This window comes from Gorilla gorilla, chromosome 4 (genome assembly GCF_029281585.2).
Source record: "Gorilla gorilla gorilla isolate KB3781 chromosome 4, NHGRI_mGorGor1-v2.1_pri, whole genome shotgun sequence".
Taxonomy (NCBI): Eukaryota; Metazoa; Chordata; class Mammalia; order Primates; family Hominidae; genus Gorilla; species Gorilla gorilla.
Window position 1 is genome coordinate 115,684,458 of NC_073228.2, and position 144,179 is coordinate 115,828,636.

The 144,179-nt window shown below is 38.3% G+C and overlaps 1 long non-coding RNA gene across 2 annotated transcripts; it reads left to right on the forward strand.

Moving 5' to 3' along the window:
- The first annotated feature begins 45,597 nt into the window (after window positions 1–45,597).
- LOC134758575 (uncharacterized) lies at window positions 45,598–82,707 on the forward strand. Of its 2 annotated transcripts, none has more exons than XR_010133917.1 (4): window positions 45,598–45,828; window positions 61,199–61,489; window positions 73,697–73,794; window positions 82,498–82,707. It is a non-coding gene; the product is annotated as an uncharacterized lncRNA (long non-coding RNA). The 2 variants fall into 2 exon arrangements; XR_010133916.1 differs by having other exon boundaries at window positions 45,599–45,828; window positions 61,275–61,489.
- The last annotated feature ends 61,472 nt before the right edge of the window (window positions 82,708–144,179 follow it).

Here is a 144,179-nt window from a genome sequence, read left to right on the forward strand (position 1 = left end):
CTCAGCAAACGATCGCAAGGACAAAAAACCAAACACCACATGTTCTCACTCATAGGTGGGAATTGAACAATGAGAACACATGGACACAGGAAGGGGAACATCACACACTGGGGACTGTTGTGGGGTGGGGGGAGCGGGGAGGGATAGCATTTGGAGATATACCTAATGTTAAATGACGAGTTACTGGGTGCAGCACACCAACATGGCACATGTATACATACGTAACTAACCTGCACGTTGTGCACATGTACCCTAAAACTTTAATAAAAAAAAAAAAAAGAAAGAAGGTGATGGTTAACATTCAGCTAACCTGTTGTCTTAGCTTGGGCTGTCACAACAAAATACCATAGACTGAGTGGCTTAAACAACAGACATTGATTTTCTCATGGATCTAAAGACTGGAAGTCTGAGATCAGAGTGCCAGCAAGGCCAGGTTCTGGCAAAGGCTCTCTTCCTCACTTTGCAGACTTAATCTTCCTGCTATGTGCTCACATGGCTTTTTCTTCATGCATGCATGGGGAGGACGCACTTCCTTGCACGTGCTCACTTGCTCTCTCTCCCTCTCCCTCCCTATAAGGCCACCAATGCTATTGGATTAGGACCCCACCCTTATGGTCTTATTTAGCCTTACTTACTCCTAAAAACCTTATCTTCAAATATTGTGTGAGATCTTGGGTGTTAGTGTTTCAATGAATTGGGGATGGGGAGCACAATTCAGTTCACAGCACCTATAAATATAGAGTAAGAAATGTTTAAATATCAGCAAGGAAGTTTTTGGTTGAATATTAGGGAGATTAAGAATCACATAGGAGTTTGAGAAACAGAGCCATCGAATAAGAAAACAAAACAGAATAAAATATGGTACCCTTATCTGACACTGTATGCCCCCTTTAATAGTAAGTACACATCCTAGCCTATGACAATAGTTTTTTTCTTTGAGAAAATTGAGGTAAAATTTATATAACAAAAATTACCATTTTAACCAGTTCAGATTGTATAATTTCATGACATCTAGTATATTCAAAATGATGTGCAATCATCACCTCTATCTAATTCTACAACACTTTTATCATTCCAAAAAGAATCCCCGTACCTGTTAAATAGTCACTACCCATTTCCCCTACCCCCAGTCCCTGGTGCTGGTCTTATAAAGTTCAAGAAAGAAAGTTATAAAGGTACCCTCATTTTTAAAAATGAGAAAAAAAAGATGGCATTTTAAAAGCTAATGGAAACACTAACTCAAAGACAAACATTGCGTCTTTATCTCATTTCATTATGGAAAAGACAACTTCATGGAAACGTGGAATCAGAGATAATACAGAGGATGTCAGTCTCCAGTGTCTTTCCAAATGTGTTTTACCAAACAACTAAAAAAAGTTATAGCTAGCATGCTCTCATACACCCTTCTCAACAAGGAAACAAACAAATTTAATGTTGAAATAAGTTAGGAAATCCTAAGTTAAACTGTTAACAGATTTCTTTGCAGAGCAAAGAAAATGAATAGAACACCAGTAAGGAGGTTTTTGTTCTTTGTTTTTGTTATCACTGTAGAATACGAGTTGCAAACTAGTGATTTTTCACGGCAAATGGACCAAACTCCCAAATGGATTTTATTTTTCAAAGAAATTGAGCCATAAATTTCACACAAAATTATAGATTTCTAGCTTCAGTTAAGTGGCAATATATAGCCATTGATAACAATTAGGTGAAGATGAGAGACAATTGCTGTTTTTAGAAGAGCCATGCATGTCTGAGTTTACTACAGCACTTAGCTGGTCCATTTTCATCACCTGTCAGCTGCCTAACCCCTGATGGAACTTGAAGTTGCCTCTTCTATTATAGAACTGCCTCTGCAGACAGGTTGCAGAGATGCGTTCTTTCAATGACACTTCAAACACAAATTCATCTAAATGGCAGACAAATTTGAAGCATCATCCAGTTTTTCTTTTTTTTACCACAATTGTGAATTTTCCATACTCGAAATGAAGGAGGGATGCTATTCCTAAGGATTTAGCAACATGAATTGCAAGTATAGGTTTTTGAGTAGTGGGCCAATGACAACACCTTACTATTTTTAAAGGCACCCAGATATTTCTGCTTGTGTGGCTAATAGCCATTGTATTTTGGGTCTTATCATAGAACACGCACACTCACTTAGAACCTAGTAAGAAATACGTGGGAGCCACAAGGTGGGAATAATTTGAGCAATAGCAAATATTGCTATTTGTCTGTATGCAACTATGAGTCTGTATGCAAGTGCTTATGTCTCATACAGATATAGAAGTAGATATAGAATCTCCACACTCACACTAGTTGAGGAGAAATATATATTGCCAACATCAGAGGAAGCAAGTGAAGCCTAGAGGCTCATTAAAAATGATTCATCTGCTCAGTGGAAGAGTAATTTTAAAAATTTCCTTAAGTTCCATTTGTTGAAGTTCCATTTAAGTGTTATTTCAAATATAAGTAGTTATGACCAATTCATTTAAATAAAAAAGGACTTTCCAAAATTAAGTTCATTTACATTTCATCTTCCCTCTAAAACCCAATCGTACAGTTGCTTTTGAATTAATAGTAGTTAATGAAGTTTTAACTACCCTGGTCTTATCAGCAGTTGCATGGTGTGCTGGACTTGTTTATAGTTGGGCTATTCTTGGTTTTAGTGTAATACAGGTGATGCAGTATAATGTCATGGCTAACTCAGGCTCTATGGTCAGACAGGTCTGGGTTCAAATGCTCATGTGGAGAGAAAGAAAATTGAATCATGAGGATTCTCCTGAGGAGAAGCAATGGATTTGCTTGGAAGGGATATATTTTGAGAAGCATTATGGAGTAAAGAATGACACCCCAAGAGCATGCTCAAAAACAACAGAAGCAGGGAGCAAGGAGAGGAATTTGTTTCTTAACTGATGAAAGAGTAGATAAAAAGAGGAGGGACCAGCCTAAAGTTGAGCAAATGTAAGAAATGACTTGTATGAATGAATTTCTTGATGAAGAAATATGTATCTGCAGCTGAGTCAATGCAGATTAGAAGAGACATTGTACACACGTTCCATTGTCTGTGAATTACTTTAAAGAACTTCAACATAGATAGTGTTATATTGTGTATATGGCTCTTAAACTTCAACTCTCCAGGTAGACTATTGACCTAATAGTGCCCTTGCAGGGGTGGCCAGCCAGCTTGTACCTACAGCTCTTGATACCTCCATGAACAACTAAGGCTTTTTAGCATGACATGAATAATTAGCACATTAGGCTGGGTGCAGTGGCTCATGCCTGTAATCCCAGCACTTTGGGAGGCTGAGGCAGGCAGATCCCTTGAGGTCAGGAGTTTGAGACCAGCCTGGCCAACATGGCAAAACCCTGTCTCTATTAAAAATACAAAATCAGCCAGGCGTGGTGGCACACACGTGTACTCCCAGCTACCCAGGAGGCTGAGGAAGGAGAATCACTTGAGCCCTGAGAGGCAGAGATTGCAGTGAGCCAAGATTGTGCCACTGCACTCCAGCCTGGTTAAAAGAGCAAGATTCTGACTCAAAAAGAAAAAAAGAAAATTAGCACATCAAATGAATTTTGTAGTGTGAAACTAATGGCTTAATTAGCATGATTAATTTTTAAAAATTGATTTCATTGGTAAAATTAAAAGGTCTTCGGTATGTCTGGATTGGTTAAAATATTACATAAATACAAATTATGGATTGTATGCCAACATACCAAAAGATATGTTGATATCCTAACCCCCACCTTATTTGGACCTTATTTGGAAGGGATATAATCTGTTAAGACAAGGTGGGCCATTTCCAGTATAACTGACATCCTTACAAGAAAAGAGAGAGACACACAGGAAAAATGCCACATGAAGATGGAGGCAGAGATTGGAGATATGCAGCTGCAAGCCAAGGACTGTCAAGGATTGAAGGCCACCACTGGAAGCTAAGAAGAGACATGCAAGAATTTTACCCAGAGTTTTATAGGAAGCATAGCCCTGCTGGTCCTTCAATTTCTGACTTCTAGACTCCAGAACTAGTACAGTGTAAATTTTTAAAAGTACTTTGAAACTAACACAAGGCATAAAATCCTGGAAAGGTCTATAGCCTGAACCCTTAGGGATGGCATCTGTATTAGTAAGGGTTCTCCAGAAAAACAGAACCAATGGCGTGTGTGTGTGTGTGTGTGTGTGTGTGTGTGTGTGTAGTCATGCATTGCTTAACAGGAATATGTTGTGAGAAAGGCGTGTTAGGCAACTTCATCATTGTGCAAATATCACAGAGTGTACATACACATAGTATATAGCCCACTACCCACTGAGATTGTATGGTAGAGCCTATTGCTCTCCTAGGCTACAAACCTGTACGACATGTTACTGCACTGAATTCTGTAGGCAATCATAGCACAATGATAAGTATTTGTATGTCTAAACATAGAAGAGGTATGGTAAAGATAAAAGATATAAAAAATTGTAACTTGTATGGCACTTAACATGAACGGAGCTTGCAGGACTAGAAGTTGCTCTGGGTGAGTCAGTGAGTGAGTGGCGAGTGAATGTGAAGACCTAGTACATTATACTACTGTAGATGGTAGACTTAGGCTACACTAAACATATTTTTTAAAATAGTTTTATTTGTCTAATAATACATTAATTGTAGCTTATTATAACTTACTTACTTTGTAAACCTAATTTTAACTTTTTGACTATTGTAAACTTAAAACACAAACACATTTTATAGTTATATCCTTATTCTATAAGCTTTTTTCTATTTTAAAAAATCTTTTAAAACATTTTTAAACTTTTTTGTTCAAAACTAAGACACAAACCATCTATTAGCCCAGGCCTATGGTTGGGATCATCAAGATGTCACTAGGTGATACGAGTTTTTCAGCTCCATTATAATCTTATGGCACCACTGTCATATATGCAGTTTGTCATTGACCAAAATGTTATGTGGTACAGAATATATATATATATATATATATATATATATATATATATATATATATATATGAAAATCTCGTTCTATATAGCATAACACTGCATAATGACGTTTCAGTGTGTGTATATATATCCTATTGGTTCCATTTGCATATATGTGTGCTTACCATATATATACACACACATATGTATAATCTTTCTGCTATTGGTTCCATTTCATATATATATATACAATCTATATATAGCATATATAAATAAATATATATACACACACATATATTTGAGACAGAGAGAGATTTATTATAAATTTGCTCAGGTGATTATGGGGGCTGCAAGTCTCAAGATCTGCAGGCTGAGCCAGCAACCTGGAGACCCAGAGAGTTGATGGTGTCGTTCCAGTCCAAAGGCCAGCAAATCAGGTATGCAAGAAGAGGTAATGTTTCAGTTCCTGCTCAAAGGCCATCAGACTGGAAGAATTCTCTATTACTTGAGGGAGTGTCAGCCTTTGTTCTTCTTCAAGTCTTCAGCTGATTGGGTGAGGCCTCTCCACATTGTGGAGGGCAATCTACTTTACTCAGTCCACTAATTTAAATGTATATATCATCCAAAAACACCCTCATGGAAACACCTATAATGACATTTGACCAAATATCTGGATATCCTCATGGTCCAGTCAAGTTGCCACATAAAATTAATCATCACTATATTCAAGCTTGATCTTTAGGAAGTCCGATGTCCGGCCACTATTTTAGGAGGATTGATGGTTGTCTGTGCCAGCTGTAAGGCTAACAGAGTGTGTTGTCTGGAATATGGTCCTATCTGCTTGAGTGAACCTTTTGTACAAGGTATGGTTAGAACACCTTAAAGGACAAAATACTGAAACTTTCTAATTTATAGGTTTACAAATTGTGTTGGCCCTGCATACTGGTAACTGCTTGTTTAATAAATATTTGTATTTGTGACAGAATTTGAAGTGAGACTTGCTTTCACTTGTATCTTGACAGCAAGTTTTGAGAGGAAGTAGTTAGCCCTAACACTTCTCAGAAGTTTTCCTGGATTACATTAGCTACCAAAAGAACATAAGAGTAGTACATGACAAAATTCCTGGAAATTGGCTTTGGATTTTCACAGGCTGGGGAACCGTCAGCATTTCAGCCATTTTAATTTGGGTCTCAGGGATAAGGCATTCCCATTGTTATGTAGGTCGCATCACTTATTTAACTGCAAGGTATCATTGAGCTACTAAGCCTTCATTTGGACAATGATAAACTGGGGAAATAAAAATACCTACCTCAATTGCTGTTGTGAAAATTAAATAGTGCAAGTAATATATTTATCATAATGCCTTGCACATCTTAAATATCCATTAAAGGATGCTGTTATTATTTTTCATCTGCAAGCCAGAAGAATAACTGAGGAGAGATAAATGGGAGTGGTCATCAGAAAGGACACAGAGAAGAAGAACGGTATCAGTTTTCCATCACTACTGTAATAAATTACCATAAACTTATGGACTGAAAACCACACAAACTTATTATCTAATTGCTATATAGGCCAGAAGTCCAATGTGGGTCTCTCTGAGCTAAAATCAGGGTATCCACAAGCCATGTTCCTCTCTAGAGGATACCATTTTCTGCTCAAACTGTTGGAATGATTTGGTTCATTTAATCTGTAGGGGACAGAAGTCTCCAATTTCTTGCTGGCTGTAAACTGAAGGCTGTTCTCAGTTTCTGGAAGATACCTGCATTCCTTGGCTCCTGGCCCCTTCCTCCATCTTCAAAGCAAGCAATGACTGGTCAAGTCCTTCTCATATCTCTTATCTCTGACCCACTCTTCTGACCTCCTGTTCCATTATTCAGGACTCATATGATCAGAATGGGCCTACCCAAATAATCCAGGATAATCCCCCCATGTCAAGATTCTTAACCTTAATCACTTCTGCAAATCCTTTTTGTCATGTAATGTATTCACAGGTTCAAGATGTTCCAATGTGGATATCTTTGGTGGGGGGCATTATTTTGCCTACTACAAGGGCTGTGGGAGAGACAGCAGGCAGAACACTAGTTACTCCATCAAATCTTGCGTCTTCTTCCCACTCTCTTCCCATTCCCTCTGAATTTCTTTCTACAAACAAAGGTAGTCAGAGTCTCAGGTGGAGACAGAGACAAACAACAGCTTAAAGATGAGGCCTCACTGTTAGGTGAGTGATTGTTATTCCGAATGTTCCCAGGGACGGGAGGGTGGGGAAAGGAAGATGTTGATAGGGAGATTGGACACATAATTATCCACTTGCCCCAGAGCTAGTTCTCTGCAGGGTTCATTGGGGTATCCAATGAACAGGCCCAAGATAGGACATGTTCATTTTCATATATGTTTTAAATATAAGCCATGTGTTTTAAAACTCTCCATATACTGTTCTCTATCAGTCCAGATGTTAAAATGAATCACTTGTATTAACACTGTATGTGTGCTCTATGGTAAAACTGAGAACTCAATCTGGAAAAAACTAAAAACAATTATTTCATGAGTTCAAGATGGAAAAGCATAAACTCTTTCACTTACTGAGATCAATGTGCTTTGATTCTCAAATGACTTTTTCTCTCTCCAGTAACTTGCTCCTAAGAAGATAGTTTTCCACTAGAGTTGTTCCTTGCTTTGTGGATTTCATAGTAGGCCCAAGTGAGGGTAACCCTGTCTATGAAAAAATTTGGGGAATTTAGCAGGCTTTTTCTAGATTGGCTTGTTGGGACTGGCATCAGGAGAATTAGGCTAAGCTGACTAAATCTTTGAGTAAAGACAGTAATGACCTTTGGAGCCATAAACCTTTGGAGGAAACCTTAGGATTGCTTGGGGCTGGAGTAGAGGAAGAGAGACACTTCTCCCTCCAAATCATCAGTTCTGAGAGTGAAGCATGACTAAGTTGGTCCCTTATGACCCATTTTTAGGCTTTTTCGGTGTTACCTTGCTTCTGGCCACCTGTCACAGGGTGGGTGCTACAAAGACTGCTCTCTTCTATACTCCCCATTGTAAAGTGAACTAAATAGGATGATTCAGATAGGCTTGGAATGCCAGATCTAACACAATGATGTCCCTCTACTCTTGAGTAGGCTAGGATATCTGAAATCACATTACCAAAGATTTTTATTTTGGACTCCAAACTGTTAAAATGCAAATACCACAGATTAAGAAAAACAACCTTTCCCAGTCACTCATCTTTTGAACAAGATAATTATTTTATCAGAACTTTTCCAAAGAGTAGATTTGTATAAGAAGGATCATGGAGAAAGATCAAAAATGGGGATAAGCAGTGAAATCAGAAATAACAAAGACAAGGCATACTTACCAAATTTTACCAAGAGTGATTTTTTTCCCTTATTTTGTGACTTTATTTACTATGAAGCTTCTTAGAATTTTATCTTTCTAAAAGTTCCCTTAACTATTCAGTTTTAAAATAATACATACTCTAAAAACATCTTGTAATAATAGGCCTCTGAGGCAAATAGAAAAAGAAAAAGATAGATAGAAAATGCTTTTTACCAGATCTGGAGTTATCAATTAGTTAAAAAAAAATAAAAACCTCTCATTACATTTTTCTGGAAAACTGTCACTTTCCAGAAACGTATCAGGAAAAATAAAATAAAATTTGGATGACATAGAAAGCTTATTGTGGTTTTCACCACTCAGAATATCACACAACAATTTATATAATGGCTCTTGGATGCAGAGCTCTGCCAGATAAAATTTCTTAGACCACCAGAAGTTTACTCCCTGTCTATGTATACTCCCAGTATATCTCATTACATTATAGATAAAACAGTATTACAGTTTAAAAACATCATTCAGAAACAATCAAGCTAACCTAGCTCATCCCTTTTGGTACATTCTGCTTAACTCTCATTACACTTCTTACTAGTGGAAGTAATTTTAAATTGGTGGAAGGAGTTCCACTTTATGCTGGTGAAGCAGCCTTGTTGTCTGGGCGACAACTGAAGTTTGTTGTCTCATGGCCACAGAGATCAAGGATGTGGATACACAAAGAATGAGGTTAAGAGCAGAAATTTAATAGGCAAAAAAAGAGAATAGCTCTCTCCTACAGAGAGGGGTCCTGGAGAAATGGATGGCCGATCTGCGGTGAAATGTAAGGGGTTTTATAGATGAGCTGGTGGGGAGGCGGTGTCTGATCTACATAGAGCACAAATAACTGGTTAGAGCCAGTTGTGCCATTTGCATAGGGTGCAAATCTCTGGCAGTGCATACCCCCATCTTTAATTATGCAGGCAGGTTTTCAGCCTGAGCTGTACTATACTGCCCATTTCTTTATTGTCCCTGGTGGACATGCCTGGCCCCCAGGCAGCCCTTTTAATTGGCATAGCTGCTGGCATTCCCACATCCCCATGCAGGCTTCTAGCTTCCTTATGTATGTTTCCAGCTCAATTCTTCAGGCTGCTTTTGATTAGAAAAAAATAATTTCTAGGGCTGCTTTTGTTACAAGGCAAGTTCTGGTGAGGACTCTTTTGCCCTCACTATCCGCCTAAATAATTTCCTTCTACCTCCTGTATCACTTGTTTCTTGGTTTCAAAGCCCAACTTCATTGGCCATTAGTGATGGGGCTCAGAGAAAAGAATAAAGCCTGGGTACCAATTGATCAACTCTTCCTTTTGAGCAGAATCCCAAAGCACTTCAGGGGGCAAGCACTGGTCTCCAATGAAACACAGTTCCCACAGACAGTCACAGGAATGGGATTTTGAATTCTTGAACTGTGTGTACTGCACTCTTCAACTTCACAAAACAAAACAAAAAAGAAAATGCAATCTGCCAATGTGAGGAAAGACCATCATCATTCTCTTATTTAAAAGTTGTGAGGATGAGGCACAAAGCACAACACAGACTCTCCTGTTTGACTATGCATATCCATAACATTAATCAAATTTTATTCATAGTTTATTTATTTATCATGTAGTACTTATTCTCTGCCAGGCACTAGTCTAAGTGTTTTTATAAATATTAACTTAATCTTCATAAGAATCCTGTGAGGAAGAAATTATTAGTAAATCTATTTTATAAATGAAGAAATTGGGGCACAGAAAAGTTAAATAACTTGTCCAAACTCACAAATTTGGTTAAGTGATAGAATCAGAATGTAAACCCAGGCAGTCTGTGCTCTTGATCATACACTAAGTTGCTTCTCATTCTCTAATAATAAAATAATAACATATTTTGTCTGACTTAACATTTCAGTACTGAAATCACCTTCTTTTTCAAAACCTGCTTTTACTCTGATATTACTGGTTACCAGTATAACAAACCTAACAAGTTACCTAAGCCAAATATTCTCATCTTAACTACTTAAAGCTAACCTGTCACTGGAACATATCAACACATTTCCCACATATCTCTCAATCTTTCCTTCATTCTTGATTGCTGCTGCTATGGCCCTGTTACCCCCTGGGTCTCCGGCAATAAACTCCATCCATGATTGCCCTGTCACTGTTCAATCCTTGTTCATTCTTTCTCCAATAATTCTAAACCAATACCATGTTATTCACACTCATGAAAACCCTCACATAATTTTCCACCCTCTATACCTGTGATTCTTGAGGTGTTTCTCCATGGAACACCAACATCAGAATCACTCTAAGGATCTTCAAAAAATAGAGATTTGCTTGCTGTTTAGAAACAAACTTTAAGCAACTGACAGCAGGGAGATTGGGAGTTGGTTGTGTTAGTTAATCTGCTTTTGTAACCATGTGACAGAAACCAGCTTGAACTGGGTAAATGGAAAGGAAAATCTTATGTGCAATAATACTAAAATATTTTACAAAACTCAGCCTTAAAGAAGCAACTGGACATGAGACAATTTGAACACTGTTTGGAATCTCCCATTCCTAAGCTTTGTTCCGTTTATCACTCTTGCTACACATGACCAAAAACATGGTTGATATAACTCTTACGTTTTAGGTTTTACAGTTGAAGACTCTAAAGGGGCCCTAATTGAACTCTCAGAGAAGAAGCTCAGACCAAGTTGAGTTGGGTGTTCCCCCCTCACCAACTAGTGTTACCAGGAACCACACATAGGGCCACACTGGAGTATGGCATCCCCAGCTACAGCTATGTGAAAGAGAGGGACAACTGAGAGGACATGCCTTAGGCATCTACCACAATCACTTCATTGATATTGAAGCAAGGAGGACAGTTTAAACTGTGGGTAACTCAGGTTAGAGATATGGAACTGGATCATTGAACAGGAAGACTCAGACAAGGACTAGACTAGAGACAGTCCTAAAACCTCCCCTGGTGAAGGCCTTTACCAATACCCAAGAAGAACTGACCATTAAACCCAAGCTTAGCTGTATGTTATTTATCATTTTCTGTTATGTCTGCTAAAATTAAATATTCATATAATAGATGTACTAGTTCGTTCTCTCATTGCTATAACTGCCCAAGACTGGGTAATTTATGAAGAACAGAGGTTTAATTGACTCATAGTTCTGCATGGCAGGGAAGGCCTCAGGAAACTTGTAATCATGGCTGAAGGGAAGAGGCACATCTTACATGGCGGCAGGTGAGAGAGAGCAAGAGTGTGAAGGAGGAATGGTCAGGCACTTATAAAACCATCATATCTCATGAAAACTCACTCACTGTCCCAAGAACAGCACGGGGGACACTGCATCCATGATTCAATCACCTCCCATCAGGTCTCTCCCTTGACACGTGGGGATTATGGGGATTACAATTCAAGATGAGATTTGGGTGGGGAACAAAGCCCAACCATATCACTAGATAAGAAGTTTGTTTCATGGCATAGTTTTAGATTTTAATGAATGTGTTTGCCGTTGTCTTAAAGGCCTTAGTAAAGGCACTGTTCAGAAGACAGCAAATGGCTACAGTGAAAATGGTAAGAGGTCGACAGTGAGATAGGCCTGTCCCCCACCCCCCTGCCACTTGAGCACTTCTCTCATCCATGGGCTTTGTAACCAAGCAAGGGCTCTGACCATCTCCAAGCTTCAGATGCTCACAAGCTTTTCTTGATCATGGCACTCCATTCATGTATTTTATGTTAGTTAGCCTAAGTTGTAATTACTCATTCAGCAAATACTCCTTCAACCCCCACTATGTGCCAGACACTGTTTGATATAGTTTGGATGTTTTGTCCCCTCCAAGTCTCATGTTGAAATGTGACCACCAATGTTAGAAGTCTGTCTTAATGGAAGATGTTTGGATCATGGGGGCAAATTATCTCATGAATGGCTTTGTGCCTTCTGCATAGTAATGAGTTCACTTGAAAGCTGGTTGTTTAAAGAGCCTGGCAACTGCCCCTGCTCCCACCCCACCTCTTGCTCCCTTGCTTGCCACGTGACATGCTGGCTCCCCCCTTTTGCCTACTGCTGTGAGTATAAGCTTGCTGGGGCCTGACCAGAAACCAAACCAAATACGTGAGCCAAATACATCTGGTTTCTTTGTAGGTTACCCAGTCACAAGTATTTCTTTATAGCAACAAAAATGGACGAACACAGTGTTCTAGGAAGATCAGATAAAGCACTGAGGATAAAAGATCCCTTCCCTCATGAAGCTTGCATTCTAATGGAGAAAACAGTTTAACAAAATATATAAGCAAAATTGCAGTATGTTAAGTGCTCAATGAAAAGGATAAATTCAAAGCACAGAAAGGTTGGCATTTTTTGAAAATATTTGTCTGTATACTTACTGTCTGTCCTGTCTTCTAGACTGGAAATATCTTAAGTACAGGTACAGTTTATTCCCACCATATACTCAGTGCCTGATCCCATGTAGTAGATGCTAAATGAATCTTTGTTGGTGTTTATATTAGTCTGCTCAGGTTGCCGTAACGATATACCATAGACTGGACAACTTAATAAAAATTTATTTTCTCACAGCTCTGGAGGCTAGAAATCCTAGATTAAGGGGCCAGCATAGTTGAGTTTTGGTGAGAGTTCCTTCCTGACTTGCAGAAAGCCAACTTCTTTTTGTAGTCCCATATGGCAGGGAGAGAAAGAAAAAGAGAGAGAGAAAAAAAGAGAGTGCAAGTGCTCTGGTGTCTTTTCTTGTAAGGGAACCAATCTTAACATGAGGGCCCCATCCTCTTCTAACCCTAATTACCTCCCAAAGGTCAGTCTCCAAATATCATCACCTTAAGGGCTGGGGCTTCAACGTATGAATTTGGGGAGATATAAACATTCAGTTTATAACAGTGATTGAAATTAATATTCATTTCCTTAAGTAGAGGAATCTGAGCAAATTGGATCCAAAATTCGGAGCATGTAATCTTGAGCCAGGGTGCAAAGGTTTGAATTTCATCATCTACCGTTTATTACCTGTGAGACACTAGGCAGATTTTTTTTCACCTCTCTCTGTTTGTTTACTCATCTGTAAAATGGGCACCTACCTCATTGGGTTATGAGAATTAAACGTGTTAATACCTGGCACAAAACTCCATATATGATTTTTTAAAATTAAAATGTATCTAAGTGGGTAGACTAAGTATATTCATTTCCTAGAGCTCTCATAAGAAATACCACAGACGAGGTGGCTTAAACAATAGAAATATGTTTTCTCATGATTCAGGAGGCCAGAAGTCCAAGATCAAATATGTCAGCAGGTTCAGTTTCTTTTGAGGCCTCTTTCCTTGGCTTGCAGATGGCATGGCTACTTCTCATTGTGTTCTTGCATGGTCATCCTTCTGTCTGTGCATTTTTCTGGTTTCATTCCTTGTGTATCCAAATCTTCTCTTTTTATAAGAACATCAGTCATATTGGATTAGGGACCATCATAAAGACTTCAACCACATCCTTTAAGACCATCTCTAATTGTGGCCACATTCTAAGGTACTAGGGTTAGGACTTAACATATGAATGGATTACAGAGGTAGATACAATTTAGTGCATAACACTAGGAACATAAGCATTTTTTTTTTTTTTGAGACAGGGTCTTACTCTATCACCCAGGCTGGAGTGCAGTGCCGTGATCATGGCTCATTGCAGCCTCAACATCCCAGGCTCACAGAGGTAGCCAAGATGGCCGAATAGGAACAGCTCCGGTCTACAGCTCCCAGCGTCAGCGACGCAGAAGACGAGTGATTTCTGCATTTCCATCTGAGGTACTGGGTTCATCTCACTAGGGAGTGCCAGACAGTGGGCACACGACAGTGGGTGCAGCGCACTGTGCATGAGCCGAAGCAGGGCGAGGCCTTGCCTCACTCGGGAAGTGCAAGGGATCAGGGAGTTCCCTTTCCTAGTCAAAGAAAGGGGTGACAGACGGCACCTGGAAAATTGGGTCACTCCCACCCTAATACTGCGCTTTTCCGACGGGCTTAAAAAATGGCGCACCAGGAGATTATATCCCGCACCTGGCTCAGAGGGTCCTACGCCCACGGAGTCTCCCTGATTGCTAGCACAGCAGTCTGAGATCAAACTGCAAGGTGGCAGCGAGGCTGGGGGAGGGGCGCCCGCCATTGCCCAGGCTTGCTTAGGTAAACAAAGCAGCCTGGGAAGCTCCAACTGGGTGGAGCCCACCACAGCCCAAGGAGGCCTGCCTGCCTCTGTAGGCTCCACCTCTGGGGGTAGGGCACAGACAAACAAAAAGACAGCAGTAACCTCTGCAGACTTAAATGTCCCTGTCTGACAGCTTTGAAGAGAGCAGTGGTTCTCCCAGCACGCAGCTGGAGATCTGAGAAAGGGCAGACTGCCTCCTCAAGTGGGCCCCTGACCCCTGACCCCCGAGCAGCCTAACTGGGAGGCACCCCCCAGTAGGGGCAGACTGACACCTCACACGGCCGGGTACTCCTCTGAGACAGAACTTCCAGAGGAACGATCAGACAGCAGCATTCGCGGTCCACGAAAATCCGCTGTTCTACAGCCACCGCTGCTGATACCCAGGCAAACAGGGTCTGGAGTGGACCTCTAGCAAACTCCAACAGACCTGCAGCTGAGGGTCCTGTCTGTTAGAAGGAAAACTAACAAACAGAAAGGACATCCACACCAAAAACCCATCTGTACGTCACCATCATCAAAGACCAAAAGTAGATAAAACCACAAAGATGGGGAAAAAACAGTGCAGAAAAACTGGAAACTCTAAAAAGCAGAGCACTTTTCCTCCTCCAAAGGATCGCAGTTTCTCATCAGCAATGGACAAAGGTGGACGGAGAATGACTTTGACGAGTTGAGAGAAGAAGGCTTCAGATGATCAAACTACTCCGAGGTACAGGAGGAAATTCAAACCAAAGGCAAAGAAGTTAAAAACTTTGAAAAAAATTTAGATGAACATATAACTAGAATAACCAATACAGAGAAGTGCTTAAAGGAGCTGATGGAGCTGAAAGCCAAGGCTTGAGAACTACGTGAAGAATGCAGAAGCCTCAGGAGCTGATGCGATCAACTGGAAGAAGGTGTATCAGTGATGGAAGATGAAATGAATGAAATGAAGCAAGAAGGGAAGTTTAGAGAAAAAAGAATAAAAAGAAATGAAAAAAGCCTCTAAGAAATATGGGACTACGTGAAAAGACCAAATCTACGTCTGATTGGTGTGCCTGAAAGTGACGGGGAGAGTGGAACCAAGTTGGAAAACACTCTGCAGGATATTATCCAGGAGAACTTCCCCAATCTAGCAAGGCAGGCCAACATTCAGATTCAGGAAATACAGAGAACACCACAAAGATACTCCTTGAGAAGAGCAACTCCAAGACACATAATTGTCACATTTACCAAAGTTGAAATGAAGGAAAAAATGTTAAGGGCAGCCAGAGAGAAAGGTTGGGTTACCCACAAAGGGTAGCCCATCAGACTAACAGCGGATCTCTCGGCAGAAACCCTGCAAGCCAGAAGACAGTGGGGGCCAATATTCAACATTCTTAAAGAAAAGAATTTTCAACCCAGAATTTCATATCCAGCCAAACTAAGCTTCATAAGTGAAGGAGAAATAAAATCCTTTACAGACCAGCAAATGCTGAGAGATTTTGTCACCACCAGGCCTGCCCTAAAAGAGCTCCTGAAGGAAGCACTCAACATGGAAAGGAACAACCAGTACCAGCCACTGCAAAATCATGCCAAATTGTAAAGACCATCAAGGCTAGGAAGAAACTGCATCAACTAATGAGCAAAATAACCAGCTAACATCATAATGACAGGATCAAATTCACCCATAACAATATTAACTTTAAATGTAAATGGACTAAATGTTCCAATTAAAAGACACAGACTGGCAAATTGGATGAAGAGTCAAGACCCATCAGTGTGCTGTATTCAGGAAAGCTATCTCACGTGCAGAGACACACATAGGCTCAAAATAAAAGGATGGAGGAAGATGTACCAAGCAAATGGAAAACAAAAAAAGGCAGGGGTTGCAATCCTGGTCTCTGATAAAACAGACTTTAAACCAACAAAGATCAAAAGAGACAAAGAAGGCCATTACATAATGGTAAAGGGATCAATTCAACAAGAAGAGCTAACTATCCTAAATATATATGCACCCAATACAGGAGCACCCAGATTCATAAAGCAAGTCCTGAGTGACCTACAAAGAGACTTAGACTCCCACACAATAATAATGGGAGACTTTAACACCCCACTGTCAACATTAGACATATCAATCAGACAGAAAGTTAACAAGGATACCCAGGAATTGAACTCAGCTCTGCACGAAGCGAACCTAATAGACATCTACACAACTCTCTACCCCAAAACAACAGAATATACATTTTTTTCAGCACCACACCACACCTATTCCAAAATTGACCACATACTTGGAAGTAAAGCTCTCCTCAGCAAATGTAAAAGAACAGAAATTATAACAAACTGTCTCTCAGACCACAGTGCAATCAAACTAGAACTCAGGATTAAGAAACTCACTCAAAACTGCTCAACTACATGGAAACTGAACAACCTGCTCCTGAGTGACTACTGGGTACATAATGAAATGAAAGCAGAAATAAAGATGTTCTTCGAAACCAATGAGAACAAAGACACAACATACCAGAATCTCTGGGACACATTCAAAGCAGTGTGTAGAGGGAAATTTATAGCACTAAATGCCCACAAGAGAAAGCAGGAAAGATCCAAAATTGACAGCCTAACATCAAAATTAAAAGAACTAGAAAAGCAAGAGCAAACACATTCAAAAGCTAGCAGAAGGCAAGAAATAACTAAAATCAGAGCAGAACTGAAGGAAATAGAGACACAAAAAACCCTTCAAAAAATTAATGAATCCAGGAGCTGGTTTTTTGAAAGGATCAACAAAATTGATAGACCTCTAGCAAGACTAATAAAGAAGAAAAGAGAGAAGAATCAAATAGACGCAATAAAAAATGATAAAGGGGATATCACCACCGATCCCACAGAAATACAAACTACCATCAGAGAATACTACAAACACCTCTACGCAAATAAACTAGAAAATCTAGAAGAAATGGATAAATTCCTCGACCCATACACCCTCCCAAGACTAAACCAGGAAGAAGTTGAATCTCTGAATAGACCAATAACAGGCTCTGAAATTGTGGCAATAATCAATAGCTTACCAACAAAAAGAGTCCAGGACCAGATGGATTCACAGCCGGATTCTACCAGAGGTACAAGGAAGAACTGGTACCATTGCTTCTGAAACTATTCCAATCAATAGAAAAAGAGGGAATCCTCCCTAACTCATTTTAATGAGGCCAGCATCATCCCGATACCAAATCCAGGCGGAGACACAACCAAAAAAGATAATTTTAGACCAATATCCATGATGAATATTGATGCAAAAATCCTCAATAAAATAATGGCAAACCAAATCCAGCAGCACATCAAAAAGCTTATCCACCATGATCAAGTGGGCTTCATCCCTGGGATGCAAGGCTGGTTCAATATACGCAAATCAATAAATGTAATCCACCATATAAACAGAACCAAAGACAAAAAACACATGATTATCTCAATAGATGCAGAAAAGGCCTTTGACAAAATTCAACAACGCTTCATGCTAAAAACTCTCAATAAATTAGGTATTGATGGGAAGTATCTCAAAATAATAAGAGCTATCTATGACTAACTCACAGCCAATATCATGCTGAATGGGCAAAAACTGGAAGCATTCCCTTTGAAAACTGGCACAAGACAGGGATGCCCTCTCTTACCACTCTTCTTCAACATAGTGTTGGAAGTTCTGGCCAGGGCAATTAGGCAGGAGAAGGAAATAAAGGGTATTCAATTAGGAAAAGAGGAAGTCAAATTCTCCCTGTTTGCAGATGACATGATTGTATATCTAGAAAACCCCATTGTCTCAGCCCAAAATCTCCTTAAGCTGATAAGCAATTTCAGCAAAGTCTCAGGATACAAAATCAATGTACAAAAATCACAAGCATTCTTATACACCAACAACAGACAAACAGAGAGCCAAATCATGAGTGAACTCCCATTCACAATTGCTTCAAAGAGAATAAAATACCTAGGAATCCAACTTACAAGGGATGTGAAGGACCTCTTCAAGGAGAACTACAAACCACTACTCAAGGAAATAAAAGAGGATACAAACAAATGGAAGAACATTCCATGCTCATGGGTAGGAAGAATCAATATCGTGAAAATGGCCATACTGCCCAAGGTAATTTACAGATTCAATGCCATCCCCATCAAGCTACCAATGACTTTCTTCATGGAATTGGAAAAAAACTACTTTTACATTCATATGGCACCAAAAAAGAGCCCGCATCACCAAGCCAATCCTAAGCCAAAAGAACAAAGCTGGAGGCATCACGCTACCTGACTTCAAACTATACTACAAGGCTACAGTAACCAAAACAGCATGGTACTGGTACCAAAACAGAGATATAGATCAATGGAACAGAACAGAGCCCTCAGAAATAATGCCGCATATCTACAACTATCTGATCTTTGACAAACCTGAGAAAAACAAGCAATGGGGAAAGGATTCCCTATTTAATAAATGGTGCTGGGAAAACTGGCTAGCCATATGTAGAAAGCTGAAACTGGATCCCTTCCTTCCACCTTATACAAAAATTAATTCAAGATGAATTAAAGACTTAAATGTTAGACCGAAAACCATAAAAACCCTAGAATATAACCTAGGCATTACCATTCAGGACATAGGCATGGGCAAGGACTTCATGTCTAAAACACCAAAAGCAATGGCAACAAAAGCCAAAATTGACAAATGGGATCTAATTAAACTAAAGAGCTTCTGCACAGTAAAAGAAACTACCATCAGAGTGAAGACGCAACCTCCAAAATGGGAGAAAATTTTCACAACCTACTCATCTGACAAAGGGCTAATATCCAGAATCTACAATGAACTCAAACAAATTTACAAGAAAAAAACAAACAACCCCATCAAAAAGCGGGCGAAGGATATGAACAGACACTTCTCAAAAGAAGACATTTATGCAGCCAAAAAACACATGAAAAAATGCTCACCATCACTGGCTATCAGAGAAATGCAAATCAAAACCACAATGAGATACCATCTCACACCAGTTAGAATGGCAGTCATTAAAAAGTCAGGAAACAACAGGTGCTGGAGAGGATGTGGAGAAATAGGAACACTTTTACACTGTTGGTGGGACTGTAAACTAGTTCAACCACTGTGGAAGTCAGTGTGGCGATTCCTCAGGGATCTAGAACTAGAAATACCATTTGACCCAGCTGTCCCATTACTGAGTATATACCCAAAGGACTATAAATCATGCTGCTATAAAGACACATGCACACGTATGTTTATTGCGGCACTATTCACAATAGCAAAGACTTGGAACCAACCCAAATGTCCAACAACGATAGACTGGATTAAGAAAATGTGGCACATATACACCATGGAATACTATGCAGCCATAAAAAAGGATGAGTTCATGTCCTTTGCAGGGACATGGATGAAACTGGAAATCATCATTCTCAGTAAACTATCGCAAGAACAAAAAACCAAACACCGCATATTCTCACTCATAGGTGGGAATTGAACAGTGAGACCACATGGACACAGGAAGGGGAACCTCACACTCTGGGGACTGTTGTGGGGTGGGGGGAAGGGGGAGGGGTAGCATTAGGAGATAGACCTAATGCTAAATGACGAGTTAATGGGTGCAGCACACCAGCATGGCACATGTATACACACGTAACTAACCTGCACATTGTGCACATGTACCCTAAAACTTAAAGTATATTAATAATAAAATAAAAAATAGAAAAAATTAAAAAAAAATCCCAGGCTCAAGTGATCCTCCTGCCTCACCCTCCCAAACAACTGGGACTACAGGTGCATCCCACTATGCCCAGCTACCTATTACATTTTTTATAGAGATGAGGTTTCACTATGTTGCCTAGGCTGGTCTCGAGCTCTTGGGTTCCAGCAATCTTCCTTCCTTGGTCTCCCAAGGTGCTGAGATTACAGGTGTAAACTACCATGCCCAGTGTACATAAACCTTTTAAACCCTCAGGTACATTATTTACTTTAGTTTCTATAGCAACTTTCTAATGTGGCAGGATAACATGCATTACCATTATCCTCAGTGCACATATGAAGACGGAGGTTGGGTAAGCGTATTTCCAGGGAATTTTTTAAAAAGAAGAAAACTAAGGTTAACCATATGCAGAATTGTTACTTCAAATAAAGTACTGTATCCCCAAGATTACAATATCTCTATATGCTGTCACTTCCATGACTCTCAGTGAGATACAATTATAAGCTGCTGAACTGCATTTGGAGAAGGCAGAGTGGGCCTGCCATGGGACAGATGCCTTGCACAATGCAGAGTAGCAGCCTATAATTTGGACACTTCAATGAATATAAAGAATGGAAAAGAGGAAGTTAAGTACCTTAAAATATAGCTGAATGTGCTGGCATCTGGGATTTGCTTGGCTATTTTTCACTGAGACTGTTCACATCCAAATGAAGACATCCCTTTACCCAGGATACTCGAACTTTAAAAAGTGCTGACATGTCCATGGGCATTGCTGTTGAGATATAGGCAGACTTAACAGCAACACGTTCATATTTTTATAAATTTCTACTTCAGCTTTACCCAAGTACAAATTGGAAAAAGACTTCCCACAGCCACCTAGTTGACTGGCCTAGAAAACACAATTCTGATTACTTCATAGCAGTATTCCCAGAGGTACCTTGTTACAGCAATTACAAAATCTTTGGAAATTGAAGTAAAAGTCCTGTCAAATGAATTACTAAAATGATTGTATTTTACAAGACTTACATGGAACAGCTATTGTAGTATTGAAGGAAAACAATGACCTTAGAATGGGATCCTGAAGGCTATAGGTGTGAGGTGAGGGTCAGCTAAGGCAAGGGGCTTTTGGGTCTAGAAATGCTGTCATGCTTTTAGGTTGGAAGTCAGTCTCTTATCTTTTAAATTATGAAGCATTAATGATTGCCAATAATTATCTTTAGTTAGATGCAATATTTTATTTTAGTCTGTGCATTAGTCTGTTTTCACATTGCTGTGAAGAGATACCTGAGACTGGGTAATTTGTAAAGGAAAGAGGTTTAATTGACTCACAGTTCCACATTGCTGGTGGGGGGGTCTCAGGAAACTTACAATCATGGTGGGAGGCAAAGGAGAAGCAAGGCAACTTCTTCACAGGGTGGCAGGATGGAGTGAGTACCAAGCAAAGGGGGAAGCCCCTTATAAAACCATCAGATCTCATGAGAACTCACTCACTATCATGAGAACATCATGGGGGAAACTGCCCCCACGATTCAATTACCTTCACCTAGTCCCACCTTTGACATGTGGGGATTACGGAGATTACAATTAAAGGTGAGATTTGGGTGGGGACGCAGAGCCAAACCATACCAATCTATGTCCCACTACTAGGTAATGGGTTGCAATGAAAAGTATACAACCTGTTGTACATAGTATAGCATTGCTAGAAAAGTCTTTTCCATGCTGTCTTTCTCTCCTACTTCTCCCTCTGTGCTTTGCCCCAAGCAAACATAACGCACTGAAAAGGAGATGGATTGAGCTCTATTTCAAATGCTGGATTAAACCCACAGATTTGCCTTCAGTCTTTCTCGAGACCTCATTGAAATAAGAACAAAGGAGTACAAAATGAGCAAATATGTAACTGCAAAGAGAACAAGAGTGGGGTTGTAATCATCAGTGGATTGATAGATTTCCATAAATATATAAAGACAGAAAATGAAATGATGTCTATGGTCTATGTCACAGCAATCACTCATAAAATGCATGTCAGAGAAATTCTCACTTAAGGCTGTAGGAGCATGTACACAGATGTTCATTGTATTAGGCTCTTCTTGCATTGCTAAAAAGAAATACCACAGACTAGATAATTTATAAGAGAAGAATAACTGACTCATGGTTCTGCAGGCTGTACAGAAAGCATACTGCTGGTGTCTGCTTCTGGGGAGGCCCCAGGAAGCTTACAGTCATGACAGAAGGCAAAAGGGGAAACAGGTGTTTCACATGTTGGAAGCAGGAGCAAGAGAGTGGTGGAAGGTGCCACACACTTTTAAACAATCAAATCTCATGATAACTCACTCACTATACCAAAGACATTACCAAGAAGGTGGCACTAAACCACTCATGAGGTATATACCCCCATGATCCTATCATCTTTCACCAGGCCTCACCTCCAACATTGGGGATTACATATCAACACAATATTTGGAAGGGACAAATATCCAAACTACATCATACTGCCCTTACTCCCCCTAAAACTTCATGTCCTTCTCACATTGCAAAATATAATCATCCCTTCTCAGTAGTACCCCAAAGTTTTAACTCATTTCAGCATTAACTCAAAAGCCCCAAGTCTCATTTGGAGATGATTTCCTTCTGCCTATAAGTCTATGAAGTCAAAACAAGTTATTTGCTTTCAAGATATAATGGGGGTACTGTCACATGCGTCCATGTGAAGAGAATCCACCAACAGGCTTTGTGTGAGCAACACAGCTGTTTATTTCACTTGGGTACAAGTGGGCTGAGTCCAAAAAGAGAGTCAGCAAAGGGAGATGGGGTGGGGCAGTTTTATAGGATTTGGGTAGGTAGTGGAAAATTACAGTTAAAGGGGGTTATTCTCTTGCGGGCAGGGGTGGGGGTTACAAGGTGCCCAGTGGGGAGGTTCTGATATTCATTGTCCAGGAGAAGGAATTTCACAAGGTCAATTGATCAGTTAGGGTGGGACAGGAACAAATCACAATGGTGGAAGGTCATCAGTTAAGGAAGGAACTGCCCATTTTCACTTCTTTTGTGGTTCTTCAGTTGCCTCAGGCCATCTGGATGTATACGTGCAGGCTTGGGCTCAGAGACCTGACAGGTACAATCATTGGTAAGCATTCCCATTCCCAAAGGAAGAAATCAGCCAAAAGTAAGGGGCTACAGGCCTCAAGCAAGTTCAAAACACAGCAGGGTAGTCATTAAATCTTAAAGCTCCAAAATAATCTCCTTTCATTCCATATCTCACATCCAGGGCACACTGTTGTAAGGGGTGAATTCTCAAAGCCTTGGGCAGCTCTGCCCCTATGGCTTTGTACTGTTCAGCCCTTGCAGCTACTCTCAGAGGTTGTAGTTGAATGCCTTCAGCTTTTCCTTGCACAGAGTGATAGCTGCCAGTGGATCTACCATTCTGGGTTCTGGAGAGTGGTGGCCCTCTTCTCAGAGCTCCACTAGGCAGTGCTCTGTTGGAGACTCTGTGTGTGGCCTACAAACCCACATTTCCCCTATGCACTGCCCTAATAGAGCTTCTTGTGACACCCCCATCCAAACTCTGCCTGGGCACCCTGGCTTTTCCATACATTTTCTAAAATCTAGGAAGAGGTTCCCAAGCCTCAATTGTTGTACTCTGTGCCCTCACAGACTTAACACTACATGGAAGCTGCCAAGGTTTATGGCTTGCACCATCTGAAGCAGTGGCTTAAGCTGTACCTAAGTCCCTTTGAGCCAAGGCTGGAGACGGACTGGCTGGGATGTGGAGAGCAGTGTCTCAGACTGTGTAAGGTAGTAGGGTCCTGGGCCTGACCCATGAAACCATTCTTCCCTGCTAGGCCTCCAGGCCTGTGATGAGAGGGGCTGCCACAAAAGCCTCTGCAATGCCTTTGAGGCCTTTTTCCCATTGTCTTGGCTATCAGCACTTGCCTCCTTTTTAATTATGCAAATTTCTCTAGCAAGAGGTTGCACAGTAGCCTGCTTGAATTCTTCTCCTGAAAATGGGCTTTTCTTTTCTATCACATGGCCAGTCTGCAAGTTTTCCAAATTTTTATGCTCTGCTTCCCCTTTAAATATAACTTCCAACTTTAGGTCGTTTCTTTGCTCAGATATCTGAGCATAGGGTATTAGATGCAGTCGTGCCATGTCTAGAACACTTGGCTGCTTAGAAATTTCTTCCAACACATACCTAAACTATCACTCTCAAGTTCAAATTCTACAAATATCTAGGGCAGAGATACAATACAGCCAAGTTCTTTGCTAAAGCATAAAACACATGATCTTTGCTCCAGTTCCAAATAAGTTTCTTATTTCCATCTGAGATTTCATCAGCCTGGGTTTCACTGTCCATATCACTGTGAGCATTTTAGTCACAATCATTGAACACTCTCTAAAAAATTTCAAATGTTCCCTCATCTGCCTGTCTTCTTCTGAGTCTTAAAAACTCTTCCAAACTCTGCCCATTACCCAGTTCCATTCCAAACTCATTTCCATATTTTCAGATATCTGTATAGCAATGCCCCACTCCTCAATACCAATTTTCTGTATTAGGACATTCTTGCACTGCTATGAAGAAATAACTTAGATTGGGTAATTTATAAGAAAAGATGTTTAATTGGCTTATGGTTCTATGGACTGTATAGAAAGCATAATGCCAGTATCTGCTTCTGAGGAGGCCTCAGGAAGCTTGGAATCAAGTGAGAAGGCAAAGGAGGAGTAGGCATCTAACATGGTGGGAGCAGGAGCAAGGGGGGAGAGGTGCCACATTCTTTTAAACAACCAGATCTAGCGAGAATTCACTCACTATCGTGAGGACAGCACCAAGGGCATGGTGCTAAACCATTCATGAGAAATACACCATCATGAGCCAATCACCTCCCCTCAAGCCCCACTTCCAACTCAGGATTACATTTCAGCATGAGATTCTGGTGGGGATAAATATCCAAACTATATCAGTCATTATGACAGTAAGGAGCCAGAAGAAACTTAGCAGAATGTAGAATTAGAGGAGTGAATGCATTCTGTGAGACACTAGAAAGCAATAAGTAGAAAAGTAAGGAACAAAATAAGTAAATGTTTAGTGAGAAAAGTAGAAAAGGAATGAAAAAACACACTCTCATTCATGAAAATTAAAGACTAACACAAAATAGTACTTATTATAAAAGACTACCTACATCTTTTAAGGGCATATGAATACATTACTATGGGTACCTATGAGGGAGAGGTAGATAGGAATGAGAATGAGACTGGAGAAGAAGAGAAACAAATCATACAATAGAGGGCATCTACTTAAATTGCTAAACAATGTGCTCTGCTCATGGTATCTGGGGTTCTGTAGAAATAAAACAAAAACAAAAAACATTAAATGGAAAATGGGTTCCATTAAACAGGAAATGAAAAGCCCTGTCTCAGAATGTACTAAAAGAGAGTCACTCAGGGCACAATCCCACACATTCTTATGAAGAGGTTACTTGAAGATGCACTTCCCATTATATGATCATCTAAACAATTTTATTTTTTCATTATGTTACTTAAATTTAAAAAACTAAAGTTAGAAATAAAGGGACATTATGATACACTGAAAAAGTTTAACTTGTTCTATATTTTTGGAAAAAAAACCAAAAAACAAAAAAAGGGAGCGAATGCCTGAAGGAAATGTGGGTTAAAACTTTGGCATGCAGTTTGCCTACAATCTAATATAATTAAAAGAGTGACTTTCTCTTCTGAATGTATTAACAAAACCACCCAGAAAACGTGAGGAGAGGCTCTGGAGACTGAGTGCCACAGGGCAGCCATTCAAGGCACTGGTTTATGCTTCCATAAACCCTATAAAAATTTGGGTTTCTTAGGATCTGAGGGTAGTGGATCTTTCATTAACAAAAGCCAAGCCCACCAGCAATATGAACCTTCTACTACGTGAAAGGAAAATACTGATTAAGCAAACCAAGCATTAAACTAGAGAAAATCTAAAACTCCAGTGGAAAAACAACTTTATTGATTCACCATGTTTGCCATTGACATACCCACAGCAGGTCTCATGATATTACACAGGAAGTCCAGCTCAGGCAGAAAAGTTCGCTTTGTTGTATGACAGTTGCAGCCAGATCTTCCTGTCTAGATGAAGATACCATTCAAATCCCAGAAAAACAAAACAAAGGATAAAAATCCCAGCAGCTGCAAATAATTTCTGTCCAGTCATCAGGATGGCCTTTTGCTTTCATTGCAACTACCATACAAAAAGTTCAGAACTAAATAGGGAAATAACACAAAAACATTAACTTGGGCAATACTCAGTTGATAGATTCTATGTAAACTGTGAGTTAGAAAATAATTGAGGGCTTTTAAGAAAAGAAACAGTGCAGTTATTTCACCTATTAGACAAAATAGGTAAATTCTTACAGCTTTTTTTTCCCTTCTGTAGGTTCTCACTGTGCACTATATTAGGGTGACATTCAAACATCATTTTAAAAGGTTTCTGGTGAAACTTTTTTACATTTTCCAAGCAAAATAAAACTATTTACAGTAAGAAAACTATACACTCAGCTTAAAATATAAAAATAGAAATTCAAGGCCAAATAAAAAGTTGCATGAAAAATACATCTATCTTAAGGGTTAAATATAACCCTTAACCAATTAACAAGTTAACCAATTAACAAGTTAAATTGGTTAAGGGTTATATTTAACCCTTAAGATAGATGCATTTTTAGGCACCTTTTTATTTGGTCTTAATTTAATTTGCTAATTGGTTAAGGGTTTTTCAATTATTTTGGGAAAACCTGAGCATCCATAATTCATTTTACCGTCTTGTAACTGTATGATGTGTATAGGAATGGGAACAGAATTTTTACAGGGCAGTCTAAAAAATACAATGATGTTAAACTATGAATTGCTTTATTTTGTAAATAGTAGTAGTAATATTAATAATAATAACAGGCCAGGCGCAGTGGCTAATGCCTGTAATCCCAGCACTTTGGGGGGCCGAGGCAGGCAGATCACTTGAGGTCAGGAGTTCAAGACTAGCCTGGCAAACATGATGAAACCCCATCTGTACTAAAAATATAAAAAATTAGCCAGGCATGGTGGCAGGCACCTGTAATCCCAGCTACTTGGGAGGCTGAGGCAGGAGAATTTCCTGAACCCAGGAGGCAGAGGTTGCAGTGAGCCGAGATCACGCCATTGCACTCCAGCCTGGGAGACAGAGCAAGACTCCGTCTCAAATAAAATAAAATAATAATAATTAATAATAAATTTTTCAAACAAATATTTGATTTATCTTAGTTCAAGTGTAGGGTATTGAAGAGAATCAATTTAAGTGGCTATATTTATAATGTACAATTTTATTATTTTAAGGGAAAAAAACTGGCCTCTTTTAAGGACATTTCTGTGGTTAAGGCTCAGAATAAATGCATTCTAATCAGGTTTCCTGTCAGCATAATCTTGAGGGATTTTTTTTTTTTTCAGTTAGAGGTCCTACTGTAACAAGATTTGAATATGGTGGGATTTGGAGACTCCTATCATTTTCTCTAAATTTGATCTCTCGAGTCAAACCAAATGGAAAAACAGCAGCTTTCCAAGACCACAGCCACTTCTGTGTTGAAACATGATTCTCCAGTTCCAAAGACAAATTAACCTACTGATTCAAAGCAACAAAGACCTTGGTCCAGCTCTTTACTGTACCTATGATCCAGGCTGCCCGCATGAATTTTACTTACAGGCAATGAAACCATGATTGTTGATGCACAACAGCCGACAGCCCTATGGATGTGATCCTTAAGATCATCACCAGACTCGGGTAATATCAAGACCAGAATGGGGAGGCTGTTCATGTGAGGTGAAGAGTCGTTACAATATTTATATGGTGATCATGGCAAAGTGTAATCAGACCTTCTGCAACAATAACAATTATAAAACATTTAATCAACATCAGAGAACTTATCTGAAGTAGAGAATGTCTAGGCAAATAGTCTGTTTAAAGAGCTCTTAGAATACCATCTGAGTAGAAGGTTCCAGAGAATAGCTTTGGTTACCATGCCTTTCAAAGCAGCTTTATGCTGCTAATACTAGGAATATTGACAAAATAGTTGTTTTAATTTAGAGATAATTTGATAGAGGCTAAAAAACAAATCAATATACTTTCAATTGTGTTTGTTACAGAATGGTGTGTGAAATGAATATCCTCAACTTATCCTCAAACCTTGCTACACCCTTTAGAGATTGAGGACAGAGTGGGGGTCAGGAATTGATGGTAGTGAAAAATGAGTGAGGCTTCTAGAGGAGAAGAGGAACAGGGAAGGGACAGACAGACTCTCGCAAATATTAAGGCACTGTTTTCCATGCTGGGGAAGAGAAACATTTTCTTCTCTCATGCAGCTGACATTCCAAGTGGGAGTGACAGTGAAGAACCAGCAAATAAAATAACAAAACAAGGTAATTTTAGATATTTCAGTGCCATGGAAAAAAAATTAAGCAGGTTATATGATAGAGAACCCCTGGGATGGTAGTGAATTTGCCAGGCAGAGCATGAGGGCCAGTGCAACATAATGAGTGAGGGAGAGGATAGTATGGGTGAGGCAGGCAGGGATAAGAGAGTTATCTAAGGGTTAATACCTTAACTTGGGTTACTACCCAAGTTGTCTCAACTTGGATATTATTGATATTTAGACCAAATAATTCTGTGCTGCAGGGTGCTGTCCTGTATCTTGTAAGATATTTAACATTATTCCTTAGCCTCTACCCAATGAATGCCAGTAGCACGTCCCAGTCATGACAACAAAAAATATTTCCAGATATCACCAAATTTACTCTGGGACATTTGAAACTCTGTAACTGAGAACCACAGGCTCATGTACGGCCTTAGAAGGAGGAGTGATGGACAAAATGCTTAACTCATGGCATAGGCAGCAGCCAGTTGGAATGTATGCTGTCTGAAAACGATTGATAAGACTGTTCCAGCACATCCTGAATGAACATCAACCCTGCTATAGCTCATGGTAAAGAGTTTGGATTTTATAATAATAGTGATGGAAAGTTATAGTAGTGCTTTAAGAGAGTAACATGATTCTTTTTTGTTTTCAAAAGGATCATCTTAGCTGTTAAACAGAATAGATTTCATGGCAGGGGCAGGGTCAGGGTAGCTTGAGAGGAAGCAGAGAGATTGGCATGAGGCTATTAAAGAAATCTATGTGCAAAACGTTGACTTGGACTAGGGTGGCAACCATAAAGATGAATCAAAGTGGTAAGAATAGATTCTAGAGGTGGGACGCAAATGAAGAATCAGGGATTATAACTAAGTTTTGGTTTAACAATTGAGTGGATAGTGGTCATTTTAAGATGGGAAGACTAGGAGAAAAACAGATTTTAGAGGAAAAATCAACAATTCTGTTTCAGGTATGTTAAGTTTCAGATGGCTGTGAAACAACTAAATGAAGTTGTCTAGCAGGTACTTGAGTACTTGAGTCTAAAGGACTGTGAAGTGGTCAGAGCTCTACATACACATTTTATCATCCCTAGTATACACCGTATAAAAACAACTAATATCCAGAAGCCTATGTTCACAAAGGTAATCAACACAAGAGAGGCTACCAACCATTTAAACCGGAGTATCTGTGCATTTTCCAGGGATTAACTTACATATTTCATGCCCTACCTCTTATAACTTCTTTTATCCTCCTTACATTTGATAAAGATCAGCCTCGTTTACTCTCAATTAACAATTAGACCTCGCTGCTTAATAGTTTCCTTTTGTCTACTGAAAAATCTTGAGCAAACACCCCTGTGATCTTTACAAGATCTCCTGATAATGCAAAATTGAATGTAAATCTATTAGACACTGAGGTGGGGGTAAGAACAGGGAGAAATACTAACAAGATATTTGAGTCACAGTATGATTTATTATCCTTAGTCCCAGACAGCTCAGGAACCCTCAATTAAATACCATCTATTCTCTCAATATTCAAAACAGTTTATCATCATATGTTTCATTTAATATTATTAAATTCCTGATTATACTATTGGGTTTGGAGAACAGGGGTCACTCTATTAGATTCAAACCTGGCTTTAACAGATACCAGCATAGACTACTATTAATAATGTATAAATTATTACATTTAAATAACACATTGTGATTTTCAAGGCACTTTTCATAATGATACATTTTTATTTTCACCACAATTTTACAACATAGGGAAAGCAGATATTTGGATACCCATTTTTAAATTTAAAAAAATATTGTTCAACCAGATTACACAATTTTCCCAGGGCCCTACAGCTGGTAAATATTCAGAAAATAACTGGAACACAAGTACTTTAAAAACTAATCCAGCACTGAAAGAATAGAAAACACTGTGCCAGTGCATTCTACAAGGCAACTCACACTATATGTGATGCCAAATGTTAACGGCTCATTTTACTTTTTCCAGAAAATAATCTGAGCTGGTTCTCAACCCAGGCATATTTCCTATGCTCCCTCTATATAATATACTTTTCCCACACTTAATAAAATTCATGTGACTGCCAGCTGGGTTCAACTTGCGAGCTTTCCTTCTGCTTTCTTGGCTTGTCTCTGTCCTGCTTGTCTCTGTTCTACTTGATATTATCTTCCTGAGACTTCTTTGATGTCATCCTAACTTTTCCCTGATTATTTCAATCCTACTATGGCTAAAACAGTGCACCAACTATAAAATTGGAATTACATTCTTCTTTTCCATGCTTAATGGGTTCTTCCTAACTTTGTTCTCTATTATTAATAAGTCTCTCTTTTTCAAACCCAAATTTTTCATTTTGTACTAACAAAATTTTTTTACTAATTTTAAAACTTATATATGATATTGTGGAAAATAACATAAAAGTAAAAAGATAAAAATATAAATTACCCATATTCTCACTAATCAAAGATGAGGTAAAATTTGATTGCTTTTTTGTTTCCTATACTGAATGTTTAATTAATGATTTTGAATTTTTTCTTATTAATAGCAAAAGTATTCAAGTCCATAAATTTTTCTCAAAATACAACTTCAACTACATCTTGTAACCTTGGGAGAGAATGATAGGACATGAATTCAGAGAGGTAACATGTACCTGGATCATTTAGAGTGTTACAAGTGTTAGAACTTTGGCTTTTACCAGATGGAAATAGAGCCACTGGAGAGTTTTGAGCAGAGCAGTGGCGTAATCTAATTTAAAGGATCAATCTGGCTGTTACGTTGAGAACAGCTATAAAGAGGAAAATGTAGAAGCAGGAAAATATGGAAGGAGGCGATTGCAGTAATAAAGACAAGAGATAAAGATGAACTGGAGCAGGATGGTAATTCAGAGGTGGTAAAAAAATTAAAAAGATTCTGACTATAATTTAGAGATAGAGACAAGATTTTCTTATGTATTGGCTGAGGGGTGGAAGAGAAAGAGAAGGACCGAATCTCAAAGTTTCTGGCCTAAGTAATTGTTACCAACTGAGACAGGGAAATGTAAATGTACAGCAGGTTGGGAGGAAACATATTTTTGATATGTTGCTATCAAACTATCTAATGATCTCCCAGTCAGCAGGAGTGGCTGCATTAGTTTGGAGTGTAAGAGAGAAGTTTAGAGGACAGAAATTTGGGGATCAGCAAACTTTTGAGAGTGGAACATGATGGCAGAGTAGGACTCTGAAGCAACTGTCTCCCCTCAGAATTACAATTGGAACAACAAAATAATAACTAAAAACTTCCCAAGTCTTGCAACAGTTATAGACATCCAGATATATGCAGCTCAAGAATTCCTAAACAGATTCAGCCCAAAGAACTCTTCTCCAAGGCATATTATCATCAAACTGTCAAAAGTCAAACACAAAGAGAATTCTGAAAACAGCAAGAGCAAATTGTTAACTTACTTATAATGGAATCCTCATCAGACTAACAGTGGATTTCTCAGCAGAAACCTTGTAGGCTGGGAGAGAATAAGATGATATATTCAAAGTGCTGCAAGAAAAAAAAATGTCAGCCAAGAACACTATACCCAGCCAAGCTATTATTCAAAAACGAAGGAAAAATAAAGTCCTAGACGAGGAAAAACTGAGGAAATTCATCATCACTAGACCAGCACAACAAGAAATGCTTAAGGCAGTGCTATATCTGGAAGCAAAGGATAATCTATAATATCATAAAAACACACAAAAGTATAAAACTAACTGGTAGAGCAAATATACAAATGAGAAAGAGAAAGGAGTCAAATTTTATCACTACAAAATAACCACCAACTCATAAAAGCAAACAATAAAAGAGAACAAAACAAAGGATATACAGAACAATCAAGGAGGATTGCTTGTGGCCAGGAATTTGAGACTAGCCTGGGCTACACAGAAGGATCCCATCTCTACAGAACATTTAAAAATTAGTCAGGTGTAACGGTGTTTTCCTGTAGTACTAGCTACTTGGAAGGTTGAGGCAGGACAGTCACGTGAGCCTAGGAATTCATGACCACAGTGAGCTATGGTTGTGCCACTGCAGTCCAGCCTGGGCAACAGCATGAGATCCTGTCTCTAAAAAAAGAAGAAAAAATAAAATTTAAAAAAAGATGAAAAAGAAAACAATTAACAACATAACATGAGTAAGTCCTCATCTGTCAATAACAACCTATGTAAATGGTTTAAATTCTCCAATTAAAAGATATAGACTGGTTGAATTGATTTTTTTAAGAGCTAACTATATGCTGCCTACAAGAAACTCATTTTAACTCTAAAGACACACATGGACTGAAAGTTTTAAAATGGGAAAAACATATTCCGTACAAATAGAAACCAAAATATATATGCACCCAACACTAGAGCATGTAGGTGAATAAAGCAAACATTAGTAGACTGAAGAGAGATTTGCATTCCAATACAATAATAGCTGGGGACTTCAACATCCCACTTTCAGTATTGGACAGATCATCTAGTCAGAAAGTCAACAAAGAAACATCAGACTTAATCTGCCAAGAGACATTTACAAAATATTTTATCTAACAGCTGCAGACTACACATTCTTCTCATCAGCACATGGAGCATTCTCTAGGATAGACCATATATTAGGACACAAAACAGGTCTCAATATATTTTAAAATTTAAAATTATAGAAAGTGTCTTGTAAGACCATAATGAAATAAAACTAGAAATTAATAACAAGAGAAACTTTGGAAACTGTACAAATACATGGAAATTAAGCAACATGCTCATGGGTCAAGGAAGAAATTAAAGAAGAAATTTAAAAATATTAAAACAAGAGAAAATTAAAATACAAGATATCAAAAACCTATGGGGTACAGCAAAAGCAGTGGTGAGAGAGATGATAGCAATAAATGCCTAAATTAAAAAAGTAGAAAAAATTCAAATAAACAGTCTAAAGATGCACCTCAAATAACTAGAAAAAGCAAACCCAAAATTAGTAGAAGAGAAATAATAAAGATCAAAATAGGCCTGAATGTAATAGAGGCTAAAAATAAATACAAAAGATCAAGAAAATGAAAAGTTTTTTTTTAAAAAAAGATAAGTTGATAAACGGCTAGTTACACTGCCAAGCAAAAAAGAGTAAATGTCCAATAAATAAAATCAGAAACACAAAAGAGGCATTACAACTAATACCACAGAAATACAAAAGATCACCAGGGACTATCATGAACACTAACAAACTGAAAAACCTAGAGAAAATTGCTAAATTCCTGGGCATACAAACCACCAACATTAAACCAGGAAGAAACAGAAATTCTGAACAGACCAATAATGAATAATGAGATGGAAACAGTAATAAAAAAAAGTCTCCTAACAAGGAAAGTCCCAGGACCAAACGGCTTTACTGCTGAATTCTACCAAACTTATAAATAACTAACATCAATTCTTCTCAACTATTCCAAAAACATTGAAAAGGAGGGAATTTTTCTTAATTTATTTTATGAGGTCAGCATTATCCTGACACCAAAACCAGACTTGGCTACAACAAATAAAGAAAACTGCATGCCAATATTCCTGATGAACGTAGATGCAACAATCCTCAAGAAAATACTAGCAAACTGAATCCAGCAACGTATCAAAAAGAAAACAAACCATGATCAAGTGGAATTTAGCCAAGGGATGCAAGAATGGTTCAACATGTGCAAACCAGTAAATGTGACACATACATCATTACAAGATGATTATAAAGTTTTGTCCTTCATTCTATTGATGTAATAATATATCACATTTATTGGTTTGCACATTATAAATGACCATAAAACAGATTTATTCATGAAGGGATGTTGAATTCAATTACTTTTCTTAGAAGAAAAAGTAATTGAATTCAACATCCCTTCATGATTAAAGCTCTCAACACATTAGGCATCAAAGGAAGCCGATATATGACAAACTCACAGCTAACATCACACAGAATGAGGAAAAGCTCAAAGCCTTTCCTCTAAGAACTGGAACATGACTAGGATGCCCACTTTCAGCACTCTTATTCAACACAGTACTGGAAGTCCTAGACACAGCCAGGCAAGAGGAAAAAATATTGAAAAAGAGGAAGTCAAATTGTTCCTCTTGGCAGATGACATGATCTTATATATAGAAAAACCTGAAGATTCTACCCCAAAACTCTTAGAACTAGTCAACAAATTCAGTAAAGTTTTATGATGCAAAATCAACACACAAAAATCAGTAGTGTTTCTAGACACTAATAAATAACTAGCTGAAAAAGAAACCCCATTTACTAGAGCTACAAAAAATAAAAATAAAATGCTCAGGAATACATTTAGCCAAGAAAGTGAAAAACCTCAAAACTGAAATTATAAAATACTGATGAAAGAAACTGAAGACAAAAACAAATGAAAAGATATCTCATGATCCTGGATCAGAAGAATTAATGTTGTTAAAACAACTGTACTACTCAAAGCAATCTACAGATTCAATGCAATTCCCATCAAAAAACCAAATACATTCCTTATAGAAACAGTAAAAGAATTCTAAAATTCATATAGAACCACAAAAGACCCCAAATAGTCACAGTAATACTGAGCAGAAAGAACAAATGTGGAGGCACCACACTGTCACACTTCAAAATATACTACAAAGCTATTGTAACCAAAACAGCATAGTACTGGCATAAAAACAGTCACAGACCAATGGAACATAATACAGAACCCAGAAATTAATCTATATATTTTCAGCCAACTGATTTTTCAACAAAGACACCAAGAACATATATTGGAGTAAGGACCCTCTCTTAAATAAATGGTGCTGGGAAAAGTAGAGTCCATAAACAGAAAATGAAACTAGACCCCTATCTCTTGCCATCCACAAAAATCAACTCAAGATGGATTAAAGATTTAAAAGTAAAAATTAAATTTGAGTGAACATTCTACTCAACATGTGCTGTAATAGTTCAGCCCAGATCAGCTGCAAACAAGATCAGAACTTTCAATGGAAATTTTATGCAAGTAGAATCAAGATTCTGAAGTATATTTTCAAATAATTGTAACAGGAGATGAAACGTGGTTTTACAGATATGATCCTGAAGACAAACTACAATCAAAGTAACAGCTACCAAGAGGTAGAAGTGGTCCAAAGTTAAAGCAGACTGTTCAAGAGCAAAGGTCACGACGACAGATTTGGGGGATGCTGGAGGCATTTTCCTTGTTGACTTTCTGGAGGAGCAATGAACGATGATAACATCTTATTACAAGAACGTTTTGAGAAAGTTAGCCAAAGCTTTAGCAGAAAAAATACCCAGGGAAAGCTTCACCAGAGAGTCCTTTTCCACCATGACAATGTTCCTGCTCCTTCTCATCAAACAGAGCAATCTCGTGAGAGTTTCAATGGGAAATTATTAAAGAGTCCTGCTTTGGCTTCTGACTTTTTTTTGTTTCCTAATCTTAAAAAAAATCTGTAAAGGCACCCATTTTTCTTCAGTTAATAATGTAAAAACGACTTCTCTGATATGGTTAAATTCCTAGGACCTTCAGTTCTTCAGGGATAGACTACATGGGTGGTATTATTGCTTACAAAAGTGTCCTGACTTTTATGTTGAGAAGTTTATATTTTATATTTTTATCTTTTAATTCTATTTTCCATGAATTGTCTTGTCTTTTCTCTCTTTTTTTTTTTTTTTTTTTGAGACAGAGTCTCACTCTGTAACCCAGGCTGGTGTTCAGTGGCACAATCTTGGCTCACTGCAACCTCCACCTCCCGGGTTCAAATGATTCTTGTGTCTCAGCCTCCCAAAGTAGCTGGGACTATAGTTGTGTGCTACCATGCCTGACTAATTTTTGTATTTTTAGTAGAGACGGGGTTTCACCGTATTGGTCAGGCTGGTCTTGAGCTCCTGGCCTCAAGTGATCTGCCTGCCTTGGCCTCCCAAAGTGCTGGGATTACAGGTGTGAGCCACGGCACCCAGCTCTCCATGAAATTTTTGAAGTTTCATCATATGTGATGAGATTAGAAGAAAGAATTAAACCACTGGTAATTATAAAGTTTAATTTGAATAGAGGAGTCATACTCAAATTAGAACTGTGCTTGCTAATATCTGACTTTGGTAATTACATTTTTTCTACCTAACTGATTTTCATAGTTTCAGCTGGGTATGATAACCTGTTTTGTGAATATTAAGCCAGCAATTTTCATCATTTATCTCAGAAGTGGTTACATTTTAGGGTGATGGTAATTGTTCCAGAGACGCTGAGTCTTTTTTTGATGTTTCTTATGAGAAAAAACAAGGGGCAACATTTTAAATAACATGCTTATCTCTTATTAAATAAGCAGTAACACAGAGAAAAACACTCCCGATGAATGGAGACATTTCTTCTCTAGATTTTCCAGCCAAAATATTGTTCACCAAGCAAAGTTTATTTGTCTACAAGGTCCAAGTTATTCTAATCTCTAGACCTATGATCTTATCACTGGCTGAAAGCTCACAATTCCTGGTGGTTTTACTTCTTTAGAGTCAAAAGTTTTCGGTAACCTCAATTTAGTCTACCAATTAATGAAAGTAATTTGTCTATACAAATTATTTTTACATAGAACATTAATACTTGAGAAATATCTTAAGAATATTTTTATAATTAATACACTATTTTTGGAGTAATTTTAGGCTTACAGAAAATTGAGCAGCTATTAGAGATAATTCCCATATACTCCCTCTCTCCTCCAACTCAGTTTCTCCTATTATTAATATCTTGCATTCATGTGGTATTTGTTACTATTGATGAACCAATAATGATACATTGTTTTTAACTAAAGTCCATAGTTTAGGGTTCACTTTTGGTTTAACACTGTTTGATGCGTTTTGACAAATGTATAATGTCACATATCTATCATGGTAGTATCATAACTGTATGATAAATAATTGTGTGTAAATATTTTCTGTAAATACTTAGTATTTAGTTTAAATGGCCAGAAACTGTCAAGTACTTCACCCATTCATCTTTCCTGTCTTCTTCCCAAACCCCTGACAACCACTGATCATTTTACTATCTCTACAGTTTTGCCTTTTCCAGAATGTCATATCATTGGAATTATATAGTATGTAGGCTTTTCAGGCTGTTTTCTCTCACTAAGCAATGTTCATTTAAGGTTCCTCCATGTCATTTTGTGGCTTGATAGTTCAATTTTCTTTTTATTGTTGAATCATATTTCATTGTATGTGAAAGAGCCCCAGGAACTTCATCATAAAATATGGCTCCATGGTATAATGAGTATTTTGAATTAAAGGCCCTTGGAGATCGACAGATGCTAGAAGAGCCTTTCCCTGCTATCTAAATAAAGACAGCAGGAACCCACCAAGGAGAACAATTGTTTTTCCTTCCCTTCTCTGTTATCTCATTATCTATTGCAGAAAACAAGACCAAGAATATAACCACACCTGAACAGACCCTTCACGAGGCAATATCTGTCTCTCAGGCTCATTCAACTTCCAAAGAGAACCATTTCCAAGTTAACCTCTGTTTCAGGATCCATTTGTCCTCCCTAGTAATCATTTATTGCTCCCAAAAGAATTACCTGTATTCCCCATATCTCTCTCTCTCTCTCTCCATTCTGAAATAAGGTTATGTAAGTATCTGAACCCCACTGGGATATCGAGTAATCACTCTGTAAATTCCCTTATGCACACCAATAAATTTGTATGTTATTTCTCCTATTAATATGCCTTTTGTCAGATGATTTTTCAGCAAAATTGCAGAGGGCAAAATTTTCCATTGACCTCTACACATGGGTGTACCATAGTTTGTTTTCCATTTATTTGGGTAAGAACCTAGGAGGGCAGCTGGTAGATCATGTGGTAAGACTGTGTTTAACATTGTGAGAAACTACCAAACTCTCTTCCAAAGCACCATTTTGCATTCCAACCAGCAAATGAATGAGAGCTCCTCTCACTCCACATCCTTGCGGATATTTGGTGTCATCACCATTTTGGATTTTTTAAATAAGTATTGATTTTTAATTGTGCTAAAATATTGAAGTAGACTTAATAAAACAGTTAAACCAATAACATAAGGTAACATTCTTGTATAAATAGCAGATGGAAGACTGAAGAATAGACCGTGGCTTAAATTATTTCTAATTCCAAATATACAGATCATTGATTACAGCTTGAAAGTACGTTTGCTACTGCATGTATACAGCAGCATTTTAATTTCACAAGACAGCAAAGTTCAAATCGCAAGAAAACTTTATGATTCAATGTTTTAGTGCTGTTGGTAAAAAAACCAAGTGAAACAAAACACCAAAGCTAAGAGTACTATATGCATCATAGTTAGACTTAAATCAAATACACACTATTATTAATACATGCAGAGTATTTTTATATATGACTTTTTAAGGCCTTAATACAAATTGATTGGTTTAATAAAATTAAATACATCTGACCCATTCCTGTGTAAATGTACACAAATAAAACATAAATCTCTGAAAAGTAATCTGGAAAAGTTTAAGACATGTCTTACATAGTAATATTTATATTGGTTTTTGAAGTGGTAAAGTTAAGATTACTAATTTATGATAAGAATTAGTAATAACAGTAAAGAATATAATCAAGAAAACAAGGATTAGAGCTCATTTAAAAATTTTTGCTGACCATTTCTTAGTTTTTTTATTCTTTTAAGTATAAAACATTTATGAATTACAGAGTTCATTTGGTACCCCATCATAAGCCTTGTGATACCACTGTGCTGGTGCCTCATAATATAACCATTGTTTTATTTGGCTTTTAATATCTGTTGCACATCTAGAGTTTTTTAATTGGTATCTCTATAGAGGCAGGAATTTTGCAATGTGTTTCTTATTGTATTCTAATACATGTGGTAAAAGATCAATATTTTTATAGACGCACAAAGAAAAAAGATAAATATTTTTTGGATTTTGTCTGAATTTTACTATGAAATTGATGGCAAGTAGCTTTTTAAGAATTATGGACTATATTCAGCTGCAATTAAGCAAATGGAACACAAAATACAATTTTAAGAATATAGACAATGATGGAGTGCTTTATAATGATGTATCCAAATTACTCTATTTTAATGCAAAATTGCTATGCTTTAATGCTAGTGTACAACATTGCTTGAAAATAAACTAATTTTTACCTTAGATAATAAAGCATTTTAGTGATATCACAAATGATATAATCCCCTTTGGCAGAGTTAACTGCTCACTCTACGGGGATCCCTAAGCTTTTTCCTGGTGCCTTTAGCATATATACAATACTTATTACAGCATTTTGGATTTTAGCTTTTCTAATAGGTGTGTAGTGAACTCACTGCTGTTTTAATTTGCATTTCTCTAAGGATATATGGTTTTTCACATCTTTCATGTGCTTATTTGCCATCTAAGTATCTTCTTTGGTGAAGTGTCCATATCTTTTGTCCATTTTTTAAATGAAACTTTTTACTTACTATGTGATTTTAATAATTCTTTCTATAGTTTGTTTTTTATTATTTTCTTTCCTTTTACAAAAATATATTTTTTAATTTCTTATAGAGACAGGGTTTCGCGTTGTTGTCCAGACAGGGTCTCCAACTCCTGTCTTCAAGCAATCCTCCTGCCTAGGCCTCCCAAAGTGCTAAGATTATAGGCATGAGCCATCACAGCCGGCCTCTCTGTATACTTTGGATTCAAGTTCCTTCTCAGATAGAAGTCTTACAAATATTTTCTCCTAGCCTGTGGCTTGTCTTTTCATTCCCTTAACAGTGTTTTTTTGCCAAGCAGTTTTTTAATTTCATGAAGTCTGGCATCAATTTTTTCTTACATAGATTATGTCTTTGATATTGTATTTAAAAACGTATCTTCAAACCCAATGTCTCCTTGATTTTCTCCTGTTATACTCTGGTACTTTTATAGTTTAATATTTTACTTTGGTCTATGATCCATTTCGTGTTAGTATCTGTGAAATGTGTAAGGACAATGTCTAGATTTATACCTATGCATTGGATGTCCAGTTGTTCCAGCAACATTTTTTGAAAAACTATCCCTTCTCCATTGAATTGCCTTAGCTTCTTTGCCAAAGATCAATTTGCTCTATTTGTTTGGATCCATTTCTGGGCTCTTTTCTGCTCCATTAGCCTACTCGTCTATTCCTTTGCCAATACCATACCATCTTGGTTATTATAACTTTATTGTATATCTTCAATAATAATTGTTAAATGCCCTTAATAATAGCACAAATAATCACTATTACCCTAAACTTTTACTTCTATTTCTTAGCACATACCAATTCTACTGTAAAATTCTGCTGTTCCTAACCCTCAAGACTATATTTGCTCACTTTATCTACCTTTTTTTCACCTAGAAAGCTCCTACTTAATAAGACACTTCTTCCAAGAAGTCTTTTAAGTCTGTCCCATGGTGGACGAAGTGTTCCTCTCAAGGGCTTCCACGGAATTCTTTGCTTACTATACCTGTAGGAATTATTACTTTTTTTTTTTATATCCCTGTTACCAAGATCAGTGCTGGCACTTGGGCATTTAAACATTGGTTGAGAAAATACTAATGAGTATTTGTTTGTATATAAATATAACATAGCTGAAAACTAGGCTAAAGACAACAATAAACTAGGAAATTGATTTTGGAAAATGAATGATGACTAGTTGATTAAAAAGCTGGTAAAAATTAGTAAATGACTACTAAGCTTCCATGGAAAACTTCCATCTTCTGTTTGAACCAATATTTTCTTCATTGATTATTAGTGTTATTCATCTATTTATTTAATAGTTTCTTTATAATGCTGGATTCTGCACTAAATGCTAATAGAGTTAAAAAATGAGTAAAATATCTGTCCTAAGCCCATCACAAATAATAATTTTTAAGAAATAATTTTAACTTTTATTTTTGATTCAGGGGGTATATGTGTAGGTTTGTTACATAGATATTATGTTATGCTGAGATTTGGGGTATGATTGATCCCATCACCCAGGTAGTAAGCATAATGCTAATAGTTTTTCAACCCTTGCCCACATCTCTTCCTCCCCACTCTAGGAGTCCCCAGTGTCTCTTAGTATCATCTTTATGTCCATGTGTACCCAGTATTTAGTTTCCACTTACAAGTGAGAACAAGTGGTATTTGGTTTTCTGTTCTTGCATTAATTTGCTGAGACGGTCCCTAGCTACATCCATGTTGCTGCAAAGCACATAATTTCATTCTTTTTCATGACTGCATAGTATTTCATGTTGTATACATACCACTTTTTTTTAATCCGATCCTCTGTTGATGGGCACCTTGGTTGACTCCATGTTTTTGCTATTGTGAGTAACACTACAATAAACATACATGTGAATGTATCTTTTAGGTAGAATGATTCATTTTCCTTTAGATATATACCCACTAATGGAATTGCTAGGTCAAATGGTAGTTCTATTTTAGTTCTTTGAGAAATCTCCATACTGCATTCCCTTTTCTCTGCAGCCTCAACAGCATCCGTTGTTTTTCTAACTTTTTAATAATAGCCATTCTGATTGGTGTGAGTTGGTATCTCATTGTGGTTTTGATTTGCATTTCTCTGATGATTCGTGATGTTGAGCATTTTTCTTATGTCTGCTGGTCACTTGCAGGTCTTCTTTTGAGAAGTGTCTGTACATGTCTTTTGGTCACTTTTTAATGGGGCTTTTTGGTTTTTGCTTGTTGAATTAAGTTCCTTATAGGGTCTGAATATTAGACCTTTGTCTGATGCACAGTTTGCGAATATTTTCTCTCATTCTGTAGGTTGTCTGTTTACTCTGTTGATAGTTTCTTTTGCTGCCATAAGAAATAATTAAGTTGCAAAGTAATAAGTGCCAATTTAGCAATGGGAACAATGCCAGAGATATAAAAAGAAGTCTAAGATGGTGCAAGAAGATGAACTTAGAGCTTAGCATCTTCCCTTAACCAATGCTTTAAGACATGCAGAACAAAACATCATGAGTTAGGTTGCATATTTGGAGTTGGTTTGATTATAAATATTTTAAGCCTTTTAATCTATTTTTATATTAATGATTATTTAATCAAAGGATTTATTAATAGTATATGTTAAAATAAAATGCAATCAGCTTCTATATCTGTTAGTGTATTTAGCAGCTCAAGATATCATTGGGAAATAGGCTGGATGACAAACTTGCTTTCTCCACATGAAGCAGTCCAAGTGTCTTCTAAGTCTTTATGATCTAAAACCACCAAAGAGAGAACAGATACTTGAACTTAGGTTGCAGCAGGAAAGATTTTTATGTGAATTTCCATTTATCCTTTCATAATGGCTTGGACGTGAAATTTATTCCACCTACATGTCAAAGTTTTCATTTTCTAACACGAATTCCTCCCAGAGCCTCAATGCCAAGCTGTGTTCTCTCAGCCTTTTCTATCAACACCAGATAACAATTCATCTGACAGTTTTGTGATGAACATGTTATGCAAAATTGGATACATTGCTCTGCTGTCACTGCATTATCATCCTTGCAATTCTAACTATTAAATGCTTCTTTCATGGATTAAGGAGGCAATTATGATTAAATGCCTGGGCCACAGCTATACTTGTGATTTCTTTCTTTTCATGTAAAAGACTGACTTGATTAGTAAGTTTTAGCAGCCACGATATAATTTACTGTTATCATATAATGCACATTTGCAAGAGAACATATATTACTGAATTTGTTGTAGACTAAAATGTTATATTTTCCATTTCCTTAAATTTAATTATCCTCAGCAAGCCACATTTACCCTGATTATATCCTGGTTAAAACATCTGCACTTCTGATTGCCCATATACCTCCCTGAATTTTCACTCTGGATACCAAAGAAGGATAATACTCAGTTTAGTCTTTGACGTGGAAGCATTTACAATTTTTCTAAATACAGATTGAACAAAGAACTTATTGCTTACCTCCCTATAAAGGCAAGTTAAATCATCTTTTTTTTCCATAATAAGAGTTCTCAAAGGAACAGCACAGAGGGTCAATGTGTGGAGACGAATTGGCTGCTATCTTTTTTGGGGGGGACTAGTGGCAGGGTGTTCTCACAACCAAAAAGGCCTTAAGAATGGAATAACTTAGAAAGACCCACATATTTATAATGGTTTTCTTCCTGAGAAGAAACTTATGGAAAATTATATATTGTATGTAAATATAAGATTCAAAAAAAGTCTGAAAGGTGCTAAGGATAAAAAATGCTTGCCGAGTATGGGTTTAGGCATGAAGATTTGGGCACTATCAAAGCACCAGGCTGTGGAGCTGAGGAACTTGGCTTCTGAGACTGGAACAAACTCAAAGCTCCCCTAGGAGAGAAACCCTCTGATGCCACCAAGTTTACCTCCAAAAGGAAGCCCTGTGATAAGGGACCTTATCTATCTTGGTCACTGCCAGAAGCAAGAGTTTGCTCAGCTTATTAAAGCAAGAGTTTCAAAATATTAAGTTATTTCTGACTAGTTCATGGATAGCTGCTATTGTGACTCCTCCAAATGATCTCCTACTGCTCCAGCCCCTTCTTGGTACTAGATGTTTCAGAGAGGCATCACCTGGCAGAAGGGTCATACCTGGCAGAGAAGAGTACCTCCAGGATACTGTTTGAGCACCACCACTGTCAGTTCTGACTAATGCTCTAGGAACACTGGTTGTCAAGTATCCTGGCTATCACCCTGTACCCAGTGATCTCAATAACACCCCAGCACACAGTGTTTTGGATATCACCTCTGCACCCAGCAATCTGGATATCACCCCTGCACCCAGTGTTCTGGATATCACCCCAGCACCCAGCAATCTGGATATCACCCTTGTACCCAATGTTCTTGATATCATATCTGTATCCAGAGTTCTGGATATTACCAGTGCATAGAACAGTGTCTGACACATAGTAGCTACTCAGTACGTTTTTCTAAATAGACTGATGAATATATAATCTATTTATTTTATATTTTTTACTTACACACTTTGCAGAAGCATTACCTATTTGTTAGTTCAACCCTACACAATTGTGTTCAATAACAAAGTATCTAGCCCATTAATTCTGCACTGCTATTATCTCTACTTCCAATGCCATTAATCAAGACAATATTGAGTAAGCACATACTAAGTGGCAGAAACCCTGGGCCTTGGAAAGACCCTCCAGGAGTGAGCTGGAGATATGTTATATGCTTGGACTTCTTCCCAAGAGCACAGATCTCATAAATAATTCACAACTAGATGAGAAAAGGAGATGTCAAAGAAATTAAATGACTCATAAGTGTGCTACTATTATTCAGGCTCAATCTGACCTCTTTTTGACTTTGGTGAGAGGATCTATTTTTTTGACCATCTAAAAGACATAAAAATACACACCAATTATATGACAAGTTGCAAAAGCTTGAGGAGACCTCTGCATAGACATAGAATCCAAACCCAAAATAATTTATACTCATTGCCTACCTACTATGTACCTAGCACTGTGCTGAGCCATATGCACACAGCATTTCAGGTAGTGCCCACCACCATCCTATAAGCAAGTACTAGTCTTCACCCCATTTTACAGATGGGATAACTAAGTTGTGGGGAGGCTAAATAATTTGTCTAATGGTACACGATTGATAAGTGCCAACGACAAAATATAAATTCCTGTCTGTCTACCTTATAAAGATGTAAATTTAGGAGAACCAGCTTCTCTTGAATTGCAAATTTTATGCTAGAATATCTAATATTTAAATTAGAGCATTCCTTGAACTTTTGTTGGCCAGTTTAATTTTTCTTTCATCTTATGCACACATTGGTGTGGTAACATTCTCCAGTATTTTCCTTGCACCCTTTTTTCATCATGCTCTTCTCTCCAATTCCCTCATCCAGAATGGTGTGGCTTCCGTAAGTGACGAAAACCCACCCTGGCAAAATGAGCTAGGGTCTGCCCTGCTATAATTCAGACAGATCTGAATTTACTTCTTGACCCTCCTCACTTCATCCACCCAGCACCTTGCCTGCCCTGTGCCCTGGTGCCCTTGACTACTAGTCTGTTTTCTATCTATTGTGACTGTATACACACCTTGCCACTGAAGCTTGAGTCATAATCTATTCTATCTGTATCTCTGAAAATGATCTTTACTTCAACTTTCCTAAAGGATATAGATTTCTCTCTTCTTTGGCTCCAATAGTTTGTGCCCAAACTTCAGACCAGTAATTCCCCAGATGAGCCTGCTGCTACCCTACTTGCGTCTTACTTTTGCAAGCAGTTTCCATTCTTATTAGGCTAATAACTGAAGACAGGATCAAGATATCTTTCTAACCTATCCAAAATACCTGAAGATTCTGTCACATTCAACAGTAAGTCAATACAGGATTATGTATATATCTTTGTATTCTTCATATTACCCAGTCCAGCCTTCTGCACTTAATAGGTACATGAAAAAGTTAATCAATAAATGAAGGAATAGTTGGTTGTTTGATGAATAGCTGGAGAAGAACTGGCATCATGCATAGGTAAAGTAGAATATTATTTCATAGGTACCACTTGTATTTTTTTCTTCCTACACAAAGTGTTTAAGAAATATTTGTTCATTAAGATTATTAACATTGACCAGTAATTGATTTTGAGTCATTTATTTGGCTTACAATATTGTTAACTTATTAGCTACAATGTGTAAGACACCTACTGTATAGCAGCCAATATCTTGAGTACTTTTACAATTTTTCATTTTACAGCACAACAAAAGTTGAAGGTAAGTGTTAGTATCCATTTTTTACAGTAAAGGCAGGATAGAAGGTTCAGAGAGGTTAAGTAATTTGTAGAAGATTTCTTAGGAAATGAATAGGAGTCATGGATCCCATGTCACTCTAATTTCAAATTCTAAATTCTTTTACTCTTTCTGCTATTTTGCACTACTTCATTTTAAAAGCGGTCTTATAAAATATCCTTCTAAAATTTTTCAGGTTTTTTTCAGGAGATAAGGAACTAGCACATTGCCTTTCATTAATCCATTACAGCAGACTAGGTTGCAAGATAATCTAGCTGTTTCCTAGCAGAAAAAAAGAATGACCTTGAATAAATGGAACCCAGGGTCACTATATTTTGATGTGAGAAAAGGAAGTTGAAAAGATTCAAAGAATAGACATCTTCCCAGATTAACAGGGAGGTGAGTTCATAGTTCAGGGTCCTAAGTGACTGAGGAGTAAAATGAGGAGGCTAAATGCCCAGATGAGACAGTAAGAAAAGACAAAAGGAGGAACTAATCAGACAATTCGGTAAGAGGATGATAGTGAGGAATGGGTGCTGAAAACATGCTTTCCTACTTCACAAATATTTTGAGGAATAATTAAGATTTGTAGGGAGAAAAATGAATTCCCAGCTCTACCTTCTCCCCGTCTCTGGATTTGATTATAGGGATGAGGCTATTACTACAAAAAACTAAGGGTATGAGAGGATAAGAGAAGTAGAAGAGAATTCCACCCTGAAATAACATCAGCTTTTAAAAGTTACCTAATGATGGATGAGGGCATTCAAGTCAAACTACAGATGTGCTTTAAAAACTAAAAGCATGCCAAGCTTGATTTAGGGAATAAAGTGGAAGCAACCATCCTTACGCATTTAAATGCAAAATTATTTGGTGGCTGCTGGTACTTTTAGATATGAGTCAATTTAGTAGATAAAACTTTGTAATAGTAATGGCAGCCAGAAGCAAAAGTTGGCACCAAGCTATGGATAAATTCTTACTTTAGGTCCATAGATCACTGTAAAGATCCATCTAAGAATGTCCAGTAGGTCTTTAGCTTGTAAAAAGTGAAGTAGAGGTTCCTCTTCAAAGAGACTTTCCTCCCTGTCCAATTAGGAATAAACAGTAACTTCTCTTAGAAGCAAAATTTATTCAAAGACCTATGCTAACATTCTTAGATATCTGCTAGCCATAATAACGAATCAATGTACTTTGTGTTCTTAGCTCCCACATTTTACCCTAAATATTTGCCCTCACATGCTTATACTGGTCCAAGCAAGCATTAGGTCATAGCCTGTTCCACTTCCTTATTTGAAGGTGTTCTTACCTTTCTCAGCATTCCACAAGTTACTTCCTCCTTCCTTTGTTCTCCTCTGCCTTTGCTTCTTTTGGAAAGTTCTAAGTTGCTAGCCAATCGGGACAAATACAGAATGTAAGGTCCCGTTCCAGCCAGTGGAAACCGGACACAGCAGTAGGATGGACGTGTCAGGTTATAAATGACCCTGTCTCCTTTGTTCGTTTTACTCTCGTGGCAAAACTGCTGGTGAGTGTACCCTTTCTGCAGAAAGTAAACTAGCCTTACTGAGAGATCCTTTGTCTCAGTGTTAATGTTTGTGATGCTGAGCACCTGTTCCCAACAAGCTGAAGTACCACAAAATGGAGTTTTTGGCCTCTCTCCACTTAAAGAATACACTTTTAAGGTTGAACGTTTGTCTTAGGTTATTAGAAAAGCTTAAACATGCAATTTTATCTGATATGAACTTAGGAATGTGCCCAAGAGTGCTTTCAGGAAGAGATTTTTCCATTTTTATAAAAATCTTGCTCTTTTTTATTGATTAGTCTCTTGAACTATGTCTGTGCATTAATACAAGTCCTTTTCATTGTAGGTAAAGGTAGCCACTCAAACCAGCTACAACCAGATGCCCTCTGAATCCCTTTGACTATTTCTGTGTGTCTTTGTGCTTGTTTCCTTGTGCTATTGCTTCCTGTGGCCTCATCAGGGACTTTAATTTCTAAGACTTCCCTCAGGCTACTGAGCTTTGCACACAGGGAACTGGAAGTGCCTGAGAGTTTGCATTCCCCCAGGGTGGTTTTAAAACAATGATTGATGGTGAAAGACAATGAAAGCCCAGCGTTCTGGCCTCAGGTCAGGAGAGCTCTGATGTTGAAGAAACTGTCCAGGGACTTTGCCTGAAATCACACCTTACTCTTCTCTCTGTAATGCTTCCTCTATTTCTTTAATAAATCACTTGCACATGAATCCTCATTGCAGAGTTAACCTCTAGGGAACCTGACCTAAGATACCAGCTCACATTAAAAAAAAAAAGGCTGGAGTCATTTTGGTGAGGCTACTACAAGAGGCAATGAAAGAGAAACAGCACAGCATGCTCTTGGAAACTGGAACTCAAAAGCACTTAGGTCCTAGTGCCTCTCTTCCAACCATTCACAATCCTTCCCCTCTTCTCTTCTGCTAGGAAATATGACACATTAACCAGCAGACACAGCTACTATTTTGGCATGGTTTTCAAACATTTTTGGCCCATAGTCATACCACAACCCAACATTCCCTCACACATGCACATACACATAAAACATATACACATAAAACAAATATTTGTGAAATAATACTTGCTCTCCCTACCTGTGATAAACTCCATTTTCACTGTTTTCTGTTATAATTGAGTCTATTTCATTTTTTAAAAATGCTAGCAGCAACCAACTAAATTGATTTCAAGGCCTGTTAATTGGTTATAACCAGTACCTTGGGACATTAAGGGTTTGCATCTAAATGCTAATATTACTAGAAGAATTGTCCCAATAAGTCATTATCATCCACTAACACCTTGTTGTGCAGCAGCTCATTATTCATGCAACAAATGTGTTTAGAGCATCTGCTCTATGCAGAACATTTTTGCTGGAAGCCAAAAGGATACAAACATAAGAAGGCATCAAACCTCATCTTTAAAAGCTCACTATTAGGAGCCACAGTCCCAAGCAAAAGAAGCCCATTTCAGCTGATTCATATAATATGATATATATATATATTATATATAGTATATAGTGATCAATATGACTGTATATAGTTTTATAATTAGAGAGATATAGTAGATGTTGATGATAGATAGAGAGAGAGTCATTTTCCCAGGACTACCAAGAGAGAGAGAGAACAAGGTAGAGAGTTGCACAGCCATAATCACAGTCATCATTGCACCCCAGAAGTGGAACTTTGCTGCCTCTGCTGAGCCCTCCAAGCTACAGCATATATGGCCAGCACTCCCAGCCCACCCTGGACCCCAGTCACTATCACTGACATCACTGCCATTGCTGCCTTGGAAAAGTCTATGTGGCAGCCACAGTAGACCTTCCCCAGTCCTAGATGGAGTACCCTATCATCACATCTCTGTAGCACCAGCTCTTGAATATAAATCTGAAGTGATTGTATCCGACTGTTTAAACCTGAGCCATGGGCCTTTGTGTGGTGACTAAGAGTTTAGACTCTGGGGTGAGAGATTCCTTGGCTTCAAATCTTGGCTTTCCAATTACTTGCTGTGTGATCATAAAAATGTTACTTTCTCTCTCTGTACTTCAGTTTCCTCAAATGTATCAATTAGATAGTAGTAGTACCTACTTCACAGAGTTGTTTAAGGATTAAATGAGTTACTACTTGTAAAGGGCTTAGGATCAACTGTTAGGGGTTGTGACAAATATCTGAATTACTGGCAGCAAATCCATATGGGTATGCAGCAACCTTAATTCTTGCCTCCTCTGAAGAAAGAACTCGACTGAGGGGCATGAGGCAGATAAAGAGACAGAGGCAAATTTCAGAGCAGGGATGGAAGTTAATTAAAATGCTTTAGAGCAGGAAAGAAAGGAAAGTTTCTGCCTACTTGGGAGAGACCCAAATGGGCACCGTGGAGATCAAATGTGGCATTTGACCTTTTGACTTGGGGTTTTATATGTTGGCATACTTTCAGGGTCTTGTGTCCCTTTTCCCATGATTCTTTCCTTAGGGTGGGCTTCCCACATGCATGGTGTCCTTGCACTTTGGAGGTGAGCATGCGCAGTGTGTTTAAGAAGTCGTATGCTAGACCAATAACATGTTCTGAAATTGAGGCAGTAATTAATAGCCTACCAACCAAAAAAAGCCCAGGACCAGATGGATTCACAGCCGAATTCTACCAGAGGTACAAAGAATAGCTGGTACCATTCTTTCTGAAACTATTCCAAACAATAGAAAAAGAGGAAAAGAGGGACTCCTCCCTAACTCATTTTATGAGGCCAGCATCATCCTGATACCAAAGCTTGGCAGAGACACAACAAAAAAAGAGAATTTTAGGCCAATATCCCTGCTGAACACCAATGCAAAAATCCTCAATAAAATACTGACAAATCAAATCCAGCAGCACATCAAAAAGCTTATCCACCACAATCAAGTCAGCTTCATCCCTGGGATGCAAGTCTAGTTCAACACACAGAAATCAATAAACGTAATCCATCACATAAACAGAACCAATGACAAAAACCACATGATTATCTCCACAGATGCAGAAAAGGCCTTTGACAAAATTCAACAGCCCTTCATGCTAAAAAGCCTCAATAAACTAGGTATTGATGGAATGTATCTCAAAATAATAAGAGCTATTTATGACAAACCCTCAGCCAATATCATACTGAATGGGCAAAAGCTGGAAGCATTCCCTTTGAAAACCGGCACAAGACAAGGATGCCCTCTCTCACCACTCCTATTCAACATTGTATTGGAAGTTCTGGCCAGGGCAATCAGGCAACAAAAAGAAATAAAAGGTATTCAGTTAGGAAAAGAGGAAGTCAAATTGTCTCTGTTTGCAGATGACATGACTGTATATTTAGAAAACCCCATCATCTCTGCCCCAAAACTCCTTAGCTGATAAAAAACTTAGGCAAAGTCTCAAGATACAAAATCAATATGCAAAAATCACAAGCATTCCTAGACACCAATAGCAGACCAATAGAGAGCCAAATCATGAATGAACTCCCATTCACGATTGCTACAAAATAATAAAATACCTAGGAATACAACTTACAAGGCATGTGAAGGACCTCTTCAAGGAGAACTACAAACCACTGCTCAAGGAAATAAGAGAGGACACAAACAAACAGAAAACATTCCATGCTCATGAATAGGAAGAATCAATATTGTGAAAATGGCCACACTGCCCAAAATACTTTATAGATTCAATGCTATCCCCATCAAACTACCACTGACTTTCCTCACAGAATTAGAAAAAACTACTTTAAATTTTATATGAAACCAGAAAAGCACCCGTATAGCCAAGGCAATCCTAGGCAAAAAGAACAATGCTGGAGGCATCATGCTACCTGACTTCAAACTAACTATACTACATGGCTACAGTAACCAGAACAGCATGGTACTGGTAGCAAGACAGATACATAGACCAATGGAACACAACGGAGGCCTCAGAAATAACACCACACATCTACAACCATCTGATTTTTGACAAACCTGACAGAAACAGGCAATGGGGAAAGGATTCCCTATTTAATAAATGGTGTTGGGAAAACTGGCTAGCCACATGCAGAAAGATGAAACTAGACCCCTTCCTTATACCTTATGCAAACATTAACTCAAGATGGCTTAAAGACTTAAATGTAAAACCTAAAACCATAAAAGCCCTAGAAGAAAACCTATGCAATTCCATTCAGGACATAGGCATGGGCAAAGACTTTGTGACTAAAACACCAAAAGCAATGCAACAAAAGCCAAAATTGACAAATGCAATCTAATTGAACTAAAGAGCTTCTGCACAGAAAACAAAACAAAACAAAACAAAACAAAACAAAACTATCATCAGAGTGAACAGGCAACCTAAAGAATGGAAGAAAAGTTTTATAGGCCCCTCATCTGACAAAGAACTAATATCCAGAATCTACAGGGACTTAAAACAAATTGACAAGAAAAAAACAGACAACCTCATCAAAAAGTGGGTGAAGGATACGAACAGATGCTTCTCAAAAGAAGACATTTATGCTGCCAAAAAACATATGAGAAAAAGATCACTGGTGATTAGAGAAATGCAAATCAAAACCACAATGAGATACCATCTCATGCCAGTTAGAATGGCAATCATTAGAAAGTCAGGAAACAACAGATGCTGGAGAGGATGTGCATAAATAACTCTTTTACACTATTGCTGGGAGTGTAAATTAGTTCAGCCATTGTGGAAGACAGCGTGGCAATTCCTCAAGGATCTAGAACCAGAAATACCATTTGACCCAATAATCCTATTACTGGGTATATACCCAAATGATTATAAATCATTCTAGTATAAAAACACCTGCACATGTATGTTTATTGCAGCACTATTCACAACAGCAAAGACTTGGAATCAACCCAAATGCCCATCAATGATAGACTGGATAAAGAAAATGTGGCACATATACACCATGGAATACTATGCAGCCATAAAAAAGGATGAGTTCATGTCTTTACAGGGACATGGATGAAGCTGGAAACCATAATTCTCAGCAAACTAACCCAAGAACAGAAAACCAAACACCACATGTTCTCACTCATAAGGGGGAGCTGAACAATGAGAACACATGGACATGGGGAGGGGAACATCACACACCGGGGCCTGTCAGGGGTTGAGGGACTAGGAGAGGGATAACATTAGGAGAAATAACTAATGTAGATGACAGGTTGATGGGTGCAGCAAACCACCATGGCATGTGTATACCCATGTAACAAACCTGCACATTCTGCACATGTATCCCAGAACTTGAAGAGAAAGAGAGAGAGAAAGAAAGAAAGAAAGAAAGAAAGATCTGAACTGTCCATTATGTAGTAAAAGAACTGAATTAATTAATAAAAAGAATACCCCCCCCACACACAAAGAAGTCATATGCATGCTCATATGAAGTTTTCTTCCCTTTTGCAGTGGAATACCCTTGGAAGATCATACTCCATCATTTTTTCTCTTAATGTGCATGCCTGAGCCTACTCACCCGATTCCTGAGATTTTATTGGAATCTGATTACCAATTTCAAGTGTTTTATCTGTTTGGAAAATTGCCTTTCCCTGGTGCCTGCAATCAATTATCACTTTAGTGTGACAACTTTGGACCATCAGGAAATTGTGTCTCCCTGGTGCTGGCTGTCAATTATCATTTTTATTTTTTTATTCCTTTATTTATTATGTTTTAATTTTACTTTAAAGTTTTAGGATACATGTGTAGAACCTGCAAATTTGTTACATATGTATACATGTGTCATGGTGGTTTGCTGCACCTATCAGTCCATCATCTAGGTTTTAAGCCCTGCATGCATTAGCTGTTTGTCTTAATGAAACCTGCCTCATTGTCTGAGGTGTCAGCCGAAGTTCTTAGTCTTGCAGCCAAGGAAATCAAGGACACAGACACTCCAAAGATGAGGTTAGAGCAGAAGTTTAATAAGCAAAAGGAAGAAAAATCTCTGAAGCAGTGAGGGGTCCCAGAAAGATGGGTTGCCGTTTTACAGTGAAATGTAAGGGTTTTTATAGACAAGCTGGTGTGGAGGGGTGCTTCATTTACATAAGGCATGAATTTCTGAATCCCCACCCCACCATTTCTAGTGCTTATATGGGCTTCTTAGCCTGAGTTACTCCATGTTCCTTATCTCTTCCTACTGCACATTTATAAAAAAGGCGGGGCAGAACACTACAAAGTGGATGTGCCTGGTTCAAGGTAGCTCTTCTAATTGGTACTGCTGAAGGCAGTTCCCACTGTGTGAGCCACCTTGTCTGAACATGTCCAAGAAAGGAGAGGGCTGTGCTTACTGGGGCCCACTGTATGTTTGTACATCACACAGGAGGCCCCTTTCTGTGTTAGGTGTGTTAGAGGGTGGACTTCTTTGGGGAACAAATGGTCTGGGCATAACATTAGAGCTTTCCTTCCTTATCTGTGTTTGCAGCCTGATCTGTTAGGTTGCTCTTTGCTGAAAGAGAAATGACCTCTTGGGCTGCTTTTTGTCAGAAAACAGATGCTTTTTGTTAGAAGGGAATTCTACCAAGGACCCTTGCCCTAACTATCTGCCTAGTTGATCTCCCTCTCCTCTCTCCTCTCTCTCTCTCTTCTCACATTCCTCCCTCAGGAGTGGAGACCCTAACAGTTGTTAGAGGGTTTAAGCAACAACTTGTCTAGCTACTTCCTGCTGGAGAGGGTCGTTGAGTGGGGAAACAGCAGCTAGCGTTCCTCCTGAGGTCGATCTAGAGGTCCTCAGGAGAATGGAGTGTCCAAGTGTGTGTGTGTGTGTGTGTGTGTGTGTGTGTGTGTGTGTGTGTGTGTCTCAATTTGTAGCACCATTTGGAGTTTGATAGCTTCTAGGTGAGAAGAGATGAAGCTGGTCAGGAGATTTAACAAACATGGTCCAAATAGTAAAGCTAGTACAATCATTAATAGTGGGCCTGCCAAAGACAGGAGCCATGATCTCCAATTCAGCCATTTAGACCAAGAGCCCCCCATGACTCTGACAGCTGTCATATCTCAGAGGCCTGATCAGCTAATTTTTGGGTGGCATCCCTTACTCTCCCTGATTAGTTGACATAGAAACAGCATTCTTCCTCTCAAACAAGGTGTAGGTCACACTTTTCAGCAGTTAAGAGGTCTAGTCCCCTCATATTTTGTAGAGCAACTGCTGCCAAGGAGTCTATTTGATTTTGTATAGTATCAATGGTTCGGGCAATGTCCTTTAAACTTTTTGTAAAGTCTTTGGACAAGCCTTCATAGTAGGACAGAGAGGTTGCTAGTCCTTCAGCCCCGGTCCCTACACTTGCTATGATTCCCAGCTGATATGGTTTGGCTGTGTCCCCATTCAAATCTCAACTTGAATTGTATCCCCCAGAATTCCCACATCTTGTGGGAGGGACCCGGAGGGAGGTAGGTAATTGAATAATGGGGGTCAGTCTTTCCTGTGCTATTCTCATGACAGTGATTAAGTCTCACTAGATCTGATGGGTTTATCAGGGGTTTCCACTTTTGCTTCTTCCTCATTTTTCTCTTGCTGCCATGAGGTAAGAAGTACATTTCACCCCCCGCCATGATTCTGAGGCCTCACCAGCCATGTGGAACTGTAAGTCCAATTAAACCTCTTTTTCTTCCCAGTCTCAGGTATGTCTTTACCAGCAGTGTGAAACAGACTAATACAATTGGTAAGAAAAGATCATACATACAACATTTCAAAAGGGCTTAAACTTAATTTTGAAGGGGTATTTCTTATCCATAGTAGGACCATGGGAAGGAGAGTAGTCCAGGGGAGGTGAGTCTCTTGAGACAACTTTCTGAGGCGTCTTTTGATAATGTCATTTTTTTTCTACCTTTCTTGAGGACTGGGGTCTCCAGGCACAATGGAAATGATATTGTATGCCTAGTGCCTTTGAGACCCCCTGAGTGACAGCTGCTTTAAATGAAGAGCCATTGTCACTTTGGAGGTATTTAGGGAGTCCAAAGCGGGGAATTATTTTATTGATTAATACTGTTACTACCTCAGAGGTCCTTTATGTTTGACATGGAAATGCTTCCACCCAGTTAGTGAACGTATCCACTGACACCAGGAGGTACTGAGTGCCCCTTGATTTTGGCATATGGGTGAAGTCTATTTGCCAGTCCTCCCCTGGATAACTTCCCATTCTCTGAGCTCGATGGAGAAGAAGCCATCTGTTGAGGGAGGTGTTTTTAAGGCAGATTTCACAAGCATTAACAACCTGCTTGACTGTTTTTAGTAGGTTCTCCTCTGAGAATAATCTTTGGACACATTGATAAGTTTTATTCTTCCCTACATGAAAAGTTTGGTGAAGAGTCTTAAGGACCTTACACTGGTTGGAGGCTGGCAAATGGAGCTTGCCATCCTCTGACTGCAACCATCCTGATGGCTGGAAAGTGAATCTGCGAGAAATGGCCCATTCTGTTTCTGCAGGAGAATACTGAAGCTTTATTTCCCTGATGGAGCCTTCCCAGATTAGAGGGGCTTCAAGGGTGTTGGCACTCTGAGGCTTTCGTGCTGCTGACTTGGCTGCCTGGTTGGCTAACTTATTTCCCTCAGCTATTTCATCCGTTCCTTTCTGATGTCCTTTACAATGCATTACTGCTACTTCTTCTGGAAGGAAAAGTGAAGATAAAAGCCTGTTAATTTCCTGATGGTATTTCATGGGAGACCCATTAGGAGTGAGAAAGTGTCTCTCCTTCCAATTGGTGGCATGAGCATGGAGGATAAGAAAGACATATTTGGAGTTGGTATAAATGTTAGCTGTTTTTCCTTTGCTTAATTCAAGTGCCCTTGTGAGAGCTATCAGCTCAGCTAATTGGGCGCTTGTGCCTAGTGAGAGAGACATACTTTTAAAGATTCAGGGTGACTACTGCATACCCTGCCTTACAGACTCCCTGCTCCACAAAGAGACTCCCATCTATAAAGAGGGTCCAGTCTGGATTTTCTAGGGGAATTTCCCTGAGATCCTCCATGGCTGCATAGGTTTCTATTACAATTTTCTCACAGTCATGTTCAGGTTCCCCAGTTTCCTCTGGGAGGAAGGTGGCTGGATTCAAGTGAGAGCAAGTTTTTAGTTGGGCTGCAGATCCCTCTACTAGTAGAGTCTGGTATTTAAGGAGGTGGCTATCTGTTAGCCAAAGGCCTCCTCTAGAAGATAGCAATTCTGCCACATTATGTGGGGTATAAACAGTTAAGCTATTCTCCAGGGTTTATTTGGTGGCTTCTGGCACCAGTAGGGCCACCGCTGCAACTGCCCAGAGGCAGGCTGGCTATCCTTCGGCCACCAGGTTCAGTTCCTTACTTAGGTAACCCACTGGCTGTTGAGCTGGCTCCTAGGTCTGAGTTAAAACTCCCAGGGTCATTCCCTTTCTTTCTGACATGTAAAGACTGAATGCCTTCCCTGTTGGAAGACTAAGGGTTGGTGCCTCAAGCAAAGCTTGTTTTAACTGGTTAAAGACACTTTTTGATTCTGGATCCCAAATCAAGGTGGTTAAAGACCCTTTTTGATTCTGGATCCCAAATCAAGGAATGGGTCTTGGCTGCCTGAGTTTCCTTTATTAATTGGTATAAGGGACAGGCCATTTCCCCATTCCCAGGTATCCATAGCCTGCAAAATCCTATAATGCCCAAAAATCCTCTTAGCTGCTTTAGGGTTTTAGGGAGGGTGAAGGAACAAATGGGCTTAATTCTTTCTTCTCCCAATGCTCTGGACTCTTCAGATAACACTAAACCCAGGTACTTCACTGAGGTTTGGGAAAGCTGGGCCTTGGATTTTGAAACTTTATATCCCCTATTGGCTAAGAAATTGAGAAGGGCCTTGGTGCCTTCCAGAGAAGCTTTCTCAGTTGGAGCACAGAGAAGAATGTCATCTACGTACTGTAGGACTTTACCCTGAGAATGAGAGAACTCAGAAAGGTCTTTAGATGATGTTTGTCCATACAAGTGAGGGGTGTCCCGAAACCTTTGTGGCAACATCATCCAGGTTAACTGGGCAGTCTGGCCAGAGAGATCTTTGAAGGCAAATAGGTATTGTGAGTCAGGGTGTAGTGGTATGAGAAAAAAAAAAGGCATCCTTTAGGTCTAGCATTGTGGGCCATTTCATTTCCTCAGGTATTTGGATTAGCAAAGTATAGGGATTAGGGACTACTGAATGAATTGGGACTATGGCCTCAATGAGGCAGAGGTACTGAACTAGTCCCCATTCCCCATTGGGTTTCTGCATCCTTAATATTGGGGTGTTGCAGGGGCTACTGCAGTGTCTGAGGAGGCCTTTCTTCTTCAGATTATTAATAATGACCTCTGGCCCTTTTCTAGCCTCTGGCTTTAGGGGATATTTTCTTTGGTTAGGAAAAGAAGTGGGATCCTTAAGATGTATTTGGACCAGTAAAGGGGTTATAAACTGGCCAATTTTCCCCTGGCTTGCTCACACCTCTGGGTTAATATTGGTTTACACCAATGGAAGTCAAAGAGTCTGTCCTGGGGCCATAAGGATGCTGGCTCCCATGTGAGCTAAAATGTCTCTACGTAATAAGGGAGTGGGACTTTCAGGCATGATTAAAAAGCCATGTGTAAATAGTAGGTCCCCCCAGCTACAACTAAGGGGTTGAGAAAAATATAGGGTTAGAACATTTCCTGAGATGCCCTTCACAATCGTGCTATGGGAAGAGGGGAAACCTGGATTGGAGAAGAACAGAGAGACCAGCTCCAGTGTCCAGAAGGAGGTCTACCCTCCTTCCTTCAATTTCCAGAATCACCCAGGGCTCCTGGGCGTAATGGCAGTTTGGGCCACTAGAGTTGAGGAATTGAGCCCTGGGACCCATCAGTTCTGCTGGAGCATTTGGGAGACCAGTTCTGGAACTGGTGACCTATGTCTCTCCGTCTCTGCAGGCAGTCCGACCTCTAGTTGTCCTTGCCACAGGCTGGACAGGGTCGAGGTGGCTTCTTACTGCCAGGACAGTCCTTCTTAAAGTGCCCTGGTTTGCCACATGGACAGCAATTAGTGGATCCTGTACTTTACAGGCCTCTAAAGCAGCCATCAGGGCCTCCATCCTTCTCCTGTGCTTCCTCTCTTTTTCCTGGGCCTCCTCCTGATCCCTACTGTAAAAGACCGAGGTGGCTACCCTGAGGAGGTTCTCCAGAATACTGTCTGGTCCTATTGCCTGTTTCTGTAATTTTCTTCTAATATCAGGGGCTGCCTGAGTAATAAACTTGTACTTTAGGACTAGCTGTCCTTCAACTGAGTTAGGAGACAGGGAAGTATGTTTTATTAAGGCCTCTTAGCCTTTCCATGAAAGCCAAGGGATTCTCATCTGGTCTTTGATCTGTTGTGGACAGCTTAGAGTAATTAAGAAGTTTGGCCCTAGTTTTTCATAGGCCCTCCAATATGCACATTAACAAGTGTTTACTCTTCCATTCATCTGTGGGGTCACTATGGTCCTAGCCAGGGTTTTCAGGGGGTATTGCTTCTCTCCCTGTTGGGAATGGTTGTTCTATAATTTCCTCCGCTACCTTATCTCCATTCTTCTTTTTTGGTCTGCTATAAGAAACATGTTATTAGTCCCTGAATTTTTCTGCTGCCTGCAGAGCTGCCTGCCTCTCAGCAGCTGTTAGGGTTTGGTTTAACATAACATCTCTCCATGTGAGATCATACACCTGGGCTAGATTTTGGAAAGCCTCTATATACCTGTTGGGGTCATTAGAGAACCTACCCAGGTCTCCTTTTATTTGTCTAAGGTCTTTCAATGAGAAGGGAACCTGAACCCTACTGGCACCATGTCCACTGGGCATTTCATGCAGGGGTAAAAGTGAAACTGGGGAAGTGGGGAGTTTTGGAAGTGGTGAAACTAGAGGAGCCAACAGTGCAGTTGGAGGAGGGAGCCCTGGATAATGGGGACAAGAGGAGCTGAGACACTTAATAGTTGTCTCAGGATTCCCCAGAAATTTGTTTTCTTAGCTTTGGGGAATCATTCCCCATGCATGTTCCAGATATGGCTGCTAAAAGAGCTGGGTCGATTGTGCATCGCTTGCAGAGGTCTGTGTTGTCCCACAGGGCAAAGAAAGCCTGTACATAGGGACTTCAGACCATTTGCCCTCCCATCTACAGAAAAGATCTAATGGTTGGATAATATTAAAATCAAGACTTCCCTTAGAAGGTCAGGTTTGTCTGTCCCCAAGCTGGTAAGGCCACCCCCTTGTGCAAAATAATGTAAGCCACTTTTTCTTCAGAGTCTTGGGGTCAAAGGACTTCTAGTGCTTCAGAATGCACTCGATAGGAGTGCAGGCTGAAGATGGTTTGTTACCCGTCTAGAAAGAGAGGGGGAAGGAAAGATGTCCCTTAGTCTTCTCCCTCCTTTTGGAGTGACCCAGGTGTAGAGGAAGACAGTGGGGGCATCCCCACTACTATTCTCCTTCCTTTGTTCCCTGAGCCCTGGCATCCATTAAAGATGCTGCTCCTGGGTGCAAGCGTGACTATTTCTGCATGACCCACTCCTCTAGGTCCTCCATCCATGGACCCGGAGGAGTGGGTCAGGCAGGAATAGTCACGTTCACCTGTGTGAGACCCTAGTCCTCCGCTAATTCCCCTTTGATTCCTTAGATTTGTATGGCCAGCGTGTCTCCCCTATAGATGGATCTTGGGAGAGACTATGTAATAGTTGCATCTGGGCCAGGCCCCTCAATGAAGGCAGTATTCTGAATTGGGCCCTATATTCTGCTATTATGGTCTGATAACTGCCAAACCATCACCTGATGGTCACCTGACATTCCTGGTGTGTGGTGGGGGAGGCATCTCCTGCGCCACTGAGGCCTGACTAGCTACCTACTCTAAAACAATAGCTATTACTATGAAGAATTGAAACAGGAAATATCTTGAGCTTTCAAATTTTATCATGAGGGATGAGCTCAGCATCCAATCAAGACTCAAAATGGGAAAATTTCCAAACCACATGATGAGCAATCCAAAAAAGAATGACCAATGTCCATTATCTAAGCTAGTGGAAAGGTTGAAAGGATGGGTGGCGTGATAAATTCTTGCCCTCTGAGATAAGCGCTCTGTGGAAATGGGACATGGTGTGAAAGGAAAGGAAAATCTTGGGAGCCCAAACCCACTATTCCTAAGGGAAAGTTAAGCTTGAGAACTAAGTGATGCAAAAACTACCTTCCTTTTGTTCCCAAACAGATAGCTGTAATTTCACATTGTGATTGTATCCTATGTAAAAATATAGATTTACTGAGCACAAGATGAATGCACAGTTCACTTTTCCCCTCCCTCCATCTTTGACATGTAAAATGTAGGTTCATAAGCTCTAATCAAGGCCTCACAAGAATAACTACCCTGCCCACTTTTTTCCCTTTCCTCCTTTCCTTCCTATTTGCTTCTTTCCTTTTAAATATTTAAGCCCTCAAAAACCTCTTTGGGAAAGGTAGAGGCCACAGATCCTACTGTAACTTGTGTTTCTTTTTCCCAGGTGCATCCTCAACCTTGGCAATACAAACTTCTAAATCAGTTGAGATCCACCTCACTCTCTTTTTGGTTTACAATAGGATGGACTGTGAAAAAGTCTGGGGCTTCATAGGCCCTGGACTGGAAAAGATTGTCAGCCAGAAATCTGTGTGAGGAAAAATCCTGGTACAAGGCAGAGTGAAGAGAAGGGAGGAGATGATTGCTAAAGACCTCTCCACTTGACAGTTGCACCATGGACCACACCTGCTCCCCGCCACCCTGAGATCATATGGCATTCTTCAGCAGTAGACTTCAAGTATTTTTGCTCATATATCCCCTAAAAGAATTTTGCAAACTATTTACATCGCATAGACTTTTAAGTTAACATCTAGAATTTTTATCATAAATTTAAATAGTTGAAAATATGGTGATTTCTGGCACATAATAGAGATGCTTTAAATATATTTTCCTCAAAATCTTGAAGCTTCTGATTTAGTTTTTTTAATTTTTAGAAATTGTCTTTCCTTATAAGGAAAATGACAAATAAGGTTCTCAGTTTCAAATTGAGGAAAGCAGACTTAATTTATGTCAGAAAAAAATCTGACTGTATTTGAATTGAAATATATGTGTGAATCTACGTCCCTGTGCTAACCATCTGACTTCTGAATTCCAGTTTTAGAAGAGATAGAGAAGGCATGGAACTCAGCCATGAGTTTGAGTCCTGATGAAATAATGTGTTGCCCCCTCTAATATTTTTCTACTGTAGGCTCTCTTTGTTTTCCTCTCATACAATACTCCCTCATGAGCTGTGAAGTGTCAAGTTTTCCCCTGAGTAGCTTAGTGGTTAAGTCCTGAGCAATGCACCATAGTCAAATTTAGGATAAGTGAAGTGGGAGGAAGTCAGCTGCAAAAGGGGAAATGGGAAGAGAGAGCCCATAGACCACAGACACATTTGTATGTTGCCAATTTAGGAAAGAATACATTTAGAAGTATGGAAGTTTATTCCTTAAAAAGATCTCAGCTAACATGCCCACTGGAAAATCTTCATATACCACCCCTTAGTGTGTATGTCCCAGTTTAAAACAAACAAAAAAACCCTAGAGTAATATTTAAATCAGTAATCTTTAAATTATTGTATGTAGTTTTTCCATCAGGATGCATATAATAAATGTATTTGTTTTATATCTAGTGTTTTAGCCAATCAGTACTAATATGGTGGAATGGGTAACACTCTTCTCCTCCTTATCCCCTCTACAACTAAAGAAAAGGATCACTTAGCAAATGGTACTAATAGTTTAGATTACACATTGAATTCTACTGTCTTTTGCTAGAAGCTTAACTTTTTACAGGGCCCTAAAATGCCTTTAGTTCTAAATTAATCTTGGCAAAATATTTCACTTAATTGTGATATGATATGAATATTTTATAAAGTGCTATCCTACTTAAAGCAAATATATAATTCAAGAAAAAGCAAAATTTAGTATACTAAGGAATTTTGCCAAAGTGTTTTAAAGATGAGAGCCAATGAGTTGGGGAGCTACTGAGTCCTTGGTTCTTTACCTACCATGGTAGGAAGCCTAAGGGCCTTTGGAGCCAATACCAGCAAACCACTTCTGCAGAGGTCTGGCCTCAGGGCAAGGATCTTTCTGTACCACATGCTCTAAAGCTTGTGCTGGCCACATATATTTAGACAGTTTTTAACCTAGGTTCCACTATTATTGTCAAGTTGGTTTTAAATAGAAATCTTCCTTTCTTTCTCAAATATGTACATGATTGATGCAGAATTCTATAAGAAATGAGAAATCCACACAGTAACCTTTACACATTTTCATGGCTGGCAAAATCCTTAGGGAACTTCTGTGTTATTCAATTTGTCAAGGCAATTCCTGTGTGGCAAACCATGTTTTCCATTCTCAATCCTTTACTTGCTCTTTGAATGGTGAGAAACTGACACTCACAGATAGACTAAAAGCTAAATAAGTGATTAAGTGGATGAATGAAAACCTGTTAAATGCAAAGCATCTAGCCAAATTCCTCTGGATTAAGCAAGTTTAGTCCTCCTCTCGAGGAGCAGATTATTCCTTCATTTCCTTTCCTTTCTATTCCCCTGAATTCATCTGCAGGCAATTGTCCAGTAATTCTAAAAACTCCTTGAAATGACTAAAACAGTAAAGCTGAGACATGACAGACTGCTGGAGAGCTAGACTTGGGGTGAGCAATGCTGAAATCACCATGAACTGCTCTCAGGGTCTCAGGAAAAGGGCGAGGCAAGAGCAACTAGGCCTATGGCCCTCAATTGCCTGAATTATGCAATACTCTGATTTAGCAAGAGCAGAGGGGATGGTAGAAGGGGAGAGGTGAAACAGAGAGGAGATGAGATATAAGGCAACCAAGTTAACTGATTACACAGCTCAGGATTTCTCTTTAAATGTTAGGCTCCCATAAGGACAAATTCCACTCCATCTGTTACTAACACCAAATGAGAATAAATGTAGTCCCCCACCCTCAAAGATATAATGGTTTCTTTGAAAGTGGTGAATTTAGTTTAATCTCTAAACTTTCCCTTCTATCAACACTGGATATTGTTAAAAATGTATTTTATGATTATGTTTTCAGAAATTTTTTACACCTTTTAACCAGAATGAGTTTTATGTCAAGAGCTGCTAAAGGGCTCCCTAGACTTGATCTTCTGTCTAAAGTGTAAGCTTTTATACTCTGCAAAGGAAATGATGTCATCAGACCTATGCACATGACTTTGTGACTAGAAGGAGGTCAAGGATTCACAGCTAGTTAGCTGTTAACTGCAAACCCAGTAGCTGTTTCCCTCTCTCCTTGTAAAGGGAACTCTAATTTGTTTTAGTGTCCTTCAGCACAGGTGACTTGACCTAGCTCAGGCATACATCTCTGGTCTAAGTCACTCACAGCAGTCTCTCTCCTCTTGCCTGCTATTGGTTTTGTCATGAGCATCTGACACAGATGTGGTCAAGGAGTTAAGACAGAAGCCAGGTTAAGTCTTCCGGGAAAGGTTTCCTTACTCACAAATAATGTCACAAGGAAGACACAATCCACTTGTCCTGCTGGATGTTGTGATGGTACATGATAGCTCTTACTTATGCAATCATTGTGCATCTATGTGGGGAACTAGCCTGAGTATACAGCTAAGACACTGAGCATGGCAGGGTAGAAGACAGAAAGAATTTGGATCTTTGACAATGGCATTGAGATGCTGAATTAAATAATCCAGGCACTGTCTTATCTTGCCCCTTCTTCTTGTGCCCTTAGTATTTACACCTTCTGTGGTGGTTTTAAAATATGTCCACAATTCTTTGATTCTCTTTCCTGTAAGAGATGAAACCTAATTCCCCTACCTTGAGTATGATTTAGTGGATTTAGCTAGATTGAGTGACTCACTTCTCACAAGCAGAATAAAGTAGAAGTGATGGTATGCAACTGCAGAGGCTAAGCCATAAAGGCAGTGTGGCTTCCTCTTTAGTCACTTTCTCCTGGATTACCCAGACTGGGTGAAGCTAGCTGTCATGTCATGAGGACACCCAAACAACCTAAGGCGAGGCCCACATGGTGTGGAGTTTAGTTGGTCACCTGCCAATTGATAGTAGGTCAGTCATACTGGAAGCCGACCTTCCAGCCTAAGTCAAGACTTCAGATGATTGCAGTCTCTGCCTACATTCTGACTACAACATCATAAGAGACTTAGAACAACCCAGCTAAGCCACTCCAGAATTTCTGACTTGTAGGAACTGTGAGATAATATATATTTGTTGTTTTAACTCATTAAGTTTTGGGGACATTTGTTATGTAGCAGTAGATAACTAAAACAATTTCTAAGATTGGATTCTCTGACCTTCTCAGACAAAGGCATAGTAATTGATAAAATGTTCTAAAAGATGGCATCCTAAAACCAGAGAATTACAGGTTCCTCCATGGGTCTTCTGGTTCATTCTCTCTTTTTTTGAAAGATTGCGTAATGCTCTTTGAGATAAATAGATGTCTTTCTCATTAGGCCTTCCGAAAAAGGAGACAACAGTTGTTCCAGGGCATTACTTTCACAACCATCTGGTGAGAGGCTGAAATCACTCTGGTTATGATTAAACCAATTGCATCTCATTGTATCCTTAGAATAGTGTTTCCCAAACTTTCTTACAGAAAAAGTATCCTGAATGATACTAACTGATATTCTACAAAAAGAGTGGGGGAGACTTTGAGTTTTAAAATAAAAATACAGCATATTAAAGACCGTGGAGACTTTTTGCAAAAAAAAAAAAAAAAGAAAAGAAAAAGAAAAAATCTGTTTAATTTTTGTGTAACTTAGAATTTCTCAAAGGCGGGGTAACTATAGATGGTCCCCTCCATGCTCCTTTCCTCCAATAAAAATACCTATGAGCATTTCTTGGGGCATAAATGTTGTACCAAACACATGGAAACATGGGTGTGGATGAGAAAGAGCTCATCACAATATACACTGAATGGAATGTATTAACATGAATGATCAAAATAATCCAAAACACTATACTCAAAATAACATAGCCATCCCACAGTTATACAGTCACATTCATTATCTGAGTAATCCGCAGCATCTAAGTTTAGACTTAGATCTTGAGTCAGAAATAGTACAAGAATTATCAATGTGCAGTTAGTAGCAAGTAGGACTCATGTACATTTATTCAAAAAGATCAGGACTTGTCTTCAAAACTCCAGACATACAGATTAGTTTCTTGTTTCCTATTAAACAACAACATTTTGCCCCCTCCTTTTAAAATGTTTATTTTATTATTGCAGGAAAATGTTTCATCTGAAACATTTGGTATAAATAAAAAACTTACAGAGATTTCTTAAATATTGATATCTGGTATATAAGGCCCTGAATTAGCACGGCTCTGCCAACTAAAAGGTCACGTAATTCACCTATGATTCACACTGCCGAGGAAGCCAAAGCCCTCTTGACTGGTAGTGCCTTGGCAACAGAATCCCTGGATTCTATCATGTTAAGCCCCAAAGTCAAGTGAGTGAAGCCCCACACTCCTACAGTGAGTAGGAAGATCACTCACAGCAGTTGATTAGAACTTACCCTAACCAGACAAGGTCCCATAAAGGAAATGGTTCTGTCCTGGAGCTGGGCCAAGTTTGACATGCCCAGAATAAAAAGATCCTTCAGAGAGGGAGCTTTGAGGAGGTAATAATTGCCTCTAACTCCTCCTTAGCATTATAACTTTGAAAGAATTTTTTTGACGCTTAAAATCAAACCACGTTAATCCACCCTTTAAGACTTCAGCAGAAATGTGATCTATGGGAACAAATGTATGCAATTGGATATATAAGGAACCCCAATTTCTCTCTCCATGCCTATGGTTCTCTATCTTTGATTCCTGCTGTTTTCACTTTGTCTGCCACCCGGGAAAGGAGGCTGCTTTTATAACTGTGGTTCAAATGAGGACACAAATTCTTTTCCTTAGTCAGTATCCTTAGTAGGAAGGAGACATGCTGTCATTTAGGTATTCGTTATCTTAAAAGGGATCTCCAAAAGAAAATAAATGGAATTATGGAATAATTTTTCAGTGGTCAAATTTTAGAAGATGGGATTCTAATGCTATAACAATTGCACCTTGGCCCTAATGGCAGGTAAATCTGTTTGGACTCCTTTTTGGCTTATTAGCTCATTGCCCATACCCCTTTATTGAAAGACAGAGGAAGTATTGCCATCCAAGCCAAGGACAGAATGACTACATTTCTTCTCACTCAGACCCATCACTCCCCAAACTTTCAAATTCCAGTTTTTCCCTGATATGAGGGATTTCTTGTCTACAGCTTTCCCAATTTCCCGTATCCAATTCATCAGCAAGTCTGAGAAGGGTATCACTGAGTCCCAGAATTTCTATGAACGAAAGAATACCTGAAGAATTCTTTTTGCTCTACTTGAAAGAAAGTCTATACTGTAGACTGCATTTATAAAGAGAACCCACAGCTACTAACCCAGAAGCTAGGGAGGACTTAGATAGTCGCAGAAACCAGAAAGGGTCTGTAACCAAAATGCAGGTTCAGTTGCTCACCACTTGCAGAATTCAGCTAAAAAGAGCGAGGTTTGGTATAAAGAAGGTGACTTTATTCCAAAGCTTAGTTTAGGGGAAGAAGTACAGCCTCCTTCCTTTAAGGGTATCATTTTCCTTTTGGGGACAGAAAGCAGAGGCTTTTAAAGGGGGACTTTGCACAAATAGTATGCAGAGGAGGGAACGAGCAGGTGCAGGGTCTATGTGGCTTGCTTTGGTGCCTTATCTACCAGATGGTTGAGCTGGCACCATCATGGGCAGAGCTAGGTTGTAAGGTGAATGTTGTCTCAAGATACTCTCCAGGTGAGAGAGAGTTCCATTGCGGGCATACATTGGGTTATAAATTGACTGTTGTCTCTTGGGGCAAGCTCCTGTTAGGAGAGATTTCTGGCTCTGGTGCTTCTAAGTAAGCACATAGTTGGATAGTTAGATAAGCTTACCATATAGGGAGTATCTGGTGAAGGGAAGGTAAAGGTTATAATTGCATTTCTAAAGAGCTAAGTAGGAAGTGGAAAATAGGGGAAGAGGAGGAAAGAGAAAAGAACATGAAAAGATAGTAGTTAAAATAACTCATTTTCTTTCTCTTAGAAAAATGGGGATACTCAGTTACAAGTACACTGAGTGAAGCCACATAGGACCAGAAAAGAAAAATAGACTAGGCTCACTGAGTCTATTTGCTCCCTGGAGTTAAACATGAGCTGCTCAGAGAATTCTCCTTGACTCTCAGGAGGAATGTATGGCTGCAGTTCCATGTGGGGAATCAGCCTACATTACTTGCTGTCTTAAGCAATGAGTTCCTCAATACCCATTATCTGAGGCCCAACACAGGATTATCCCAGTGGGAAGCTCTGCTAACACAGGTGGCTGAGCAGCCTGGCGGCAACAAACCTGTCCTGGAAATATGGAGAACCTCCTGGGAGAACAGGCAGCCAACCTCCAGGTGAGGGAGGCAATAATTCCAGCCAGACTTACCTACACAAATTTGGAGAGCCCACAGAGCCAGATGCTGCTTTGCCTGTGGGAGTTACTGTCATGGAAGAACACATTCTGGATCCAGATCCGAAACACAGTAGGGTGGGTGGGGCAAGTGGGTAGAAGGGGTGTGGAAGGGCCATCAGGGAAAGAAATAGTACTTTTGTAGGATTAAAAGCTTTTAGTAACTATTTTTCTAGATAAGAAATGTAGATATACAGTACTTTTGAAAACTGATAATTTCCCTCCAATATTTCCCTACTGTCTCCTTTGACACATTGCACTCAGAGCAGCCAAGCTGTGCTCATGATCACATGGGAGGGAGGTGACAATGGAAAGCAGATAAATGAACTATTGCAGCCAATTGATGAGCACAGAGAGCGGCTGTTTACTGAATGTAGGCAGATAGGACCTTACACAATATCCCAGAGATCAACTTACCGCAGCATGGCTTGGACTTAGCAGAGAGGACCAATGGACCTGAAGGGCCAGGCACAAAGAAACAGGAAATCTAAGCTTTGAACAACAGAGACCAAGGACTGAGGACTAGAGGGGAGGATGTACCCCTGCAGGGAGACATGCTATAGAACACAGAACAAATGAAGTCTTACTCCTTTCTATACTGTGGCACTTACTACACAGGTACTTTGAAATTTAGCTGTAACTCCAGGGAGAAGGCAGAGATAAAGGCAGCTTGATCAAGTTTCCACTTTTCCAATAAGAATAAAATAAAAATTAAGTTTGAATATAGACAAAAATAAGGGCATAACTGGTTTGGGATAAGATTATCCCTGCAACAATCACATTAAAATAGAGTAAAATTGTAACATCCACTCCTCTTTCAGAAATGTAAAATGCACATCTTAGAATAAAGGAATACCATCCCCTTTCTATCATTTTAATGGTATGCCCCAGGCTTTAGTACCACACCTTGATAGGAGGCTGTACTAGTTTTCTAGGGCTGCCATCACAAAGGACTACAAACCAAGTGGCTTTAAACAACAGAAATTTATTCTCCCATAGTTTTAGAGGCCAGAAGTCCAAAATTGAGGTGTTAACAGGGCCATGCTCTCTCTGAAGGCTCTAGGAGGGAATGCCTCCTTGCCTCTTCCTAGCTTCTTATGGTTGCTGGGATCCTCGGTGCCCCATGGCTTCTAGATGAGTCACTCTAATCTCTGACTTTGTCTTCCCTGGTGTTCTCCCCTGTGTCTTTGTTTCTGTGTGGTTTTTTCCTCTTCTTATAAAGACATCAATCCTATCAGATTAAGGGCATGATATGGTTCGGCTCTGTGTTGCCACCCAAATCTCTTCTGGAATGGTAATTCCCATAATTTTGTGTTGAGGGAGAGACCTGGTGGGAGGTGGCTGGATTATGGGGGCAGTTTCCCCCATGCTGTTCTCATGATAGTGAGTTCTCACAAGATCTGATGGTTTTATAAGTGTGTGACAGTTCCTCCTTCACACACTCTCTCTTTCCTGCTGCTATGTAAGACGTGCCTTGCTTCCCCTTCACCTTCCACCATAATCGTCAGTTTCCTGAGACCTATCCAGCCATGTGGAATTATGAGTCAATTAAACCTCTTTTGTTTATAAATTACCCAGTCTCAGGTAGTTTCTTAATAGTAGTGTAAGAATGGACTAATACAGGGCCCATCCTATCCCAGTATGACCTCATCTTAAATATTTACATCTGCAACGATCCTATTTCCAGATAAATTCACATTCTGAGATTCTGAGGACATGTATTTTAGTGTAACAGTATTCAACCCTGTACAAAGGCTGTCACCACTCTCCCACACAGTTGTCCCAAATGCATGACTACAATCTCCTTGATTCCCTACAGAGAGAAGAGAAACCAAATGGAAACTTGACAATTTCTTTTTACTAAAGGTGCACAGAAAAGTAATCGTAACACAGCAAAGAAAATGAGTTAGAACTCTACTAATAATGCCTACTTTCTGAGTGGGCAGCTCTAGGCCATCTAGGTGTTTGTCTAACACAAGGTGCTATTTTCATGCGCAAGAACCGAATTATTCTCACTCATGGAAGTGTTTTTGACTCTGTGTCCTTGGACAGTGGGCTCTCCTAAGGCCCCCAGAGAAGTATTTCTCCTTCACTATGGTCCAGCATCTGTCTCCCTGACTTCATTTCCTGCCCTGGGATTAATCTCTTTACAATTGACAATAGGAATGGCCACTCCCTTCAGGAGAACAGCACCTTTCACCTTCAGAGGAGAGGGATCTTACCTAATAAATAATTCACAACATAATCAGAGAAGAGCTTAAGAGTTAAACTTCAGTACATTCTGAGGTTTTCAGTTTTAAATGATGCCAAAAGCAAAAACTGGACTTTACTGAGAAAGTGTAGCAGATAAGTGTAACACCCTAGAGTCCAGGGGTCATATCTGTCTTTCTCACTGGAATAACTTCCAAGATTAGCAGAATCCTGCACGTAGTATTCAAGCATGATTCACTAAATGGACAAATCAAACTTGAATTGTTCAAGACTTTTGAATGCTTTTTAATGGTCTCTTTCCAAGTATGAAGTAAAGATTATTCCTGTTGTATTTTTCAAATACTAATTTTCTATATACAGCTCTCAACACTTACCTCCTCTCTTCCCTGAACTTGCAGCTATCTAACTGCATACGCAGAAAAGGAGCATTAACATCCTCCCTTCTCATAGTGCAACAAAGTTTGAAGAGACACAATCCTGGTTAAAGTATAAAACAACCATGTCAATTACAAAATAGAACCTTCAGGTAGAAAGGACCCATCTATTTTCCCCAAAGGAAGAATCTGCCCCAAGTCCCCAACTCCTTTGAACTCCTTTAAAGGGTACTTTTCGGCCGGGCGCGGTGGCTCACGCCTGTAATCCCAGCACTTTGGGAGGCCGAGGCGGGTGGATCACGAGGTCAGGAGATCGAGACCATCCTGGCTAACACAGTGAAACCCCGTCTCTACTAAAAATACTAAAAATTAGCCGGGCGTGGTGGCGGGCGCCTGTAGTCCCAGCTACTCAGGAGGCTGAGGCAGGAGAATGGCGTGAACCCAGGAGGCGGAGCTTGCAGTGAGCCAAGATCGCGCCACTGCACTCCAGCCTGGGCGACAGAGCGAGACTCCGTCTCAAAAAAAAAAAAAAAAAAAAAAAAAGGGTACTTTTCCAGGCTTCTCTACTTCCCATTCTTGTACCAGATCCTTCCCTCTTCCTGTCCCACCAGGTAACTCATCATTTGAGTGGGCAGCAGCCTGTCACCCACATAATCTCACAGGGTACTGGACCCAACAGTCCATGACTCCAATTTACCTGGTCACCTGATTCAAAGTTAGGTTGGCCAAAGCTGACCTCCAACTTATGCCTGCTCTTGACTTCTTAGTCCTCTCCAAATTCTCCTTGTGCTGACGTTTGCACCCATTTCTGCCTGCTCTGTCTTGCTCTTGTAATCTAACCTCAGTGTCTGCCTCTCTGCCTTGACTCCATTCTGGCGCAGCTTTCCCTCACGGTTTCCTCTGGCCCTGTGTCCATCCAGTCCTTCTAGGATTACCAGTGACTCCAGCTTTGGTCTATGAGTTCTCATAGTAACACACTCTTCCTGGCCATGCTCACCCAGGGCACTGGACTTCTGCCCCCTGCTGCACTCCTCTCTGGGAGCTCCATTCCCTCACTCATAGTTTGTTTCTTTTATACAAAGGCTGATTCTTACTTTCCTTTCCCAGTTATCCTATCTCTTTAATAAAGTCATCAGATGGATCACCAAATTACTGAACACAATTTAGATAAACATTTTATAAGCCAAAACTACCCAGATTTACAGTATGAGAAGTTATTGTCAACAATTGCATCCTATTTTTATTTTATTTCATGATAAGAGTATGCTCCTCAATTTAAAATCAATCTTTGCATCCAGGCAAGTGAAACTTAAACTAAAATTTTAAGATTCATTTTCTCCTTGAGAAAAAGCAGTATGGTGTAATGGCTCATGGTATCAGAGTATGGACTCTGTAGGCAGATGACATGGCCTAGTTTGCATTTCAGATCGGTCACTTACTGTATGTGTGACCTCTAGAACAAGTTACCGAACCTATGCCGGGGATAATATCATATTGGGGATAATATCATTTCCAACCTCAAAGGCCTATTGTAAACTTTAAATGCCTTCATACGTGTAAAGTACTGGGAACAGAACCGAGGGCATAAAAAGCTGGTGAATACTAGCTACCATTATTGTTATTGATCAACAGCTTAGTATACTGCAGTCATCAGCTCAGAGATCACCCATGAACTCTAACAACACTCACAAAACCTTTTGACAAGCAATTAAGATAGATAGTGACTACTTTGTAACAAACACAAAGTAGTTTTCTTACTGGATGAAAAGAATGTAACCCTGCCATTATGGCTTGTAGTAGCTGGAAAAGCAACCTGGATCGGTCCATTGATTACTGGAGAGACTCTGATCTTACTTAGTATCTTACTCATAATCTATCTAGGATAGACTCACAGATAGATTTTTTGTTGCTGTTAATCATGCCTAGAAATTACCCTCCCCCTTGCTCTTGGTCTTCCTTCCTTTTTCTACCCTCTCCCTACGACTACTTTTATTCCTGACAAACAGTCCATGGAGCCTCACATCTTCCAGCATGGAACACCTCCTAGCAAATGAACCACATTCCTTTACAAGAATCATTACTTCTCACAGCAAACATCTGATGCACAAAGTAGGCTCAAGGGGCAGAGATTCTGATCCTGTCTCCTCTGGAATGATGGAGTAGGAAAAATACAAGGAGCTATCATTTCTGGCAGAGCCAGGACATCATAACCAAAGCATCAATTTCCCTTTTAAAGATACTTTAGAGCAATCAGAATTTCTTCCCAGACATTACAGTCTGGGAAATCCTCATTATTTGTGGATTCCATATTTGGGAAGTTGCCTACTCACTTCAATTTATTTGTAACCCTGAAATCAGTATTTGCAGCATGTCTGTGATCATTAGTGGTCATTAGCACAGTGTGGCAAAAAGAAATTCGAGTTGCCTCACGTGCAAGTGCACAGCTGAGGTCAAACAAGGCAATATTCTACCTCTTTGTTTCAGCTCTTACTGTAAACAAGTGTCCTTTTCATGATCTATTTAGTACCATGTTATTTGAATTTTTGTGCTTTTTGTTGGTGATTTTGCTGTTTAAAATGGTCCCCAAGTGTAATACAGAAACTCTATCTAGTGTTCCTGAGCACAAGAGGGCTGCAATGTGCCTTATGGAGAAAATGGATAAGCTTCATTCATGCTGTTGGCCATGAGTCCAAAGTTAATGAATCAATGATACATATTAAATATGTTGTCTTTAAAAAGAAACACACGTAAGACAAGGTTATGTTTTGATCAGCTGACAAAAATACTGTTATCACAGGCTTATAGGAATCTGACTCTTTATTTCCTGTGGGAGTAATCATTCAATGTTCAATTAACTTGGCGTTCATGGAAACTTTACAGATTTACAGTGAAGAAGAAGAATCAAGTGTACATCCAAATCTGAATTACTGCATTCAAAGAAAAATTACCACTGCTAGCCACTCTACAAGAATAGCACAGTAAGTTGTCAAAACAAAACTATTCCTTCAATTTACTCCTTATATAAAGGGAAACACTGTGATAGCCTTTTGTGATAAATAAAGATGCCTAATATACCTTACCTGAAAAAAGACTACGAAATACCAAAAACAAAATATAGTTTAAGGATAGGGATAAAAGATAAAACAAAAACAGTTCTTGAAATACTGTTCCCTCTCTTTTCTACCTACTGATTATCAAAGTACAGTTCAGAAGACAACCAGGAAGTTGTTGCCTTCTCTCTGCTACTCCAAACTACAGCAGACATGAAGTCGTATTGGCAAGGAGATCAAAGTGTCTGTCTGTCTCCCATGTTCCAGGTCCACAGAAAGAGAATTCAGTAGACACATATCTTCCATCCCTTCCAACTGGCAAAAACATTGGAGAGAAGAGCTAAAGTAGGCATGCGTTTCTCTACCACACACCACTCATCACCCAACTACTCTGTCCTAGTGGAGGGGAGTCACAATTATAGGGATGGGCCCCGACTCTGAAGACAGAGAAGAGAGGCAGGTGACCTCATGCAAACATTAGGAGTACCCAGGTCCACCCTCACTTCTGAAACCTAATGCAAGTTTGGAGTTGCCCAAGGCCACTCTCACTTCTGGTACTCACTGCAAGTTTGAGGGTCCCTGAGACCACACTCATGCCCCAAAATTCACTAGAAGGACTCAGAGGACACAATAAAACCATTCTACTTTTGGTTATAGTACAGTGAAAGGATACAGATTAAAAATCAGCCAAAGGGAGAGGCACATAGGGCAAGGTCGAGATTTCTGGGTATGTGTATGTCATATAATATCTTCAATAAGTCTTCAGTAAAATCCACAAAGTACATTTATGTTTTATAAAACACATTTCTTTTTTGGGGTATGGAGCAAACCCTGATTCTTGCTTTAAGGTTGTTGCTGGGAGAAACCACAGAATAACTATGGGATCCCAGAAATCTCTGGGTTACCAAGAAATAAATGGACATCAAACTTTTCTTTCACAAAGGAATTGTAAATAGGCATTCAATTGCAAAGGAAGCAACCGATGGAGATCATATGGGAAGTTATTAATTAGTCATTTTTCTGGTTATTTAATTATCTTGTCATAATCTAGAGTATAACACCTGGGTGAAAGCCCAACGTCACACCTTTTTGTATTAGTTTGCTCAAGCTGCCATTACAAAGTACCACAGACTGAGTGGCTTACACAACAGAAATTTATTTCTTATAGTTCTGGAGGCTACAATTACAAGATCAAGGTGTCAGCAGGATTGATTTCTTCTGAGGCCTCCCTCATTGGCTTGTAGATGGCTGTCTTCTCCACATCTTCACATGTTCTTTCCTCTGTACCTGTTTGTGTCCTCCTCTGCACGCTGTAAACAGTGTGCAGTAAACTGCACACACTCTGTAAACAGCCTGTCTCCAAATAGAGTCACATTCTGAAGTATTAGGGGCTTAGGATTTTAACATATAAATTTTGGGGATGACATAGTTCTGCTCATAACACTTTTACATTTGATGAATGCAAGCTTATTATTAATATTAGCATTTCAGACAGGACATCTAGGAATGGGACTGATACTAAAAGCTTCAATGATTCTGGACCAGAGCATGCCATATCTGTTTTAAAACCAATTTAGAGGCTGACCTAACAGAATCCCACCAAAGGAATGTAAATCTACATTCTGTTATCCTCTAAATAGATTCTAGCTTATTTACAACTATGTGTTCCTTCCTAGACATGTCTACATGTTACATCAACACAATAATATACTCACTACTTCTTAGCCTGCATTTTTAACACCGTGTGTGGACTCCGAATTAGATTTTTGGTAAATTCAGTACAACATTTTGTAGGATAGCAGAACTAATTTTTGTTTTGTTTTGCTTTTGTTACGGTAAGAGTACTTGTCTCAAAGATCGATTCCATGAGACATCATTTTATTACCATAAAAATAGTTATATTAACTTAGCTTCACAAAAGATATTTTCTTATGGTAACCATCTTAGCAAACATTGTTAGCCAGGATTTAATTGCTATTTGTTAATAAAATTTCAATCCTGAGGCTTACCATAAAATGTTTATATTTTTTAATATTTTTATTTTGAATGACACCAAATAACACTAAAATAAAAATGATTCATATTCTGAATATTCTCACTTAAAAAAATCTCATGAGAGTCGCCTTTCCATCTGAAAAGTGAAAGTCATGGTCACATGTGATGCAGTCAAGTCATTGCTTTGGTTCCCTGGTGCGGCTTAAAAACAGTCCCTAAAATAGGCGCTTTTGCTCTTCCTGGTGTCTTGCCTGCATCATACTAACTACATCTGCAACACTGCAGGTGTCTTTTTTTCATTGCAAAGCAGTTTGTGCTATCAAATAGCAGCAAGTGTGACTCAAGACTGAAAATCAGGGACAGGGTACAAAATAATTGCAAAGAAATCTGAAATGATATAGAAGTTGATATTCTTGTTTAAAGACTTCTAAAGCACTAGTTTAAAAAAAAACAGCATCAGATAATGGTACTAAAAAACCCTTGAAAATAGACTTTTATACTCCAGATTTGGTCAAAATATTTTACTGTCATCACCCATATAATTAACAGGCTGTACATAAAAGAGATGAAGAACACGGACTCAAAAGTCAGAATGCCTGAGGTCAAATCTTTTGTTCATCTCATAGTAGTAGTCAACACTAGGCAAGTAACTGGAACTGTCCATTTCTCAGTTTCCTTGACTGTAAAATGTGACTAAGTCTAGTAATTACATTGTAAGGCTGTTTTGAAACTGAATCAGTTAAAGCACTAAGAACAGCACCTGGCACTAGGCAGCACTCAATAAATGGGGTTAAAAGTATTATCCTCTCCCCTTTCTCCCCTTTGATCTCCTATACATATGCGGCTCCCATCTCATCACTGCTGTCTCCTGTAGTCCTCTTTCCTTTTTTCCATTTTCAGCTTTCTAGGCAGCTCTGACAACTGGCTCCTCTTTTGCATCTCCACTCTGTCCTCTGGCAAGTTCAATATTATATGAATAAAGCTGCCTGCTATTAATCATTTCCATATTAATAATAGCTAACATTTTTGAGCATTCATCAGGTGCTGGTTATCCTGCCTATTGTGAAACACACTGAACTCCCTATACATCTTCTTGCCTGAACTCTCATAGGAACATACTGCCTTGATTTTCCTTGCCTTCTCTGTCTTGCTCTTAAATGCTGGGCTTCCTTGGTATTCCTTCCCCAGCCCTTTCTCATTCTATACACATTTCCCTGGGTGGTGAAGAGTCCATGTCATCAATTACAAACCAAATGATTACTCTTAAACCTATATCTCTAGCTTGAACTTCTACCCTGAGCTCCAGAACTTGGTATTATAGATGGGCACTGAAATCTCAACTTCGATGTCCCACTGCACTGCGAAGCCAGTGCAGACAAATCTGAATTCATTTTCATGCTGAAGCTATGCCTCTTTTTACATTTCTGTCTGAGGAAATTCCCCTACCTCAATGGGTTAAATGCTGGATTTGCAGTAGTAAACAGCAAAAGCATAGGCTCTGCCCTCATGGAGCTTAGAATCTAACTGGAGGATATAGTAGAGGAAACAAGTAAATAAGCCATACTTAATTTTCTGTTTTGTGAATTGTTTCTTTGGATTTTTCCCATTAGCTCTTTATAAAACTGACAAACTCCTGGTCATATTTTGCTGCATATACTCTGTTCAGCAACTTACATTTTTTGCATTCAAGAAAATTGTGATTTTTATGTGATCAACTCTAATGAGCTTTCCTTTTATGGGGTTTTCTATCACTTCAAAGCTTAGAAATGTTTCTTCTATTGAGAGAGCTGATGAATATTCAAATTTGTACCCTAGTTTAATTTGTTTATGTTTCATTCTATCCCACCTAGAATTTGTTTTGATGAGATATCAGTGAAGTTTTATTTATGAAAATTTCCAAAAGTCTTCTTAGTATATTGGATGAGGGATGCCTACATGACATTCTCTTTTATTGCTGTAACATTTGAGACCACCAATTTTTGTTTTGAAATTTAAATCTTCCTTGGTTTATCAGTACAACTGTTAGGTTTCTTCCTACTTTTTGAACTTTGACACTTCTCTCCTGTACCTATTTTCTCATTCCTCTTTGTTCTTCCTCCATTTTTTTCTTTTTTGAGACAAGGTCTTGCTCTGTCACCCAAGTTAGAGTGCAGCGGTACAATCTTGGCTTACTGCAGCCTCAACCTCCTGGGCTCAGGCAATCCCTCCACCTAAGACTCCCAGGCAGCTGGGACCATAGGCATGTACCACCATGCCTGAATAATTTTTGTATTTTTTGTAGAGATGAGGTCTTGCCATGTTGCCCAAGGTGGTCTTGAACTCCTGAGCTCAGGCAATCCGCAACCTTGGGCTCCCAAAGTGCTGGGATTACAGGCATGGGCCATGACAACCAGCCTTCTTCTCTTTCCAATTTTATTAGTTTCCCACAGCTAAATTCTTGAATATCTGTTCTTAACTTGATTGCTTCTCTTGACTCAATTCTGGCCCACAGTATCAAAGATCACTTTGATTAGGATGACTTCCAGATTGGTATTTTCAGCAATGATGTCTGAGTTCCAAACCTACTTCTTTGAGCCCCTGCTCAGACTCAGCAAGAACACAACTTAACCTAACCTACAGTCCCCTGCAGACTTCAGTTAGTTCATCCCCATCCTCATTTCTCTATTGATAATAAATTTTTGTTCCATCTGTGTTTTAGTCATAGGTACTTAAAACCTCAGAATCATCTTCACTTCTCCTTTATCCCTAATATTTGATTAGTTAACAATTTCTACCTATGCTTCCCTTAAAGACTATTATTATTTGCACCTGTCCCTACATCTCTGCTTCTAACAGATTAACATTCTAAGGTAACAATTCTTCCTTGAAGGTTTGGACAACACCCTAACCCCTCTTCACGCACTCACTTCATTCTTCAAAGTTTATTACACATTTGTTATCATCCTAACTCTTATCATGCTATTTCCAAAATTTAAAAAATTAGGGTATAAAGTCTAATGCTTTTATCCTAGTTTTCAAGGCTCCATATGAGTTGATCCTATTTGCTATAGTTTCTTATTAATAACTTTTTTTTATTACACTTTAAGTTTTAGGGTACATGTGCACAACGTGCAGGTTTGTTACATATGTATACATGTGCCATGTTGGTGTGCTGCACCCATTAACTCGTCATTTAACATTAGGTATATCTCCTAATGCTATCCCTCGCCCCTCCCCCCACCCCCCAACAGGCCCTGGTAGAACTTTTAAAGTAACAGGAGAAAGGAAGAGAAGAAAGGATAAAAAGGAAAAAGAAGAAAAAGGAAAAAGAAGAAAAATGAAAAAGGAAAGAAGAAACAGAAGAAAAGAGGAAAGTCAGAAAGAATACAAGGGTTTGTTTTGTTGAAAGTGACATACTGTAATCTCAAAATAAATTAACCACAAAAATGAAATTGTTGACACAGAGAACTAGGAATGTAAGAACTGAATCTGGCTTCAGGATAGTTGGATCCAGGGTCTTACATGATATCATTAGGACACTATGTCTCTATTTCACAGCCCTTCACAGCCCTGTTTTCCTCAGGATCTGCTTCATTCTCAATCAGAACCTTTGCAAAAAAAGAGGGAAAGGTGATCACCAATTTAGCAAGCTCCTTTAGACAGCATCAGCAAGTTTCTTACATTTACTGTAGATTGGCTCACCTTGGATCTTGTGCCCAACCCTAACCAATCACTGTAACCAAGGACAAGCTGTATATACAGTAAGCAGACCCAGGACACATTGCCATTCCTGAAGCTAAGGAGCATGTGAGCCCTACCTGAGACAAATGGACTAAGAGTGGAAAAGAGGAGACTCTCCAAAGAGATTTTGATCACACACACACACACACACACACACACACAAGAAAATAAATTTGAACGAGCTAGTGAGCAGGATAATCTAATAATGTAGAGTTGCCAATTCTGCTAATCATCCATTGGTGAGATTTTGTCAAGTTAATTCAATTTTATTTTTGCTTTAGTCTCTTTCTAAAAAAAAAAATGGGCATAGAATTTATGCCACCAGCTGCTCCCAAAAAACAAGATCCTCAAATGAACCTTAACAAAGTACTGCCAACATCACAAATGGCAAATGTTTGGAGTTAAGTGTGGGCCGTACACTGAAGTTCTTCACAATGTTAATCTATACATGTATGAAGATTTTCATTTTAAAGCCTTTCATGTTAAATATTGTTTGATCTGAATAACAAAACCAGAAAATACAAAGTTTTTCATTTTATATATGATGCATTTGTTTTTCAGGCCACAGTAAAAGATAATCCCCTGAAAACTCCTTCTCATTTGTCACATGGGATTGGTCATTTCCTCCCCTCCTATTCTTATTCTTTCTAGTAAAGTCACATGTAAAGAAAGCCGAGGGACGTCCCTCAGTACAGCCTCTATCAGGACCTCTTTCTAAGAGGCTGACACCCGTGTAGAGGGCACTGAATTTCCTCCTTACTTTTCTTTCCCAACAAAAAATAAATTCCTTTTGGCCCCAGGCCCACCGCTACCTAAGCCTTCTAATTTGGGCAGAATTAGGACAATCAGGAACCCTGCTAGGAGAAGATCAGGTCTATAATGTTACTGTTACAAGAGCAGCCACATCTTCCTCCAAAATTATCTCTGCTTCTTCCAGTTTTGTAGTCAACCAATTGGGAAACCAAAAGCAACCAACCAAGAAAATATAATAATTCCTATAAATAATAAAAATAAGAATATACTAGTCTCCTCACAACTATTCCAATGTTTTTCTACAGCATAATTTAGTTAATGGGTTTTAACTCTCCTAGGACAATGGCTATTTGTAAGATTCCAAATCACAGTTTATACTTTTCACGTTCTTAACAAAAATAACTTTGACATTTTAAAAGGTATAAATTCAAAGAAATAATGTACAACTATAGAAGTCCCTATTTTTGTATCCACTCCTCCACAATATTTCATAGTTGTCTGTACACAGTAGCTACTTAAAAACGCTTTCTTAAGTAAAACATTGTCTTAGGAGATCCTACATACTAAACTTGCTAGAGAAAAAACCTTTTTGATTCAGATTTTATTAATTCAGATTCAATGTTCTTTCAGTTAAGAACTGAACTAAATTATCTATCTTAGTACTATTAATAAGAAATATGACATAATAAATAACGGGTAATATTCAATTGCATTATATAAGGAGGGAGGGTATTTATTGACTTTGAAAAAGAGTTTATGTTTTTACATTTACATATAAATTGTATTATGCAATTATAATAGATACCATTTTTTGAGAGCTTATTGGAAGTGCAAGGAATTATGCTAATGCTAACTGCCTTAAATTTTATTAAATTATCACAACAAACCTATGAGGTAATGTAATCTGTTCTTTACAGATACAAAAACTAAATTAGAGAGAGAAATCATCCACGTGGTATCTATAGAGGTTCGAATACCTATAAACATTAGCCTATTAATACTATACTCTTCCTCCTTCTAAGAGGTGAGTGCTCTTCAGAATGGCACATGAATGCAGTGATTTTAAATTCTTGTTGTACATAAAATAGGACATCTTCGCAAGCAATATTTGATAGCATATTTTAGTTATCTTGTACATTAGAAGGTAATTAAACATATTCCTCCTTGATCTTACAAATGTCTTCCTCTGAGTTACTGAGACTCCTAGACTTCTCTGCCCCATTTACTATCAGTTAGCAAGTTCACACACTATATTCCATACCTGTAAACCTCACTCACATTTCTCATAATTTCTAATCCAATCGTTGCTGCCACCTCAGTTTCCAAGAACCATATTAAATTATTTGAATATCTATATTTGTTAGAAAATCCATTTGTTAGTCCCAATTTTTGAATAATAAAAAGAAACTGCTGTTGAAAGAGGTAGGAAACTAATCTTCCTGATAAATCCAGACATATTTAATTTCCCACAAAAGCCTCATTCTAGTAATTTCATCTTTCCTGTAATGCTATTTCCCTGGTGGAAAGATCAGGTCAACGTGTTCCACATTTTTGGACAGTTTTGTATTTTGGATCAGAAATGTATGGCAGCGAACAGCTGTGGAGAAAATAGACTGCAGTGTGCTGGATAAATGCTAGCCAAGTCCCACTGAAATGAATTCCCACTATTTTAGAAAAACAACCATGCAAACTATATGCCTCATGTCTTCATTGTAACTCAACTTTGGCCTATGCCATACATACAAGAGGAACACTTTGGCAGTATTTGGTTCTATATCAACTATCTACAGGCTAGAATCTATCCTGAATATTTCAATTCTATTGAGTTCAAAAATCATTTGTCTTATGTACCCAGTAGAGACAAAAACAAGAGCCCCTCCCTGACAACTGTGCCTAACGGCCATGCAAAAGTGAGTTGGTTGTCCAAGACATGCCTTTATGGAAAAAATTTCTAAACACCAGAACAAATCCAACACTTCTCTCTCCTGCCCTATCAGTCTGTCACCTTTCTCAAGCATAGAACAGCTCACTGTAAGTAGATGAAATGTTCCCAGCTGTGTCTGACTCATATCATGACTATGAGTCTTTCCAGTGTGGGAAAAATATGAACTTAATCAATTCCCCATGTATAAGGCATTTCCAATTTTTTCTCATCCTCTCTAGAGAACAAGAAAGTCACCTAACTTGAAGACTTGGTGACCAAAACTCATCCAGCAAAGATAAATAACAAAGAACAATATTGCTGATTAATCTCTTCCTGGGATGTACAAAGAGAAAACACAAGGAAAAACAATGAAACCATGGAACCTGAGCAAGAAAACTAAAGTCATAGTAAAGTAACTAAACACAAATAAAGGAAAAAACAAAATGAAATTCTGGAAACCCTTTCTTTCTTTGTTTCCTCAACCAGCAATTTCCCATAGCAATCTATTCCAATCACAAATAATAATCCTGCTGGCCAACCAAGGCAATTAAAGCATATTTATTGTCCACCACAAATGCTCTCATGTTAAATATGCTATAAAATGGGCTGAAAACATGGAACATGTGGGCCACACCATTGAATGAGACAAAGAGTTGAGGTGATTGCAGCTTGCATCAACAATGGGTCAAAAACTGCAGTCCAGTGCACAGGAAAAGACATTCAAAATTAAAAGCCCTAGGGACTTTTTTTTTTTTAAGTAAACAACAAAACTTTATTTGGAAAATTCCTTTCCTTATACATAATGAAATCCCATCAAATGATTTTATTTATTTTATTTGTTTGTTGTTCAATGATGTTTATGCTTTTTTAAAATATATTACTTTAAGTTCTGGGATACATGTGTAGAACATGCAAGTTTGTTACATAGGTATACATGTGCCATGGTGGTTTGCTGCACCCATCAACCTGTCATCTAGGTTGCCCTGGTGTGTGATGTTCCCCTCCCTGTGTCCATGTGTTCTCATTGTCCAGCTCCTACTTATGAGTGAGAACATGTGGTGTTTTGTTTTCTGTTTCTGTGTTAGTTTGCTGAAAATGATGGGTTCCAGCTTCATCCATGTCCCTGCAAAGGACATGAACTCATTCTTTTTTATGGCGGCATAGTATTCCATGGTGTATATGTGCCACATTTTCTTAATCCAGTCTATCATTGATGGGCATTTGGGTTGGTTCCCAGTCTTTGCTATTCTAAATAGTGCTAAAATAAACATACATGTGCACGTGTCTTTATGGTAGAATGATTTATAATTGTTTGGGTGTATACCCAGTAATGGGATTGCTGGGTCGAATGGTTATTTCTGGTTCTAGATCCTTGAGGAATTGCCACACTGTCTTCCACAATGGTTGAACTAATTTACACTCCCACCAACAGTGTAAAAGAGCTCCTTTTTGTCCACAGCCTTGCCAGCATCTGTTGTTTCCTGACTTTTTAATAATCACCATTCTAACTGGTGTGAGATGGTGTCTCACTGTGGTTTTGATTTGCATTTCTCTAATGACCAGTGACAGATATATAGACCAATGGAACAGAACAGAGACCTAAGAAATAACACCACACACCTACAACCATCTGATCTTCAACAAATCTGACAAAAACAAGCAATGGGGAAAGGATTCCCTATTTAATAAATGGTGCTGGGAAAACTAGCGAGCCATATACAGAAAACTGAAACTGGACCCCCCCTTCCTTAAACCTTATACAAAAATTAACTCAAAATGGATTAAAGACTTAAATGTGAAACCCAAAACCTTAAAAACCCTGGGAGAAAACCTAGGCAATACCATTCAGGACATATGCATGGGCAAAGCCTTCATGACTAAAACACCAAAAGCAATGGCAACAAAGGCCAAAATTGACAAATGGAATTTAATCAAAGTAAAGAGCTTCTGCACGCAAAAGAAACTATCATCAGAGTGAACAGGCAACCTACAGAATGGGAGAAAAGTTTTGTAAGCTGCTCATCTGACAAAGGTCTAATATCCAGTATCTACAGGGACTTAAACAAATTTACAAGAAAAAAAAAAACCAGACAACCTCATCAAAAAGTGGGCAAAGGATATGAACAGACACTTCTCAAAACAAGACATTTATGTGGCCAAAAAACACATGAAAAAAAGCTCATCATCACCCTAGGGACTTTTAAATCATAAAACATTTGAGACATACAAAAAGGTCTAGGAAATAGTATGAGTACTGCTTTACTCACCACTTGTGTATCCTCCATGAACTTAAGAAATAAAACCTTCAAAGTGCAATTGACGTCTCGTATTTGCCCTTCCCTGAGAGCACTATCCCTACTCTCTGCCATAGGTTAACACTATCCTGAATTTGGTGTTTTTCTTTCCCACAGATGTCTTTATACTTTTATTACATATGAATATCTCTGAAGACAATATATATAATTGTTTCATATATTCTAAAACTTTAAATAAATTGTATCATGCTGTATGCATCCTTCTTGCTTTTTTACTTAACACTGTGTTTGTCACATTTATTTATAGTGCTATGGAGGGCTTCTGTTTACTCATTTATTCTGCTATAGCACTGCACTGCACATATACATAACATCTCATTTATTCATTCTTCTAGTGGACACCTAGGTTTCTACTTTTTTCTATTACCAGCAATGTTGTTATGAACATTCTTATATATTTCTATTTATGTAGATGATTTAGTATTTTTTTTTCACAGCAGGGGTAAATGAACAATGCCTGTAGCCTAAATATGGCCCACCATCGGTTTTTGTAAATAAAGTTTTATTAGAACATAGCGGTGGTCCTAGTGCTGATAGCTACTTTCATACTACAGTGGCAGAGTTGAGCAGTTATGACAGAGAATGTATAGCCCACAAAACTGAAAATATTTATTATTTGATCTTTTGCAGAAAAAGTTTGTCAACTTCTACTTTAGGGTATAAACTTAGCAGTGACATAGATGGGTTGAAGGCTCTATGAGTATTCAGTTTTACCAAATGTTTCTAAATATTCTCTAAAGTAATGTACCAATTTTCATTCCCCTCAATAATATAAAAATATATTCATTCTCCTTGTTCCTCATGCTCACCAGCACTTAAAATCTCAAAAGTTTTAAAATCGTGTCCATTTATTTGTGGTTTAATTTTAAATATCCTAGAGTTGTTATAATGGTTTATATCCATGTTTGCGAGGTATGCCATATGTTTTCGGGTAATACTAGAAATAATTGAGCAATCATATAACTGTACCAAGATGAGGCTAAGGCACAAAAGTGGATACGTCCCCATTTGATTTCACTTAGAGCTCCTCTTTTCCAAACCCTATATCCTATTCTCTTTCCTGACACTCCTGTCCCAGGCAACTGTCACTCAGAATCTCTGTCTGTATCATGTGGACAAAGTTCTTCTACAGTGCTTAATTTGCTGCCTGCAATATACGGCCTTCTACTCCTTCCCTTTCCCGACTAATCATACAACTAAGTGTTTTCCCAGAAGCCTTTGTCAAGTGGAGAAAAGAAATGAGAGGAAAGAAGCCCTGCCTTTTTCAATATGGGACACCTGGTCTCCACATTACATCACCTAAGAGCCGTCTCTACCATCTACACCTAAGGCCAGCCAGTTAGGCAAGAATGAGAATACAGTCAAAGAAATAAGGATTCATCTGTGCCTTTGGATGCTCCCAGGGTGATGTTCCCTGTCAAGGTACATCTGGGATTATCTGGTTTTCATCATGCTCTTCGATGGAAAGAAATATGCTTTTTATTTCTTCTTTATCTTGTGCTGGAATAGCAAGTGTTGATTGACCAGTCGAGGTTATTATTATTTATTTATTTGGTTATGGTAAGAGCAGTCCTCTTCCTTGTGGATATTTCTACAACTTTGACAGGTAAATGAGGCAAGGACGTAGCTGAAGATAGCAATAGGACAAGAAGTGAAGAAAGAATCTCCTGTGTGGCAGTTATTGGAACATACCCAGAGCATTGAAATCGTAGTTTATGCCTCTGTTTTACAGTAAAGGCTGTTGACCTAAGGAAATTTAAGGCATGGGGAACAGGATGAAAAAGAAGAGGGGGAAATTGGTTGGACTGTATCAATGTCAATCTCTTGATGGTTATTGTCCTGTAGTTATGCAAGATGTTACCACTGGGGAAAGTATGTGAAAAATATATGGAATCTCTCTGTATTATAGCTTACAAAACAGATATATAAAAAATTAGAGAGTAGGAATGGGAATGCGAAAGGGAGGACTCTTCACTTTCTACCTGATACCTTGCTTGTACTGTTTTTACCACATGCATGCATTATTTGCATCATGAAGACATGAGTCCCTGCCTCATGTCCTCTAAGTCTTATCACATGTACCTGTCAAATTATGATAGTCTAACCTATACTTTGCTGCAGCTGAAATTCGGCTGTTTATGATTAGATATCTTACTAAGTAGCCCTCTTCTTCAACTTTCTCTCATGTTGTTATTGTCTTCCTTCAGAATTATTTTCTTTCTTTTTGCTTTCAACCAATTTCCTTCAACCAATGCATCACCTTGCAGGGTGAATGACTTAGGAAGGCATAGGCTCAAAGCCCTGTCAAGCACAAACTTCTCAGATGGGCAGTGCACAAGCTGGTGCTGTGTGGCCATTGCAGCAAACATGGCAGTGGGCATGGGATATCTTGGGGCTGATTCAACAAGTTTCCTTTTGAACACTCTATGCCTGGGTTTAGAACCCTATGAGGCTATAACTTTTTTTCCCAAAGACTTTTATTCTGCATCACTGGCAACCTCCTCCTCTATTATCTTTCTTTTTTCTATGAGATTAGTCATCACGAAAAACTTCTTTCCAGCTTTATCTGAACATTCTTTCATTCTTCAGGCATCATGAGTTCATGTACTATTTACCGCAGGCCAACTCTGTAAGTTTAAGTAGTGAGAATACAAAAAATTTTAAAAAGACATGGTCCCTGCCCTCAAAAACCTCAGACACTTATGTTACATTATGGAATGGAAAGAACGAGGATAGGAACCAAGTGTCCAGGAAGAATAGAACAGGGAACAATGAATTCTGCTTGTGAAAGAGGAGGAAAATTTCTTAGAAAGTGATATTTAAGTTGCATGTTGACAAATAACAGTGAAAGGGGAGAAAAATCATCTCGGTTGAAGGACCAGTGTAGACAAAGAAAGGCACAACAATATGGAAATATGTAATATATTTAGGGAAGTGTATTGAAATAATTCCCCTGGGGATGATACATCCCAGTCTCACATCCTCAAAGTATCACCATGTGTACCTGAGGGAGTATCAGCATGTTTAACATGGGTTAGGGCCAGAGAGTAAGGTATATGCCTGCTAAGGAATTGTAACTTTATGTTCTAGGGCTCTGCAAATCTAACTTGAAGTAAAGTGAATTGACATTTAGCTTTCAGCCAAGCACATGATTAAGTCTCTCATGATCTATCTATATCTATATCTATATCTATCTATGGCCAAGATGGAAAAATATAGGCTCTGCAGTGGCATATTTGATGTCATGTGATCATCTTCAGATATTAGAAGAACTGTCAGGTGAAAGAGGGATTTTATATTTTATGCCCATATCCAGAGGAAAAGCTGGAATCAATAAATTAAAATTACAGGGAAGCAGATTACTGCTTTGGGTTAGAAAAAAAAGAGAAATTTCTAGGCAATGGCTAATAGTTATGTTAATAGGAAAAGGAAATGCTTCACTGCACACATGTTCTTGGTTTGGCAGAAGTTGTCAATGTTATCATTGGTTTTACTAGTGATATGTTTTGGTTTGATTTTTCTGAGCTCCAAAAATTGTTAAAGAGTGGTACTTTTTTAGTACTCCAAATAGATGCATTTTGATATCATTGAAGTAACTTGCATTAACAAATGATAACTTCTCTCTACTTCAAAGTGCCCACTGTTAGATTGGAAAATAACATTTTCTCCTAAGCTCAAAAAATATTGACGTCAAAGGGGAAAAGAAATAAAGAGATAAAGAAGGGTAGGGAACAGAGATACAAAGCAGGAAGTAATAAATATGTAAAATAGAGAGAGACAGTTTCCCTTCATGCTACAGTGAGGACAGTGACTTAAAAGCAAAAACTATTACCAACAAGAAATGAAGAATCTAACTTCATTGAGAAGTCAACATTAAACAGTTTATTAAAAGTCTTTCTTTAAAAACAAAAATTTCCAAGCTGCTCTTTCAATGAAGATCAGCCAGAAAGGCATAAAACCCTTGTTGCACATGACTCATTGCTGGCTGCCAAGGAAGAATGCTAAAAAGAGCAGGATGGGAGTTTGTTAAATTAATAACTAAGAACAAACTAATTTTCCAATGAAAATGCATGAGGAAGAAGGCTAACTAAATTTTCTAGTGGGCCTGGTTGTTTGTTTTCACTAGAAAGAAGAATGTGTCTCCATTCATTGATATTCTCTTCTACTATCAGACTTAAGCTATGCCTGCCTGACACAGAAACAGAAAGGAGAAGAATAAGTAAAAGGTTATGGTGAGAGCCAGCTCTCAGAGTTTCCTTCTCTCAGCCAGCATTTGTTGAGTACCATCTCAATACCTGGGATTATCATAGTATGTATGTATTCAAAGAGAAATATTATTCTTATGTGCCACCTCATCCTACAAAAAATGAGAAATTTTATAAAAATTCACACAATGCAGAAGTATAAAATTAATAGTTGAGTGAGTCAGCGAAAGAATCACATAAACGCAGGCCATCCAGGACCTTGTATCTATAGGTGTTAGATGTGAACAACAAATTTGGCCATAAACTACACAGGGGGCCAATACAGAAAAAAAACAAAACAAAACAAAACAAAAAAACACACATTCAGTTCTAAGACTTGTGATAAGAAAAACAACTTTTCCTTATACAGAGACCTGTAAGCAATTTCTTTCTGAGTCTGTGTAAGGGGAACTTCGTGGAGATTTTCAAGTCAAGAAGACATATTAAATACCCATTGAAATACTCGCTTCCACTCAAATAACTAGAAATACTAAGTAAAATGTGTTAAATTACACTTGTCTTTATGTACACAGCTTGAAAGAAAAGAATAATGAGAAATATCCAGGTGCCAGAAACGTCACGATTTTGAGCTAAAGTCTAGCAACCCACGGTGTAAGAGGCAGAGCATGGGAGTAGACAGAGCCAAAAGGTTTGGAGTTTCAACACTAACATAAGGGATGAGAGTTGGAACTAAAAATCTCATTCCTGTAGTGAAAAAAAAAAAAAAACAAAAACGTTGGGCTTCCTGTTTAAGAACAGGACCTGGAAAGCAAATCATTCACCTAACCCCTGATTGGAAATAGTTTCCCATGTAATTCCAAAATTTATTCTGTCATATGATTTGGAGGGCTTGTTACCCTCTCTAAATCCACAAAATCCAGAGCCGAAACACAAACCTAAGAAGTTGCCAAGGAACAGTGAGAGCCTCTACAGATTGGGTAGATACCACCATGATATCCTCAAAGGGAAACCTCTACAACCCAGGACAGACACAAGGGAGCTCAGAGACAGGAGAATTCTTCAGGAAAATGGGCTCACAGACAAGAATTGCAGAACGTATGAGAATGTCTGCAGCAAGAAAATAAACAACAGACATAACTCACACCAACGGAAATAACAAAACAATAAGGGGATTTTAAAAGGTGTATATTTGAAGTCTTCAAAGACATGAAAAAATACTTTTTATGAAACCGAAAGAGTTGTGAAATAGTATATTGATATTAAAAAGCTCAAAGAATTAAATACTAGATTAAAGCAATTGAAAAAATTAGTAAATTTGAAGAGACCTAAAAATTTCCAAAATGAAAGACAAATTAGATTTTTTTTAAATCAAGTGACATGAAGAATATAAACTTTAAAAAATTCTAAATAAAAATCATAAATATCTAAAAGGAATTACAGAAAGAGTAAAAACAATATTTAAAAAGCTAGTGGTTGACAGTTATCCAGAAGTAAAGATGTGGGTCTTCATATTTAAAATGCCAATTAAGGCTGAGCGTGGTGGTTCATGCCTATAATCCCAGCACTTTGGGAGGTGGAGGCAGGTAGATCACTGGAGGCCATGAGTTTGAGATCAGCCTGGCCAATGTGGTGAAAACCCATCTCTACTAAAAATACAAAAGTTAGCCAGGCGTGGTGGTGTATGCCTGTAATCCCAGCTACTTGGGAGGCTGAGGCATGAGAACTGCTTGAACCTGGGAGATGGAGGTTGCAGTGAGCAGAGATTGCACCACTGCACTCCAGCCTGGATGACACAATGAGACCATGTCTCTAAATAAATAAATAAATAAATAAAATGCCAGTTAAGTACGATGACATACAGTAGAGTGATATTTCAGAATATTAAAGTTATAGAGAAATTTTACAATTGTCCAGAGAGGAAAGAAGAGACTGTTGCTAATAAATAACAATTGCGAGGGAGGGAGGAGGGAAGGAGAGAAAGAAAAAGAAAGAAAGAGCAAAAGAGAGAGAGAGAATATACAAATTAAATATATCAGGAATTTAAAATGGTAATTAACATCAGTTATAATTGTGATTTGATAAAATAATAATCTTGGGCTATTTAATGGCAATAAATTTTAAAATTTGATAAAATGGGAAATTTTCTGGAAAATGTTAAATTTCATATACCTACCTATAAAATATTTTAAAAATCTCAATGGAGAGTCAATAAATATTAAACAAATTGAGTTAGTAGTTTTAAAAACCACCCCTCCCCAAAGAGTCACAACCATATAGTTTTATAAAACTTAAAGGCACAAATAATACCTATCTCATATGAACTAGAAGGCATAGATAATCCCTATCTTATAACAACTCTTCCAAATAATAAAAAAGAAAATGTGTTATCTATGATATTAATATAATATTTACACCAAACCAAGATAAAGAGAGTACAAGAAAAGGATTTATAATCCATTTTCACTTATGAACATGAATGCAAAATTTTTAACTAAAATATGAGCTAAGCAAGTCCAACTTCATGTGTGTGTATATATACACACACACACACACACACACACACATATATATATCTGTAATTTTATATATGTAAGGTATGTGTACAAAATACAACATAACCAGGTAAGTTTGGAAGTATAGTTCATCATTAGAAAGCCTATCAATGTAAATACATTAGGGAAAAATAGACACTTAAAAAGTCACAAGAAAAGCATTAAGGACAAGAAATATACATTTGACTACATCAAAATTTAAATGATCATCTCAATAGATTAACGATGAACTTGATAAAAATGCAACAATACCCATTCATGATTAAAAGAAAGAAAAAAGCCCAGCAAAGTAGCACCAAAGGAGAGCATCCTAAAGTGAAGCTTTCGAAAGCTAACAGCAAACACCTTATGAAATAACACACTTTAGAAGCATTCCCATGAATGCAAGAATAAGAGACATTATTTTTCATGATATCATAAAATTTATGTGTAAAAATAAGAAAACAGTTTAACTCAAAAAAGAGTAATGTGATATATTCTATGTTTTATACCTATACTCTTAAATTGTTAAGAATTAAAACAGTTGATGAATTATAATACTATAATTTTAATTTTTCTAATTTACATAAATAAAGTTAATTGTCTTTATCCAGAAAAAAAATTGGACATAAATCCCATCCAATGCAATAAGAAAAACAAATGAGATATAAAGATGAGAAAAGAAGAAACAAAATTGTCACCATTCATAGTTGATAAAATTTACCACATAGAGAAATCCAAGGAAGGCGAAATGCAGTGTTTTAAAACTAAGAGGAAAATTCAGCAAAGTTGCTGGGCTCACAATTGATATTCATTCAAACATTTATACTTATTTTTACACTTAATAGCCAATTAAAAAAATTTCATTCAAAATATTAACAACTCAGAAGCACATAGTTTAATCTAAGATACACAAGATTTTTAGCTAAAATATGCACAAAGCCATTGAAGACATAAAGAAGAATTAAATAATTAGAAAAACAAAACAAGTTCATGGCTAAGATTCAACATTTAAAAAAAATTCTCTAAATAATTTATGATTTTATGCAATTCCAATCAAAAATTCCTATAAGAATTTGCAAAAACACAGACAAGCTGATTATAAAATTTACTTTATAAAGCTGTATGAATATCAAGAATTTTTTAAAGGATAACATTAGAAGTTTGTGCTACCACATAGCAAGACATCAAAAATAATTTAAACCATGTTATCTTCACAAGAATGTACAAATAAAGTAATGAGACAGAATAGATAGCCTTACGGTATATCACAAATCCCTGGGGAAGGACACTGTTCAATGCAGTACATTTGGTTTTCAGAAAGAAAAAAAATTATATTTCTACCTCATACAAGAAAAAAATTAGATTGGTTAGGAAACTAAATGTGGAAATCAAAACTGCAAACCTATTAAAAGCATGAGTTAGGGTGGGAAAGGTTTTCTTAAGCAAGTTGCCAAAAAAAGCAAAAAGAAAGATAAATATATTTGACTATATAAAATGTACAATGGCTGAACATCAAAATATACTCTAACTTACTCTGTGAGTTCACTTATGTACATTTTTAAGTAAGCAAAATTAGTCTATGGTGATTGAAATCAGAATAGTGGTTAACTTTGAGGAAGGGGTAAGTGAGTAGTGATTAGAGAGGAGTATAAGGCAGCCTCTGGGGGCTGATGTTCTTTTTTCTGATCTGGGTGATTACACTTTCTGAAAATTCATCCAGCTGTATACATACATGTGTACTTTTCTACATGTACATTAGCTAAATTTAAAATTTAAGATAAACACAGATAGTCTAAACATGATTAAAAGGCAAACACAGCATTGAAGAGCATTTAGATTAGATATAAAGAAAACTTAGTATCCAGAATATATATTTTTGTAAAACTTCAGAAAATCAAATTAAAACAATATACGATTTTTGACCTATGGTCAAAATTGACATGAACCTTTAAGACCTCAAATATCAACAGTTAAAGAATTATGAAAAATGGTATTTGCATATAAAGACTTGAAAAAATAACTAATTTGAACACTTTAAGAAGCAATTTATCATCATTTCTATTAAAATTGAACATTTGTATTCCTTACAAACCAGCAATTCCACTGATGTATATACACCATACAGCATTAATTTTCAAGCTGTATATTGTGGCTCATGAAGAAGTTCATAAATCAACGTCATGTATTATATGTATTATACATTTATTATATGTATTATAACCAGCATTTTTTCATGAAATGAAAATAATAAAATAGTTGAGGTGGGAAAATACCAAAATACTGGTCCATGGACAGCTGCCAGTTTAAGACATGCTTATTACTAGCCCAAATGAAGAAATCAGAGTCAAGTTTTTCAAAAAACTAAATTTGTTAATTTAATTTTTTAAATTCTGAGATTGTCCTAACAACTTTTTAAGTATAAAAATAGCTCATTCTATTACAAATTATGTTGATTCTTAACACTGGCTGTGAGATTTTTAACATTCGCACCTAGCAAAATTAAAAATCAGAGAATCTGTGTGCATCTTCAATTGTTTTTCTGAAATCTCACTATATTCAACATCCCAAAGCCTGACTCAGTACTTTATTCCATACCTCAGCTGTCCCAAGTAGGTCCAAGTCATAGATTGATCCTTTAAAATGGCATTAATCACTCACTCATTCTTTAACATATTTAATGGATTAATATGAAGGGGGTTGAGACACACTGATCAATTAGGTTGATTTAATTCCACAGAGAGGACTTGCAAAAATATGTGCCAATGTTAACAAGCGCATGCCAATAGAAATAGATAGATTTTTGTAAATCCATCGTCACTGTGAAAAACAATCCAGGGGATAGGTCAAAAACCTCATCTCTGTTTGAATATAATAGTTCATGAGTACTGTATTAGGCAATCTGAGTAGGCAAGAATTTAGAAAATCAAAGGTCAGTAAAGGTCTAGAGCCCACTTGAATTGGCTCACTGGAGCAGCTGTGACAAATAGAAATGGAACAAGCTTGGTATTCTAACATGGGATTTACACTTAACTCTGACTCATTCTCATTGTATCTAAACTTAAGTTTACAGTCTAGAAATAGACGTCTATATATTGTCTAAAAGTTTAAATGCCTTGCAAGTTTTACATTAAAAATGTTAAGCAGTTAGGTATTTATAAAGCTGTAAAAGATGAAAAACTGATCCTTCAGTTATGTAAAGACTATAAAGTAATTTTAAAAAATCAATCTATGAGCCAAAATAACTTCCAACATAATGAAATATTTTTAAAACATTTATTGAGTCATAAAATGTTGACATGGTATGGCAAAAGTCCTGGCTTGGTCATATTTTAGATTTCTGCCCACTGACAAATTACTTTCCACTTCCAATGTCTGTAACATTTATCTTAACCCTTCCCACTTTGCAAGTGAAGAAGCTGAGGCCCAAAGAGGTGACAAGACTTTTCAAGGCCACATAAGTAGTTAGGCCAGAACCAAGGTTCCCTGGCTCTCAGTCCACTGATCCGTGAGCTGCAGCACTTTGCTTCTCATGGATTATTTGTAAGTGAGACAGAAACTGAGCCCACTCAAGAAGAGTACACCTTACCCACTCAGCCACCAGTGCCCAGTGGATTTAAGTCTGAAGAGGAAAATAAGTGTTAATAAGCAGCACAAAATGCTGTATTTTTGTCCAAAAAGAAGCAATAAGTGCCAAGTTCCATTCATCTGTGGTCCACTTAGCAGAGCTTCCTTAATTTGACAATAAAATAAAATAACATTTGATGTAAGACCGTTTTTCTCCCTGGCTTCATTTAAATGGTAAAAACATGCTCTGAAAATATTCTAGTTTCATTTAAGACTGCTTTCTGTTCACTTAACTTCAAAGGGTTTTTATATGGTATTTTAGGATTATAAATTTTGCCATTTTTCTAAGAGGAAAAATACTTGCTTTTATTTACTCTACATTTATGGATTTCAAGTGGCCCTATAGTTCCTGCATATAATGTCTTCCTGTTGTGAATCCTACACTTCAGGAAGACTTGAATATTACTGATTCCCTAATCTCTCCTGGTTGTATGAACTAGAGCTCCAAATATAAATGCCTTTAGAGACTAAGCAACAACATAAACACATGAAGTGACCATTTTGAGTGGTGAGGACTTGACAGGAGAGTTCACGCCATTTATTTTATTCTACCTGGATTTTGAAATCATGTAGAATTATAACAGAAGTATTGGGGAGAATGTCAGTGAGCAATTAGCTAAAAGCTTTGGAAGAAGGGAAGAAAAACTGAGATGATCATTTAAAAAGGGAAGTCCTGCTTTCTTTCAATTCAGGCTCCAGTCAAGTGTTGAGTGACAAATCCCAGAGGAGGAGGCAGGATTCGTGCTCTAGCAGCCTCCACAAGAACCAAGCTCAGGTTGCCTAAATAGTTCAGTGCTGTAAATAGTTCAGTTCCAGTACCATGGCTCTTTTATCCTAGCTTTGACCAATGATGACTACACTTTGTTTTTAATCACCTATAGTTCCTTTCCTATGCTTTATTTTGCCTGAGAAAATGCCTTTATTCATTAGTTTTAGCTAAGAATAGATGATCCTAAACTTACATCATTAAAAAAAAAATCACTGATGTAGATGACTGAGCCAAAAAGCAATAATAAAACTGAAGTACAAAGAGCACCCCTGGCATTCTCCAATCCCAAACCCCCATTCATCTACAAGAGGAGAGAAATCAGTATCACAGAAGAAATGTTCAAGCAGCTTTTCCTTTCTTAAATAGTTGTTTCCCTAAACTGTGCTTCTAAATACCCAATTAATTTATCACACAGAATGATGGTGATAGATGTAGGAGGCAGAGAAATCCTAGGCAGACAGGGGCAGGTCCCCAGCAAAACCATATCCCTGAGCCAAAAAGCTTGAAACCCACAGTCCAATCCCTGTTTGCCCACTCTCTCTCAGTTGATCCTTTCTGAATAATGTCTTTTTATTAATTGAATGTTGCCTTTTCCAAAATTACCTACACCCTGCCCCATCCCCCATTCTGTGCCTATAAAGACCCAAGACTCAGTCGGTAGAGAGAGAAAGAAGTGGATTGACTGGAAAGAGATAACTTGACTTCAGAGGGACTGCTGGACTTTGGAGGAGAGATGGCTGGAGATGGCCAGACTTAAGGGAAGGTTATCTGCCTGTCTCATCCCCTCTCTAGCTCCCCTCTCCACTGACAGCCACTTCCGTCACTAAATAAAATTCTCTACCTTCACCATCCTTCAATTGTCCATGCAATTTCATCCTTTTTGGACGGCAGACAAGAGCTTGTGACCCAACACGTGTGGATACCCAAAAAAGGCTGTCACACTGGCCGTTTGCCCTTGCTGGTGGAGGGCAGCTGCCCTGTGCAATGAGGCAAGGGGCCCACTGAGTGGATAACACATGGCTGTCCACAGACAGCAGAGCTAAGAGAGAAAAACCCTCTGGGGCTTCAGGGGTCACAGGCACCCCCAGCTGGGCAACGCCATGGGGCCTGCATGGAGCCTGCTCCTGCCAGCGCCCAAAGCAGCCAGCCAGATCCCACACTCGCTTGCTCACGTACTCCCTCACACAAGAGGTTGAGCGTGGTGGGCCAAGTAAATGGGGCACCCCCATCGCAAGTCCAACAATGGGGTCAAGAAAAACTCCTGCATCAAGCATCTCAGAGAAACTCTCTTGACCATAAGCTACAGGCCTTAGACCAAAATATAATTCCACCAAGAAAGCACAAAAAAGATGTTTTTTAACTGGTCATTTAAACCAAGTTCAGAATGAGAAGAAATAGAGCAATTTGAGCATTGAGACAGTCAATTAAATGAGACTAAACTTCTCCCTGAAACCCTGCCCAGAGATGTATTTCAGGGCTTTCTACTAGCCATGCTGTTTTCATGGTTGTATTTACTGCAGAAGTTTCTGTGATCAATTTCACAAATTTCAAACAGTTTGTACTCAAGACCAGTAGCTTGTGAGCTTGAAAAAGGAAGAAAAGACAGAATGAATTGATAACTGATTAAAAAATAGAAAGTTACAGCAAGAAGGGACTCAGTTGGTTCAATTCTTCATTTCACAGGAACAGAAACTGAGCCTTTGGTAGTGCCATGGTCAAAACAAGAAAAATGTGAGTGGTGATCTTGATTTTAATTTTTTTCTAACTTCATATCCAGTTCTTTTTCTACCACTCAACACTGCCTGTGTTGGCAAGGACTTTTAAAAAAATTCTATTGAAGTAATACCAATGTGCACATAGAAGAGCAATTAAACAGATATACATTTTAAAAGTTAATAATAATAATGCAAGCACTTGTGAAATCACCAGCCAAATAAAGAATGAGAATATTGTTAGTCCCAGGGAAACCTGCACATGCCACTCCTTTTTGTACCTCCTTCTTCCCTCTAGGGTAAATCGTTCTCTTATGTATGTAATAGCTGTTCCCTTGCTTTATAGTTTTACTACTTATTCCCCAATAATGTATTTTCTAATTTTTGCTTATTAAATAGAATCACATCATATGTAAACTTTTTATCTGACATCTTTCATTTAACATATATTTTGAGATTTAACAAAGTTGATGTATAGAGCTATAATTTGTTCATGTCATTGCTGTATAATATTCCACATATTTCATATATGTAAATATACCATATTTTAGTCATTTATTCCACTGTTTTGGGGGGGTTTTCTTTGAGACAGAGTCTCACTCTGTCACCCAGGCTGGAGTTCAGTGGCACCATCTGGGCTCACTGCAACCTCGCCTCCTGTGTTCAAGCAATCCTCCTGCCTCAGCCACCTGAGAAGCTAGGATTACAGGTGTGTGCCACCATGCCTGGCTAAAAATTTTTGTATATTTAGTAGAGGTGGGGTTTGCCCATGTTGGCCAGGCTGGTCTAGAACTCCCGGCCTCAAGTGATCCACCTGCCTCAGCCTCCCAAAGTCCTGGGATTACAGGAGTGAGCTACCATGCTGAGCCTATTCTACTGTTGATAGACAACTGGCTGTGTCCAGTTTGGCTCTATTATAAAAAATATTATGAACATTCTTAAACATGCCTTCCAGCTTACATGTACAAGAGCTTCTTTAGGGTATATACCTGTAGAGATTACAATTTCTAGGTTGTGGAAGGTGCACATAGTCTACTTCGAATGCTTTCAGCAGAAAAAAAAAACAAACAAAAAGAAACCATGTAATTCTAACTTAAAATTACTTAAACAATAAGAACATTTACTATTCCATGTAATAAGAAGTCCAGACGTAAGGAAAATCTAACATTGTTTATCTCAGTGGTTCAATAGTGTCATCAGCGATCCTGGTAATTTCCATCTTCCACTGTGCCATCCTTAGGGTCTCTCTCACTTTGCTCTCAGGCCAGGCCCCTCATAATCATGAGATAGCTGCAACAGCTCCACATATTATATACAATCATGACCACACCCAGAGATAGAAGAAGCCATCTCCTCTGATGTTTCTTTTTTGGTATAAGAAAACCTTTCCCTGAAGACCCCAGCAAACATTCTCCCACCTCGTAGGCAAGAATTGCATCACATACCCTACCTAAAGGAATCACTGGAAAGGGAAATAAAATTCATCTAAGCCAATTAAAATATTTAATACACACCTTCAGAGCCTGAAGAGAGGCCCCTTCCCTAAGCACCTAAATTATTGGCAGGAGGTTGTATCTTTCACCCATTTCTCTTAACTTTTGCTGTCATTAAATATGATGATGTGTATTTTTATTATGGAAAATGAAATATCTAACATATGCACACCAGAGAGAAGAGCATAATAAAATAATAAACCCCATCCCATAAGCTCACTATTGCCCAGCTCCACAATTAACTCATGGCCCATTTCCCTCTGTCTATATCCCACCCATCTCCCCTATCTTCCCCTAGATTCATTTGAAACATATCCAGCTATAATGTCGTTTCATCTGTAAACATATCACTATATATCTTAAAAGGACTCTTTTTAAAACAAACCACAATACAGTTATGATATCTATTAAAAATAACAGTTTTCTAACATCAACAAATATACTGTCAATGTTCAACTTTCTCCAACACCTCATAAATGTGTATGTATTTAAATATTTTGTTTGTATTGGGATTCAAATAAGGCCCAAATATTGCAAGTCCTTGATATGTGTCCTAAGTAGGACCAGTTATTCTTTAAAAAAAATCAAAGTTCAGTAAATGAGGAGGATGTACAGTTGAAGAAATGATAGCACAGGTTGAAGCCCCCAGGTTAACAGGCTGCAACCGTGATGTGAATGGCCTCCCTCTAAGATCCACAGATGATGGTCAGTGATCACACCCAGAGATGCTGTATCAGGGCAAGTTACATTATAATCTAGCAGAACTTTGTGTCCCTGAATAGGGCAAGAAATATTAAAGATTCAGATCTCTCAGGAAAAGCTTATCAAAGAGAAAAGAAGATCATTAAAAACTGAGTAGGGAAGAACATGGAATTAATCTTAATTTAATTTCAGCAAGAATTTGTCTTTAAGAAATTAGCCATTATCAAGAGATTCATGCAGATTGTGAAAGACCAGAAAGTTATAGTTCCCTGGAGAATATCTATTGATTAAAATGAAATTAAAAGGTATAAAAGATAATGGCTCCAACTCAACACTTCATTATAATCAATCTGCTTTTAATCTATGCTTTGTTTTTAAAATTAGGTTATAAATACTTGAAATTATTGGTATTGGGATTTTTAAAATGTAGAATTGAGAAGAGAAACTACTAACAGAAGGGGAAGTGATATAGAGCTAATAAGACCTCTTGCTGCTCTTTATTACTACCTTTCCTGCTTCTAAAAATGATTTGCAATAACAAATATATAGATTTGATAAGACAGGAAAAACATGAAAGCAGAGTAAAAAGGCAGGATTCAAGAAATGAGAGAAGGAGGAAAAAAGAATTAAAGCAGAAAACATAGGCTTTAAAGGAAGGTATTATCAAACAGAAAATGAAGGCAAGAAATTCCTTATACTTTATATACTTAAGCATTTATTTAATATTATTTTAAACAAGTAATAAAACTAACAAAACTTTAAAAAGCTTGCTGTCCTCTTTCTCCATTTTTCCAATCTGTTTTTTGTCCACTATGTAAGGGAACCAAGATCATAAGTCAGTTGTGGTAGTTCAATGAACAGAAAATGCTGAATACCAGCACAGCTTCTCCAGGGGTTGGGCATGGAAGGATGGCTGTGCCCAAGAAAGGGTCTAGGCCAGTGCTTCTCAACAAAGAGAAATTTTACCCCCAAGAGACATCTGGCCATGTCTAAAGACATTTTTATTTGTGCTGTTGTCAAACAAAATGCCCATTTGGGGTACTTTTGTCATCTATTGGGTAGAGATCAAGACTGCTACTCAATACCCTACAATGCACTGGACAGCCCCCTAACAATAAAAACTTATCCAGCCCAATATGCGAACAGTGCAAGATTGGGAAACCCTGACCTAGTGGATAGAGCTCAACAACTTCAGTGCACAAGCCCATCATGCACCATTAACATACATACAATAACTTCTCTCTCCTTTGTCCAACAAATTCTTTCTTTATATTTTTTTCTTTGTCATTGCCTTCGCCATAATCAAAATGTAAAAACTCCTTTCTAGTTTATTGCAAATGATCTCCTGGCTCACTTTAATTCGTATTACACAGCTTCCTGATTAATTTTTTTCAGACATTGTAATTCATTCCCTCTCACCTAAAGAATTGCAGTGGCTTCCATTTTGTCTACCACGGCAAAGCTAAAGTCCTCATCCTGACACCAAGCTAGTCCATCAAGATTGATTTTTCACTTTTATGATTTTACCTTCAATCACCATAGCTTCTTTGCTCCAGCCAAGGCATTAGAAGATCTTCTTCCCTCTCTGTGAGAAGCGCCTCTGCCCGGCCCCCGCCCTGTCTGGGAAGTGAGGAGCGCCTCTGCCCAGCTGCTGCCCCATCTGGGATGTGAGGATCGCCTCTGCCCGGCCACTGTGCAACCTTCCAAGTGTGAAGTGACAGGCTTGTATGTGATCTTTTCTGTCTTCCCCAAGTTGTGAACTTTTTAATTAAAAAAAAAAAAGAAGATCTTCTTCCCTCTCTTTCCCTTCACCTGGTTCAACCTGCCTCCTGGTTGTTTTTTGCTGTTTGGTAAAGAATAATTCATGAAAAGTAAAAAAGTTTTTAAATTGCTTCTACCATGGATGAGCAGAACAATAGCAGAAACTCCTATTAGGTTGGTGCAATTACTTTTGCACCACTCTAATACAAATTTAAATAAATTAAAGGAATTTAACTAGGCTTCTCTTCATTTCCTGTTAGCAAACTATTTTCAACATTAAAGACAAACAAAAAGGCTTTTCAAGCAAAAACATTTCAATTAATTATACTTTCTTATTTTCTAAAAGGTCTAATTAGTATAGTTTTTTTTAATGAAAATGTTGCTTTAGAAACCAAGTAAATTAGGGAGATATCATTCATGCCTTTTTAAAAATCTTAAAGAAAAGGTACTTCAGGTTTAAAACACTTTCTTTACATATTAAACCCTACTGGTATAAGAAAAGATAAGTTATGAAAATTGGATTTACATTTTCCAGTAAAACCTATTGCATAAGAAAATTACTCCCCTATTTCAGATAATGGCTAAGTCAATAACATTTCTAGTACAGAAATTGGACATGTTTAGTTTGAATAAAAGAAAAATGAGCACTGTTTTAAAATATTTAAGAAGTTGTTATACAGAAAGATGATTAGATAAGCTTTCAAAGTTGCTTACTAGGAGAGAACCAGGACAAACAGGAGGCAGTTGCAAAGGGAAGATTTTTGGCTCTGTATAAGGAGGAAGTCCTGTTGCCAATCTGATTTTGAAAGAGCTTCAGGAATGTCTCAACACCATCATTTCAGTTAGGAAAATGTCCTCTGGCCAAAAACTGATGACCTTTGCTGCAGAATTCCCTCCTTAATGTGTTATGTGTGATGATGCATGCCCTAGCCCCACTACTTCTAGCTTCAGTTTCTCAGAACTTCTGGATCCCAGCTTCTTTCAGCATCTGGGCAGTACTACATATCACACTTGGATGCAATTATATTGCTTCTCTGCTCAACTGCAGAAGTCCCCCTGTTGTCTACAAAACAAAGTCATAACCCCTCAGCATGGTTTTCAAGGCCCTTCACAACCTGCTCATCACCACTCAACCCACTGCCTCACCCAGGTGGATAAGTAAAGATTTTGATGTAAAATAGGTCAAACTTTGTTTCTTTTTAGATAGAGTTAAAGAACTGACTTAGGAAAATGTTACAGACACAATGCATCCAGAGAGTATAAAGGAATTTGAAAATCTATGGTCAAGTTACAGAAATATGAACCAGATATCAGGACATTTAGGAGGATCTGTAACTAGATGATGATCAAATACTGATTAATGGAAAATTGCCAGCCTAAAAATATGTTTCTAATGGTGGAACACAGAATGTTGCCTGCTCAATGACACGGTTAAAAATATTGAACTTGTGTTCATCACATTTACAGATTTCATGATGCTGAGAGAGAAAGCAAATACATTGAAAGGGAGAAACAGGAAATAAAAAGCTGTATGACCAGGACACTGAACAAAAGCAGATAAAACCCAACAAAGGCAGGGAGACAATTACATCACAGAACCATTTGTGGGAAAGGCATAAAGATTTCATACACTTGCAAGCTTAACCTGAGTGTGACTCTCAACCAAAAAAGAAGCTAATATAATCTTGGGTTGTATTAATAGACATACAGTAGCCATAATAAAGAAGATAAACGTTCCCCCATCTTCTATAACCTAAATGAGAAAGGAATTGGTGATGGTTAGCCTGAAGAAAGAAGGTAGATTGATTGTTCTCTTTAAATATTTTTAAAAGGTGTCATGTTGAAGCAGCCCTCAAAAGTTCATTGTACAATGGGTAAAATAAAAGAGGTGATAAATTTGGATTTTCTTTCTAGCAATGAGAACTGCCATAGAGAGAACAAGTTCTCCATTACCAGAATGGAGCAGTTTTACATATACTGTAGGTTGGACTTAAGTCCTAGAGAGGAGATTAGAATAAATAACTTGGTATTTTAAACCTTGAGATTCTACAGCTTGAGTATCCCAGAAAGCTGAGGGTCACTGGGTAAAAATTTGGTACTGGTGGATTGAGAAGGGTGGGGACTAGTGAAGGAAAGTTGCTCCATTCTCGAGAATTGTGGAGCAAAACTCTTGCTGTCTCTGAACAAAGCTCTATTAGACATGTTGAACTGTACTTCCACACTCATTTGGTACAAAATCTAATAATAGAATTATAGGGGAAATTCTCTTTCCATTTTATGCTTTGTAAAAACTTAAAAATGTTTCCTCTTCCTAAATACTCTGTAAGATCTCTTTTCTAAGTTGTGTACAACACAGATTTGCTAGGCATTTTCCAGGAGTAATTTTTCAACTATAATTAAGTAAAAGCCTGACAATCGATTGTAAAATAAATCTGGTACTGAGAACTACAATTTGTGGTTCTAATTTTTTTTTGAAATTATTTTGTGTCTAAGACAACTAGTAAAATAAACATATCTGCTTACATACATAGGTCTCTTCTTACATCGCTGTCAAAATGATGGCATTGGTCTGAGTGTTTTTGCTCTTCAACAATATTACAGGCATTTGGTCAACGTTCCTACAGGATTTACCTGTGCTGGCTTTGTATCGGTGATTCATGGACACATTCACTGTCTCAAGCTCCTAAGGACTTCCAGGCCTCTAGCGTGCCTATTTCCCATTCCCCACCACCTCATCATGCATTTCCTTGAAGCACTAGATATGGCAAGAAGTCTTACTGGGTCGGGCGTGGTGGCTCATGCCTGTAATCCCAGCACATTGGGAGGCTGAGGTGAGTGGATCACCTGAGCTCAGGAGTTTGAGACCAGCCTGGCCAACATGGTGAAACCCCGTCTCCACTAAAAACACAGAAAGTAGCTGGGCATGGTGGCATGCACCTGTAATCCTAGCAACTCCAGTGGCTGAGGCAGGAGAATCACTTGAACCCAGGAGGCGGAGGTTGCAGTGAGTCGAAATCATGCCACTGCACTCCAGCCTGGTTGACAAAGCAAGACTCCATCTCAAAAAAAAAAAAAAAAGAAAGAAGAAAAAAGAAGTCTTGCTGGCCAGAGCCCTCAAAACTTCATTTTTCTGCCTTTCCTTTCTCTTGCGACAGTAGTTTCCAAATTTAGTGTGCATCAGAATTACCTAGGGAGCTTGTTAAAAATATGAATTCCAAGGCAGCATCCTTAGGTGTTCCAATGTGATGTTGCCAGGGAGAAACCATTTTTAACAAGTTCCCCTTCCCCTAGTCCGGGTATATATTTATTATTTACTTATTTACACAGGAAGTCAATAGATTTTGCTTTGAGAAACAATCTCTAAAGGATTCAAAATTGGTATGAGGAGAGATGTACACTGTAGTACTTTTCTCATCAGACCTAATAAAATTTGTTGATTATCTACTTCTTTACACTAATGACTGATTAAAGTAAATATGTCTCCCCATCCATATACCTGAAAGTGACCTACAGATTCAATGTAATGTCTATCAAAGTCTCAATTACATTTTTTTCACAGAAATAGAGAAAACAATTCTAAAATTTGTATGAAAGCACAGAAGACCTTGAGTAGCCAGTCAATCTGTAGCAAAAAACAAAAAACTAAACAAATAAAAAAAACACCATGAAGCTGGAGGCATCACACTACCTGACTTCAAATACACTACAAAGCTACAGTAAACAAATTCAGTATGGTTCTGGCATAAAAACAGACACACAGACCAATGGAACAGAATAGAGAGCCCAGAAATAAATCCATGCATTTATGGTCAATTGATTTTTGACAAACATTTCAAGAATACATAATGGGGAAAGAACAGCCTCTTCAGTAAACAGTGTTGGGAAAACTGGATACCCACATGTAGAAGAATGAAATTGGACCCTTATTTCATATCACAGACAAAAGTGAACTCAAGTGGATTAAAGACTTACATTTAAGACCTAAAACTGTAAAACTACTGGAAGAAAATGATGCGAAAAGCACACTAAGAAACAAAAAGCTCCTTCACATGGGACTGGACCATGATTTTTTTTAATGTGACCCCAAAAGCACGGGCAACCAAAGCGAAAATAGACAAAACATGAGTATATCAAAATAAAAACATCTGCACAAAAAAGGAAATAATCAACAGAATAAAGAGACAGCCTATGGAATGGGAGAAAACATTTGCAAACCATATATCTGATAAGGGGTTAAATATAAAAAATGTATAAAAAACTCAAACAGCAAGAAAACAAATAACCTTATTTAAAAATGAGAAAAGGATCTGAATAGACACTTCTCAAAAGTGGACATACAAATAGCCAGCAGGCATATAAAAAATGATCAGCATCACTGATCATCAGGGAATAGCAAATTAAAACTACAATGAGATATGACCTCACACCTGTTAGAATGGTTTTAATAGAAAAGGAAAAAAATAACAAGTATGGATGAGAATGTAGTGTAAAGGGAACCACTGCATACTGTTGATGTTGAATGTGGTTGGTACAGGCATTATGAAAAACAGTACATAGCATCCTCAAAAAGTTAAAAATTAAAATTAAAAATAGAACTATCATATTTCTAACTCTGTGGATGTTTGTTTTTCAGGATTGCAGTGGTTTTCAAACCCAAAGATTCTAAACTCTTTGAAGAATCATAATGGCTCACTGATCTGCTTTAATTGCAATGTCCGTTCATATGATTTTATTTTTTAATTATTTACTGACAACATTTACTGCCTTAGTGGCAGCAGTTCGTATGTCAGAGCTCAAAGCAGAGAATTAATATTTGTGCACAAGTCAAAGGGATGGGCTCCCAAGATGGACTGCAAACTGGGGTCACAGTCCAGGTCCCAGTGCTGCCCCCACGCCATACCCACCTCTTTTTCAGGGCCAGGGATACTGCTGTCATCACCACCAATCTAGATCCGAGTCTTGACCCCCAGCTGCACCCCACCCCACTAGGGGAGCCAAGGGATCCCAGACTGCCTAAGGCATGTGCTTGCCAGGTCAGATGCTCATTGTGTGCCACTGCCTGCTGCTAGGGTGCCTGCCAGCTTGAACCCATGTGGGCTGCACCTTCAGGGGCTCCTCTGCTCATGCAGATGTTCCTTATTCCATAAGCACAAAACTAAAATTATGAAGAATTCAAGAGAGCAACAGGAGAGCACCAAACCAAGTACGGGGCCCCTTCTGAGAGAAGGGTTGTGTGTAGCTGCACCAGGTTGTGCACCCACGAAACTGGCCCTGCTGGAAAGAGAAGTGATGCAGTTCCTGGGAATTAAGTAGATGTGACCATTTATGCTGTCATCTTACGAGCACAACAGGAAGAGGGACTTCTTTCCTCTGTATTTTACTGTACTCATTTCTCAAAAATATAGCCCTCAGCATTTCTTCTGATCTTGCAGTGCCAGAAGCTGAAATCTTAATTTATAATTTTCCCTGCATAGCAAATTTGCTACCTCCTTTTTTTAAAAAAAAGGTTGTAATTTATTTTTCTTATTAAGATGAAACCCATTGGATCTGTGATGCTGAGCTATCTCTTATCCACACGCAACACTTGCAGGTATTAGCTTTTTTGAGAAAAAAGTATTTCTCCCACATTTCCTGAGCCATACAAAACTATTTTTAAATAATACAGATGCCAGTCATTTGACTAGAATGGAGGCTTGTCAGAATTTTCACCAGAACAGAGTTTACTTTCCAGTCAAAAGTCTTGCATCCTGCGAAAATAATATTTAGTCTGGTGACCTTCACCAGCCTGCCAAACCCTGTGACCCAAACTTTTCTGAAATTTCTGTGTTCCTATATTCTGCTTATCATAGTCTCTCCTCTACCTTGCTGTTTTTGCTAACTAGAATAATCATCATTCCAGCTCAAGCTTATGACTACCTTGGTATTCTGACTTATGGTCTGTTATTTTTGTGATCTAGTTTTTCACATTTAAGGATCTCTCTCCTTCAATTTCTGTTCACAAGCCTAAATCAAAGCACTACATTTTGAGTCCATTTGTGTTCAGCAAAAAAGGCATATTTAGAAACATGGAATATATGTTTACAGTTAACTTCTTTTTCTGTCCAAGTTACCTGGTTTAATGCTGTTTTATCTACCCCTAATTTGTTGTAAAGCATTTTGTTTTGGAAATATTTCCCCAAAGTATGTACACATATATCAGTACACATATACACTCTATTTCAGTTCTCCAATACTGAACATTTTCTCTGCGCTCTGACTGCTACAATAAGCACTTGACTGCAAGAGTTTATACACAAGCTAAAAAACGCTCACTGCTGAGTTCTCTCGTTTTGCCTTCCTACTGTGACTGTGTTTTCCCTTTCTACAGTGAGTGTGTTCTGTATAGTGTCCGTGTTCCTCAGTCTTTATTTCTGCCAATTATTTTGGGTCTGGTCAAGCACTTTAACAGCTAACAAAATGTTTGGAATTAATAGAGGTGGGCTTGCATCCAAGAATGCAAGGAAAATATCATGCTGTATTATTTATTTAAGTTGTAAGGCAGCTGGTGTTACCCTCAAAGAAATAGATGTGGAAACAGGGTAAAGCTCAAAAGACAATTTCTTTCAGGGATTGGTGGAAGCACGGTGACATTAGAATGGCATCATAAACATATCTGTAGCATGGGACAATTGACCTGCCTAGAAGACGACTGGGCCAGGAGCACGACATAATTTCAAGTCAGTTGAAGAAAACAGAAAAGGTATTCAACATCAACATAAAATGCCAGGAATGCTTGGTCTTGACAGCTGTGCTATAACAACCTTGTATGACATTAATTAAGTTAGCAGTCCTATGTTCCAATATACATCCTCGTTGACAAACAGGGTGTATGTATACAATACAGTAACATCTTCCTATAAAACTCATCACTATAAGAACTACTGCTGTTCAATTTAACCTAATTCTAAAATTCTTACTCAGCTAAAATGAGTTATTATATTTAAGTTCATTTCCCATTGTACTTTCAAGATTCTTACATACCTATAAAATGATAGTTGGCAACAACATATTTATCAAAACTGAGTTTTGATAAACTCAGTTTAAGGCTACAATGTTTAAGGCACTGGAGAGACAGAAAGCTAAGTCATACTGTCTCAGTACTCAAGGAGTTCGGAGAAAAGGAAAGAGCCAGTGATCACATACTGAGAACAAAGACCACGTGAGTTCCAAGATTGGAGGGAATGCTGAGGGCTGAGGTGGTTGGCCAGAGGTGTACAAAGGTAGAGGGACTTGGGATGGATGCTAAGTAAGGATTGCACTTCCACAGGGGATGAAGTGATGGCAGTTACAATGCAGAGATGCAGAGGAAGGCACACAAATGGGGTTCAGGAAATAGGGTGAAAAGCCTGAATTAATGGAAAGGCTTTCATGGGGCAATGGTGGGAATGACTGCACCAGTTCAGGAATCACTTGGTTGCATGTGATGGAAACCCAACTTGAACTAGCTTAACAAACACGAGCAAATCAGGATAGCAGTTTGTCTTACACAATTCAGAACAGAAATCTGGCAGTGAACCTGGAAACATTTGGAACAAGGGACTCTGTCTGTCATCCTGCTCCTCTGGGTTCGTGTTTCATCTTCTCTTCGGCTCTGCAGACAAGACACATGGTAGAAAACGTGAGCACTGACCCCCCTGAGTGCCACAACTCACAGCTCCAGCAATTCAGAGAGGAGGAGAATGGGCATTGTTCTCATTTCTAAAATGAGAAGGACACTGACTGGTCAGGGTATAGGATCAGTTTATTTCCATGAAGACTCTTTTGAGAAGCCCAGAGATTAACTCAAGGGATGTAGGGTACTTTAGAGAGGGGTGTGGTTCTAAAAAAGGTGTTTGAGAAAGAAAATGGTTATACTAAAAATGCATACATATTACATAGAAAAACAGTATCCATAAACATAGATATTCATTAAAATTTTCAAATGCCATATTTTCCATTTCTTAACCTCCTCAATTTGAAATTACAAATGCTTAAAACCTGACATCAAAATGTCAACCTGAAATAGAATTGATTCATTCCTGTTATTCTTCCCCAAAAATAGTTAATTTCACCTGCAATTATTAGAACAAAATGCTGAAGTAGATTTATCTTAAGGACTCACTGATGCTTTGTATTCTTTGTCAGTGTCTCACTATATCCACATTTCTTCCTACTGCTTGTTTTTCTTTATTGAACTAAACCAGCATATCTAATTCTTTTACAAATTAATCTGCTCTTGTTGTTAGAGTGAAACCTTTTTATAATGATAATTGAAAGAAACCCCCAAAGTATAGATTAACTATGTTATATCAGGATTTTATTGTGCGTATTGTTTTGAGATCTAACATTTTATCAATTTCTTATAATCAACCATATTATAAGGAGTAATTACTGCCTTCATTCAGAAAAGATTATACAATAGCTTTTGACTTAAATAGGAGCTCTGCATATTTCAATGCTATAGTGAAAAACTATAGGTGGAAGCATGATAAAAAAACTAATATTTGTTCTATGGCATCTCTGACATTTTAAGAGGTATAGGTTCTACAGCCAACACTCCCCTTAAAACAATTTTGACGTTTGTTTCCTGGAACATTTCTCTTTGCCATATCCAATCCCTTCAACCCAGGTCTGTTACACCATGTACCCCAAAAGCTGAGGCTCAGCCTCCTTGGAAGCAGGAATCTCCTCTGACTCATGTGGCACTGTATCCCAGTACCTTCAGCAGTGCTGAGGCCAGAGAAGACAATCAGCAGATATTGAATAAATGAATGAATTACATAAAATATTTGTATTCATAAACAGAGTCAAAACATCCTTCAAGCAAAATGAACAAGGTTAAAATGGAGAGGTCAGTGAGGCAGAGACAAACATCCTATAATTGTTTTCTTCCTTTAAAAATGCCCCCTCATATGCATACACAGTACGTTATTCTTCACATACCAAAGCTGAATAATTCCAAACTCCTTTCATTCCAGTCCTGTTACTGCTTGAGGATAAAGTTCAGTCTTTAAAGGACAAAGAAGCTTCTTGCTGGGAGTTGGCCAGATAGCTCAGGACACAGCTCTGCAGCCCATTCTGATTGTCCAATGTTTCTTTTGATAAATAGCATGATTGCACTGCCTGGAAAAGTAATTCCTTCTAGATGCTGGCAACAGTCATTCTGAACCATAAAAAACTGTACAAGGAAATGATGAGAGTGTCAGAAAACTCAATCAGTAGGATGAGATCAGCTTTTATTGGGCTCCTTGGATAACCAGACAGCTCATAGCATGCTCCCTGAATCAAATCTGCCCAAGCCCCAACATCTAGTTTCATACAGCACACCACATGTCTTTCTGCTACCCCAAGACATTGGCCTAATTCGCAGAAATGAAGAGCATATGGTGGGAGGGAGGGAAAGGGCAGACTCTAGAAGTTTGAGGTATGTATGGGGCAATCCAGGGGGAGATATGCATTAGTAGATATAAAAGGCTAAAGATCAGTGATGACCTAAATCATAGCTAACATGTATTAAACACTTGCTAGGCACTGTGCTAAGAGCTTAGCCTATGTGACTTTACTTAGCCCTTGCAACAATTCTTTGATATGCTCTGCTTTATTCTTCATTTTACACATAAGGAAAAAGAGCCTAAGTGAGATTAAGCAACTTGTTCATAACTAATAAATGATAGCATTAGAATCCGAGCCACTGTCTTTCTGAATCCAGAGTCTATACCCTTAATCCCCACATACACTGTCTTATAGAAAAAAGTTCTAAGCTGAACCTCCTTTTTCCCTACCTCCCATCACAGCCAGCCTTCTGATGGCCATTGTTTCTCTCCTTTGAATTCAGTTTAATCAGTCTCCAATGACAGCCGTCACTTCCCATCCTCATCACTCCACTGAACCTGCTATGAGTGTACCAGTTAGGATGTTTAGGAATGCAACTAGCAGAATACCCAAACAGAGAAAAGCCTATATAAAAGGGTTGTTTTATTTTTTTCTCCCGGAATAGGAAAGCCCAAAGCTGAACAGGCCTATGATTTGTTCAGTAGCTCAATAATGTTATCGAGGACCCAGACTGTTTCTTTCACCCTACTCTCTTGTACACATTGGCTTCATCCTCCAGCCTGTTACCCCATGATTGCAAGACAGCTGCACTCCCTCAACTGCACCCAAACTGAGGAAAGAAGGAAGGAATAGGAAAATACCACTGCTTTTCCACTTTTTTCATTATATCAGGCAAGAAATCAGTCATATTTTACCTATGTCTCACTGGAAGTGTGTTTTAGGGCTGTCTCTAGCTGAAAGGGATGCTAGGAAAGAAACGTGTCTGGCATTTTTATAGTCTCAGTTGTGGGAGGCAGGTTCAAGGATCCAGCAACATTAAAGAAGAGGAAGGGCTCTTGCTCTTTAGAAGCTTTTGTTTCCTCTTGAGTAAGCAAAGAGAAGTGTCTGCCACCTCCCTGCTAATTCAGAGGACTACATATGGTAGAGATTTCTGGTGTTCACCAGCATCTGTGTCCTTTTCTTCTTCATGGGTTCTACGTTCCTCAGCCCTTTGGGATCTAGACCAACAGAATGTGATCAAGCAGCAGGATCACATAGGTTGAAAGGGTTAAAAATGGAGGTACCTTTTCATAACTTCTCCTTTGTCCAAATGCAAAAGATTCCGTGGAGGATTAGGGAGTCATAGAGCTTCAAACTGGAAGTAAGCTGGATCCCTGGATGACAGCATGGAGCACAGCCCCAAATCTACTCTGCTGTGTAACATGGATAAGGAATATATTATGTTAAGCCACTCAGATGTGAGGGTAGTTTGTTACCGCAGTTAACCTGCCTTGACTAAACAGAACATACATTTTTCGGAAATGAGAAATATCCTATACGTTCAACAAGCAAAAAAGCCTATCCCCTACTGCTTCATTAATTTGCATTGTCTTTCAGGTCTCTGTAGGTATCTCAACCCTAGAATAATATAAAGTGTGGAAGAAGAAAAATAGGTTATAACAATGGCAATTCAAGTAAAATTGGTTGGGGAAGCCAAGACTTGTAGAAAGAGGATGCAAGTCCCATTACTGGGTATATTCCCAAAGGATTATAAATCATGTTGCTATAAAGACACATGCACACGTATGTTTATTGTGGCACTATTCACAATAGCAAAGACTTGGAACCAACCCAAATGTCCATCAGTGATGGACTGGATTAAGAAAATGTGGCACATATACACCATGGAATACCATGCAGCCATAAAAAAGGATGAGTTCATGTCCTTTGCAGGGACATGGATGAAGCTGGAAACCATCATTCTCAGCAAACTATCTCAAGGACAAAAAACCAAACACCACATGTTATCACTCATAGGTGGGAATCGAACAATGAGAACACATGGACACAGGAAGGGGAACATCACACTCCGGGGACTGTTGTGGGGTGGGGGGAGAGGGGAGGGATAGCATTAGGAGATATACCTAATGTAAATGACGAGTTAATGGGTGCAGCACACAAACATGGCACAAGTATACATATGTAACAAACCTGCACGTTGTGCACATGTACCCTAGAACTTCAAGTATAATAAAAAAAAAAGAAAGAAAGAAAGAAAGAAAGAAAGAAAGAAAGAAAGAAAGAAAGAAAGAAAGAAAGAAAGAAAGAAAGAAATGGGTGCAAGATGTGTGCCTGGAGAGGGCAGGAAGAGAAAAGAACAGAGGAAATCTATTTCACAATTTTTCTCTTCTCCTCTACTCAGCTACCCCTCCCTCTCACATACACATTCCTCTCTCTTTTATATTCAGTCTCTGCATATCATTTGCACTTTTTTACTTGTAGATCTTCAAACATTCTTTGGAGTTTTATAAATTCCCTATTAACATGAAACTTAAGATTCATGACATAGCCATTAAGAATAATGCCAACCTAGCCTCCCTAGCTAAAGAGATCTTCTATTTGGGAGAAAATGACTGAGGTCTAGAGCAGGAATTTTCACTTGGTCTGAATTAGGTTTTTGGAAAAAAACACAGAGTAACTCAGGCTAAGTCAAGGTAAGGGGGATAAACTATAAAAAGATACAAAAACAGAGACTTCCTAGGAATCCAAGAACAGAAAAAAAAAAAAAAAACTCCACAAATACAAAAGTTGCACTGGGGACTTCAACAGCAAAATTTCCACATCTTCTCTTTAATGGCCATACTATTAAAGGATATACTATCAATTACTCTCTACGTTTCCTGTTTCTGTTGGTATAGCTTCTTAATTCTCCTGTAATAATAATAAGCTGTTTCCTCAACGTCTACCTCATAGCATTTTTCTACATTAATACCTCTACTTACTTACTGCTTCTTTCTTTATAACTTCTATTTGTTCATAACCCCCCACAGCTCCTATTCTTTCTCATGACATTTATGCATGTATAATTTTATCTTCTCCTCAACTGCACCATCAGCTCCTACTGCTACTTGGCTTAGTCTAGCTCAGTCGACTATGGACAGGTGGAGGCAGACATTTGTCATACTGCAAATGTCTATCTAGGGCCCAGCGGCCATGGTCCTAACAAATACTGGGATGGACATAACCAGTGTAACATTTACCGAGCTATTAATTCTCAATGGATAAACTTCACAGACCTGTGTTATGTAGTTTTATCAGTGTTCAAGCTTTCGCTTGTGTGAATAGGCAAGGCAGCTATATATGCATTCTTTGACAAATATTCATAGGCATTGGCTAACTTAAGGTTTTGAGCCCTGCTGGGGGACAATATGTATACAACTACATAAGTATACATAGTTGTACTTTGTAAGTACACATAGTTGTATACATAAAGACCTAAATGAATTTCACAGTACACCCTTCTCTTACCACTTTCATCTACTAAGGCTACCTGTTATGCATTCATCCAACAATTTTTAAAATACAGGTAAATTTCAACTTTTCTTATAAAGTAATATATGCAAATGGAAAATTTCAAATATTATACAAGAATACTAACAAACTACACGTCTCCCTGACCTCCTACCCAAGGCTCCTATTACCCCTCCCTAAAGGTAGCAACTATGCTTCCATAATTTTTATACAAACAAATTCAAATGTAAATGGGAAAAGGTAGCTGTAAAGGTGAAATAGGGAAGAAAAGCAATCATACTCAATTTATTTGGACAATTGCAGGGGCCTTATGGAGCTGAAGAGTGGGCTCCTTTTCTTCCCCTAAGAGGCCTAATGAGTCTCACTGTCTTGCTAGAAACCTCAGAGGGAAAATTCCACAATGCAGAACTGATTGCCTCCATCAGATCCGAGTGAAAGTTCTTTGTGCAAGTCAGGTAGCACCTTTTAGGCTGTCGCCAAAATATACAAGAATTGGTGGGTAAAAGCTAGCTGGTGTCAAAGACCAGATTTTATGTCCCATTAAATAAGACTGCTGCAGGAAGAAAAATCTGTCCATTCAGTAGGAAACTCCCAGACGTTCAGTCTGATAAATTAGAATCCCATCTAGCCCTTTTGTCCTCCCACCATCATTTATACATGTCAGTAAATATTTCTCTCTCCAAATAACAAACATCGAAGGTCTGAGTCAAAATAGATTTTGTTGCTTCAGGAAATCTCATAAAGTTTGCGATGATGGAGGCAATGCCCACTGCTCTGTTCTTACGATAAAAATCTCTAAAATTACTAAGGACCATCTAAAACCTCTAAGGGGACCCTGTGTAAGTTTCTTGCCTCCTCATAATTCTCTCTTACCCTTTTAGTCTAGGTAACATACTTCTGTTTGCCTCTCCTGTACTAAATTCCCAATTCTCCAGTAGTGTCCTGCATTGCCCCACAAGAGAAAGTTAATCTCTTACTTTCAAAATGTAAAAGATGTAGGGCCAGGCACGGTGGTTCACGCATGCAGTCCCAGCACTTTGGGAGGCCAAGGCAGCCAAATTGCTTGAGATCAAGACTTTGAGGCCAGCCTGGTCAATATGGCCAAACCCTGTCTCTACAAAAACATAAAAAAATAAGCTAGGTGTGGTGGCACGTGCCTGTAGTCCCAGCTACTTGGGAGGCTGAGGCACAAGAATTACTTGAGCCTGCGAGGCAGAGGTTTCAGTGAGCCAAGACCTTGCCACTGCACTCCACCTGGGCAACAGAGCAAGACTCTGTCTCAAAAAAGGAAAATATTTAAAAATAAAAGATGTAGTTAACCCTGCAAAAGCTGATACCATGCCACTTCTTAATGATGATCTAGGACATGATTCACCAAGCTATAACCCACCGGTAAAATCTGGTTGTGTAAATAACACTTTATTGGAAAACAGCCACATTCAATTGTTTACATATTGTCTGTGGCTGCTTTTGCACTACAATGGCAGCACTGAGTAGATCTAACAGAAACTGTATGGCCCACAAAGCCCCAAATACTTACCATTTGGCCCCGTACAGAAAGAGTTTGTTTACCCTTGATGTAGGAGGTTGGATGGGGCAATCTATCTTGAATGTACTTTTAGCAAAATACATAAGATTTGACAGACAGTGGCCTTAATGTAAGACTACTGCTTATCTCACCTGAAGTCTAGAGGTAGGCAGGCCCAGTTGGTTCACAGATTGAACAATGACCTCAGAGACCCTGGATTTTTACCCTCTCCCATTCTGCCATCTTTATCAGATTGATTTACCACTTCAGAGTTTCCAGATAGCTACAATAGCCACAAGCATCCTCTTAGGACAGCAACCAAGACAGAAGAAATGGAAAGGGCAAAACAGATATTTTCTTATGAAATTCTTTATCATGAAAAAAAAGTTTTCCCAGAAACCCTTGGTAGAAATTCTCAAATTGTTTTGCATGCATAGCCTTGGACCAATCACAAAGGGTACTGAGGTTGCCATGGTGGGTTTGGAGCCAGGGTTGTCATGCCTGGTCGCATATTAGAATTATCAGCAAAGTAACTAACAAATTAGAAAACATTAACATCTGTGCCCTATCTCAGTCCAATTATGGCAGACTCTTTCAGGTGGTTCCTAGTAGTGGTATTTTTCTTTTCTTTAACTCTTAAGAGGATTCTAATAGGTAACCAGGAATGAGAACCACCAGTTGAACTAACCATCATTCATTTCCTGGGGCTGAACATGTTTCTACATGAAAAAAAGCAGGGTTTATTGTATGGGAAGAAAAAGGAACAACTGGGTGGCTTTTGGGTAGGCGATCAATGAAGTTTGTCACAGTCATCTACATAGATACTGAAGCAATTCATATAAATGGTGGACTTGGGGGAAAGAGACTGGGAGCCAGAATCCACCCAGAATCTTCCATGAATGAGGGGGAGCACCTAGAAAGTTTATGGGTAACCCCTTTAAGCAGGGTAAAGGTCCATGAACTTCACTGGAAAAGAAGCCTACATGTAAAGATCACAGGAGACGGAGGTGTTGAGGGAGGGTAGGAATGTAGGAAGGAAAGGAGTGCTAAGGATACAATTAGTTCAATATTGGGCATATTGAAAGTAAAGTGTCTGTTATTTCAAGGTTGAGGTGTCTAAGAGACTTACCAGTCTAGAGTTCAGAAAAGAAGTAAACTGCATTCTTTCTAGGACATTTTTTAGAACAGGTGGCTACTAAGAATTTCCCCAGGAAATTGGCTTAAACTGGAAATGTCCCAAGAAACTACTATCTATGGGGATGATGAAATCATGAATCAGAGGTTGTTCTGTGAGATGCTTAAAATACAAAGAAAAGTAAATATCTGCACCTTGAGATACAACAAATATAAATCAAACCTAATGCCAATGGTTAAGACTGTCAATTTATCCTGAACCCCTTCTAAAGATAACAGACATTTTGATATTTTACTTGACACATTTCAAGCTTTGATGGTAAAAGGAAATCACACTATTTTCAACTAATAAGAATAATAAAATTAGCAGGACAAATCCAAGCCTTCCAATTCCAAATCCCTTGGATTGAATCCTCACTTAATCCAAGCTCTGATTTGCACATGACTGGTAACTGCAAAATCTGAGTGACCTTTTCATCTCCAACGAAACACCCTGGGAAAATTGTTTTCCTTGCGCTCATTTCAAAACAGTAACTGCTCTACTTTATTTAAGATTCCTTGTCAAGGGAATTCAATTAGCATCAGCCTGAGGTTACCTCAGGACTTCTTAAAGTTTTTTAATCCTGTGAAGTCCCTTGGGTTTTCCATGACTCATATCTACTGTCCACACAAAATAAGTTCGCATTTCATCTTACAAATTCTGAGGTATTTCTGGTCTCCCCCTCACTATCACATCAAATCTGAAAGGAGGAAGTGCCCAAGGGGAGGGAGTAGGTGGTGAACGCTGGGTCACCCATAGTTCACTGCCTTTTCCCCAAGCAGCTATCCAGAGCACAGGGGCTGCGTCTCTGTGGCTTCCTGAGAATAGCCCATGATCTCCCTATGGGTCAACTCCCAGTTTAGAAAACACTGGGAAAATACTGAACGTCTGCTTTGTATAAAGACAGACTCTGAGTTAAATAGAACCCAGGAATGCTGAAACAATAACATTTGACAAATTTGCTCTACTAATAGCATAAAAATCTCAGCTTATCAATGGGAAAATATTTATTGCTTGCTATTATTAAAATTAAACAGGCCATCTTCACTGAACTATCATAAGATGAAAATTCCATTTATTCAGCCTCTAGTTCAACAAGTACTTGAGTGCCTACTATGTGCAAGACACAAGGTGACTAAAACACAATTCCTACTTTTCAGTAAACAAAAAAACTAAAAAAAAAAAAAACCCTTGCCAAAAACATAATATGATGCTATAATATGTCACAAAGGTGTCAGGGTGTGCCTGATTATATCTATAGGATTGCTATGATAGGCCTGCCAGAAATCCAACCACATGGGGCTCTTTCTAGGAAGGCATCACGAGGACAGCATCAGGCAGGTAAGTCTGGCACTTCTGTACCTTCCTGGTCAGAGGGTAAGTGCAATTCTGACAGCCTATGGCTGTCAATTGGATGTTTGCTCTGTTCTTTGAGTAAAAACAGAAACAGCTGTTTTTACTAACGTAAGTGATATTGGGCCAGATAGGAACACATCTTGGTACACTTTTCCCAAAAAGAAAGATTAATATCACCAAATTGTAAACAAATTTAGTCATTCAACAAATATTTATCAAGAGCCTACAATGTAGCGCAGTCACAAAGTTGAGGCCTAAGGAAAACAGGTAACACATGAATAATCTGCATGCAACAGGAAGTAATCAATCTGATATATTTACAATTAATGAGATCTTATTGGAACAGAGTGTCCAGTTGGTGACAAATTTTTAAAGGATGTGTGGAAACTAAAGCAGACTCAAAGTAAAATAGTGAGAATGATTAACAAAGAAAATCAGGTTACATAAGAAAAGGTTATATTAGAGTTCCTTAACTTAGAGAAGACTAAGGGCTGACTTGATTATCATCTTCATGATTGAGAGAGGCTTGATGCTGTTTTCCTTAAAGGCTCAGATGTGAGACAATGGGATAAAATTAAAGCATGTGTTTAGCCATTGATCCAATCAATAAACACACATAATATGGGTATCTGCCGTGTTACGTAAAACAACAGAAGATTGTAGAAGCACGAAGATGAGTACAACATAGTCCCTGCTAATGAAAGGCATTTCATTTGGACATAGAACATAATTCCATAAAAAATCAGTTGATAAAACTCAAGAATTGGCTGAAGGAGAGTATGTAATATGAATAAATGTCTAGACATTGTCAAGAAGAAAATCGATTGCTACTCCAGATCATTACAATCAGGGCATAGAGCGAGTTAATAACTCAAGTTTCTTTATACATTTGTAATACTAGAATCTGCACCCTAGTTTTACAGTCAACAGTTCCCTACAAAGTGACATTAAAAGTGATACATAACTATGATGTAAATAACTGGATTTATATTTGACCACTGACTAATATTATGATTTCATGTCATATATTCTTATGTCCATTTCTTTTTTATTTTATTTTTAATTTTTTTATTTTATTATTGTTATACTTTAAGTTTTAGGGTACATGTGCACAATGTGCAGGTGAGTTACATATGTATACATGTGCCATGGTGGTGTGCTGCACCCATTAACTCGTCATTTAGCATTAGGTATATCTCCTAAAGCTATCCCTCCCCGCTCCCCCCACCCCACAACAGTCCCCAGAGTGTGATGTTCCCCTTCCTGTGTCCACGTGTTCTCATTGTTCTGTTCCCACCTATGAGTGAGAATATGTGATGTTTGGTTTTTTGTTCTTGCAATAGTTTACTGAGAATGATGATTTCCAATTTCATCCATGTCCCTACAAAGGACATGAACTCATCATTTTTTATGGCTGCATAGTATTCCATGGTGTATATGTGCCACATTTTCTTAATCCAGTCTATCATTGTTGGACATTTGGGTTGGTTCCAAGTCTTTGCTATTGTGAATAGTGCCGCAATAAACATACGTGCTCATGTGTCTTTATAGCAGCATGATTTATAGTCCTTTGGGTATATACCCAGTAATGGGATGGCTGGGTCAAATGGTATTTCTAGTTCTAGATCCCTGACTTCCACACTGACTTCCACAATGGTTGAACTAGTTTACAGTCCCAACAGTGTAAAAGTGTTCCTATTTCTCCACATCCTCTCCAGCACCTGTTGTTTCCTGACTTTTTAATGATTGCCATTCTAACTGGTGTGAGAAGATATCTCATTGTGGTTTTGATTTGCATTTCTCTGATAGCCAGTGATGGTGAGCATTTTTTCATGCGTTTTTTGGCTGCATACATAAATGTTTTCTTTTGAGAAGTGTCTGTTCATGTCCTTTGCCCACTTTTTGATGGGGTTGTTTGTTTTTTTCTTGTAAATTTGTTTGAGTTCATTGTAGATTCTGGATATTAGCCCTTTGTTAGATGAGTAGGTTGTGAAAATTTTCTCCCATTTTGGAGGTTGCCTGTTCACTCTGATGGTAGTTTCTTTTGCTGTGCGGAAGCTCTTTAGTTTAATTAGATCCCATTTGTCAATTTTGGCTTTGGTTGCCATTGCTTTTGGTGTTTTAGACATGAAGTCCTTGCCCATGCCTATGTCTTGAATGGTAATGCCTAGGTTTTCTTCTAGGGTTTTTAAGGTTTTAGGTCTAACGTTTAAGTCTTTAATCCATCTTGAATTGATTTTTGTATAAGGTGGAAGGAAGGGATCCAGTTTCAGCTTTCTATATATGGCTAGCCAGTTTTCCCAGCACCATTTATTAAATAGGGAATCCTTTCCCCATTGCTTGTTTTTCTCAGGTTTGTCAAAGATCAGATAGTTGTAGATACGCAGCGTTATTTCTGAGGGCTCTGTTCTGTTCCATTGATCTATATCTCTGTTTTGGTACCAGTACCATGCTGTTTTGGTTACTGTAGCCTTGTAGTATAGTTTGAAGTCAGGTAGCGTGATGCCTCCAGCTTTGCTTTCGGCTTAGGATTGTCTTGGCGATGTGGGCTCTTTTTTGATGCCATATGAACTTTAAAGTAGTTTTTTCCAATTCTGTGAAGAAAGTCATTGGTAGCTTGATGGGGATGGCATTGAATCTATAAATTACCTTGGGCAGTATGGCCATTTTCACGATATTGATTCTTCCTACCCATGAACATGGAATGTTCTTCCATTTGTTTGTATCCTCTTTTATTTCACTGAGCAGTGGTTTGTAGTTCTCCTTGAAGAGGTCCTTCACATCCCTTGTAAGTTGGATTCCTAGGTATTTTATTCTCTTTGAAGCAATTGTGAATGGGAGTTCACTCATGATTTGGCTGTTTGTCTGTTGTTGGTGTATAAGAATGCTTGTGATTTTTGTACATTGATTTTGTATCCTGAGACTTTGCTGAAGTTGCTTATCAGCTTAAGGAGATTTTGGGCTGAGACAATGGGGTTTTCTAGATATACAATCATGTCATCTGCAAACAGGGACAATTTGACTTCCTCTTTTCCTAATTGAATATCCTTTATTTCCTTCTCCTGCCTAATTGCCCTGGCCAGAACTTCCAACACTAGGTTGAATAGGAGTGGTAAGAGAGGGCATCCCTGTCTTGTGGCCAGTTTTTGCCCATTCAGTATGATATTGGCTGTGGGTTTGTCATAGATGGCTCTTATCATTTTGAGATACGTCCCATCAATACCTAATTTATTGAGAGTTTTTAGCATGAAGGGTTGTTGAATTTTGTCAAAGGCCTTTTCTGCATCTATTGAGACAATCATATGGTTTTTGTCTTCGGTTCTGCTTATATGCTGGATTACATTTATTGATTTGCATATATTGAACCAACCTTGCATCCCAGGGATGAACCCCACTTGGTCATGGTGGATAAGCTTTTTGATGTGCTGCTGGATTCAGTTTGCCAGTATTTTATTGAGGATTTTTGCATCAATGTTCATCAAGGATATTGGTCTAAAATTCTCTTTTTTTGGTTGTGTCTCTGCCAGGCTTTGGTATCAGGATGATGCTGACCTCATAAAATGAGTTAGGGAGGATTCCCTCTTCTTCTGTTGATTAGAATGGTTTCAGAAGGAATGGTATCAGTTCCTCCTTGTACCTCTGGTAGAATTCGGCTGTGAATCCATCTGGTCCTGGACTCTTTTTGGTTGGTAAGCTATTGATTATTGCCACAATTTCAGAGCCTGTTATTGGTCTATTCAGAGATTCAACTTCTTCCTGGTTTAGTCTTGGGAGGGTGTATGGGTCGAGGAATTTATCCATTTCTTCTACATTTTCTAGTTTATTTGCGTAGAGGTGTTTGTAGTATTCTCTGATGGTAGTTTGTATTTCTGTGGGATTGGTGGTGATATCCCCTTCATCATTTTTTATTGCGTCTATTTGATTCTTCTCTCTTTTCTTCTTTATTAGTCTTGCTAGAGGTCTATCAATTTTGTTGATCCTTTGAAAAAACCAGCTCCTGGATTCATTAATTTTTTGAAGGGTTTTTTGTGTCTCTATTTCCTTCAGTTCTGCTCTGATTTTAGTTATTTCTTGCCTTCTGCTAGCTTTTGAATGTGTTTGCTCTTGCTTTTCTAGTTCTTTTAATTGTGATGTTAGGGTGTCAATTTTGGATCTTCCCTGCTTTCTCTTGTGGGCATTTAGTGCTATAAATTTCCCTCTACACACTGCTTTGAATGTGTCCCAGAGATTCTGGTATGTTGTGTCTTTGTTCTCATTGGTTTCAAAGAACATCTTTATTTCTGCCTTCATTTTGTTATGTACCCAGTAGTCATTCAGGAGCAGGTTGTTCAGTTTCCATGTAGTTGAGCAGTTTTGAGTGAGTTTCTTAATCCTGAGTTCTAGTTTGATTGCACTGTGGTCTGAGAGACAATTTGTTATAATGTGTGATCTTTTACATTTGCTGAGGAGAGCTTTACTTCCAAGTATGTGGTCAATTTTGGAATAGGTGTGGTGTGTTGCTGAAAAAAATGTATATTCTGTTGATTTGGGGTGGAGAGTTCTGTAGATGTCTATTAGGTCCGCTTCGTGCAGAGCTGAGTTCAATTCCTGGGTATCCTTGTTAACTTTCTGTCTGGTTGATCTGTCTAATGTTGACAGTGGGGTGTTAAAGTCTCCCATTATTATTGTGTGGGAGTCTAAGTGTCTTTGTCGGTCACTCAGGACTTGCTTTACAAATCTGGGTGCTCCTGTATTGGGTGCATATATATTTAGGATAGTTAGCTCTTCTTGTTGAATTGATCCCTTTACCATTATGTAATGGCCTTCTTTGTCTCTTTTGATCTTTGTTGGTTTAAAGTCTGTTTTATCAGAGGCTAGGATTGCAACCCCTGCCTTTTTTTGTTTTCCATTTGCTTGGTACATCTTCCTCCATCCTTTTATTTGGAGCCTATGTGTGTCTCTGCACGTGAGACGGGTTTCCTGAATACAGCACACTGATGGGTCGTGACTCTTTATCCAATTTGCCAGTCTGTGTCTTTTAAGTGGAGCATTTAGTCCATTTACATTTAAAGTTAATATTGTTATGTGTGAATTTGATCCTGTCATTATGATGTTAGCTAGTTATTTTGCTCGTTAGTTGATGCAGTTTCTTCCTAGCCTCGATGGTCTTTACAATTTGGCATGATTTTGCAGTGGCTGGTACCAGTTGTTCCTTTCCATGTTTAGTGCTTCCCTCAGGAGCTCTTTTAGGGCAGGCCTGGTGGTGACAAAATCTCTCAGCATTTGCTTGTCTGTAAAGTATTTTCTTTCTCCTTCACTTATGAAGCTTAGTTTGGCTGGATATGAAATTCTGGGTTGAAAATTCTTTTCTTTAAGAATGTTGAATATTGGCCCCACTCTCTTCTGGCTTGTAAAGTTTCTGCTGAGAGATCCGCTGTTAGTCTGATGGGCTTCCCTTTGTGGGTAACCCGACCTTTCTCTCTGGCTGCCCTTAACATTTTTTCCTTCATTTCAACTTTGGTGAATCTGACAATAATGTGTCTTGGAGTTGCTCTTCTCGAGGAGTATCTTTGTGGTGTTCTCTGTATTTCCTGAATCTGAATGGTGGCCTGCCTTGCTAGATTGGGGAAGTTCTCCTGGATAATATCCTGCAGAGTGTTTTCCAACTTGGTTCCATTCTCCCCATCACTTCCAGGTACACCAATCAGACGTAGATTTGGTCTTTTCACATAGTCCCATATTTCTTGGAGGCTTTGTTTGTTTCTTTTTATTTTTTTTTCTCTAAACTTCCCTTCTTGCTTCATTTCATTCATTTCATCTTCCATCACCGATACCCTTTCATCCAGTTGATCGCATTGGCTGCTGAGGCTTCTGCCTTCTTCACGTAGTTCTCGAGCCTTGGCTTTCAGATCCATCAGCTCCTTTAAGCACTTCTCTGTATTGGTTATTCTAATTATACATTCGTCTAAATTTTTTTCAAGTTTTCAACTTCTTTGCCTTTGGTTTGAATTTCCTCCTGTAGCTTGGAGTAGTTTGATCATCTGAAGCCTTCTTCTCTCAACTCGTCAAAGTCATTCTCCGTCCAGCTTTGTTCCATTGCTGGTGAGGAGCTGCGTTCCTTTGGAGGAGGAGAGGCGCTTTGCTTTTTAGAGTTTCCAGTTTTTCTGTTCTGTTTTTTTCCCATCTTTGTGGTTTTATCTATTTTTGGTCTTTGATGATGGTGATGTACAGATGGGTTTTTGGTGTGGATGTCCTTTCTGTTTGTTAGTTTTCCTTCTAACAGACAGGACCCTCAGCTGCAGGTCTGTTAGAGTTTGCTAGAGGTCCACTCCAGACCCTGTTTGCCTGGGTATCAGCAGCAGAGATTGCAGAACAGTGGATTTTCGTGAACTGTAAATGCTGCTGTCTGATCGTTCCTCTGGAAGTTTTGTCTCAGAGGAGTACCCGGCCATGTGAGGTGTCAGTCTGCCCCTACTGGGGGGTGCCTCCCAGTTAGGCTGCTTGGGGGTCAGGGGTCAGGGACCCACTTGAGGAGGCAGTTTGCCCGTTCTCAGATCTCCAGCTGCGTGCTGGGAGAACCATTGCTCTCTTCAAAGCTGTCAGACAGGGACATTTAAGTCTGCAGAGGTTACTGCTGTCTTTTTGTTTGTCTGTGCCCTGCCCCCAGAGGTGGAGCCTACAGAGGCAGGCAAGCCTCCTTGAGCTGTGGTGGGCTCCACCCAGTTGGAGCTTCCCAGGCTGCTTTGTTTACCTAAGCAAGCCTGGGCAATGGCAGGCGCCCCTCCCTCAGCCTTGCTGCCGCCTTGCAGTTTGATCTCAGACAGCTGTGCTAGCAATCAGGGAGACTCCGTGGGCGTAGGACCCTCTGAGCCATGTGCGGGATATAATCTCCTGGTGCGCCGTTTTTTAAGCCCATCAGAAAAGCGCAGTATTAGGGTGGGAGTGACCCAATTTTCCAGGTGCCGTCTGTCACCCCTTTCTTTGACTAGGAAAGGGAACTCCCTGACCCCTTGCGCTTCCCGAGTGAGGCAATGCCTCGCCGTGCTTCGGCTTGTGCACGGTGCACTGCACCCACTGTCCTGTGCCCACTTTCTGGTGCTCCCTAGTGAGATGAACCCGGTACCTCAGATGGAAATGCAGAAATCACCTGTCTTCTGTGTCGCTCACGCTGGGAGCTGTAGACCGGAGCTGTTCCTATTCGGCCATCTTGGCTCCACCTCTTACGTCCATTTCTAATTGCTAATTAAAAGTGACACGTAACTACTTAGATTTGAGAAAAGTCATGTGATAGTCTCCTTGGCAAAGAGATGAAAATGTAAACTCTGCATCAAGATTATTGCTACTAAACAGACTGCAGTTATAAAATGAGAAAACTATTCAGAACATACAGTTTGTAACCTTTGGGAAATGGCTTCTTGTTGTCAGCATAATAGTCTGGAAGTTCATCCAAGATAAATGCAAATGCATTTATCAATAGTTTATTTCTTTTTATTGCTAAGTAGTATTCCCTGGTATGTATTTACCACAGTTTATTCACTTGATGAAGGACATCTGGGGTAATTCCAGTGTTTTATTATCACAATAAAGCTGCTATGAATGTCTGTGTGCAGATTTTTGTGTGAGCACACATTTTCATTTCTCTGGGATTGACACCCAGGAGTATAATTTTGGGTCATATGACAGTTGAATGTTTACTTTTTTTTTTTTTAAAAAAAGAAACTTTCAAACTGTTTCCAGGATGCCTGTACCGTTTTTCATTCCTACCAGCAATGTAGGGGTGATCAAATTTTGCAGCATTCTCACCAGCATTTGGTGTTGTCACAATTTTTAATTTTAGCCTAATGGGTGTATAGTGTTGTGTGTTTAGTTTTATTTTAAAAGGATAAATACACTGCTCTGGGAGGCAAGGGAGAGAGTGACTAAGTCCAGGGAGCAATGGATGTGGGAGTGTTGAGGGCAGTAGAGATCTGGTTAGGAAAGCTTCCAAAAAAGGTAACATTTGGGTTGGGTGTTTTTGGTTTTTTAGACAGGGTCCCACTCTGTCACCCAGGCTGGAGTGCAGTGGCACAATCATGGCTTACTGTAGCCTTGACCTTTTGGGTGCAAGCAATCCTCCCAACGCAACCCTCCCCAACCCCGTAGCTGGGACTACAGGTGTAAGCCACCATGCTCAGCTGAGCTGGGCTTTTAAAAACTAAGTAGATGTTCAGAAACTGGAGAGAAAGGAAGAATATATCCAGCATAATGAATAAAATATTCAAAACCAAGGAGACATGTGAGAGCATAAAGCACGGAGAGAAGGTTTACATAGGTGGAGCCCAGCATGCCATGCTTGCACGAGGAGAGTGGGAAGACAAAGGGAAAAGAGAAAGGAATCAGTGCAGGTGGAAGATGACTTGTGTGTCATACCAGGGATTCCAGCTGTGTGCTGCAAGTACAAGGAAACCCTCTGGTATGATAAGGACAATGACAGGGCTGTTTCCATGCACTATTAACTATACCTCACAATGTCACCCGTATCTCTCCCCTCTCTTTCTTTTCTCACCATCATTCTAATTCCAAGGCTCACCATACCTTGCCTGGAGAACCCTGCTTCAATTAACCCCACCTACTGATACCAAAGTCATTCTCCTTAATCTCAGAGCTCATAGTATGTTATTTCTCCTCCACAAATCTTTGTTGGCTCTTTTCTCTGAGCAGAACAAAGTCTGAACTCCTGAGAGGGCATTTAACAGAGGTGATGTGGTGCTACTGTTTCCCTCTGAGAAGATAAGCTCCAGGTTTATGGGGCCGATTTCTATTCTCCATATGGGTAGTGCTTTTTACAGCTCCTAAGCTAGAAACCCATGTTTCCTCCACCTCCTTAGCCTACAGAAGTGCTCCTGATTCTTAAAGACTCAGGCTCAATGTCACTTGTTCTGTGAGGGTTATACTAATCCCCTTCCTTCCTCCACTCCCAAATTTATGCTAATCACTCTTACTGTGGGTTTCACCACTATTTTACTCATATCACCATTAAAGTGTTTATTTCATCCTACTTTGCATTATGGTTAGCCTACAAATTTTCTCCTCAAATAGACTGTAAACTATTTGATGCCAAGCTTTGTGATATGGATGTAAAGTAGAAACTTGAGTTGTGCATTTATTTAATATCAATGCATCTATGTGCCCAGGATTTGGTTATATCTTAGGGAAGGTATATAAACTCCAAAAGAGTGTAGAAACTAGGAAGGGGATATAATATGTTTAAAAAATAGTAACGTAAAGCAGAATATAATTTGTTTCTTAAAAAGCCAAAATTGACAAATGGGATCTAATTAAACTAAAGAGCCTCTGCACAGCAAAAGAAACTATCATCAGAGTGAACAGGCAACCTACAGAATGGGAGAAAAGTTTTGCAATCTATCCATCTGACAAAGGGCTAATATCCGGAATCTACAAAGAACTTAAACAAATTTACAAGAAAAAAACAACATCATCAAAAAGTGGGTGAAGGATATGAACAGACACTTCTCAAAAGAAGACATTTATGCAGCCAACAGACACATAAAAAAAAGCTCATCATCACTGGTCATTAGAGAAATGGAAATCAAAACCACAATGAGATACCATCTCACACCAGTTAGAATGGCGATCATTAAAAAGTCAGGAAACAACAGATGCTGGAGAGGATATGGAGAAATAGGAATGCTTTTACACTGTTGGTGGGAGTGTAAATTAGTTCAACCATTGTGGAAGAGACAGTATGGTGATCTAGATCAAGGATCTAGAACGAGAAATACCATTTGACCCAGCAATCCCATTACTGGCTATATACCCAAAGGATTATAAATCAATCTACTATAAGACACATGCACGCATATGTTTATTGCAGCACTGTTCACAATAGCAAAGACTTGGAACAAACCCAAATGCCCATCAATGATAGACTGGATAAAGAAAATGTGGCTCATATACACTGTGAAATACTATGCAGCCATAGAAAAGGATGAGTTCATGTCCTTTGCAGGGACACGGATGAAGCTGGAAACCATCATTTTCACCAAACTAACACAAGAACAGAAAACCAAACAACACATGTTCTCACTCATAAGTGGGAGCTGAACAATGAGGACACATGGACACAGGGAGGGGAACATCACACACCACGGCCTCTCGGGGTGTGGGGGGCTAGGGGAGGGATAGCATTAGGAGAACTACCTAATGTAGTTGACGGGTTAATGACTGAAGCAAACCACCATGGCACATGTATACCTATGTAACAAACATGCACCTTCTGCACATGTAGCTCAGAACTTAGAGTATAATAATAATTTTAAAAAAATTAGCCATATGTGGCAGTTCACATTTGTAATCCCAGCTACTCAGGAGGAGACTGAGGCACAATCATCACTTGAACCTGGGAAGTGGAGGTTGCAGTGAGCCGAGATGGCACCACTGCACTCCAGCCAGGACCACAGAGCAAGACTGTCTCAAATTAAAAAAAAAAAAATTATTGATATAAGAAATAAAACCAATTTTTCACCGTACAGAGTAAAAAAAAAGAATGCAAACAAAAAGCCACATTTTCTCTATATGCCTCTAAAATGTGACTCTGTGTCTAACTTTATTTCATTTGAGGTTCTCCAGAAACATTTTCCAACAATTTAAAAAAAATGAAAACAAAAAGCAAAAAGCCAGGTTTGCAAAAACTGTGGCAAAGTCTACTTTAAACTTTTATTTTGCACTTATTTTTATCTAAAATAAACTGTAGTGTAAACTTGCTATTTTCTCAAAATAATTAAACATAATGGAATATTAAAAACTATTTCTACACAGTAAGGACTGTAACAATAAAAGAAACCAAAAAGAACATGGTAGTATAGTTTTTAAAATGCGTAATATTTATGCAAACCTCAAATCCACTTCTGATAAATGTATGCAGATGTAAAAGGTGAGTAGCACATCAACAGTACTGCCAGTTCCGGACACTTTTCAAACGCAAGGTCTCAAATGACAACACTCCCAAGAATGAGGTCATGGTGACCGTTCATTACTTCTAAGATGTGACCAAACTATCTGTAGTAGCTTTTAACAATAAAAATATAATCAGAATTCTTAGAACAAATATATAGGATGCAATAAAAAATTTATCCCTCGGTGATGTGTCAATGAATGTGTTGATCTCACTTGAATTTTATGCGAGAGACTCGACATCTCCTGCCTTTTTTTGGTAATTTACATAAGTTATCCTCTAAATCAAGATAAAGTAAATGTCACCTTTCTCTCTAATAGAATCAGTATTCTATTTCTACAGTGTAGTTATGGTACTCAATGTGTCTTCAATTTAAAGAAAAGGAAAGAGGAATATATGTCATACTGACTTCCTAAAGTGTTTAAAATAAATATCACAAACAAGTAAAGGCAAAAGTAGGATTACTGGGACCTCTTCTCCCCTGGACACACAATTATTAGGATTTGATGACTAGGACTGTATTTGGGGTTCTTATATAAACTAGGTTTTTATTGTTTCATTTTATTTCATTGGGTCAAGCAAATATTCTTTAATTGTAAAAGAAATTTAGAAATATACAGGTCATGACTTTTATTATCTTCTAAAATTACAGCTAGTATCTCAACTATATCTTTGGATAGGCCTTTAATCAATTTTTAATCACATTCTCCACAAGTACCAGGCACCGCAATCAAAATTTCCTTCTAACTTATTGGACCTGAAAGGAGCATAATCTTTTGGAAATTCCAACACACTCAGTTGAACACACAGATTTCCTCAAAGCCAAATTTTATTTTAGCACTCTTCTTTTCTGATTAGAAAATGAAAATGAAACATATTTAACCATTGTGTGTATCAAAGAAATTGAATGACTGTACCTCCAAAGGGAAGCTCTGCTGGATGGACAATACCCACATAAACTAATGCTAGTGAGGTTCAGTGTAGCCAAAAGAGGAATTGCTTCTTACAAAAGTGATTTTTTTAATGTTTCTTTTTTTTTTCAGTTTTTCCTTTTCCTTTAAGATTGAAGACAGTCTGAAAGAGTGTTATGAGGCTGAAAGAGTGTTATGAGGCTAAACAAAGGAACAAAGGAACACACTGGAGAGAAGAATCAGGGTGAAAAAAGAGCCATGGCAGGGAAATGCCATGAAAGTTTCTGATGAATCTATTTCATTGTATTAAAGTCTAATCAGAAAATAAATTCAAACAGGAAAGAAAGGAGAGAGCCTTCAAAAGTCTGCCATTGTTTCAAAAGCAGACCAAAAGAAAAGTAACACTAAATTAATGCTTCTCATCTGATTAGTGTTCGGAAATTACATTCCACTTTCACCTACATACTTTTTCTTTCCTAATACTTCAAAAAGGTAAAAAAGTTAGTTTCACACCACCTACCACTGCAGCGTTCAACTATAGGCATGGCATACCTTCTCTTCACGTCTCTCTGCAGAGAATCTGCCTTCTCTGTCTTTAAATATGCAAAGAGTAGTGGATTCAATCATCCATGGTGTGAAGAAAGTCTGCTAAGACTGCATGGATCCGACAAGATGGTGGATAGTTGACTTCCTGAGCATAACTAACCCTGCTGGTCAGAGCTTACATCATGTACTGTATTGTAGACGCTGCACCTTTACTTCGTATAACTTCTGATTATGCAATCGGTGTAAGATATTTGCTTAATGACACATTTGACAGGATTAAATGGCACTCTGGGGGTTTCTCTACAAATAAGATAAATCTGTAAAATGTTATTGGCGAAATCTTTCTAATTAAATCCACGTGAATGGGACAGCTGCAACTTTACTGCAAAACTCTTAGTGAACCCTTAGTTCTATTTGTGAAATTTAAGCCTTCAAACAATGATTGGGGGGTCAGAAATGAAAGATAACGGCTACCAGTAGAGTTGGATTTGCAAAAATATTTTACATCTTTTTATAGTTTGTCATCTAAGACATGTTTAGTCTGAAAGCAGAAGCCATGAATATAATTTCTGTGGCCTGGGTGCTGGCTATATGAGACTCATATGGCCTCAGACAGAACACACTGAGTCAGCCTTGTGGTCTAGCGTGAGGAGCTCATATCCATGGAATGGAGCCCCACGTGCACCAAACAGCTAATGGAATTGAGTCATCAGTGTCTGTGGGCTAAGTCACTTGTTTCCAAACCAAGGAGCTCTTTAGAATACAGATTCCCAGACCACACCCTGGATCTAATACACCTGCATCTCTGAGTGCAGGGCCCATGGATGTGTACTTTTCAAAGGCTTCACAGGTGATTAAGATAATCAGTCAAGTTTGAACCAGAGGACCAAATTAAAATTAATCTACGTGGGCATGAGGAGTGGGAGTAAGGTCTTCCATCTGCTCACAGACAAAAAAAAAAAAAAAAGCCTCTAGAAGTCTGATTATTCATTTATTTCTCACCTACATGTTAGTGAGTTTGATTGATTAAATGATTTATTTTGTCTCTAAAAGCTCTAAAAATTTTCTTTTAATCTTGAGGTTGGAAATTTCAGTAGGATGTAGACACATAAGTGCACCCTTTTAATCTGAAGACTCAAATCTTCAGCTCAAGGGAAATTCCTCTGTTACCTCCTTTTCATCTTTTCCTATTTGCTATGTTCATGTTCTCTTTTCTGGAACTCCTGTTAAGTGTTTTTTAATTAATTCTTTTCCTTGCATTAGATTTTTTTCTACTTTGCCAATCTATAACCACTTTTGTCTTCTCTAATTACTCATCTTCCTAAGAGCCTTATCTTTCTCCTCTTTCTCCTCTCCCTCCTTTTTCTTCTTTCCTTTTAATAGATAATCACCACTTGATTCTCTCTAAAGATGTGTAAAAAGTGTCTTTGGTTAAGTTTTCATCTGTTCCTTGAATTATTTATTTTATAACCTTGGATCAGTGGCTCTGTTAGTTCATCCTTGTCCTCCTGTTGGTTTTCATCAATCCTCTGTGGTGATACAGGTCTGATGTTCCACCAGGTCTCAACTGTGAGTGAAAAGGCTACTTTTAGGTTCTATGTAAATATTTAAGTGTCTGTTAAGTTTCCTGAGGCATGGACTGGCAGGTAGGCAAGGAGCTCATGCCCTCTCCCGACTGCCAGCCTAGGAAGGTGATGAGTTCAGCAGAGAAGCACTTCAAGGTTTAACCTCCTGACAGCAGAGTGCTCCTTTTTTTTCCTGCCTTCATGCCCGTGGGCATCTCAAGTCAGTCCACAATCTGATCTTCATCTTGCTCAGACCCGAAAGAGATTAATTTTGATAATACTTTTCAGATTTAGCCTGACATTGAGTTCTATTTGTGCTTGCCATTTAGTATAGTGGCATAAATGATAGGACAGAACAGTTGTACTGTTCAGATTTTAGCTCCTATTTAATTACTGTGATGGCTGTCACTTGATCTCCTTCTCTACATTAGGTCACTCTCAGCTTGGGGATTCTCAGGATTGTGTCTTTTCTAACTTGCAAAAATTCTCACAATTTTCTACCGGCTGATGACATTCTTTCTCTCTTGCCAACACTATTCTGAATTTCTCTCTCTTTCTCTCTCTCTCTCTCTCTATATATATATATGTGTGTATGTGTGTGTGTGTGTGTGTGTGAGTGTGTGTGTGTGTGTGTAATCCTTTTTAGGTCACATAAGGAATTTAGGGCAGAAGGAGAGCTAGATGTGTGTTCAGTTCAATCTCCTCCTACAATACCCTCTCTTAGATTACTCCCATATTAAACCACTGACACATTTAACCACAAAAATACAATAACACAAACATTAAACCACATCATTCCTATAAGAAACAAGTTTTTTAAAAGCCATAAAGCTCATAAGCTAATGATATTTGTTTCTTCATGAAAGCATAAATAGATGAATTACTTTTTATTTGACCATTCTTTTTTATTTTCTTTGTCAGCAAAAGCACTTTTATCTGACCAGATGCCTTTTTTTGTAGAGGAATATCACTAGAATTGATCAATCAAACCATTTGGCTATATATAAAAGTTTCTATCATTTTCAAAATATTGTCAGAGTAACCTAAAGCAAATCTATCATTGTAACCTACTGTGTCATATAACTGTATAATACGAATGCTGCTTACAGCAGATTGTAAAATATCTACATTAATCCTCAGTCCCTTTGATAGTTATAAACCATCTGCAGTTGCTAGTTACACAAAGAAACCATCTCATGCCAAAGCAGAACCACCAGCAAGGGTTACAAATTTATCTTAATCTGTATGCATACTTGCCTTGGAGATTGAATTTTGAAATCATATTATTTGCTATTTGTAAATGTCATTTAGTCACTATCTCCCAAACACCCAGAGTGAAGAGTAAGGAATCACTCATAAGTCACAAACTAATTCTATGTGTTCACTGCGACATTAACCTTAAATATACATATAATCCAATTGGAATGTAAGTTCAAAACTAAGGGCTTCAGAGTATCCTTACCCTATTTCCAATTTACCTGCCAAGGGCAAACTGGGCATGACACTTGACCTGTGACACAAATTTGCCTATCTTGCACTCAAACATTCAGTTTGGTCTTGAGGTAATGAGACAGTATTCTAGATAGATAAAAGTATGAAAGGAGAAAAATAAATCTTTATAGTGAAGAGTAAGTTGTGCAGATGCCTAAAATAACAAACTATATAATTAACCTGTGGGCCACAGGCCATGAAAGCAAGTTAAATGCATATCTAAAAATCAGGAGATGGGAATACAGATGTTAATAATGCCAAAAAGTATGATTAGTCTTTTCTTTGTTAATTTATAGACATTTTAAAAATCAGTTATATATTAGGTCGCTTGAAATTATGAATTAATAACAAACCATCATTAAAGTAGAAAAAAGTCATGAAGAAATCCAGGCATATGCGGGTGGAAGATCCTACAGTATACATGCAATGTAGGCCCCTGACAGAGAGCCAGCAATTGGATAATGTTAAAATGATACATAGGCCATTAGCAAAACAATACATTTTATATATATTAAATATATAAATACATATATTATATATTTATATATAATTTTTAAAATATATAGCATATATATTTGATATATACTATATAGTCTATGTAATATATATTTAATATTTATATTATATACATTTTTTAAAAAATTTAAAGTATTTTCCAGTGAAGACACAAAACTCATGTCATGTTGAGTTCAGGGAGAGAAACAAATAATAACCTTTTATTTAGTGTGTAGAGATGTATTTTTCAAATCTGAAGTGGTATGAGGATTTCAAGCAGGGAAGTCTGAGGAATAAAGCATCCATGCAGTATAAATTTGCTAGGACCTCCACAAAAAAGAAACACTGACTGGGTTGCTTAAACAACAGGCATTTATTTTTGCACATTTCCAAAGGCTAGAAGTCCAAGGCCAAGATGTAAACAGCATTGCTTTCTTCTGAAGGGCTGTGAGGGGAGTGTCTGTTGCAGGCACCTCTGCTGGGCTCCTAGGTGGCTGTCTTCTTCCTGTGCCTTCACATCATCTTCTCTCTGTGTCAGTGTCCAAATTTCCTCTTCTTATAAGGACATCAGTCATGTTGGATTAGGCTGGCCCTAATGACCTCATTTTAACTTAGTTATCTTTGTAAATACCCTGTCTCGAAATATGGTCACATTCTGAGGTACTGGGAGTTAGGACTTCGACATATGGGTTTTTGAGGGAACATAATTTAGCCCATATATACATGCTATGTATTTTTGCTAAGTTGTTTTTTGGAGTCTTTGTTTTAGTTTGTTTAAAGAGCTACAGTGAATGGAGGAGTAAAGCCTTTCCACTTAATTCAGAATATGTAAGTTCACCAGAACCCACATAACTGAATTAAATGTCAAGCAAGAGCCCAAAGTAGATGAAGGAAGAAATTCTACATGTTCTTTACTAGAAAAGAAGCAGTGACGATTTAAAGGAGACACCTTGATCCATACATTTGGCCCTTACTACCTCATAGTAACAATAATACTATCCAAAGATAGAAATTCATCAACAAATTAGAGAAACACTTTTAATTGCAAAGTGAACAGATAAATTTAGGATTCTTTATGTTAAAATCAGAGTCAATTACGTATGAAACTTCTTTACTGGAAAACACGATAAAGTATTGTGATTATAATGATATGGGATATCAAATCAATGATATTGTTTATTCTCATTTTTTCAGTTTTCTGATATCTATATAGGCTGATTTTCATTATTAGAATAAGTTCATTAATTGAAGTATTTGGCTTTTTTTGTTTTTAGGTTTGTCTTTTTTAGTAAGAGGATATGAGTAGGAATATGAAAAATATGAGATTTCCTGGGCTTTTTTTTACCCTTAGTGAAAAACCAGGCAGACCTGCCTGAATACCAGTGAAGACTAGCCTATCACTTCCTGCTAACATATTCCATTTCAAAATTTTCACCATGAAACATCTATGCATTTAAAATAAGAAGCTAAAGCAAATCCATTTCAGCAGGGCTTTTGACTTTAGATTTATACTCTCCCCTCCAGACGTCATGAGCTCCCTGGAAATGCCACCAATGAGTCTAAGTTGAAAGAAGTCAAAAGCATTGATGTTTCTTGGCAAACACATATTCCTCCCTTCTGACTTTCAATCATAGCTTCAAAACACCATGGGATGATGCTAGGTTCTGCTTCACTTACCTTGGGATGTGGCCTGTTTTAGCTCTTGTGCTGGTGACTCACCAAATACATCTCTTTTATTAATTCTTATATCTATTACTATCAGTCAACACTGAGGCTGAAACAGCTTTTCCAAATGTCAGAAATAAACAGTGTTTTCCTGTAAGCTTGGAGGGGAAAAAATAGATGAGAGCATTGGATATGTAAAACCCTACACTCTATATAATTGGCTTAGAAAACTATGTTTTTAAATCTGTCTTTTGAAAGTTGGAGCCTATTCTAAAGTTTTAATTGTCCCTACTCAGATTTTGGGGCCAAGATTTGCTTGCCCTATTTTCAGTTTTCTGGTATCTACACAGAAGTTGATTTTCATTATTAAGACAAGATTACTGGTTAAGGTGTTCGTGGGTTTAGGGGTTTTGCCTATGTGTTTGTTCATTTGTTTATTTGGAAGTGTTCCATTTACCATTTACTGATTTTTCCTTAAAAGCCTTCTATCTCTGCTCCTCATAGTTCATAACTATAGTTACTGCATCTTCTCTTTAAGTGGGAAGGGATATAGGGACTTGGCCTCTCTAAACACAGAGGCAAAATGTAAACAAACTTAAAGCCTCCTTTTGGTAGAAATCCTACAGAAACCTTCACATGTGTTCAGAGACATATAAAACTATTCTTTGAAGTATTGTTTGAAGTAGCAACGAACAGAGAAACTATAATGTCTGTTGATGGAAGAGAATAAATAAACCATGGGTTATCAAATCAACGGAATACTATGCGGCAGTTCAAAAAATGAGGTGGATCCATGGGTATGTAAGACACATTTACCAGACATTTAGCCTAGAGACCCATTTCTTGTTTGGAGAGATGGAATATGTGGAGGGTTTAACATGTGTAGCTTGCCCATCCCTTATATATGTTCCTATGTGAGCCCAGAAAAAATATTTTTTATAACAAGGCCCTTAGATATTTGATGGAGATACCAGCATTTAGAACATTTAGAAACAAGTATTTGAATAGTGCCTGACACATAGTAAGTGCTAAAAAAAGTTCTCTATTTATATTGTCCATCTACACAGGCACTTACAGCATTAAATGGAATAATTTTACACTGGGGAATGTGAAACACACCCTTTGTACTACTGCTTGCTGGCTTTGAGCTAACACTAATTCCTGGGGACCGGGAATAGCTCTATAGTCTACGAATCAGATTAAGGGCATAGGGGATTCAGGTTAAAAATGGAATGTTAGCATCCTCATCAGTGGGCCCCGCTGGAATCAATTATGTGGTTATCTGTAATAACACACTCAGGAGCTGAAGAACTGATACCCTTAATCACAGAGCCTCCCGCCAATATAGGCTTCCTAATTCAAAGAGTAAAGAATATGGAAATAAGTAATAAATGATATACTCTGAAACATCTCTCCCTACCACAATATTTAACCAAAAGCCAAACTGCAACTCTGAGGACTGACCAGTGTCATAGCAACAATGAAGACTGGAAATGCCGGGGACACATTCCCAGACCTCCCAGTGGATGCCTAAAACTGCAAATAGTACTGCATCCTATATACTATGTTCTTTTCCTATACATACATACCTCTGATTAAGTTAAATTTATAAATTAGGAATAGTAAGATATTAACAACAATGACTAATAACAAAATAGGACAATTATAACAATATACTATAATAAAAGTTACGTGAATGTGGTCTCACTTTCTCCCCAACCACCACCCCCCCATATCTTATTGTACTGTGTTCAACTGTTTTAGTGGGTAACTGAAACCATGGAAAGCAAAACCACAGATAAAGGGGGACTACTGTATATGCACGGTTACTTCTATTTCATTGTCTTTTGATTCTCTACTTGGTTGATGAAAGAGCTAGACAGATCCTGGAGAGTACAGGTGGTGAACATCAGCTGTGAAGTAAACCTTTGCATAGAAGCACTCCATTATCAAATAAAAGTAGATTTAGGAATGAGGTTTGAACAAGCCTGAAAATCCAAGTAAATCAAAAAGGGAGATTGCTTATGCTTATTCTGGTCTAATTGCAAAGCTGCTGTATTGCAGAACTGGATCTTGGGAGCCATTTCCATCAGACTGTGACTACCCTGGCCCGTTCAGAAAAACCATCCCTCTCAAGAAATAGAGGCGTCACATGTCCCTAGACCGGTACAATTAGACCTTTGGTTTTAAGGACCCTTTGTTCTGCATCCAAGATCACCAGGCAGCTTCTGATTCCTAAGTTGCTTGACTTTGAGGAAAGAACAGGCTAATGATACAGATTTTATTCCTGAAATCATTGTACTTTTCCCATGGTTTCTAGCCATGATGAAGTTTCTCACGGAGGTTTGTCTCCAGGGGAAAGACTGTGGTGATCATGCTCTTGCATGTACTCCCAGGCCACATAGTAGTTATATTTTCCTTTGTTAATAAATTGTCATTTTTATGTTCACCTCAGTCATGCAAGTATTTTGGTGAGCATGAGTCAGATTCTCATGGCCTGATCACTCCTGAGAAATGCAAATCTTTAGGGCTTCAAAAGAACCACATGTAGCCAGTCTCTTTCTTAGATGACATGGCATACAGGAACACATGTCCCTTTGGATGCTTTTGGGATGTTTTCACTTCCTTCCTCTTTCCTTTGTACATTCATTCTGTGCCTGATGTTCCCATTTTTATTTCTTCACCCCTATTTCATAATAATTTGATTTCTAGTTATCCTTCTATTCCTAGGTCTTCACTAGAGATACCAGGAGAGTTTCCTGGGAACCCATGGTTTTGCTGACACTGCTATTGTTGCCATTAGAGATCATGGTCATATGATGAACCTAGGCCAGGACCCAGTTTTTCCTTCTCTATCCAACTGTGTCTAGGAACAATTGATACTTGATGTCTACCCAGCTAGAAAACTGGCTTCTTTATGGGTTCCTGGTATTCTGTTTCCTGAGAGATACATATGCTTATTGGTGGCTTTCCTGAGAACGCCCTGCATTTGCCTATTGCCCAAACCTGCTGCCAAAGCCAATACTCTTTATTTCCTGAATCTTATTCAAATACATTAAGCTGGATTCAATAAAGCAGTTTTCTGCTGACCTGTCAAAAAACCAACCCCAGAAATGATTAAACTTTTCTCAAGTCCTCTTCCAAACAAGTACTGGACTGCCCAGAGATTTATCTTGGCAAAATTTGAACACAGCAAACCTGGGGCATGCTGGGTAGAAATCCCATCATTAATCCTCAAAGAAGTGACTGAGTTTACTTGGCATTCACCTTTGGCCTTTGGTCAAACATGTAAGAATTTTTTCTTAGTGACAAAACAGAACTAAAGGCACTCAGAAGAGAAACGGAGAAATGGAGAGAGAAAAGAGGGAAGGAGAATGGAAGCATAAATAAAAATGTTTCTTTTGGCTTATGGATCAGACTGATGTGTTATAGGCAAATCCTAAATGCAGACTGAAATTTATTTTATATTGTATTATTTTGTAATTGGCTTTCTAAGAGTTTCCCCAGGGGAACTGTTACATCCTAAGATTTTACAATGGAAGAGCATAGACGTTTTAAAAATTGTTTTAAAAATTATTATTTCTCCAATTCATGAGTTAGCATCTGAATCATAATAGAATAAACGACTCACTCCAAAAAGAAAGATGCATTAGCATTCCTACATAAGGTTAGTATTTTTTAACTATTTTAAAATCAAGTAGTTGTGTCACCTAAAAAAAAAGGTTTAGATTGGTTGCATTTTGAAAAGTCACTTTTTTCAAAGCCACAAGGCTCTTATACTAGGGCAGTTAGTAAACAATCACATTTTCTCATGTATCTAGTTTAGTCTGCTTAGAAGATGTCCCATTTCAAATATATGCTTCAGTTAACTAATCACTTTTATATGGGGCACCCTATAACATCATTGCACATACATCTGAACTTGTACTAATATACATGATATAAAATTAATTAACATATAAGATTTTATTTTTCAAACCTCGTTTACAGGAAAAATTTGTCCTGCATCAATAAAACTAGTAACTTAATACACACACACACACCCCACTATAGAAGTATAAAAACAATAATGATGGTAGAATTTACATCTTTAGAAGCCACTAGCTCATTTTACATATGAAGAAACTGAGAGAGAGAGTTATAAGTTAGATGACATCTGATTTCAAGATAGTAAAGACATTTTTGCCCACTTCTTTTAAAAATCACTCTCAAAAGACATGGGTAACAAAAACTTTAACTTCTGTGCAACTAGGAGATCTCTATAACCCTGAGCCAAATATATGATTGCAGAAAGCATATGGGGAAATGGTAAATGACTCATCAGGAAGATTAAACCTACTGGCATGACATCAATGAGAAACAAGCCAATCTGATCCTCAGAACCCTGGAAATTCTCAGGAAACGGAGATGGCAGTCATTATTTAAGCCAGTTTGAAAGTCCATATAAGGAGCAGTGAAAACTTCAGGTCCCTGTCTCTACAGCTGGGCAACCATACCTCTCCCATCTCACCCAACTACTAACCCAGTGCCTGAATGGGACATCAAGCACAGAGGAGGCTGGGGCACAGTGCCTTACTGAAAACTGGAGATTCAATTTTATCTGCATAAAAAGAACAATAAAATCCCTAAGCCCCTCTGCCTGCCCAGAGTCAATATGCTAAAAGCCATCACTGCACCCCACAGGAAGGAAGTTGGAAAATCCTTTTTCTGAGCATCGTTCCAGAATAAAAATCAACAGAAACTCATATTTGGAGGGAAAAGACTGCTAGCCATCTTGATAATATCCATCAGTCTATATGTCCCATCCAAACACACTGATTCCAATCAGTATTTTACTGCTTCTCTTTGAAATATAAATAGATAGGCAAGGGTAATCAGACATTTGAGAAATGTGAAAAATGGAGATAAGATCTGCCTTGCTGGGCTTTGTAATAATTACATGAATTTATAAATTCACAGCATCTGGCAGAGCGAAGGTACCTGTAATGCATCCATGGAATTCTTATATAATATAGAATTAAAATTATATGTATTTTCCCCTCTGAAAATAAATTAATATTCACCTTCACAATATGTCTTTAAGGATAGTATCGGAGCATTTAGCTGTTTGCTGCTGCGCTTGTTGCAGTTGTTTTTTAATAAAGAGGAAGGACTTGGCAGTTTCATGAGGGAAACTTAAAGCAATAGATGCTATAAAACCTGGAACATTTATTATCTGTAATGCACATTCATGGGTAGTTACACATTTAGCAACACAAGGAAACTAAAAGTCTTTAAAGGCACATTCTTCTTTAGAGGTGTTTCCATTATAACCCCTCCTGTCTATCTGAAGCTTCTCAAAAGAGTCCCTGGGTCAATATAAATAGGTTGCAAACCAGATAATACCTTATTATATGAATTAACAGTATATTTGCTCTGTAATACTGAAAAAAGGAACTGTCTCATAATACAATTAGAGAAAACACAGTAAACCATATTTCTAAATAGAATATCTGATCACCAATGTTCTTTTCCCTGTTACCAACTCCAGCAGTTTCTAACAGTTCTACGCCTCACACAGGGATCTCTGCTATGGATACTTGTGAGGCTGCTCACTGGTTATTCCCTCTTCCTTGAATAACACGGCCCAGATGATACTTTTGCCAACTCTCAAACCAAGTGGTTCAGATACAATCAACTCCATCCCTAGGTCTAGGGGTGAACATTTGATCTTTAAGAGCCAATCAGAACACCATTTCCCTATCTGCAAGCACAACAATTCATTAAGCAAAGAGCGCAGACCACATCGGAGATGGTTCCAGACCTTTGGCCATAGACACTAAGTGAGAATTTCTTTCCTTTCTGTTGTGCTTGAATTTGGGAAGACGCAAGTCTGCGCTGCTAGGGGACAGCCCAAGGAGAAAGCTCACCTGAGAAGGAAGCCAAATTCTGAAGGGATGTAGCATCAAGATTAAAAGGGTGATTTCATTCTCATTATATCTGTCAACTGGATCTGGCAGTGCTAAAAACAAGAAATACCCTAGACTTCAGAAACATGATCCAATGAGTTCCCTTTCTTGCTTAAGCTAGTTTAGATTAGGTTTTCTTTTCTTTTCTTTTCTTTTTTCTTTTGAGACAGAGTCTTGCTCTGTCGCCCAGGCTGGAGTGCAATGGTGTGATCTCGGCTCACTGCAACCTCTGTCTCCGGGTTCAAGTGCTTCTCCTGCCTCAACCTCCCAAGTAGCCCAGCTTTTTTTTTTTTTTTTTTTTGTATTTTTACTAGAGACAGTGTCACCATGTTGGCCAGGCTGGTCTTGAACTCCTGACCTCAGGTGATCCGCCCACCTCGGCCTCCCAAAGTGCTGGGATTAGGGGTGTGAGCCACTGCGCCCAGCCCTAGATTGGGTTTTCTATCAAACTACAATAACTGCATCTAATACAACCATGAATTTTTACATAAGTATATTCAAAATAAAACTTTTTAATATAGTTTCCTCATCAAGTAGGCTAAACCTTCCCCACATATATCTCACATCTAAATATTTTTCACATCTAAATAGTCTTTCAGCATAAATACAAATCACATTAATAGAGCTGAAAAGTTCTTTATAATCTTTGATTCCCTAACATCAAGTATAATTAATGCAAAGTAAGAAGCGCTTAATGTTTATTGACTGATTTGAAAGTGACAGGCTGAATAAGCAAACAAATCTCTCACCTTGTCTAACATCAAGCCATGCAGTATAGATTCTCTGTATAGATAATCATTAATCCTAATTTAATTATTTCCAGGAATGGATGGAAACTCTCAATCTCCTTCAATGGAAAGAAAAATATTCAATTAGCTTGCTCTAATCCTAATACCAAGTATCAACAATATTCTCAGCACTTGGTTAGAGACTGAAAAAAAACAGTTAAAACTGACATGGCTCTTGCTACCTAGGAACTTATCAGCTAATATGGACAACATATGGGAACAGTTCTAATGGAAATGCGGATATATGTATATAAATAAATATATACAAATAATATATAATAAATAACATATAACATATAATATATAAATAATACATATAATATATATATGAACGTGTACTCGTGGAGCAAGGAACATTATTGTCATCTGCGCAAGCCTCCCAACCTGTAAAAGCATTCTTCAGATGTATCTGTGACAGATAATTACCCTCTGCATTTGAATACTTGCAGGCACAGAGACCTCACCTCCTCTTAAGGCAGGCCAGAGCACTATTGACAGGGTCACACATCTAGGAATTTTGTCTATATATTAAAACGGTGATTCTCTCCTTTTTGGGCATGATGATACTCCACATAAACTATAGGTCCCTTTCCTTATAAGAGCTTTTCATGTCTGAGGACACAGATCTCACTTGCTTATGAGTATTCTCTTTAAGCTAAGCAAAATTATTTACATAATACTGAATCTCTTCACAATTTTCTAAATATATATTAATTTATTATACAATAATAATGGAAATCATTTATTAAGCAATTGTTCTATGCCATGTATTGTGCTAAGTTCTTTATATACATTACACTTTCTTAAATTCCTCATAACAACTGTTTATGGTACAACAGAAGATAATTTATCTGAGAGTTTAAATACTATAAGCATTCGAATCACTTATTTTTCATTTTTTAAAAGAAGGCTTTTTATGATTAGACATGTTTAGTCAGACCACATAATAAGAGAAGATCAGTTTGTTACAATATGCTGTGCTAAGAGATGGTGTGATCTCCAAGGCTGCAAATGACAGGCAGGTGACGACAAAATGGACAATGTGGTGCTGATTATAAAGAATCATTAGAAAATGATTCTAATGAGGCTCTTTGATGTTGCAAAGTTTTTATGAATCCATGGAAATATTAGCATGTTTATATGCTTACGAATATGACACAGTAGAGAGGAAAAAACATGACTGTAAGGAATGCCGTAATTGCTGGGATGATATTCTTGTGAAAATGAGAGAAGTGGGATCCAGTATATAATGGTGGCTATGTGCTGGGTCAAAAGACAATTTATCTCTCTAAAAAATGAAGGAAGGCAAAGTATGTGGGTGCACAGAAAGTGTTGATGATGTGGAAATTCTCATCAGATTGCTTACATTACTTCAGTGAACAGGAAGAATGGTCGTCTCCTGAGAGCAAGAATGAGGAGGTGGTAACAGCATTTGGAGAGACAGGGAAAAGTCTAAAATGGCCATCTGAGTGAGTTGGTGAGAAAATGGATTAGGGATGTAGACAATGATTGCTGGCTGTGCTAGGAGCCCACTTCATGTGGGCG